The sequence below is a fragment of the Myotis yumanensis genome, unplaced genomic scaffold (assembly GCF_028538775.1).
Source record: "Myotis yumanensis isolate MYYU_CA2020_CCGP unplaced genomic scaffold, mMyoYum1.0.hap1 SCAF_8, whole genome shotgun sequence".
Classification (NCBI taxonomy): domain Eukaryota; kingdom Metazoa; phylum Chordata; class Mammalia; order Chiroptera; family Vespertilionidae; genus Myotis; species Myotis yumanensis.
Window position 1 is genome coordinate 1,058,178 of NW_027223759.1, and position 101,712 is coordinate 1,159,889.

Genomic DNA, 101,712 nt, shown 5'->3' on the forward strand with positions numbered 1-101,712 from the left:
AGGATGTGTACTAGTGGACTAGAGCTGCCGTAACAAAGTACCACCAACTGGGTGCCTTAAACCATTGTCCACAAAAATGGGGCTCTTCAAAAAGCTACCTCACGATTATAAGTTCCTAACTGGGAAGTTCACGGTGGGTAGTAATGCCAGAAGTGTACAAGTTCTTTAGCAAAAGGTTTATCTGACCCTTAAGCAAAACGGTTTTCGTATACACAGGTTAACACACCGTTAAAATGACTCTTCAGACCCCTCAGAACTGAACCACCCTCAAGAGAGCCCTCCATCTCGTTCCCTCCTCTGTGACCCAGCCCCTGCCTGGCTCTGTCCCTCCTTCCTGCAATGCCCCCAAGGGGACCTTCTCAATCCCAAAGGCATAAAGAACCCGCAAACGCCAATCGAGAAGCACTTTTCTCAGCCCGTGGAGACCTTGCTTTCAGGCGTATCCTCAGTTTGGCTCAAATAAATGTTTATAAAACTTTTCTACAGGTCTAGACATTCTTATGTCAACACAATAGGAATTTATATTCTTACTAGAGGCTCGGTGCACAAAATTCGTGCAAGAGTAGGCTTTCCTTCCCTCAGCTGCTGGCACCGGCTTCCCTCTGGCCACCAGCAGGCACCAGGGACCCGGCTTCCCTCGCAGCCCCGGCTTTGTCTGGAAGGACGTTGGAAGGCCATCCGGTCTAATTAGCATATTACACTTTTATTAGTATAGATCGTTTTGGAGGCTAGAACTCCTGGATGAAGGGCAGGGTCACAGGGCTGGTTCCTTCCGAGGCCTCTCCTTGGCTGGCAGATGGCTGCTTTCTTGCTGTGTCCTCAAGGCATCTCTAATGTCTGTGTCCAAAATTCTTCGTATCAGGATACGAGTCAGATTAGAGACCACCCCAACAGCCTGACTTTAATGTAATCATCTCTTTAAAGCCCTGTCCCCCAAGACAGTCACGTACTGAGGTATGGAGATTAGTGCTTCGACACAGGAATTTGGGGGGGGGGGGGGGGAAGGTACATAATTCATCCCATAACAGTCATTAGTCGCAAACAACTAAAAGCAAGCCTAACTAAAGTAAAAAAGAATTTATTGGAAATATTGCTCACAGAATCTAAGGAATCCTGGAAATCTTAGGAAATCCAGAATCTTGGGAAGCCTGGGACAGGAGGCTAAGAAAACAAAAGCAGTGAGTGGTAACAGGAAACACTGCAATTAAAGCCTCGTGCGGATGCAGCAATGACCTACCAGCACTGGACGGGGAATGCACGCATTCTCCTAATGACCTGAAAACTGAACGATTCCTAGCCTTGCTTCATCCCTTTGAGATTCAAAGCCTTGGGCTTAGGTGGAAATGGTGTAACCATAATTTAACATTTCAATTAAGCAATAAAAGTTATGTATCTTACATATTCTCCAGGCTACAGCCAACTCTGTTTGCCTAGAGTATGTAAATAAAGTCTATGTTTTAATATTTCTTATCTAGCCTTTTTTACAGCTGAGAGCAGCCTGCTCTGTGGGAAAAGGGCTGATGAGTGCCAGCTGTGAAGGCCCACAGGTGGCCCCTGGACAATCGCTGGAAATGTACAAATTCCTGTTTGAAGAGAGAGAGAGAGAGAGAGAGAGAGAGAGAGAGAACACCCAGACATCAGGCCAGAAGCGAAAGCAAAGGTCAGAGGTAGAAGGGAGTTAAGAACTATGAAACAGGCAACTATAATGAGATTCCAGGTTCTCTGTGATTTCCCTATAGTTGTTCCCTGTGATTCATCAGTTTCATGACAATGACTATCAATAAAACTTTAAAAAGGGGGGGGGGGGGGGGCAAAGTATATCTTTGGCAGCACTAAAAAGAGGAAGTTAAAGCAAACACATCCCACCCCTACAGGAAGTCTTAAAGGAGAGGATCCCTAAAGAATCCAATAGATTATAGGACTGAATAGAGGGAAGCAGGCTGGGTCTCTCTGCCCTCAGACAAGAACAACTACAAAAATAATGAAAGATTAAAAAAAAAAAAGTAAATAAATTTTAAAAAGGGTGCCCATCAACCTAGCCCAGATGAAGTAAAGTTCTTATATAGACACAGATATATAGAGAGAGCGAGACACACACTTAGGCTTCTTTGGCATTATCTTATGTACACAGTTAAGCATACAATCCACTGTACTAATTCAGAGGACTCGTCCTCCTTATGCAAATAGATGGAAAAGATTAAAAACTTTCTAGAAAGGCGAGTCTTGGCTCCACAATGCTTCCTAACAGGAACAGTTTAAACAATAATCAAAAACGACAGCCCAGCAGTGCACACTTTTAAAAGATGGCATCTTGGTTGGTCTGAATAAGAACGGGCCCATTTCATTAACCAAGGATCTTTTCCAACAGAATCTACTTTTGTGCTGTTAGTGATGGGCATCTGGACTGTGAAGTCAGGCCGCCCTGGCTCAGCATCTAACGTAACGTGGGGCGTGGTCCTTCCTCCTGGGTTTCGTCTCCTAAAACGCAGAGCAACGACGCCTGCCTCCATGTCGCTGCGATAACTTAACGAAACAGAGCGATGGGCCCGGCCGTTCTGGACTTAGCACTCGGTGCAGGCTGCCGAGATGCGCTCTTCACCCTCACCAGGTCGGCTTAATGTCACGTCACACGGGGGACTTGAGGAAGCCGTAGGCACTTTCCAAAAACCTAACAGCAATGTGAGAAAACGTCAACGGAATTCAAACGCCTCCTCCTCTGGGCGACCGTCCCTGGCCCTCTTCCAATAAAAACAGACCCGTTGCTGCTCTTCTCTCCGCCTCGTGTGATGCGATGCTGGCTCCTTCGTAGAATTTAGTTCCGTGTCTGTATTCTTCAGCGCTGTGATTCGCTCGGTATTTTCTTATGTATTTCCCGTCTCTTTATTAAAATCCTCTGTGTTCATGCACTGTTCTCCGGACCTCGGTGAGCATCTTTAGGACCATGATTCTCCATTCTTTATCAGGGTAGTCACCCATCTCCACTTCATCCGTCTGTTTCTGGAGTTCTGGCCTGTTCTTTTGCTGGAACATACACTTCTCGGCAGCGGAATGCATCCCATCAAAGAAGCAAAAAGCGTGGGAAATAGTGAAGGCGGCTGAAGAGCCTTAGTACCACATTCGCGTAATACGGGTCCCCACGGAAGGGAGGGAGAGAAACGGGTAAAGCTTATTAAATGACATTGGTGAGACCTCCGCAGACAGTGGGGGAGAAAAAACACCCAGACCAGGAGCTCCAAGCAAGATCACCCCAGGGAGACGCACACCACGACACACTGTAATTACTATAATCACTAGAGGCCCGGTGCTGAAATTCACGCACAGGCAGGGCCCCTCGCCTGGCCAGCCATCAGTGCTGATCTGCAGGGCAACCGACAGGGCGATCAGGTCTCCCCCTGCTGGCACCCGCTTGGCTGGCCTGGCGCCTGCATTGACCACCTGCCCCCTGGTGGTCAGCGCCCACCATAGCGACTGGTCATTCCACCCCTCGGTTGATTTGCATATTAGGCTTTTATTATATAGGATATTGGCAAAAGTTAAAGACAAGGGGTGGGGGGTAGATCAACCAAAGAACGTATATGCCTCTAAGCCAGTGATGGCGAACCTTTTGAGCTCGGCGGGTCAGCATTTTGAAAAACCCTAACTTAACTCTGGTGCCGTGTCACACAGAGACATTTTTTGATATTTGCAACCATAGTAAAACAAAGACATATATTTTTTATATTTACTTTATATATTTAAATGCCATTTAACAAAGAAATAACCAAAAAAATGAGTTCGAGTGTCACCTCTGACACGCGTGTCATAGGTTCGCCATCACTGCTCTAAGCACAACCCTCGGGCACAGACAACAGGGAGGGGAAGGCCCGGTGGGGGAGGGGGGAGGGGAAGACCCGGAGGGGGAGGGGGAGGGGAGGGGGGAGGGGAGGGGGGTTGCTGAACGGCCAATGGGATGAAAAGGGGACACCTGTAATACTCTAACACTCTCAACAACAAAGACAAAGTGAGCTTTTCACATTCCTTCCGAACCCTCCGCAGGAACCTGGCCCGCCGGCGGCCGGCCCCATCCGGGCACAAGCAGGTCCCTGGGCAGCAGCCGCGGGGCGCGGAGGTGGCCCGGCGGCCACTCAGACGGGGACTGGACGGCCCGCCGCGAAGATGGACCAGGCGTGACCCGCCCCCGGCGGAAGGGAGCGCGCACGGATGGAGGACTCGCTCACCGAGCTTCCGCCTCAGGCTCGCCGCCGCCCCCGGAAGGGCCCGGGCCCCGACGACGTCACGTGGGACGCGTCCTCGCGTTCCCTCCTCGCGCCGGGTCAGCCGCGGACAAGGCGCATGCGCACCTCCGCTTCCGGGCGCCGGCCCCGCCCCCCACCAGGCTCCGCCGCGCCGACCTGTCGCAAAGGCCGCGTTGCGGCGGCGAGCGAGCGCCTCGCTTTACGTGCGGCGCGGCGGCGACGGCGGCCCGCGTCTCCCCTCCTTCCGCGCGCGGGGCCGCGTCCCCGGACGGTGTCCAGCTGCGCCCCAGCCCGGCCGGTGCCCCCCGCCTCCGCCATGCCCCCCAAGAAGCAGGCTCAGGCCGGGGGCAGCAAGAAGGCGGAGCAGAAGAAGAAGGAGAAGATCATCGAGGTGAGCGCCCCTCCCCCACGCGGCGGCCGAGGGGCGCCGCCTCCGGTCCCCGCCGCCCGGGCGCGTCGGGCCACGTGTCCCCCGCTCGGCCCCGTGCGCCCCCCGCCCGCCTCCGGCTCCCGAGGACCCGCCGCATCTCATCGCCATGGCGACGCGGGCGCCCCCGCTCCGGCCTCCGCCTCTGCCGGCCCCGGGGAGCGACGCCTCCCCCTGCCGCCCTCCGGGCCGCGCGGGCCGGGCCTTCCGGCGCTGCAGGTGGAACGAGCTCCCGGGCTGGTGTTTCGGCCCCGGCCGGGCGGGCTCGGGCCTTCGCGGAGGGAGGCCCCCCCACCGCCCCGAACGAGGCCTCTCCCGAGCCGGCGGGACCCCGCGTGCGGTTCCGACTCGTCCGGGGCGGCTCGGGCCCCGTGCGGGCGGGGCTGGCGCCGGCTGCGGGCTCGGGGCGGCGGACGGGGGCGAGGGCCGCGGGGGACGGGCCCGGGGCGGCAGCTGCGCCGGCGCCGGGTGTGTGGGGGCCCGGGGCCTGGGGGACGCCCCGCGGTGGGTGCTGGTGGCCTCCCGCGGCCGTGGCGGGGCCTCCTGGACACCCACACCCCGCCCTGCGCCCCGGCCAGGGGTCTCCCCGGTGCCCGCCGCCCCTTCTCGTGGCTGACATGAGTCGTAGCTGACATGAGCCGCTCCTCCTGCAGCCGGAGAGCCGTGGCCTCTTTCTCCTCCTTTCTTTTGCATAAAGCGCACCTGGACGACGGGCAGCCTTTCTTGGGGGGTGGGTGCCTTCTGGTTGGCGCCCGACCGGCATGCATTTCCGGGGCCTTGAAATGCGGCGTTTGCCAGTGATTTCCGTTTGTGATCAGTCCTGCCAGCCGGGAGCGGACTCAACGAGCGTGTTGATGGCGAGCGAGTCCTAGTAGCTTTGGCCACGGTCCAAACCGGAAGCGGCACCTGGATTCTTTTTTTAATTTTAATTTTCAATATGTGTGTTGTGTTTGTTTTCTGGGTGTTTTTGTGTGTTTTATTTTCAGAGAGAGGAAGGGAGAGCGATAGAAACATCAACGATGAGAGAGAATGGCTGACCGGCCCCCCCTGGGGATGGAGCCCACACCCAGCCTGTGCCCTGACCGGGACCGAACCGTGACCTCCTGGTCATAGGTCGGCGGTCGGCCACTGAGCCCCGGGCGGCACCTGTGTTCTCCCTGCCTGTTGGTACCGTGAGGACGCTCAGCCGGCCGGGCCCCTGGATGCATCCCGGGCCGGTGCTGAGTGACCAGGGCATCTGAGGGTGGCCTCCTGTCCGCTTCCTCGATGAGGTGCATGAACCTGCGTGACCAGGGTGCGGAGGAGAGCTCCCGGCGGAGTGGGAGCTGCCGGTACCAGAGCAGGGTTACCTGGCGGGGAAGGGGCTGGTTTTAAATGAAATGGAATTCTCCACCGATTCACTCCCTGGGTGTTAGGGCTCGGGGAGCCCTCCTTCTCCTGGAGTGACCGCCTGTGTCTAGACGCCTCCGTGTTCGGATCCCCAAGTCTGAAGCACACAGGCCGCTCCTCTCGCCTCGCCTCTGGGATCTGCTCTCCCTGGACGTATCTTAGCCAGGACGGGGGCTGATTGCACCTCTTCCCGCCTCCTGTTCCCCTCCCCAGTCCAGCCCAGTTAGGTAAGGTCTGTCCCAGCTCAGGAGCAGGGAGTGTGACTGCAAGGTGCAGACCTCCGTCTTCAGGAGGAGGCGTATCCTCCGCGGAGCCCTTGGGACTCAGGAAACCTGTCTGCCCACGGCCGGGAGCCTGACGAGGTTCTTCGGGAAGTAGATTCTCACGCTGGGAACAAGGACTTTGCGTGGCGTCAGATATGCCTCATTCCACCTCAGCTCCCACGTCACCTGTCCCTTCGGAGTTAGCACTTGGCGGGGCCGACAGTCTCGTATTTGGGGATGGAGAGAAGAGAAGCCAGCCGTCTGGTGTCCTGCACAGCTCACTCATTTCCTGTTTTTCACGTGAGGAGACAGGCACGGGTTAAACACCTGCCCGCGGGGAAGAAGGCGGGACAGGGCGGGGGTCAGACCCAGGCCGTCTCGCTCCAGAGTCCGTGCGGTTCCCCTCCGTGCCGTGTGTCCCCTGGTGGTGGACTTGTAACTCGGCGACCCCAGGCTCCTGTGAGACCCACTGCACAGTAAGAAAACTGGCAAAGAAGGGCATTTGGTCAGTCTGTTTGCGAATAGAATGTGCGCCGTCTGGCTTCAGAGCTTATGCTCTTAAAGCAGGTGGGAGCCTTTTCCTGCCAAGGGCCACACAAAATTATCAGCTTAAAGATATTAACAGCTCACCCTGGTGCCTTGGCAGGGCCAGACCAAATGATCTCGAGGGCCTTCTACAGCCCTCGGGCTCGACGTCCCCCACCCCGTCTTAAAGCATCACACTGGACAGCCTGCCCTTATTAACAACTGGCGGCCCGATGCACGAATTTCGTGCAAGAGTTGGCCTTCCTTCCCCCAGCTGCCGGCACCGGGCTTCCCTCGCAGCCCTGGCTTCATCCGGAAGGGCGTCCGGTCTAATTATGCTTTTATTATTATGGACTAGAAGCCTGGCACACGAAAATCATGTACTGGGGGTGGGGGAGCGGGTTGTCCCTCAGCCTGGCCTGCGCCCTCTCACAGTCCAGGACCCCCTCGGGGGATGCTCACCTGCCGGTTTAGGCCAACTCCCCGCAGAGTCAGACATCCCTCTCGCATCCCAGGCTCTCGCAGTCTGGGACCCCCTCACTCCTTACCTTCCGCCTGCAGCGCGAGCAGGAGAGGCTCCCACCACCGCCACTGCACTCAGCCATGATCCCGGCTTCTGGCTGAGCGGTGCTCCCCCTGGTGGTCAGTGTGCGTCATAGCGACCGGTCGTCCCGCTGTTTGGTGGATTTGCATGTTAGGGTTTTATTATCTGGGATGTTACTTCGTTTCCATGGCTACAGTTACAGAGTGATCTAAGGAATAAAGAGCTAATGTGCCAATGGTTGTGATGCCCTCGTGCATCACAGCCGATCAGCAGGAGGCTGCGTGCGCAGCAGGCACAGGTGGGCGGGGACTTGTGTGCGGCTGGCGGAGGCCTACCTCTTTGGGGCGATGGATCGCGGGGCTCCCGCACTGTGACAGGGCACAGGCCAGGCTGGGGGTCCCCCGAGTGCACGAATTTCATGCACCAGGCCACTAGTAATAGTATAAGATTGCTAAGAGGATTCCATAAGACATGTTCAGGAATTTAAGTTTGGTGACTGCCAGGTACATAAGTGCCCCCATCTCTCTGGAAGAAATAATTCTTGACCTGGAGACTTGGAAGAACAGGACTTCTTATCTCGAGGCGGGTTAGTCATGTGCCCACACGGGGCCATGGGAGCGCGTTCTCTGGGACCTGGTGTGCACACCGTGCTGTTGTCCTGAGCGCTTGCTTCCCCGTGGCCAGTCCCCCGAGAGGACCAGTCCACTCCTGCGTCTCCGGGGGTCAGATCCCCCCTGGCCCTGTGGTCTTTGGTCGAGGTTTGCTGCTGCTCTGCTGCCGTAGGGGCGTGGTTGGACCCAGTTGTGCTCTTCTCTGGCGCGGTGTGTGCTTTGATTCTGGTGATACTTTCTCCGGAAGCGCCTCACCTGGTCCCCCCGCGAGAGCTCGCTGTTTGCAGAAGGGAAGGTGGCTCTTCACGCCTGATGCAGAGGCGGTAGGAAATGGACAATGCTGTGAAGATGGGAAGAAAAATGATTCGGTCCTTGGGTTTAGGGCCCACCCTCATCACTGTGCCGTCTTCACTTACCGCACCTGCAAGGACCTGCGCTCTGAGATTCCCAGGAGACGTGACTTTGGGGGGATGCTGTTGAACCCACTGCAGCCCTGAAGCACGAGCTGGCGCCACGTGCAGTGGCTTCTAAATGTTCCCGTGCTGCGTGCTTATTAATATGAAGAGGTAGCCAAGGGTTTGGTTAGTGCCTTGCACATAATGAGCATTCCACAGTAAGCACTACTCCTTTTAATAGTTTTCCCAGATCACTCTGTCACTATTCCAGATTTAAGTAGCATGTTGCTTTTTAGTTGGGTATACTCAATTTTACTATCTCCATTTTAGCAACAACCGGGAATGAATGCTTCTCAGTAGTTTGAGTTCTTTAAATGCAATTGTTCTGAGAGGACAACGACCCCAAAAATCAGTCTAGAACTTAATGTATCTTCTTTTGCACTATTTCCAAAACTGTTCAGTAGAGCACAGCTCTTCAGGGTGCGGCGAGGAAAGTGCACTAGAGGCAGGATGAGTTTTGAAATTGCTGCCTGCGTCTCCTCTGTGCTACGGCTCCTGCTGTCTTAGAATTAACAGCCTGTTAACCACACATCTCCTAGACGGACTGTAGGGCTTCTCATTCCTGTGGCAGCTCTGCACTTGCTGTGGCGCAGGCGAAGCCGCCACGGGAGCCGGTTGCAGGGTGCGGCTGTCACCGTGTTGGTGGTGGAGTCTGGTGACATTCTGAGTCAATGGTGCTGTGACTTGATGTTTAGTGTTTTGCCTCTGTGAGTAGCATAAGAAAGACTAAGTTTCTTACCCATAAGTAAAGGAAAGAATGCTTTCAGATATGACTGGAAAAGTAGATAAGAAATTACTATAAATGGCTAAGATATTTTATACTCTTTTTTCATTTAGGACAAAACTTTTGGTCTAAAGAACAAGAAAGGAGCAAAGCAGCAGAAGTTTATCAAGGCTGTCACTCATCAAGTTAAGTTTGGTCAGCAGAATCCACGCCAGGTAAAGATTTAAATTCTGCATTTTCTTTATTCACAGTTAAAGATACTTGGTATTATGTTTCAGACCAGAGTCCTGCGCTACAGACGTTTCTGCATCTTGTCAGGTGACTCAGCAGTGCCTCTTAGGTCTTCCTCCAGCCGCTCTGAGATGGTCTAACCTCGTCTAAGGCCATACACTGGCTGTACATGCTCACCCTTCACTACTTACAAGTGACCACTTTGTTTCCCCGTAGAGCCCTTTCTGACTCAGAGAGCAGTTCTGCAGGAAGTGCCCTGTGTGTGTTCTTGCAGGCACATGTGCCTTTATCTCTGGGGCCTGAGTGCATTCGGAGGCACATTCTAGATGAAGGGGATGGGATTCTAGTTTTCATCACTTTGCCGGATCACTTCCGTCAGATTGTAGCACCTCCGATTTTCACTTGCAGTGCATGAGTTACAGGAACTAGGAAGTAAAGATGTTTTAAGATTTAGCAGTTTTGTGCCATAGTTTAACTACACCGTTTCATATATACTGAACGGCATTGTAAAACGGATGTTACTGTTAGTGCTACATGTCACTGGGCACTGAAAACAATTCTATGAAATCAAATGTTTATATTATACCTGGGTATATTATAGGTAGCACAGAGTGAAGCTGAAAAGAAATTAAAGAAAGATGACAAGAAGAAAGAATTGCAAGAGCTAAATGAACTGTTCAAACCTGTAGTTGCTGCTCAAAAAATAAGTAAAGGTAACCTTTACATTTCAGAAGTATTATTTTTATCAAATGTGACTCATGTTTAAAACTCTTAATTTGTTTTGATATATATTCTGATCATAAGCTGATTGTATCTGCTATGAAAATGACGCTCCCTTTGTCAACATTATCTATCATTGACTTTCTCACAGTTCCTTTACGTCTGTGCACAGCTGTGTCCTTGGACAACGTTTACTCCAGCCATTAGCCCCCCAACTTAAGGCAGAATTAATGATTTAGTTGCTGTGTAATATCCAGTCTTTGGTAGTAAACCAGGCAGACCTCGGGTTCTGTAAACAGAGGCCCAGACTCCTGGCAGTGTGCCTCCACTTGTGTTCTCTTACCCCCTGCCTCCTTACCCGGAGCTGGACAAGTGATTATGGAACAGCTTACGTGTGTGTTCGGTTTCCCATCTCCTGCGCCCCCTTTGTTGTTGTTTTTTGTTTGTTTGTTTGTTTGGGGGGGTTTTTTATAATAAAAGAAACAAAAATGTATATAAAATGCAATAGAAGAACTTGAAAAAAAACGTCACACCAAACACCATGAGTGGTGTTTTCCTCTCACATCAGTGAGCAGGAAATCAGAAGTTAACCAGAATGATTGATCTCACCTGGAAGCTGTGCTTTAGGACCTGGCAGGGGGCATTACAAATGCATGTGCCGTTTGCACAGGTGCCGACCCCAAGTCTGTGGTGTGCGCCTTCTTCAAGCAAGGGCAGTGCACGAAGGGGGACAAGTGCAAGTTCTCCCACGACCTCACCCTGGAGAGGAAGGGCGAGAAGCGAAGTGTTTACATTGATGCAAGAGATGAAGAACTTGAAAAAGGTATTTTTTAAAACATTTTCTTAAAGATCAGCGTCTCTGGGTTTGTTGTTACTAAGAATATTTAGTAACTTGAATAGTACTTCAGTATTAATAGACTGTAAAGAATAACTGTTGTTTTTTTGTTTCGTTTGTTTTCATAAAATCTGAATTTATTACATGATGCCCTTTGATTAAGCAAATGAGGATGATTAAACACCAGTTACTTCTTTTGGATTTGTCTCTCACCTTTTCTCACAGTCCTCCTTTCTCATTTGCCTGACTGCTTAGGGTTGGGTTGAGTATCTCACACTGTTGATGCTCACCTGGTCACACGTGCTGCAGTACAGCCTTCCTGTCCGCGGAGAGGAGCGTGTGCTTGGGGAGCTGCAGATAAAGACACAGCACTCAGTCTCCGTTTCTTCTTTCTTCCAGACACGATGGACAACTGGGACGAGAAGAAGCTGGAAGAAGTGGTGAACAAGAAGCACGGTGAGGCGGAAAAGAAAAAGCCCAAAACGCAAATAGTATGTCCTTTTCTTGCATCGAGTGGATTTATCTTTGGGGACAGTCATGCTGTTTGTGTTGATTATTCGTTACGTCCCTGGGTCTTTTCATAAAGATGGGGGTTGGGGTGCTGGGCTTTGTTTTGCAAGTGGACACGTGCAGGCTATAGAGTTAAATTCTTGTTGAAAAGTCGCCTTTGAGAACCTGTGGCTGAGCCCTTCAGTCCTTTTCTGAGTGGCCTTTCTTTCTCAGACATGGGTGGCACAGGCACATGTGCCAGTAAAAGTTCTCTTCCTATTTTTTTGCAAAAAGAATGGATGGCGAATGTTAAACTCATCCACTTAACTAATAATTCTATTTTGATCAGAGAGCTTTTAAAGCACACAGTGCAAATAGTGTTACAGGTGAATGTGGAGTAAGTGCTAATGTTCTAGTGTTGCAGGAAATGTACTTTTTAAAATTGGTGCCTTATTTCTCAGACCCTGCGTTCATGCTCACAGTGTTTACCTGTCGCGCAGTCACAGGGGAAGCCTCGCTTGTGCTAGGAAAGTTCTAGGTGCTGCTTCTGTCAGAGGCCCCTCTCAGGGCCACCAGAGAGGTGTTCCCGGACAGGACAGCCCCTGCGCCCGTGGGAGAGGTGTCCCAGCCTCGAGCCTGGTCTTCTCATAGAAATGAGTTTATTCGAGGGACCTCGACAGCATCGTGAAAAGCCAGTTCCTCCAGCACTTAGAGCAGGCACCTTTATTGAAAAAGCAAAGCGAGCAAACTGTCCATGTGGCTCCGGAGCGCGGACGGGCACTCAGCTAGTCTGAAGAGAGGTTGGGTGAGGTCCAGGCATCGTACGCCCTCCTGTCTGTGGTCTCAGAACCCCTCTGCTGACGGGCCTGGCGCAGATGACTTCTCAGGCCCCTGCTGACGGTGTGGCCTCCCAGAACTCACCAGCAGCACCTGCCCGTGGCCTTGCCAGCCCGGGCTGTGGGCGTCTCTGCTTTGGGGTGAAACGGCCCTTCCCCCCCTCCTTCCCTCCCGCCCTGCATTCTCTCCTTAGGGGTTTGTGCCAGGGGCTCCCAGGCGGCCTCGGCTGGGGAGGTGACGGCTGCCGCACTGCTTGGCCTGTGTTAACTTCCTGCCTCAGCTTCCCTAGGCCTCCTGCCCTGGAACAGCTTTACTTAGACTTGTTGTAGTTGTTCAGGAAAGAAGTATGTACATTAGTTAATTTTTCCTTCTTGGAAAGTTTATTACCTGAGGCTTCAATACAGTTGCATCTTGCACCCATTTATGTTCTTTTTTTAATTCATTTGAGAGAGAAACATCAATTAGTTGCCTCCCCCACTTGCCCTGACTGGGAATGGAACCCGCAACCATTTGGCATACAGGACGATGCTCCAACCCACTGAGCCATACTGGCCAGGGCCCATTCATGTTTTGAAGGGTCACTGTGCTTTGTGTTCCTTATATACCTTGCTCCCTTCTTAGATGTAAGAAATTCCCTAGAATTTCAAATAATTCAAATCGTGCTTACATCATTACTGCATTGATTTTTAGATCAAACCAAAGCAAAATCATTGGTTTTATTTCTTATAACAGTTATATTTTCTTTCTCTTATTTAAAAATCAGACTTCAGATTACATTTACAAAGGCTAAATGGAGCAAGTCCTTTTGTATAATTCAGAATTTACAACATTGTCAAAGACAGAAGTTTTATCTAGACCAGTGGTTCTCAACCTTCTGGCCCTTTAAATACAGTTCCTCATGTTGTGACCCAACCATAAAATTATTTTCGTTGCTACTTCATAACTGTCATGTTGCTACTGTGATGAATCGTCATGTAAATATCTGATATGCAGGGTGGTCTTAGCCGACCCCTGTGAAAGGGTCGTTCCACCGCCAAAGGGGTCGCGGCCCACAGGTTGAGAACTGCTGATGTAGATCCTCATTGAAGAGCAGTTACTGTTAAGTATTTTAAGACTAACTCGTACGTACATTTCTGTACAAGGGGTGCTCTGTGCCGAGTGGTAGCCTAAGGTTGTAAGAATGTACTTGTTCTGTATACGTGAGCATTTACCTTGGAAATGGACTATACTGAGCGGCTGCTTGTGCATAATGTTGTCTCTGTAGGTGTGCAAGCACTTCCTTGACGCTATTGAAAACAACAAATATGGCTGGTTTTGGGTATGCCCCGGAGGCGGCGATATTTGTATGTATCGTCATGCACTTCCTCCTGGATTTGTATTGAAAAAAGATAAGAAGAAAGAAGAGAAAGAAGATGAAATTTCATTAGAAGATCTCATTGAAAGAGAGGTAACTCGTATCTTTTCCACCATAAAAAGAAAAGGCAGTATTTACTGTGAAATGTTAATATTTACCACTTGGGGGCAACAGCATGTTGTTATAAAAGAAAAAATAGGCTCTTGCCCTGAAGTTGCCTTACTTTTTAAGTTTCTTTATGTGTAGATCCAGCCATAATCATTAGCCAAGTAAGACATTAATTTTAGGATTAGGAAATCATTTTTTTTTTTAATATTTTATTGATTTTTTACAGAGAGGAAGAGAGAGGGATAGAGAGGTAGAAACATCAATGAGAGAGAAACATCAATCAGCTGCCTCCTGCACGCCTCCTGCTGGGGATGTGCTCGCAACCCAGGTACATGCCCTTGACCGGAATCAAACCCAGGACTCTTCAGTCCACAGGCCGACGCTCTATCCGCTGAGCCAAACCAGTCAGGGCATAGGAAATCATTTTTAAGTACTAGCCACTGGGTTGTCAAATAAATGGTTTCCATAAGATTGATTTACTAGTTTTATCAGTTCATTAAAATGCTTAGTCAGTATTCTCATTGATGACTCGGAGGGAAGTGGAGGGATGGGGAAAGATTAACCAAAGAACTTACATTTACATGCACAGCCTGTGGACACGAACAGGAGTGTGGTGAGGGCTGGGGGGGAGGGGGGGGGAGGTAGGGCAGGGCTGGGTGGAGAGGTGCATCTGTAATACTGTCAGTAATAGTGTGTGTGTGTGTGTGTGTGTGTGTGTTTATTTTTTCTTAATGAAGGAGACATAATGAGGAAATTCAGAATGAACTTGAAGTTTTTGGGTTTTTAAAAAAATATTTTTATTGATCTCAGAGAGGAAGGGAGAAGGAGAGAGAGAGAGAGAGAAACATCAATGATGAGAGAGAATCATTGATCGGCCACCTCCTGCACGCCACCTACTGGGGATCGAGCCCACAACCTGGGCATGTGCCCTTGACCGGGATCGAACCCGGGACCCTTCAGTCCGCAGGCCAACGCTCTGTCTACTGAGCCAGACCAGCTAGGGCTGAACTTGAAGTTTTTGGTGTTTCCCTGGTGTCTTATTTTTCACCATTTTGCTAACCGTTCCCGTTGTGTGGGAGGGGACAGCTCCCCTGATCAGCGTCTCTGGGCTCGAAAGGAAGGTGGGGCTTATTGAAAACAGTCTCCCGAGACTCGTCTCTGGCTCAGCACAGAAGCATATTCGGAGTCAGCCGATACCACTGTGCCCGTGATACAAAGATGCTGAGATGCCTGGAGACGCCAGCTTTGGCGGTGCGTTCTGAACTGGATCCATCTCACCGTGTGTTGGGTCATTTACATCGTGTAACTGTCTGATATTTTGTTCTCAAATGGACGTGCTGCTGGAGTCTCACGCTGCAGGTGGTAGACGGTGACAGGAAACGTAGGCTGTGGAGTCGGGTGCAGGGGTGTTTGTGCTCCGGCTCCACCGCGTGCGGGGTGTCAGCCTCTGGGAGATGCCCGTCGCGGGTGCTTACGGGGGCAGGTCGGTGTGATGGAGACTGTCCGGCGGGCGTCCGGCAGGGACTGTTCCCAGGTGGCTGCGAGCTGGCGGCTGGCCCTGAGGAGCAGGTGGTATTCTCTGCTGCTCTCCTTCTCGCTGAGGGACACGAGGAAGCAGGGGTGCGGCCACTGCCACCGTGCCCTCCACATGACTGTTCTCAGCAGTTCACTTACGTAGCTTCTCGTGGCAGGTTTCACTCACCTTCGTTTCAAAAAGATCCCTAGTTCAGAATGATGCCCTCACTGCCATGTGACATAAAAATAAGTCCGTTCTAGATGTAATGGCTGCGTAACAGGCAGAGGCTTCATTGCACGAAGAGAAAGCGACTAGACGCTGTGATGGGGGGACGGAGGGGAAATGACTCTCTTCTCTCCGCAGCGCGCCGCCCTCGGTCCAAACGTTACCAAGATCACCCTAGAGTCTTTCCTCGCCTGGAAGAAGAGGAAGAGACAAGAAAAGATCGACAAACTGGAGCAAGACATGGAGCGAAGGAAAGCAGACTTCAAGGCGGGGAAGGCGTTGGTGGTACGTCCCCAGGCCCAAGTGGACGTGTGTGTGTGTGTGTGTGTGTGTGTCTCTCTCTCTCTCTCTCTCTAACGCTGCGACCGGGAAGTGTTGAATCCTGTCCTGAGTCCGTGTCTTTGTGTCCGAGTAGATCAGTGGTCGTGAGGTATTTGAATTCCGTCCTGAACTGGTTGACGATGACGATGAGGAAGCAGACGACACGCGCTACACGCAGGGAGCAGGCGGTGAGGAGGTAAGAGACAGCGGGCACCCCCTCTCGCTGGCTGCGGGGATGGAGTGACGGTGGAGCAGCGCGGATAGGAGTGCCCCCTCCGGGGCTCTGGGCATCACCTGTCCTGGTCTCCAGCCTCATCCCTGATGGGGGCGGGCGCACCCTCCTCACAGGATGCTGGTGAGCACCACACGAGCAGGAAGTACATTTCCTTCCCAGGACTGGGGAGTGCCTGCTGCATAGTTCAGTGCTTCTGTGTTAGCTGTAAGAAGTGTGTGTGTGATTCTCCCTCTAAAGAAGAAAGGACTTTCTGTTTAAGATTTTATACTAAAAAAGAAATCATGAGGCAGAAATACTAACTAAAGAAAGTGCAGTCCTGGCTGGGTGTCTCAGTTGGCTGGAGCGTCGTCCTGGGCACCAAAAGGTTGCAGGTTCATTTCCTGGTCGTGGTGTGTGGGCACCGACCGGTGTTTCTCTCCCTTCTCCTCTCTCTCTAAAAAGGGGGAGAAATCAATAAAAGTAAAATTTTAAATTAAAACAAATAGTGCAGAGTGGGAAGCAGGAGGCAATAGCACCATCATTTGGTTGTAGGCAAACTTAGTAATAGCCGAGAGCGACTGTTCTCTATGTTTATAAAATTCTGGCTCCGGTCTTGCAGTTCAAAGATAAAAATGCCGTAGTCTGTGTGTGGGAGTAGGATGTCAGAGGAAGGAGCTTGAATACGGCATTGCTGTTTTTTCAAGAAGCTTAAAAAGTAAAGTTTGACAGTAAATTGTGTTTTGCCTTGACGGCAGCGATGATTTTTGTCCCATTGAGGGGGAGACAAGTAAGGGATGGAGATTGTTCTCACTAGAAACACTTTCTTCGTGTGTTTTTGAAGGTTGATGACTCGGTGAGCATAAACGACATAGATGTGAGCCTGTACATCCCAAGAGACGTGGACGAGACGGGCATCACGGTGGCCAGCCGTGAGCGATTCAGCGCCTACGCTGCAGAGAGAGACGGTAAGGTGCTCGCTCGGTGACTCAGAACCAGGGCGCCGTCCGACGGGGTTAGGCCAGGCTGGACCACCCTGGGTGCCCACGGGCACTGACCGGCAACGTGAGTGTGTGGTGTGACTGAGGTAGAAGCCCTGAGGAGAGTGGAGGCCGTGGAAATGGGTGCTGTGAGCCGAAGCTCAAAGGGGACGAGAATGTGTGGGACGGACCTCGAGGCGGAGATTTTGGGTGTCAACAGTGGCCCTGGGCCCTGGCCGGGGTGACTTCCTTGGTTGGAGCCTCGTCCTGTACATGGAAAAGGTGGGGGTTCGCTTCCCCGTCACCGCACATATGGGAGGCAGCCACTCGATCTCGTCCTTCCTCACTGAAATCAATAAACACGCCCTCTAGTGAGGATTTTTTTAAAAGAAAAAAAAATAGGTGGCATTGGGCCCACCCTCCTCCTCCCCGGGCGTCGCCTCTCCCTCGCTCGGCCCCAAGGCCCCTCTGCTTCTGTAACTTGTCCCTCGGCCTCGCTGGCTCGCTCTGCCTCTGACTTTCTGAGTGAAGTCTCTCTTGTGATTGGAGGGAAAGTGGCCTTGTCCCTGATCCTGCGTAGACACTCGCGGGGGGAAGCGGGCGGAAAGCCGTTGAGCTGAGAGAGAGACTTCCCAGGTGCAGTAGCAGGGTGAGAACCTTCTAGAGCCCCCGGCCAGCATCGGGGTTGGGGCCAGTTTCAGGGGAATTAAGTGGGGTGACTTGGCAATGACTCTTCAGCTGCAGTGAGGAAGGGGCTGCAGGAAGAGGTCCCAGAGTTCACCGGGCTGTGGTGTGTGAGGAGGGAGGACAGGACATGGTCAGGGCTGGGCTCTTAGGGTTCGAGAAAGCTGCGTAAATCTGCAGGCCGTGGGAGAGGCCTGGGCGAGGAGACAACGGGCGGTGAAAGGCTGTCCGTTGTGGAAGCAAGAGCTGGAAGCATAAACAGTGCCTTCAGCTCAGGACGGAGCCTGGAGGCCAGTAGGTGTTGGAGCTGTGTCAGGCTTCCTTATTTCCAGCTTGGATGAGCCCTGAGGGGGGACTTGAGGAGAGAGGTGACGGTTTGACCTGGTGGCGATGAGGAGGAGTGGAAAGAATGCTTACCCAGGCGCGGGTTGGGAGAGAAAAGGCTGACCCTGTCGCCGTAAAGGAAGCCCAGTGTAACGTGGGAGGCTGGCTGCCAGCAGGTGCCTGGAGGCCGGTCAGTCGCGAGTGCTTCCGAGGTCATGACCCCAAGCCTTGGCCGTCGGATTTCTGCAGCTTGTGGATCTAAAGGGGCCATTGAGCGTTGCCTGTGTCAGTGTTGGTGTCACTGAGCAAGGCACGGCCACGTCTGTAGCTTGTGAGGAACAGGAGCCGCGTGGCCACGTTCTCTGCTCGCAGGCTGATGACGGGGGTGTTTCTGGGTTCACTCGTTTCCAGCATTGCCCCTTAACGACTGTGCAAAGCGAAGGGGCCGCTTACCTCATACATGTTCCTATTCCACAGCCATTTGTTCAGACAAAATACTGGTACACGTGGGTGTTGACTGTTAGAACCTAATCGCTGGTCCTGGAGGGAGCTGTTGTGGGGGATAAATCTTGCCTCCGAGGTCCGAGCCGCCGAGCAGGCAGTGGTTGGAGGGGAGACGGCTTGTGCTTGTGCAGGTGGAGGGGACGGTGCAGCAGGCTCATCTCTCAGCTCGGGACAGGCGACAGGCGGTTCCTGCTGGCGTGGCCTCGGCACGGCGGGGACGGGTGTAGTGTGGCCTCTGACTGTCGGTCACTAACAGCAGTGTCTCTGTCTGATTGCCGTTTTATGTTTAGAAAACAAGCTGAGCGAAGCCTCGGGCGGCAGGGCTGAGAACGGCGAGAGGAGCGACCTGGAGGAGGACCACGGCGGGGAGGGCCTGGAGGACGGGGTCGGCGCGGCGGTGCCCGTGGACGAGAACCTCTTCACCGGGGAGGACCTGGAGGAGCTGGAGGAGGAGCTGAACACGCTGGACCTGGAGGAGTGACCCCGCCCGTGGGTCCGGCAGCCGCCCCCCAGCATGAAGTGAAGGGACTGCACTCATTCCTTCCACCTAGAACTCGTCCAGGACGGCAGTCCCCATGCTGCCTCCAGGACTCCTCTCCCTCGTGGCTCCTCCGCTCCATCTCCTCTCCCAGGAAGTGCAGGTAGTGAGTGCAGTACCTCCTGGCAGAGCATCGTCGTGACTGTCGCTCGGGGCCGGTGTCCTGCTCCCCAGCGTCTGGTGTCATTGGCATGTGTCCCTGCGAGGACATGGTGTACAGTTCAGGACCCTTTATTTAATGCCGTCCCGCGGGTGGTGTTGTCTCTTCTGTATTTATGTGTTAAAGGACTGCCTGGGACTGAGCGCTGTGCTTCCTGCGGCACCGGCAGTGCAGGCTCCGTGTTGTATGTTCTGGAGAAGTAGGTGGACCTTTACAGTGAACCTTCTTTAATTGACAGACCAGCTGCAGTGCCCTGTGGTGAACTGTTCTAATCGTATCCTCTTCTTTTTGCCAATAAAGTTGTAAATAAAGACCATCAGACATTAAAACCCAAATATGGGCCTTGTGTTTTACGGTTTTCTGTGAAAGATTTCTTGGCATTTCTAGCTGGAGGATTCTAGCTGATACCTGTTCCCGTGAACTGTCCCAGGTCTGAAGCTGCTGCAGAGCTGAGGACTGGCAGTGCTGTGGCTGAGTCACCGCACGGAGCCTCGAGGACGCTGCAGGCGGTGGGCAGCCCACGTAACCCACCTGCAGTGACCGCGTGCTGCCGAGGCGTCACGTGGAGCTCTGGGGTGAGGTGCATGCTGGGCTTGATTATTGGAAAGAGGGTCAACAAATCCCCCAAGCCCTGGGCGGAGAGCCTTTGACATGGAGGTCCCCTGAAACGTTAGGGGAACATTTCAATGGGCACGAAATGCTAATGACACCGTTAGTACCAGGTACACCTCTTTATTACTTCCATGCACGTGTATTTTCAGATATAGGCACTTCGCTTATTTGCAAATAGAAGTGGGTGTTAAGGCCCCTAAGAGGATAGCACTGTGTCAGGTGGCCTGGGCCCTAGTCCCACTTCTGCTTCCGGTAAATGGATGGCTAAACCTCTAAGCATTCGTTTCTTCATCTGCATATAGAGTTTGGGTGCTTCTACGTGTGAAGCCTGAGGAAGATGATTGTAAGTCTTGGTAAATGGTAACATCAAAGGCAGAAAGAAACTGGCTGCCTGGTTGAGTTCTATAATTGCCACTTTGAAATGGGGCACATCTGAGCTTCATTCCCCATCCAGGACAGTGCACTTGGAATACTCTGTGTCTGAGAAGACGGCTTGAGTTTTAGTCTGTATCTATGAAAGACTGGTCCATTCTTTTCTTTTTCTTTTTTTAAAATAGATTTTATTGATTTTTTACAGAGAGGAGGGGAGAGGGATAGAGAGTTAGAAACATCGATGAGAGAGAAACATCGATCAGCTGCCTCCTGCACACCCCCTACTGAGGATGTGCCCGCAACCAAGGTACATGCCCTTGACCGGAATCGAACCTGGGACCCTTCAATCCACAGGCCGACACTCTATCCACTGAGCCAAACCGATTAGGGCTGGTCCATGCTTTTTATAAAAAAGTTTTAGATGTTATTTATTGCATTTTTAATAAAGCATTTTTAAATAATCAAATGAGCTTAAATCTTTCTAAAGCTAAACCCAAGCAATCTTTTTTCCCATTTTGAAACCATCTAAAACTTTTAAACTGTGTGGGGTTTTTTGGTTTTTTGTTTTTAATGTATATAAAGTAGGCCTGTGTAAGTCAAAGTATGCTAAACGCTTTTTGGTGTTTAATTTAAATCTCAAGTATTACTACCTTACAGCAAGCATGAGAATGCTATATATGCTCAGAGAATGCAAAGCATTTTAATCTGAGAAAGTCAAAATGGAAAATTAAATCTACCTCTAAATAACTTAGGCCCGTATATTAATACAGTAGGTCTGAAATTGACTCTTCATTTTGAAACACATTTACACATAACTTGACTTTCAAATAGTTTTTTCTTACAAATTGCTCTTTTATGTAATTCCCATTGTTAACACAGTAGGTCTCTGTAATCCGTTATCCGTTAGCTTCATTCTAAAGGGTTTGTGGTTTAGAGATTCAGAAGCTTAAGGTGTAAGCCTCCCACAGGGGGAGCTGGCGTGGCACCTGCTTCCGTCATCTGATCTGGACCACATCAGCCAGCCCTCGCTGTCTTACACTCACTGAGTTACGGCTCATCACAACCCCAGGTTTGCCAAAATCTTTCTAATCAAAGGGAATTACATTTTTTTCTTATTTTTGCACAAATGGTTTATGTGACACGAAGCCCACCATAGGGAACCTGATAATGAAATTGTGTAACTACCATATGTTTTTAGTGCTCAAATGAGATCACTAACCATTAATTGATTTAGAATGTGGTAGGAATAAAACTCCAGGATACACACACACACAAACACACACAGTTTATGTGTAAGCACAATTCAAAGAAATACAAGATGAAATAAGACGAACATTTCTTGAAGAGAGAAGACCAGATACTGCCTATATTCAGAAAAACAGTATTTCTTCAAAACAGTGTTTTTTAAGCATTTGCAGAGTATTCAGATCTTCAAAAGATGGTTTTCAAATTATTTCTGGAAATTTTAATTAAGAGAAACAATGTGAGAAGGATAGAGAGACAAGGATAAGTAATTATCACCTCACCCACACCCTCCAAAATGCCGCTCGGGATAGAAACAGCAGCATTGGGATTGAGGTTTTCCTGAGTGGGTCTAGCTAGGTAGCATTTCAAAATTAAGAAGCTCGCTTAATACAATAAAGCCAATTGTCTTAGGCTTCATTAATTCGCTCATTTTTATTAGAAATATCACCTAATTGCATTTAATAGGCTATGGGCTGTCTAGAATGCTACCAGTTTATTTGAAGTGAAATAAATGAAAATGCGGATTTCTCTAGGTTTTGATAACGGGAGGGATCACTGCTCGTTCTTCCTGACAGAATGGCGCGGTGCCACGTCTTCAGAAGCCTGCTCATCTTTTCATCTTCGCTTCCCTTTGATGGTTGAGGATCAGAAGACCAAGCTGTCGGGACTCGTCCCAGGCGAGCAGCAAGGCCAAGGGCTTCCGACGCGTGGGCACACACTCGGGCTGCCGGCAGGTTTGTTCTCGCACCGACGTTTTCCTACCGATTTAATTGCATGCACGGGAGTTGGCTACTGGCTTGTAGGACTGGGAGGACTGCTGCTGTGAGAAACAGAACAGTATGTAGGAATTTGCTGTGCAGTGGCCTTCACAGAGGGACTTTTTTTTGCCATAGTTTTCGTCAGATAGATCTTGCAGATGAGCTTTCTAGTGAGTTATTTAAAAGTGTTCAATAAGCCAAATTCCAAAGAGCTGCATTGATAGAACTGTCTGGATTAGTTTCTCTGGTAAAGCTGGCCCAGCCGGCCAGTGGTTGAGCATCGACCTGTGAACCAGGAGGTCACAGTTCCATCCTAGGTCGGGGCACATGCCCGGGTTGAGGGCTTGATCCCCAGGGTGGGGCGTGTAGGAGGCAGCCGATCAGTGATTCTCATCATTGGTGTTTCTATCTCTCTTTCCCTCTTCCTCTCTGAAATCAATAAATAAGATTTGAAAATATATTCTGGCATTCTACAGGTTATCTTTTCACTGTGTTGATTGTTTCCTTTGATGTGAAAAAATTTTTAAGTTTGATATAATCCCACTAGTCTATTTTTGCTTTCATTGCCTGTACTTTTGGTTTTATTTTAAGAAATTATTGCCCTAGCTGGTTTGGCTCAGTGGATAGAGCGTCGACCTGTGGACTGAAGAGTCCCGGGTTGGATTCCTGGTCAGGGCACATGCCCAGGTTATGGGCTCCATCCCCAGTGGGGGTGTGCAAAAGGCCGCCCATCCACGATTCTCTCTCATCATTGATGTTTCTGTCTCTCTCGCCCTCTCCCTTCCTCTCTGAAATCAATAAAAATACATTTTTAAAAAATTATTGCCAAATCTTTTGTCCTGAAGGTTTTCTCCTATGTTTTAGAAGTTATAGTTTTAGGCCTTAGGTTTAGTCTTTCATCCACATTGAGTTCATTTTCTATGTGGTGTCAGGTCAGCGTCCAACTTCGTCTCGGGCATGTTTTGTTCTTCTAGATTGTTCTGCCCACTTGGGGTCCCGTGAGCTGAGTACTGTTGTCCCCATGTTCAGAGGAGGTGAGCGAGTCCCAGAGGGTGAGAAAAGGTCCCCAGTCCCCTCGCCGGTGTGGGGGGCAGAATCCGATCTCAGTCTCAAGGGCATTGCTGTATGAGTAGCTCTTTGTTCCTGACAGTCGCCGGGACACTGGGCTATTGTGCCTGCCAATGGGAACACCGCCCGCCATGGCTGTGGTTTCACTAGGACAATATCCCAGCTGTTCCTCGGGCAGCGGACCCCCCAGATGCACCAACTGGGCTGGGACACCGCGGGTGCTTTCAGAATGAATAGGAACCGGGACCCCAACGATTGTGCAGTGACCAACGGCGTGAACTTGCAGAGCAGCGCATGGCCGTTTAATGCGTCCATCCGATGGACCCACTTCTCTGTGACGTCACCTCACAGTAGCCTGGTGACTAGAGCGTTCTCGTCAGAGGGACCAAGCAACACCCCTCGATAGCGTGCGTCACGACACAGCATTTCCTGCGTCATCGCCTGCGAGGCAGGTGCCCGTGCTTTAATGGACAACGTGTGGCGTCAGTAATTCACGGAAATCGTTACAGGAGAAAGGACCCTGTGACACCTGACCGTGTGGGGCCGTGTCTACTTAGCAAAGACCGTAGTTCGGTCAGACGTGGAGGGAAAAGGTGGTGGATCTCCACTGTGTTGTTTCTCCGCCTTTTCATTGACTCAGCAAACACTGTGCAGCTACTGTGTGCAAGCTCTGCAGTGGCACCGGGGTAACGGCTGAGGTTACCAGTGAAACAACAGCAAGCACCCATCCCCACTACTGGGCCCCAGTCTGCTGGGCAGATGGGAAAATAAGTGGCTGATTTCAATACAGTGCAACACGCGTGTGCGTGTGCGTGTGCGTGCAGAGCACACACGGGAGGGCCGTCTCTCAGACAGGGAGGCCAGGGCTTCTTATCACAGCCCTTTACCTGACTCTGGACGTGCAGAGGCACAGTGTGAGCACGTGTGGCTCGTAGTGCAGCAGATGGGAGGGACCGTGAAGGGAGGAGGTGGCTGAGAGGTGTCTGATTTTATGGTTGAAGCGGTTCTAAGGCCTCAGGAAACCATAGTTAAGATTCAGGATCCTAAAAACTCAAAAGCAAGCTTTCACAGGCAAGTAGCAGTGTTAAAAGTCCAGGACTCCCCTCGCTGGTTGGGCTCAGTGGATAGAGCGTCCGCCCACGGACGGAAGGGTCCCGGGTTCTATTGTGAACAAGGGCACATACCTCGGTCGTGTGCAGGAGGCAACCAATTGATATTTCTCTCTGTCTCTCCCTCTCCCTTCCTCTCTTTCTAAAAATCGATGGAAAAATATCCTGGGCTGAGGATGAGCAACAACAGGAAGTACAGGAGTGGGCTAGGCTTGGCATTCTTTTTAAAACGAGCAAATTCTTGGGTCTTCGAAGGCTCTGAATGACCGAAGTGAATGAGAATCCGGCCTTTCGATGAGGCCGGAAGGCGACCGGGACCCTGAGGTGGGAGGTGGCTGTGCGGGGAACGTGCCGTGACCTGCGGGAGCCGCCCACCTGCGAGCCCCCAGCTCAGCTACGGACGCCCACGCGGAGGCCTGGGATGAGCAGAGAGGGCGATCTGTGGCGATCAGAGTTGTCACACCCAAGGGACCACGCTGTGCCATCAAAAAGGGCCAGATTTGACCCCCAAAAGGTGGGTCTCCCACTTAGCTGCAGATCCCACCCACCCCACTTCCTCCGATTCCTAATGAGCAGTAACTTCCCAACACAGTTATTAATGTCTGTCTAATATGCTTGTAATTTGATAGACATTATTAGCCCATTTAGAGCACAAATTAGATTTCATTTAACTACATGGACTAAATTATATTTATTGAATTAGGCCAGAAAAAGAGTCAATTAACTTTTTAATGAATTAAAATTTGGGAGCAGTTGATTAAGATATACATGTCCAGCATTAATGTGCAAAGTTTATCCTTCAACTGTTTCATACAGTCAACATTAAGATGAAAAAAAAATCTATTTCCAGAGTTTACCCCAACTTCACACTAATTTCTATAAACTCTGGAGATCTTTCCACCATTCCCTTGCGATTTTCTGGCTGAAAAACAGCAAAACGGCATGTTGGCGCTTAAGCCACCCGGGAAATGTGCTCTGGACACAGCGGGGAGACACGCCTCTCCCCTGCCTCCTCCATGCGGCCTCAGACCGCCAGGTACAGACGCTCACCTCACCCTGCAGCCCTCACGTGGGTGAGAACAAAGAGCAGCCCGGCCGCTGGCTCGGGGTCAAGCACTGACCTAGGAACCAGGAGGTCCCGTTCAATTCCCGGTCAGAGCACATGCCCGGGGTTGTGGGCTCCATCCCCAGTGAGATCAATAAAAATATATTTAAACAAAAACAATGCCCAGCGGAAAGGTTTGTTACCTGCAAGGAGAGGAAGAGGAGGCGGGAGGGAGCAGCGAGGCATCGGAGAGAACTCAGGTTCCCCATCACTGCCCAGCCCAGCCTGTTTCCTCCTAACCACTGTGGGGGCGCCTCGCTGTGGGGGTGCCCCGCCTCGGGTTCCCTGGGCACCTGCGCTCCTGGGCTGCAGGACTCTGTGATGCTCCCCAGGCCAGCCGCCCACCCCACGCTGTAACCGCCCCCCCCCCCCCCCCCCCCCCCCCGGCTCCGCTGGGGCTGTTCCTCCCTGAAGCGCTCCGAGGCCCCGCAGGTCTCCCGTCCTCCCTCGGAGCTGTCAGCGCCTGCAGCTGGCGCGGTGCCGGGGTTGTCTGGTTAATCTGTCTGCTGTGGTCTGTCTATAAATACTATTTGTTCATGTGTGATTTTTATTGATTTCAGAGAGGAAGGGAGAGGGAGAGAGATGCAAACATCCATGATGAGAATCACTGATCGGCTGCCTCCTGCACGCCCCACCCTGGGGATGGAGCCCACAACCCGGGCATGTGCCCCGACCGGGAATTGAACCCTGACCTCCTGGTTCCTAGGTCGATGCTCAGCCTCTGAGCCACACCGGCCGGCTCTTGGTTGCACTTTGGTTTTAGCTTCTTGGCACTTTCTTGTGTCACCTGAACTCATGCTTCCCAGACAATCGGTCAGTTTCCATCATTCCCTGTATCTCTGTCTCTATCACACACACACACACACACACTCACACTCTCACACACACTCACACACTCACACTCACACACACACACTCACACACACACACACACACACTCTCACACTCACACTCACACACACACTCTCACACTCACACACACACACACACTCTCACACACACACTCACACACACTCACACACACTCACACACACACTCTCACACTCACACACACACACTCACACACACACTCACACAGACACACACACACACTCTCACACACACACACACTCTCACACACACACTCACACACACACTCTCACACACACACACTCACACTCACACTCACACACACACTCACACACTCACACACACACACACACTCACACACACTCTCACACTCACACACTCACACACACACTCTCACACACACACACACTCTCACACTCACACACACACACACACACACTCACACACACACACACACAAACACACTCACACACACACACAAACACACACACTCACACACACACACACACACACTCACACACACACACACACAAACACACTCACACACACACACACTCACACACACTCTCACACTCACACACACACTCACACACACACACACTCTCACACTCTCACACACTCACACACACACTCTCACACACACACACACACACTCTCTCACACTCACACTCACACACACACTCACACACACACTCACACACACACACACACAAACACACTCACACACACACACACACAAACACACACACACACTCACACACACACACACAGGGTCAGAGCCTCGGGTTTACATGGATGCGTCTCAGCCTTTAAACCAGTGAGTTCACACCTTACTACAATGGAAAGGGGAGGAAATGACCCGCCCTGAGCTGGACAAGTCGTCTGCGTTCCAAAGGACAGTGTGGCCTGTCTCCCGAAGCAGGCGGGTGAAGGACCCAAATCCGCGACCGGAACTGCGGGTCCCCCTTACAGCGCTGGCTGGGGAGCCGTGGCTCTGCCCGGGCTGAGGGTGTCCGTCTCTCCAGTCAGCAGGATATTGTTCAGATCGTGTTTCTAAAAAAACAGCGAGTCAGGATGACTTCATCCTTGCCAGCGGGATTATGATTCCTGCTTTGAAGCCACCGGGAGCTCAGCTGCTTCTGACGAGTCAGATCTGACTGGAAACAGGGCCTTTGTGTGAATGAATCACCGAACAGAATTCTCTCCTCTTTTAGGCCAAACCAGGGACATGTTCCCATTGACTTTTAGGGAGAGTGGGAGAGAGAGGGAAAGACAGAGGGAGAGATCCATGTGAGAGAAACACATCGATGGTCGCCTCCTGCAGGAGCCCTGACCAGGGCCCGAGCTGGGGAGGAGCCTGGGACTGGGTTACGTGCCCTTGACCTGAATCGAACCCAGGACCCTTCGGTCCACAGGCTGACGCTCCACCCACTGAGCCACACCGGCCAGGGTGAACCAAATTATTTCTTCATCCTGACTTACGTAGGGCACCTGGCGAGACCCCTGCCTGCTAGCAGCTCGCACTACGAGACAGGACAGATGTGCACAGATAGGGTGTCCCCCCAACACGTATGCACACACTTTGAATAACGATGAAGGCGGTGTTCATTAAAATACGCTGCATTTTCAAAACTGAGCTACCAGCTGTTAAAGGGCACGTCCACTTTGGGGGCACCCTGTGTGTGTATATGTTTATAGATGAACACGGAAAACACCCGAATTACATGCCAGGGAGTAGGAGAGCCCAGGACTGCAGTTTTTCCTCTGAAATCAATAAAAATGTGTTTAAAAAAATCATCTTTCCATCACTGCACCTGTACCACCCTATCTTTTTAAAAAATATATTTGTATTGATTTCAGAGAGGAGGGGAGAGGAAGAGAGAGCGAAACAAACATCAATGATAGAGAATCTTTATCGGCTGCCTCCTGCATGCCTCCCACTGGGGATCGAGCCCACACCCCTGGCTGTGCCCTGACCCGGAATCGAACTGTGACCTCCTGGTTTGTAGGTCGATGCTGCACCACCGAGCCACACCTGCGGGCAACACCATATCTTTATTTATTATTTTTATTTATTTACTTACTTATTTTCCCACCGTAGCTTTAAAAAAAAAAAAGGGTGAGGCTGCTGGATTTCCCAGTCGTGTGAGCCAGGAAATTCCTCTCTCCCTGGCCTGTGTTTGCGGGCTTTGTGTTTTGGTTTTGCCTGACACGACTTGCGAGTGAGGCTTTTTATCTTAGACGAACGGTGTCTGGTTCGGGAACGAGGCCTTTAGGAAATTCCCTTCCTCTCAAGCCCCTGAGTCAGTGCCAACCCGTGTCCACCCGTGACCCAGTGCAGCCGGCTCGCTGCTCCCGCCCGCTGCTCCCTCCGGAAGATCCCCGCTGCCCACTGCTCCCTCCCGCTGCTCCCCGCTGCCCACGGGTCCTGGAGGTGCCCCAGAGCCAGTGTGGGCGGGACTCGGTCTCAGCTCCCCCTTCCCACCCCGTGGCACCGCCGCTGGAGGAAGGGTCCTGTGTACCAGGAAGGCCTGGGTCCCGCCCCCTAGCCTCCCGCTCCTGGGCGGGGAATAACGCCCACCTGTGCTGGATGCACCCTGGGGACAGTCCCTGCGGAGAGCTTATGTGGGTTTCCTCACCTCCTGTCCACAGCCCTGACCTGTGGGGTCCACATTGTTCCCACTTTACAGATCGGGAAACTGAGGCCCAGGCTAGAGAATACATTTCACAAGGTCACTGGGTGGGAGGGAATGGTGCTTCCTCCTGTGAACGTTGGCAAGGAGATTTTGGACGATGATTTATGTCTGATACAGGGCTGGGGGGGCGGGGGGGGGCGGGCCTCAGTCAGGCAGAGCCCAGGTGGCTCGCTAAGGGGGGAGGAAGCAGAAGAGCAAGTGTCAGGTCTGTCTGGGTGGAAAGAGCAGAATTCACGAGGAAACTGATGTCTGTCCGTCTGCAACTGCTCTCAGCAAATCCTCGCCTGGGCACCGAGGCCTCACAGCTCTGTGTCCCTTTCCCTGGTCGCCCCGTTCCAGAACCGGCCCTGGTATGCACCCCACCAGCATTCTTTCCCTATCAGCGTGGCCTCTACCTGCTCGCTCCATTAACGAAGCAAATACTCGCTGCTGTGTATTCGGGCGCGATGCCAGGCATGGGGACAATTGTAACAAAAGCCAGTGAGCCACAGGCTGGTGGCTCTGAGGTTGAGCATCGACCTATGAACCAGGAGGTCAGGGTTGGATTCCTGGTCAGGGCAGGAGGCAGCTGATCGCTGATTCTCATCATGGATGTTTCTCTCTCTCTCTCCCTCTCCCTTCCTCTCTGAGATCAATAAAAATATATTAAAAAAAAAAATAAAAAAGGCCAGTGTGCCTTCCTTGACAGCGTTTACACTCTCAAGCTGCACGTGACACCAGTAAGTGCTAACGTACCATCCAGGTGTTTAAAACAGAGATGGGGTGTGGGGGGGTCACGGTTCACGTCTGTGAGAGCCGACGATGGGAGAAGTGGCCCCGGGAGGGGGCCAGGCAAAGGAGAGAAATGACAAAGGTCTGAATCTGGAAAACATTCAGCCGGCACTGCCCTTCCTCATTTTCTGTCTTATTCTCAGCGTCTCCACACTTGGAAGTCCTCCCTACTGATGCCCACACGCTCCCCACACCCACCCCACACCCACCCCACACCCGGCCCATGCGGCCTCCCTTCCCCTTCCCCTTCCCCACACCCCACTCCCTCTCCAACCAGAGCCCCGCAAAACGCACGTGTCCTCATGTCGCCTCACGCCCAGGCCTGGCTCTGCCGGACAATCACACAGCTGTGACCACACTGCATGGAGGTGGCAGAGGCCGCCCCTGCCTCGCCCACACCCACCGGCCCCGCCGTCCTTGGTGCCGGCATCTTGACTTGACTTATTAACGTGCCTGGCTAGACACACTCTACCTTCACCCTGGACGGTGTGGCGCAGTGGATACACCATGGGCCCATGGACGGAAGGTTGTGGGTGCGATTCCGGTCAAGGGCACGGACCTCAGTTGCAGGCTCGATCCCCGGCCCTGGGCAGGGCACGTGCGAGAGTCAACCAATCGATGTTTCTCTCTCTGTCTCCCCCCCCCCCCCCCCCCTTCCACTCTCTCTAAAAACCCAGGGGAAATACCCTCGGATGAGGATTAACAACAACAAAACCCCTACTTTTCAGGCCCTGGACGCCAGGTGTGGCCAATGACTAAGTTCTGGCACAGGACAGACACAATGTTCTCCGAGCTTCCAGAAGACTCCTGACCAGGAGGGCGGGGGCTGCGCCTCCCTCCTCCACATCTCTCTCCTGCGGCCTAGATGACAGGTCGGTGTGTGAGGGAGAAGCCCACATTCCCGGCGTTCTTCCCAGTGTCCGCCCTCCATGCTCTGCGCACTCAGAGCCTCCACACCTGCTGACAGGAGACGGGGTTCCCTCACCAGCAGGCCTGCCCCCCCCACTGGGTGCCCCCAAACCAGCTCACTCCTGACCCCGTCCACCCGGGGCCGCGCCAGATCACCCCCCCGAGGCCGCCCGCCCTCCACCCACTGCAGACGAGCCGTGGCCTGAGCTGGATGGACAGCGGCTCCGGGTCAGAGGTTCCCCGTTAACTTGCTGGGGGCTCACAGCTCAGGGAACAGTGTGCTCACAGGATCTCCCTTTATTCCGGAAGGAGGGACCAGGGGCGCCGGGTGGAGAGGTGCAGGGGCAGGTGGGGAGGCCGGAGCCCCCACGCACCCCCAGCCCCTTCCCTGCACCTGCTGTTGCCCTGGCAACCTCCTCCTCTTCGGGGCTTTCCCAACTCACCGCATGACATGGCGGAGCTGCCAGGGGAAGGTGCTTCTGGCAACAAGCACTGGGTCGCCGCCCTGGGAATCCCCAGGCACCGGCTCTGGGGGACGGGGTGCGGCCGCACCTGCCTCTGTGAGAAGCCCCCGCGGCCCAGGCGGCTGAGCCGAGCAGCAGCTGGTCTGGGCGCAGCCCTGTGCACCCGAGCCCTTCTTCATCCTTTTTATTTTTAATTTATTGATCTCAGAGAGGGAGGGGGAGGGAGGGAGGTGGAAGCATCAGTGATGAGAGAGAATCACGGGTCGGCTGCCTCCTGCACGCCCCCCACTGGGGACGGAGCCCACAACTCGGATCTGTGCCCTGACCGGGAATCGAACCCCGACAACCACTGAGCCACACTGGCCGGCAAGGAGCTGGAGGTTTCGAATGGGACTCTTTGTTTTGGGTTTGCTGTTTGCTGTGAGGACATTTAACCAACACGTCATCGGTTTCAAGCAACGCCGCCTCCGGGGAGGGTCCGAGGCAGGCTGTTACCCACGAACGCTCCCGCGGCCGCCTCCTGGTCAGCGGTGCTTCGTGGGCACTTACTCTTCATCCCGAAACGCCATGCCCTGCGCTCACGTCTTCCCACGGCCCCTCCCTGCCTCCTGCACAAAGTGCTCAGATGCTGGCAAACAGCCGGACAGAACCTGCGCTGGTGGAGGCCAAAGGAAACCCCCTTTCACCTGGCGAATGTTACTGAGACGGAGCGTGCGGCCCAGGCAGGGGCGGCTGCGGGGAGGCATGTTAATTACGGGGCTCAGAGGCTTAACAGGCTCGGGAAGATGTCTGGAACCTCCAGCTCTACAAGTGAGATTGGCCGGGACTGGGACCAACTTGGAGGAGGGGGGAGGGGGAGGAGGGGGAGGAGGGGGAGGAGGTAGAGGTGGAGGAGAAGGGGGAGGAGGAGGGGGAGGGGGAGGAGGAGGAGGAGGGGGAGGAGGAGGGGGAGGGGGAGGAGGAGGGGGAGGGAGAGGAGGTAAGGGGGAGGGGGAGGGGGAGGAGGAGGGGGAGGAAGAGGGGGAGGGGGAGGAGGAGGAGGAGGGGGGAGGAGGTAAGGGGGAGGGAGGAGGGGGGAGGGGGAGGAGGAGGAGGAGGGGGGAGGAGGTAAGGGGGAGGAAGAGGGGGAGGGGGAGGAGGAGGAGGAGGGGGAGGAGGTAGAGGTGGAGGAGAAGGGGGAGGAGGAGGGGGGAGGGAGAGGAGGTAAGGGGGAGGGGGAGGAGGAGGGGGAGGAGGTAAGGGGGAGGAGGAGGGGGAGGGGGAGGAGGAGGAGGAGGGGGAGGAGGTAAGGGGGAGGAAGAGGGGGGAGGGGAGGAGGAGGAGGAGGGGGAGGAGGTAAGGGGGAGGGGGAGGAGGAGGAGGAGGGGGAGGAGGTAAGGGGGAGGAAGAGGGGGAGGGGGAGGAGGAGGAGGAGGGGGAGGAGGTAAGGGGGAGGAGGAGGGGGGAGGGGGAGGAGGAGGAGGAGGGGGAGGAGGTAAGGGGGAGGAAGAGGGGGAGGGGGAGGAGGAGGAGGAGGGGGAGGAGGTAAGGGGGAGGAGGAGGGGGAGGGGGAGGAGGAGGAGGAGGGGGAGGAGGTAAGGGGGAGGAAGAGGGGGAGGGGGAGGAGGAGGAGGAGGGGGAGGAGGTAAGGGGGAGGAGGAGGGGGAGGGGGAGGAGGAGGAGGAGGGGGAGGAGGTAAGGGGGAGGAAGAGGAGAAAATATAAAAGAAAAAAAATTCCGTGGGCTGACACTCCAGGATAAAGTACGAACAAACCCAAAGGTAAACAATTCTGCCAGAAAAGATTGTAATTCAAGGACGAGCACATAGAAATGGTTGGCACGAAAGTAACAAACTTAGAAGAAAAAGGGGGAGGCGTTCGGTTAAGAACGAGGCTGTTGTGGAAGTTTGAGCACACGGCCTGCCGGTCCCGTGTGAGTGTGTGTCACACACATGCTACACGCGTGGGAAGCGAGGCCCCGAGGAGCGGATTTCTTCCTGAGGTCACATTCCTCGGCCCGGCCAGGCCTGGCACAGAGGAGCAGGCGCACATCCGGCTCCTCGGGGGCAGCGTGCGGGCTGTTTGGTCTCCGCTGGAAACATTTAAGGGGAATAACTTTCTGAGACTCTTGGGAAAAGTGTCACAGAGACAACATTTCCAAGTTGGGAGCTAGTGACCTCACCGTTAATAATAAAACCTCCCGCCTCTCCCACTTGCTTAGAAAGCACAGCTGAGCCCGGCCGGCGGGTGTGGCTCCGTGGTTGGGCGTCGACCCAGGAACCAGGAGGTCACAGGTCCGATTCCGGTCAAGGGCACAGGCCTGGGTTGTGGGCTCCATCCCAGTGGGGGGTGTACAGGAGGCAGCCGATCCATGATTCTCTCTCATCATTGAGGTTTCTATCTCTCTCTCCCTCTCCCTTCCTCTCTGACATCAATAAAAATCTATTTTAAAAAAAGAAAAAAGCACAGCTGAGTGAGGCCTGGAGAAGGGGAGGCGACCCTCGCAGCTCCGCTCGGGCTCAGGGTCACAGCCCAGGCGCCTGCACCCCCAGGCCCACCTCCTCCAGGCTCTGCCCCCAGCCAGGTGACAGCAGTCTCTTCCCCTGGAGGCTTCCCCGGGAGAAGGGGGGCCGACCCCACAAATGGCCGGGAGGCTGCCCAGCCGTCTAGACCAGTGACTGCGGGCTGTGCGCCTGCTGGGGCAGGGCTGTGACTCACCCTCGGAGCCGCTGGGGCTGCAGAAACGGACTTGCTGACTCGGGACAGAAGCCTGGCAAAGGCTCCCTCCAGCCTGGCCCCACGGAGCCAACGTGCAGAGCGACCCTGCGTGAGGACCTGCGTTTACAACAGGGACTGCGTCCACACGCTTCCATTCGGTGACTAAAAGACGTTTCTGCCCTAGCCATTTGGCTCAGGGGATAGAGCGTCGGCTGCAGACCGAAGGGTCCCGGGTTCAGTTCTGGTCAAGGGCACGTGCCTGGGTTGCGGGCTCGGTTCCCAGTGGGGGTCATGCAGGAAGCAGACAATCAATGATTCTCTCATCATTGATGTTTCTATCTCTCTCTCCCTCTCCCTTTCTCTCTGAAATCAATAAAAAATATTTTTTAAAAAGAAACGTTTCCACGGTTTGTTCCGCTTATGCCCTCAGAGGGGGTGTTTTCCTCAAGAATCGCTGCCTCGCGGCCTCCTCCCAGGCCACTTTCCAGGGACTGCTCTCCGGAGCCGGTTTCTCAACATCCTCTGCGGTTTGCAAGCAACGCGGGGGATTCCGGGGGGCAGCGCTGGGGGTGTGGGTGGGTGGCCGCCCCCCGCCTGTCACCAGCGGGCGGGCTTTGTCACTCCAGGCAGATCTGCGATGTCAGCCCTGCCGCCTGCAGCGATGGTGGATTTTATCATCGGCAGCTGACTCCTCAGATGGCTGCAGTCCCCGGTTCACTCTGTCCCACCGTTTTGCCATTTTAAAATAAGGCCTCTGGCCCTGGCCGGCGTGGCTCAGTGGTTGAGCATCGTCCTGCACACCTAAGGGTCCTGGGTTCGATTCCCAGTCAGGGCACAGGCTGGGGTTGTGGGCTCAATCCCCAGTGGGGGGCGTGCAGGAGGCAGCCGATCCGTGATTCTCTCTCATCACGGATGTTTCTCTCTCCCTCTCCCTTCCTCTCTGAAATCAATACAAATCAATCATCAATCAATCAATCAAGCCAGCCTAGGCTTTGGCCGTGCTGGTTGGAGACCCTGAACACCTAGCCCTGCTCTTGGGCCTGCCTCCTGTCTGTGAATTCTGCTCACATGTCCACCGACGGGGGGGTCCCACTTCCAAGAACATCTGAACACCAGTGAGTGAAAGCGGGAAGGAATCGAAGGGAAAGCTGTTATCAGACATTATCAGACGCTGCTCTCAGCCGAGAAGGTGGTGGGAACAGAAAAGCCTCCACAGTGAGAATCTGTCCCCGGGTCTTGGTGAGGTCAGCCTGCAGGGCTTTGCCAGCGTGAGAGTGAAACCGCTTGTGGTGAAAATCCCACTTTCCATTCCCAGCCATCTCCCTCCTCGAGCCACGGCTGTGAGACTCGAGCTGCTGAAATAAAGAGAAGACAAGCAGGTGTCTACAGATGGCATAGGAGACCTTCCTGGTTTCCAGGGGCCCACCGACCCCCCACCCCTTCGCCTGGAGAAAGGTGGGAGGGAGGAAGGGAAGGGTGTGGAGGCAGTGGGAGGGAGCGGAGGAGGTTAGAGGAGAGCGTGCGGAGCGGATCCTGTTTTTTTCCACTGCACTGGGCCCGCCGCAGGTCCAGGTGACTAAGCTAATGAAGGCTGGATCCCAGCTACAGCAACAGGAAGACTTGGTGCACAATGGAGCAGAACGTGGAGACGAAATAACATGGAACCGCTCATTTTCGCACCGAGGGCAGTATAAAGCTGGGGGAGACTTTCCAATCTTGGAGCTTGTATATACCATTGATAACGATGCTGTTCAGTTTGGGAGGCACTAGCCACATGTGGCTATGAAATTTAATAAAATTTACTGTAGCCCTAGCTGGTTTGGCTCAGTGGATAGAGCGTCGGCCTGCAGACTGAAGGGTCCCAGGTTCAACTCCAGTCAAGGGCACATGCCAGGGCTGTGGGCTGAAATCAATAAAAAATTATTTAATAAAATGTAAAGTGTAATTTCTCAGTTACACTGGCCACATTTCACAGGCTCAGTCATCCCATCTGCCCAATGGGAGTGTTTGGGGCAACGTAGGTGCAGAATGGTTCCATCATGTGGACAGTTCCATTCGACAGCTCCCACCTATCCCCCCGAACTTAGCTTGAAATTTTTTAAAAAATATATTTTTATTGATTTCTGAGAGGAAGGGAGAGGGAGAGAGAGAGAGAGAGAAACATCAATGATGAGGGAGAATCATGGATCGGCGCCTCCTGCACGCCCCACACTGGGGATGGAGCCCGCAACCCGGGCCTGTGCCCTGACCGGGAATCGAACCGTGACCTCCTGGTTCATAGGTCAACCCTCAACCACTGAGCCACGCCGGCCGGGCTTGAATTATTTTTAAGGAGTGTCATTCCCTCTGGGTTTTAGGCCAGACACAGTTGTTACACTGCCCTTGAAGTTTTCTTCCATATATTTATTGTTTAGATATATGGAAAGAATTATTCTCCGTTAGGAACTTTTTATTACAGTCACAGTTGTAAAATTTTGTTAATGATAAAGATATTAGAAACTAAAGTAGAATAATTAACCTGCAACAGGATTAAAATGTTAACTCAGTTTTGTAAAGAACCTCAGTTATGCCTAAGAGCGTTAGTCAATGTAACCACCTCTATAATAGTAGTTATTTTTTCAAAACTCAAAAGAAAAAGAACTGTAGAAAGAACTCTATGCTTCACAAAAATGCTGACTATGCACCAAACCTTTATTTAATTCTTTTATGTTTCTAGGAGCTAAACCTAATGCAATTATGTGATTAAGAGCTTTGTGTCTACCCCCCTAGTTCAGTGGTAGGCAAACCTCGGCTCGAGAGCCACATGCGGCTCTTTAGCCCCTTGAGTGTGGCTCTTCCACAAAATACCACGTGCGGGGCGCACAGGGACAGTGCGATTGAAACTTCGTGGCCCATGCGCAGAAGTCATTTATTGGCCTGGGCGAGTCTATTTTGAAGAAGTGGAGTTAGAAGAAGTGGGGGGTGTCGGTCGGTCGGGCGGGCGACGGGAGACGCAGCGCGGGGGAGGTACATTGCTTTGAGGTACGTTCGCTGAGGTCGACCCCTTCCAACTCTCCCCTCCACACTCGTCTATCTGAAACAAGTATACAAGACGAGTGTGGATGGGAGAGTTGGAAGGGGCTGACCTCAGCGAACGTACCTCCATCAGATTGAGGACGTTTTTAGCAAAGGCCAGCTTAGGAGCACCCTAGTTAAGTTAATAGCAATGTACCTACCTATATAGTTTAAGTTTTAAAAATTTGGCTCTCAAAAGAAATTTCAATCGTTGTCCTGTTGATATTTGGCTCTGGTGACTAATGAGTTTGCCGACCACTGCCCTAGTGAATGTAATCATTTCCTATTAAATCCAAATATGTAACATTTCATGAAAATTCCCTGTCCTTTTTCCATAATGACAGGAGGAAATCTTTAATTAGTCTCCAAGTGTTTAGAGGAAGTAAGACTGGAGAGTTTAGAAAACTCCCTCAATGAATCATTTAAAAGGGACAAAATTGGTGAAGGCACTAATTCATCTAAAAGAATATTGCTCACAATAACTTAATTCATACTTCCTTTATTAATACCAACAACTGAGAGAGAGAGAGAGAGAGAGAGAGAGAGAGAGACATCAATGGTGAGAGAGGACCATTGATTGGTTGCCTCCTGCATGTCCCCACACTGTGGATCGAGCCCACAACCCGGACATGTGCCCTGACCTGGAATCAAACCGTGACCTCCTGGTTCATATGTTGACACTCAACCACTGAGCCACGCCAGCCAGGCTATAACTATTTTCTTCATGGTGAAACTTTAGTAGATTAAGACCATTTTTAGTCTTTACTCAAATCATAGTTCAGTTACTCTTTCACAATTTCTTCTTAGACAAACCTTTCCAAGTTAGTGGACCTTATTAGATGAATACAACCAATAGTAAAGTTTGATTTAAATATTTTATTGGTAAACATTAAGCTGTAAAAGTTCAGAGGAAGGAAGGGAGGTACAGATAACTGTTAATTTTTCAGATGGCTTTGAATATATTACATCCCCTTATCTTTGTTTATTCCTATACTGTAGTGAGCGTGAGCTTGGAGCCAGACCATCACGCATCCCGTCTGCCTCTCCACGACCTCTGTGACCTTGAAAACATGATTCAATCTCGAAGAAATGAGGCTTTTCACCTTTACATTGTGACGACTCGTGGAATCTACCTGGCAGGGTTTTAGGACTCATACATGACTTCATATGCACACAAAATCCCCAGTGAGCGCCCAGCGCACCATCAGGGAGCTGATAAAAACGTTAGCTATCACTAGGTCTCCCGACCAAGGAATTAATTCCATCGCTGAGCTCCACGTTGAGCTCAGAAGATACAAAAGCAACATTCAGGCGTGGCTCCCGGTAGGATGCTTCCTGGACTAGCGTGTCTGTCTCCCACACCAGCGAGGGGAGATTTTCAGTCATTATTTTTCAAACAGGTTCAGTTCCTTGCTCTCTTTCTCCTCCTTGTAACACCCCTATAATGCGGATGTTATGGTTAATGTTGTCCCAGAGGTCCCTTATACTATCCTCATTTTATTTTGTTATTTTATTTAAGATATTTTTATTGATTTCAGAGAGAGGAAGGGAGAGGGGAAGAGAGAGAGAAACATCCATGACGAGAGAGAGTCATCTATCGGCTGCCTCCTGAAGGGGCCCGCAACCCGGGCATGTGCCCTGACGGGGAATTGGACTGTGACCCCCTGGTTCATAGGCCAATGCTCAACCACTGAGCCACACCAGCCTGCTGAGCTAGCCCCATTTTAAAAAATTACTTCCCTGGGCAAGTGTACTCTCCTTTTATGTTCATTCATTCACCGTTTTATTGATTGTTTGCATTCTGCTTGGCAAGGTGCTGGGACTTGGGAATATGAAGAAAAGGGTCCTCTCTCTCCTCTCCCTCCCACCCCCCCACAACCTGCCCCTGAGGAGGCTGGGTCAGAGGGCGGGGCCAGCAGGGAGGGTAGGAATCACTTTAAAAAAAAGAAAAAGAAAAGGGTCAAAGGTTCCTGACGGCAGGGAGTCTGTCTGTCCGTCTCAGTCCCTGGCACCCAGCACACCGACAGCAAGCCAGCCCAGGGCCTTGTTCAGGAGGCGCAGGGCGCACACTCTCCTTCCGACGCGAAAACCCCATTTCTGCCCAAACCCCAGACTCCACCAGGGTGACATCCTCTGGCTTCAGCTGGCACAGAGGAGAGGCTGTGGCCGGTCGGACCCATCTAACAGGGTGTGCGGCTCGGCCTCGCCAGCTCTGGGCCTTTTCCTGGGGATTGAGTCCTTTTCCAAGGTCACAAAGGTCAGGGCAGAGCAGACTGAGCAGGGGATGGTCTGGCTCCAAGTGAGGCTGTGACCCCGGCCTGAAGCTCTGCCGGCATCTGCGAGCTTGTAGCTAAGTCCAGTGTGTGTGCGTGTGCGTGTGCGTGTGCGAGTGTGTGCATGTGAGTGTGTGCATGTGAGTGTGTGAGAGTGTGTGTATGTGTGTGTAAGTGTGTATATGTCTGTGAGTGTGTATATGTGTGTGCGAGTGTGTGCATGTGAGTGTGTATGTTAGTGTGTGAGTGTGTGTATGTGTAAGTGTGTATATATGTGCGTGCATGTATGTATATGTATGTGAGTGTGTATATGTCTGTGAGTGTATGTGTGTGAGTGTGTGTGCATGTGTGTATATCTCTCTGTGTATGTGTCCACGTGTGTGCACGTGTACGTATGTGTGCATATGTGTGTGTATATACGTGTGTATATGAGTGTGAGTGTGTGTGTGTGTGGTGAGTGTGAGTGTGGGGGGTGAGGGGGGTGAGGGGAGGCCGACCACTCAGCACGGAGGCTCCGGGCCGCGGGGCGCAGGAGCAGAAACGCGCGGGCGGACCAGCCGCGGGTCCAGAGCAGAAGCCGCGGGAGGAGGGAGCCCCGGCGCCCGGCGGGTCCGACCCCAGGAGCGCAGCGGGGCCTCCGCGGTCGGGGCCTCCGGACAGACAGACGGACGGACGGACAGGCGGCCACGCGCCCAGGAAGCGCCTGGTCGCGGCCCGGAGCGGCTCCGCCCCCACTTCCTCCCGCCGCCCCGCCCTCCGCCCGCCCGCACCCGGCGGCCGGTCCCGGGAGAGGAGGCCCCGCCGCCGCTCCGCCCGCTCCGCCCGCCCCGCCCGCGCCCCGCGCCCGCTCGGCCCCCGCGCCCGGCGCCTGCGACTCGGAGACGCGGCCGCGGCCCGCGCGCCCCGCGATGGCGTCCCCGCCGCGCCCCCCGCGCCCCCCGCGCCCCGCCGCCCGGCTGCTCCTGGCCGCGCTGCTGCTGCCGGTCGGCGGCGCCTTCAACCTGGACGCCGACAGCCCCGCCGAGTACGCGGGCCCCGAGGGCAGCTACTTCGGCTTCGCCGTGGACTTCTTCGTGCCCAGCGCGTCCTCGTGAGTGTCCGCGGGCGGGGTCCGGGGGGCCCTGGGGGACGCCCCCCCGCTGGTGCAGGTCCGGGGCCGGAGCGTTTGGGGAGAGGAGCCCGTGGCCCCCACCTCCCTCCGCTCCGCGCCCGGGGGGACCTGGGGCGACCCGCGCTGGACCCGGGAAGTGCGGATGGACCAGGCGGGCCGGGCCGGGCCGGCTTCACCCCCATTCCCGCGCCCCGAGCCGGGCCGGGGGTCCCGCTCCCTCCGCAGCCCGAGCCCCGGGCCCCGCCCGCGTCCAGCCCTGTCCCCGCCGCCGACGCCCGCAGGGGCCGCGCCGTCCGCCCACCCGGCGCCCTCGCTCCGGGCCGGGCCGTGCCATCGGGGTGAGCCCGGTCCGCGCAGAGGCCGAGGCCGGGGGCTGCGGACAGACTCGGGGACGCGGCGGGACCTGGCCGGGCGGTGACGTCATTCTCGCCTCCCCAGACCCGCGGCGGCCTTCGCACTAGTGACGTCATGGTGTCCGCTGGACGGATGCCTTTTTGTTGTTCAGCCTCGCCCGCGGGTGTTTTTCCGTTGATTTTGGAGAGAGGAAGGCGGGGAGGCAGAGACACATCCACGGGTGGGCCGCCTCCTGCACCCACGCGCCCGACCAGGGACCAGGGCGGGGAACCGGGGACCGGAACCGAACCTGGGACCCTTCAGTCCGCAGGCTGATGCTCTGTCCACCGAGCCCAACCGGCCAGGGCCGCCGGATGTCTTCTGATGCTTAAACCCTGTTTCTAGAGGGAAAGCTGTTCCTGGTGGTCTTTCCAGGACTTAGAAATGGAAACAATGGATTTTATTTCGTTACTTATTTTTTCTTGTCTAAAGTTTTGCATATGTCTTCTTTCCCCCCAATTGACCCCCCCCCCCCCCCCCCCAGCCATTCCCACCCACCGCCCGTGTCTGTGTCCTCGGTTATGCTGATCCGCATGCAGACAAGCCCTTTGGCTGCTCTCTGCCCCCCCCCCCCCCCCCATTTTTGTGTTTTAAGGTTCGGTGTTGGGTGGGGGGACGGTCATGTGGATGCCGGCGTTTAGAGAGCCCGGCTTTCCGCCCAACGTGGAGGTGATCTCAGACTTTTCCACCCGCGGGGCATGGGGCATGGGGCAGGACCGGCTCCCAGTCCCTCTGATGTGGCCGCGTCGCTCACTCTGGTGACAGCGGTGCAGCCGGACAGGGACAGGGCGAAGCAGTTTGTGCCGGGAACTCGGTCTTCCTTGGTGTCTTCAGCTTCAGAGCTGTGAGCCGAGCACAGATTTTCCAGGGTGATTAGCACGGGCACTGACGTGGCGGCATCCACTACCGTCTCTGATTTAATCCCTCGCCGGCCGGCCGGGTCTGTTATGTAAAATTCTTGTTTCCGGGTATTTTTACGTGCCTGCCTTTGTGGCGCAGGGGATTTTAGTGGCTCCCAGGGCTGCTCTTTGGGGTTTAATTTGTACAGCAAATCGGATAGTTCTGAAGATGCATTGTCTTCTGTCCAGTTAGTACTGAACTTAGCGGACGTCAGAGTTGGTGGCATGTTTTGCAGACGCTGCTCTTGGAGCTGAGGCCGCCGTCCGGGCTCAGTGACGACAAGGACAAGGTGCTCACCTTTGTTTTTCCCCGGGAGGTGCGGTCACGTTGAGCTGTTGCTGTGAGACATTCACTGTGTTTGGTTAGGCAGCCGGGTGACTCATCCTTGTTCAGTCACGGAAGTTGCTGACTCTCCTGTGACCTCACAGGTTACGGGACCGCCCACGTGGGCTTTCCAGGGTGAGGTAGAGTCCAGCCTGGTTTGTTTTCAGTGTTTTGAAAACTTCATCAGCGACTTTGTTACTGATACACTCGTGAGCTCTAGGTGTAGCTTTGCTGAAAAAATAGAAATCAGCCAGGCCGGTGTGGCTCAGTGGTTGGGCATCGACCTATGAAGGTCACGGTTCGATTCCCAGTCAGGGCACACGCCCCAGGCTGCAGCTGGATGCCTAGTGTGGGGCGTGCAGGAGGCAGCCGGTCAGTCATGCTCTCTCTTCGTTGATGTTTCTCTCTCTCCCACTCCTTCCTCTCTGAAATCCTGTATAATAAAAGGCTAAGACGCAAAGTGTCCGACCATTCCTGCGACGGTCCCACTAGCCGCTGTGATGCGCACTGACCACCAGGGGGCAGATGCTCTGATCAATAGGTTAGCTTGCTGCTGGGTCTGGCCAATGGGGATGGGGCGAGATGGGCTGGACATGCCCTGGAGCCCTCCTGAGGTCCCTCCCTGGTCCTTATCGTGCACCGGTGGGGTCCCTGGGCCTGGCCTGCGCCGTCTAGAAATCCAGGACCCCTTGGGGGATGTCGGAGAGCCGGTTTTGGCCCGATCCCACAGGCCAGGCCGAGGGACCCCACTGGAGCATGAATTCATGAACCGGGCCTCTAGTCAATAATAATAAAAAAATGGAAATCAGCCAGGCTGGCATGGCTCAGTGGTTGAGCATCGGCCTATGAACCAGGAGGTCACGGTTTGATTCCCCGTTAGGGCACTTGCCTGGGTTGTGGGTTTGATCCCCAGTAGGGGGCGTGCAAGAGGCAGCCAATTGATGCTCTCATCACTGATGTTTCTATTTCTCCCTCTTCCTTCCTCTCTGAAATCAATAAAAACATATTAAAAACAAACAAATCAACTTTAAGATTATTTTTAAAACAAAGTCTATATAAACAAAGGTTCCTACTTACTGAATTTTTCAGATTTAATAAAGCTTAATGCACAGTTATGCTCCATTTTGTAAAAAGGCACTTTAACATGTAGCAAACATTGGGTCCAAGGTACATGTCTGCCGTTTATAATCCTACCGGCTGCAGGTTGTGGCTACTTGGTGTGATCGGAGGCTTCTAAAGGGAACAAATCCGCATAATAAAAAGGCGGTTAAGGTAACTGGTGTTGCTCAGTGGATAGAGCGTCGGCCTGCGGACTGAGGAGTCCCAGGTTCGATTCCGGTCAAGGGCACATGCCAGGGTTGTGGGCTCGATTCCCAGTGTGGGGTGTGCAGGAGGCAGCCGTTCCATGATTCTCTGTCATCATTGATGTTTCTCTCTCTCTCTCCCTCTCCCTTCCTCTCTGAAGTCAATTATATATATATTATTTTAAAAAAAGGTTCCTTCCTCCTGAAGGCAGAACACCGGCTCAGGAGGAAGCCGTGGCAGTCAAGTCCCTCCCGGCCTCGGCTGTGGGAGTGGGGAGTGGGGAGTCGGGAGTGGGTGGGGCAGGGCCCGGGTGTGATGGGGAGAGATGGCGTGGGATTCGAGTTCCATGTCACCTTCACAGTCACATTTAAAAGCTGCAAGAAGACGGTCACGGAGCGGCGTTCCTGTTCAGTGTTCCTTGCGCACATGAGTTTACCTTTAACGGTGCTGTGCTGAGGAGCACTGCTCAGGCCTGTCCTTCTCCCTTTAAACACACGTGGGCCCCAAAGGCAGAGAGTGGGGGAGCGTGCCTGGCCAGGTCCTGCGGCTGCTGGTGGTTCTGCACCCCCCCTCTTGTTGGCAGCACCGGGAGCTTCCCCAGGGCGCCCGGGGCCCCTCGGGTCAGCCAGCTGTGACTCGCACCCAGCAGCCTGGAGGGCTTTGCACCAGGCGATGCCAGGTCACCTGTTTCTATTCACGGTGCCTCCTCTTCTCCGTCGTTGCCGGGGAAGTAACTTCACGTCCTCCCTCTCGTTGTCTATTTCCCGTTGTTTCTATAACTGCGCCCCCTGATATCAGCCCATGGTCAGTCACCAGGCAGACAGTCCGGAGCCCTTCCTAGTGCCCGTCCCCTGCCTCCCACCTCTGCTCCCGCCTCTGCCCCTGCAGCCTGTGGTCCGCAGGAGTGTGTCGGGGGTGCTCGGTCCCTGCCCCGTGCTCACCATCGGGCTCCGGAGCCTGCAGACACTGCCCATGCTCCTGGGAGTCGTACCTCTGGGGCATCTGTGCCCCTGCTGTTTGGCTGCTAATGTCTCCCCCACAGCGCCTCCCTCCCAGGGCCAGAGAGAGGCCCGGCTGCGTCATGGTCATGGGGCGAGGCCCTTTCTGTGCCCCACTCTGCCTGCACTGCTGGACGCTCACACCTCGCCCTGGCCCGTGGGCGAGCACAAAGGGTCCCAGGTGTGGTTCAGTTCCGGTCAAGGGCACGTCCTGGGTTACAGGTCCATCCTGCCCTGGTCGGGGCACGTGCAGAAGGCAACCGACGGATGTGTCTCTCTCACATCAGTGCTTCTCTCTCTCTCTCTCTTTCTCTTTCTCTCTCCCCCTCATGCCCTACTTCCCTCCCTCCATCCTTCCCTCCCACTCTCTCTAAAAATCAATGGAAAAATATGCAGAGGGAGATACTCGCGTCCCACGTCTCCCCCATCGTTGTGACCACTTGCACAGCTCTGGACAAACGACGCTTCACACAAAGCTGGTTCCGTGTGCTGCAGTGTGGCGCTGGCTGTGTCGGTTCCTTTCTTCCATAAACAACATACGCCCACAGACCACAGTCTCACGACTTAGAAATCAAACCCTGCGTTGGCTGCTCCTGACTCAGGCCGGAGGTTCGTCGGACGGCGCAGAAGAGAAGGGACCGTGTGGGACTGACAGTCCCCGCACCCGTGCTGCATCCTGCGCTTGCTGCCTCGGTAGCATTTCCTAGAGGAGAAGCAAGTGGCTCTGAAGTCTTTGCACACGTCTTTCTGTAAAGAATACGGCGGTTTTTCAGACGTTCCTTCCTTCTGTGGGAGCTCACGGGCCCCCCGGAGGCGGCCGGGTGTCTGCAGCTGCTTCGGGGAGAGGCGTGGGCTGGGAGCAGCCCAGAACGCGCTCCTCTGCAGGGTTGACTGGATGTGCGTGTCCTTGTTTGCTGGTTGCCTGTCCTTGGGAGTCAAGGTCACATCCCTGGAGCCGCTGCCCTTAAAGTGACACTTCGCAGGTGGCCCGAAGGGATCCTGCTGGTGGCCTCTCCGACGCCTGGTCTGTGTCTTCCTCCATCACTCAGCCCTGCCTCTTCCCGCCTCCCTGCCCCCCCCCCCCCCCCCGCCTGTCTCTCCATCCTCTACCCCCTGACCCCCAAGCCCACACTTTGCCCTTTACCTTTTCGAATTTCTTAGCGTGATGTCGGCAGCCTGCTCAGGCATGCACACCTTGATTTTGAAATGGAATTGAATGGAAATGTCTCAAGTCATTCAGTGGCTGGTGTGGCTCAGTGGTTGAGCATTAACCTATGAACCAGGAGGTCATGATTGGATTCCTGATCAGGGCACTTGCCCGGGTTGGCATGCAGGAGGCAGCCGATCAAGGATTCTCTCTCATCATTGATGTCTCTCTCTCTCCCTCCCTTCCTCTCTGAAATCAACAAAAATGTATTTAAAAAAATAAAATAAACAGAATGATGAGGATGGGATCCTGGTACTGTTCTTGGCCAAACTTCTTGGAGGGAAAGTTGCAGGCATAAGAAATGAAATTGCCGCCCTAACCGGTCTGGCTCAGTGGATAGAGCGTCGGCCTGCGGACTGAAGGGTCCCAGGTTCGATTCCGGTCAAGGGCATGTGCCTTGGTTGTGGGCACGTCCCCAGTAGGGAGTGTGCAGGAGGCAGCTGATCGATGTTTCTCTCTCATCAATGTTTCTAACTCTCTATCCCTCTCCCTTCCTCTCTGTGAAAGATCAATAAAATATTTTTTTTAAAAAAAGAAAGAAATGAAATTGCTGAGCTTCAGATGATTTGCTGCTGACCAGGGACACCTCTGTGAGCCCAGTGACCCCTGTGTGCCTTCCCCAGTCTCCACCGCCAGCAGGAAATGCGGCAAGCCAGCAACTTCCTACCCTTCCTCTTTTCTCTGCGATTTTGCAGCATTTGAGTTCGTCAGTGGTCCTTGGAGGAAACCAAGGAAAGAAAAAAAAAACCCTTAAAAAAAGTAGATTTGCCCTGGCTGGTTTGGCTCAGTGTATAGAGCGTCAGCCTGCGGACTGTAGGGTCCCAGGTTCGATTCCAGTCAGGGCACATTCCCGGGTTGCGGGCTCCATCCCCAGTGTGGGGCGTGCAGGAGGCAGCCGATCCATGATTCTCTGTCATCATTGATGTTTCTACCTCTCTCCCCCTTCCTCTCTGAAATCAATAAAAAAATCAATAAAATATTTTAAAAAAATAGCGGATTGAATGTTTCTGTTCCTATGTCACTGGGGAGTGTGTTCCTGTTGCTTCTAGTTCGGATGCCGTGGTCTGGTCTCCGGGGGGTGCCGTCAGGGGTCCTAGGCGAGCCGGCGTCTGCTGCCCGCGTCCTGAAACCTCGCTCTGTGGGTCATGGCAGTCGACACCGTTCCCTCCGTTCAGCGCAGAGGAAGCTGAGACTTGGAGAATGAACGCGACTCTCTCGGTTGAGTATGTCAGGTGGTAGCTGTTTAGTCCCGAACGGTGCCCCTGGGGCAGCGCTGCTTGTGTTGCAAACACTTTCTCCGGGGAGCCACTCCGTGGCCCTGATCAAGCTGCTGCAGACGGTCATTAGGTTTCTTGGATGAGCTTCAAGGAGCAATTATTTAATTTTGTGTGGAGTGTCTCATTAGCAGGCTCTTGTGTTATTGTGTCAAAAACCACAGGACACGAAAGGCACCCCCCCAACACACAACAGGCCTTTGTTTTCCGTGGTCTGTGCTGTTTTCCATGTTCCTTCATTCTCTCCGTGCCTCTTGCCTTCCTCCATCCTCGTCCACACAAATATGTGATTTTCCTCCACACGACTCCTCTCCAGACGCCCAAGTCCACCCAAGGCCGCTTCGCCTCCTCCACGCTCCGTGTTTCACTTTTCAGCACGCTCCGCCATCCTCTCCAAAGTAACTTAAATTCCATGTTGACATTCTATTTGCTTATTTATTTATTTTTACATGTCTTTATTGATTTCAGAGAGGAAGGGAGAGGGAGAGAGAGATAGAAATATCAGTGATGGGAGAGAATCACCAATCGGCTGCCTCCTGCACGCCCCACACTGGGGACGGAGCCCGCAACCCGGGCCTGTGCCCTGATCGGGAATCGAACCCTGACCTCCTGGTTCATAGGTCGATGCTCAACCCCTGAGCCACGCCGGCCGGGCTCATGCTGACATTTTAGACCAAGAACTTGATTCCTCGGCTCCCTCCCCCCAGGGCCTCGCAGTCAGGACCTGCAGGCTCACACTCTCCTTCCATGTGGTCCCACCGTGTGTGTCTGTCGTGCTGCAGCCGAGGGCCGACTGCACACGGAGTATCTTAGGGGGACTCGGCGACACCCCGTCCGATCGCCGCCCTCGTGCCTGGAACGGGCAGCGTCGGATGAGAGGCGCCTTGTTCCTTCTCACCCGCGGAGCGCGGCTGCGTGTTCACTCCGAACGCGGCCCCGCTGCCTCGGGTGCCGGGCGAAGCTTCCGGAACCCAAATACGATAAGTTCACAGGCAGTTTCCACCGTGATTGTGCGTTAGGAGGTGCTTTCTTCACGCTCCCCAGCGCTGGGAAGTGGCTCCGTTACAGGCGCTGTGGTATGTTCAACCCTTTGGATACCACAGTTCCTGGCTTCTCAGCGGCCAGTTTAAAAATCTCTTCTTGGGTGTTGTGTGTCAGATACAAAGATGAATTAGCGTCCTCTCCCCTCAAGGAAGTAATTCATTGTAAAGGGGAAAAATAGCTTTGATAGAAAATGGTAAGAGATTGGCCCTAGCTGGTGTGGCTCAGTGGTTGGGTGTGGGCTGAGCACAGAAGGGTGAGGACCTGGGCTGTGGGTCTCTCCCCACTTGCCGGTCGGGGCGTGTGCAGGAGGCCAGCAGTCCTCTCTCTCTCTCTCTCTCTCTCTCCCTCTCCCCACCCCCTTTCATCCACTCTCTGAGAAGCAATGGGAAAACACCCTCTGGGGAGGATTAACAACAGCCACAGGCGTGTGGAAGGCTGTGTGACGGTGTGAGCTGAAGGTCCAGAACAGAATGTGCGTGTGGCTTCAGGCGTCCTGAGGGCCAGCTGTCCCGCCCGACAGCCTAGACACCCGCACCCCGCACCGAGCTCAGGGGCGCCCTGTGCCTGCGCCATGGGTCAGAGGTCACGGCGAGCGCCCCTCCGCTCCATGCGGACCCTGGCCCGTACCCGCGTGAGATGTTCCTTCTCCCATCATCACTCACAAGTGACCCCCACGCGGGGGGAGGCTGGTGGCCCTCGCTCGCCTGCTGCGATGAAACGTTCCGTGACGGGCGCCAGCGTCCGGGCTCTGCTCTAGAGACAGGGCAGCGAGGGCGGACGCCCGTCTGATTTTTTCTCGTGAACGGTTCTCGCTGAGGGGAAGGGAGGCCGATTTCTCGCAGGGTCGGGGGCCGGGAGGAGGGCAGCATTGGGTGCGCCCGCGGGCGCGCTTCGCTGGGCGAGTCTGCCGTGAGTCTGGGGGTCCAGGTGGGGTCCGGGCAGGTTCCCAGGCCGCGTCCACGCAGCCAGCGCTGGGCACTAGGCTGACCTGGCAGAGGCCTCCCCACGAAATGGAACTGAAACCAAGTACACGTGACAATGGACGCGTGCCCTACGTAGACTGCCCACGGAGAGCGCCCGGCCTGGACAGGGTTTCTATGAATATTTCCTGAGTCCACAGAGGCCCCTGGGACCAGGACCTGCAGGGGCTGAGAGCCGTGCGCCCGAGCGCCCCTGACCCTCCTGCCTCTGCCCCTCCTGCATCTCGAGTTCAGGGGGGACCCAGGTCGCCTGGAGGGGCGGACGGGAGGTGGGCGGGGGAGGTGATGTGACCAGAGCGCTCGGAGGGGCGTCCTGAGGGCGGAGGGGCCTTCCCAGGGGCCACCCTGGAGGGCGGGAGCAGGGGCGGCCGGCCTGGGGCTCAGGTGCCTTTGCACAGCCTCTGCTCTGTGCCGTGCTAACGCCTCTCCCTCTGGTTCCAGCATGTTCCTCCTGGTGGGCGCGCCCAAGGCCAACACCACGCAGCCGGGCATCGTGGAGGGCGGCCAGGTCCTCAAGTGCGACTGGGCTTCCCCGCGGAGGTGCCAGCCCATCGAGTTCGACGCCACAGGTAAACCCGGTGCCGGGCCCCGGCTAAAGCTGTCGTTTGGTTTTTTAAGAATATTGGTTTTTGAAAGTGCTTGCTTTAACGTAACTGTAAAATTCTAACAAAATAAGATGTGTAGCCCTGGCTGCTGCGGCTCAGTGGACAGAGCATCGGCCTGCAGACTGAAGGGTCCCGGGTTCGATTCCGGTCAAAGGGCACATGCCCGGGTTGTGGGCTCGATCCTCAATAGGGAGCGTGCAGGGGGCAGCCGATCCATGATTCTCTCATCACTGATGTTTCTCTCTCTCTCCCTTTCCTTTCCTCTCTGACATCAGTAAAAATATATAAAAAAGTATATATGTAAGCACTTCAGGTGCCCAGAAAAAATCATATAAAGACAAATGATTTGTTATATGATTTCCCCCTACAATTTCTTGGCGTATAAAAGCATCAAACATACATTGCGTTCCCACCGCTGGGGATGCCTCCGACCGGGCCCTGGTGTCGGGCTGCGGATGCTGGGGAAGAGCTACTGGGAGCTTCCTGCTCCCCTTCTGAGAAGGGGGCTCGTGGATGCAGCCAGCCTTTGCCCGGGGCTGGCAGAGTCCTGCCTGTGGCTCAGCCTGGGGTGGGGCTGCCCAAGCCCGGGAGGGCCTTTTCATTCCAGTGGGTGCGGTTGTCGTAGAAAATTCTTACCCAAAACTCACTGGGAACGTTCTGTGCTATGGTTCTGATAACATTGGAATTTCATCTGTAGGGACGAACTTTAGTGTCCGTCAGGATTGTGATAGCGAGGAGAAGGAGAGCATAAGGAAGACGAGAAATAATAAATTTTAGCTCGGCCGGTGTGGCTCAGTGGTTGAGCATCAACCTATGAACCAGGAGGTCACGGTTCCATTCCTGGTCAGGGCACATGGCCAGGTTGTAGGCTTGATCCCCAGTGTGGGGCGTGCAGGGGGCAGCGATCCATGATTCTCTCATCATTGATGTTTCTCTCTTTCCCTTTCCCTTCCTCTCTGAAATCAATAAAAAAAAATAAGTTTTGCATTTAGATCAGTGAAATAAGGTAGAGGGTGTTCCCCCAAATGTAACAGCTTTAACAGCTGACAGCTCAATGGATGTTTCCTTCTTCTCAGATGTAACCCATTGGAATTAGTCTATTCACTTACATTTACATTTTATACACTTTGGGGGCTCGCCCTGTGTATGATCCTGCACGCACCCGTGTTGTATGTTTGTACATTTGTGAAAGCGTAGAAAGCCCCAAAGAAGCGGAGTGACGCTCTCCAGGTGCAGGAGTTTGACGCTTTTCTTCAAATGCTCCTGGTTTGCTGGCTGTGCTCGGAGTTTGGGATAAGCCGGGGAGGTGAGTGCCTTGTCCACATTGTTACTTCCTGCTCGTCCTAAACCAGTGATGGCGAACCTGTGACACGCGTGTCAGAGGTGACACGCGAACTCATTTTTTTGGTTGATTTTTCTTTGTTAAATGGCATTTAAATATATAAAATAAATATCAAAAATATAAGTCTTTGTTTTACTATGGTTGCAAATATCAGAAAATTTCTATCTGTGACACGGCACCAGAGTTAAGTTAGGGTTTTTCAAAATGCTGACACGCCGAGCTCAAAAGGTTCGCCATCACTGCCCTAAACCGTATTCGCTCCGGGAACGGCAGTGTCGGTGACACGGGAACCGTGGTGTGGGCTGTTCGTTCCGTTTGCCGTCGTGACCGGCACCAGAGTGGGTGTCAGTCATCCGACCGGCCCGGAGGAAGCGGTCACGTGCCCGGTTTTTCCGTGTGAGCCGTCTGCATGAGGCCCTGCTGTTTCCACACGCGGCTGACACGGGGAACCCCCAAAGGGCCTAAGCCGGCTCAGGCTTTCCTCAAAGGGAGGAAGACCTATGAGGCCGCGTGACACAGGTCGGGGCTTCTGCATTCTAGCACAATGTACAGTGACCAGCAGGATCAGCTGTCGTTCATTTGTGACTGATTGTATCATAACTGGAAGGAAGAGGAAGAGAGAGAGAAACATCAATGATGAGAGAGAATCAGGGGTCGGCTGCCTCCTGCACGCCCCACACCGGGGATCGAGCCTACAACCCGGGCCTGTGCCCTGAGCAGGAATCGAACCCTGACCTCCTGGTTCATAGTCGATGTTCAACCCCTGAGCCACGCCGGCCGGGCTCGCCTTTCCTGTCCTACCTGCCGATGGCACTCATGACCCCGAGTGGCTGAGCGGCTGGATAGCACCGCTTCTGCCCACACGGCGCCCGGAGGGTGAATCGCCGTTAGACGGAGCAGCTGCAGGCAGACGGGCAGCACCACCGGGCGGGCTTGGCGTTGGGCGTTGGCGAGTCCGAGAGCCGAGCCAGGAGAGGCGCCCTGATGGTCGTGGGGCCAACAGTTGAAGCTTGTGACTGTGTGCAGTCCTTTCTTCCCTCCTTTCCTTTTTTTTCTTTTTTTAAATCCTCAGCCCAGGATATTTTCCTGTTGATTTTTGGAGAGTGTGGAAGGGAAGGGAAAGGCAGAGAGAAACATCGATGTGAGAGAAACACATTGTTTGTTTGCCTCCTACACGCGCCCCAGGCAGGGCCCAGGTCGGGGGGGAGCCCACAACCCAGGCACGTGCCCTTGGCCAGAATCAAACCCGGGACCCTTTGGTCCGCAGGCCCACGCTCTATCCACTGAGCCACACCGGCTCGGGCTTCCTTGTCTGTGTAATGACACTGTTTCTCCAGAGGCAGTCGGTGCAGAACGAGACCAGTGGGGAGGGGCCAGCAGCCTGGGGTCAGTGAGCCCGTCCTGTGTCACCAGGTGACTCACTCGTGCCGCTGGTTGCTATTTTAACACTTGCAATGTTTTGCCAAAACGGAATTTTCTTAGGATCCTTTAAAGCAGCGGTTCTCAACCTGTGGGTCGCGACCCCTTTGGGAGTCGAACGACCCTTTCACAGGGGTCGCCTAAGACCATCGGAAAACACATATATAATTACAGATTGTTTTTGTGATGAATCACTATGCTTTCATTATGTTCAGTTTGCAGCAATGCAATTGGGGGTCACCACAACACGAGGAGCTGTATGAAAGGGGCGCGGCATCAGGAAGGTTGAGAACCACTGCTCTAAAGCCTCTTTCTGGGCCACGCTGACCTGACACGTCCCCCCTTTTTAAGGCTTAACATGGACTTGGCTTTAAAACAAAAGCCGTCAGCAAAGGGTTTTTGTCTTGAGCTGTTAGATGCTTTCAGGAGCATTTCCGTCTCCTCACTGGGGAACAAGCCGGCATTGATGGGCGGGGGGCGCTTTCAAAGGGCCTGTGTTCCCCGCTGCTCAGCCGAACCTTGCGCACTCGCTGGTGGAGGGCGCTGGCGGAGGGCGGGGGGGCGCCTTGGTTCCTGTCCCCGTGGGAGAGACGCCTCGAAAACGCACAGACGCACACCCGTCCGGGACATGGCCTTCATCATGCCTCCTGGCTCTGCTGTTCTCACTCCTCCTCTTTGCTTTTGGGAAAAATCATATCTAATTTTATTTTTTTAATTAATTAATTAAAAAATATATATCTTTTTGATGTCAGAGAGGAAGGGAGAGGGAGAGAGAGACAGAAACATCAATGATGAGAGAGAACCATTGGTCAGCTGCCCCCTGCACGCCCCACACTGGGGACCGAGCCTGCAACCTGGGCACGTGCCCTGACCGGGAACCGAACCCTGACCTCCTGGTTTGTAGGTTGACGCTCAACCACCGAGGCACACTGGCCAGGGCTCAACTCGATGTTTGAAAGTGATAAAATATGTTAGTTTATGTGATGGGGGACGTGTCTTCTCCTCTCACTATTGTGGGATATACCGTTTAACTGTCTGGAAGAGCTAAGGAAACGGTCCGAGGTGTTTCACAGATTGATGCGCAGAAGTTGGGGTTCTTTCTTGCCTGGGGCCTGGGACCATGTCCTCCCACGGGCACTTCTGCGTTGACTGCACCCCATTTCCCTGGGGAGCCCGGGGCCTGGGCCTCGCAGCCTGCAGAGCCTCAGGGCTGTGACTGTGTCTTCACTTCCCTCCCGCATGGTGCCCGGCCGCTGCAGGGGGTCAGGCCCGAGCTGCTTGTCCGCTTGTCCGTTTGTGCGGACAGAGGGCCCCGCCCCTTCACACTTCCTCTCAGGAGCTTCTGCCTGAGGCTGAGTCTCGTGTTCCCAGGTGGGTCTCTGGAGGAAGAGGTCAGAGCTGTTAAAAGAGGGAACTGCCTCTGGAGCAAAGTCCTGAACGACAGCGATTGCGCTGAGACCCCGAAGGCGCTCGCCCGTGGGTGATGCACCTCTTCCTGAGAGGGGCTGTGCGTGCGTCCCGTCGGCGTGCCCGCCGGCCGTGGGTCGGTGATGTCACTGACAGCACAGGGATCACATGGCCTCGGCTCGCCGGCTGTCGGGGCACATCTGCGTTTCAGTTCAGCTCCAGGTCCCACAGCGGCGGACACTCTCCATGGTTTCCTCAGCCGATGTGATGTGGGTCCCCTCCCCGCTCTGGGGCTCGGGGTTGGGGTTCCTTTGCTGCTGAGGGACCCCCCCTCCTCTCAGCTGCCGCGGAGCGGGGGCCAGCCCTGCTCGACTCCGCGCTCCTGCCATCGATGTGGCGTCTGTCCGTCCCGGTCGGGAGACTTCTGTGCGGCTCGTCTGCGTTGGCTGCTCGGCGGTCGCTCTGCGTTTCAGCTGCGGATCTGGGAGGAGCGAGCGGCCTTCCGCCTGCGCTGCCGTCATCCTGGGTCCTCAGCTCTTCCTCCCTTCGTTCCTCATGAGGCGGTTAGTTAGGTGGCCTCCATGTCCTGGCTGTTGAGGGTGCTGGGAGCACGGAGACCCTTCAAGACAGGGATTTTATTGCCTTTTCCTGTGAATCCTGAGCGGCGTTGCTGGTCATGTGACAGCTCTACGTTTAACTTCCTGAGCAGCCTTTTTTTTTTCATGATGGCTCTACCAGTTACATTTCCACCGACGGTGTACAAGGGTTCCCTCTTGTCCACATCCTTGCAAACATTTCTTTATCCTTTTTTTTTTTTTTTAAATAACAGCCATTCTAACTGATGTGCCGTGATATCTTTCTGTGGTTTTCCTTTCCATTTTAATGATGATTAGTTAACCCATATCCACGCTGAGCCGTCTTGAACGGTCACTTCTGTCTGTGCTGAGGGTATTGGCAGGCACCTGGCCTGTGGCTTCCCCTCCCGTGGGAGGATGGAGTGAGGGCCCTGCGGGCGGCTTGGGGACCTGCAGGTCACGGATGTGGTTGCTCCCAGGGGGGACCGCGTGGCGGACACGGCGTCAGAGGCAGCCAGCCGTGCTGGGAGCCTTGGTTTTCACGGTGAAGGACGCGTGTCAACTGGTCCGTTGCCCCTCCTCTTCCCTCTACTTACAAAACGGAGCCTCCTGACCACGGACGGAGAACCTGGTGTTGGGACTCAGATAGAGCGAGGCCTTTGAGGTTGACACATTAAACATTTTTTTCAGCCCAGCCGGCGTGGCCCAGGGGTTGAGCGTCGACCTATGAACCAGGTCAGGGTTCGATTCCCAGTCAGGGCACATGCCCGGTTGTGGGCTCCATCCCCAGTAGAGGGAGTGCAGGAGGTAGCCGACCAATGACTCTCTCTCTCATCATGGATGTTTCTATCTCTCTTCCTCTCCCTTCCTCTCTGAAATCAATACAAATATGTTAAAAAAATTTTTTCTAAACAATAAAAAAAAGAATATTACGATGAACAAGGGTACACCCTTCCCCTTGCCTGTCAGACAGCTGGCATCACTGAGATGCTCATTAATTCTTTATGCCTGTCCGTGAGTGTCAAGTCTCCAGAACCCAGAACGGAATTGAATATACGGGAATTGAATAGCCATCGTACACCCTACACGGGTGCGGCTTAGGGAACAGATTTAACCCCTAGAGCGCCGGGGAGCGCGATCACGCTCCTCCTGTCTTTCACCAAAAGTGCCGGGAGCGCTATCAAAGCTTCAAAATGGCGTCCAGTTCTAAGTCTGCTTTTATTAGTGATGACGGTATTGCTAAATATGTCAGTGTAGTAAAGGTTTCCTTAAGTTTTTGAATATGTAACTTCATTTACTTGCGATTCATAATTTTTTTCCTAAACTGCTGTAAAATCAGCAAAAATGCCTTGGCAATTTTATTTATTTATTTTTAAAATATATTTTATTGATTTCTTACAGAGAGGAAGGGAGAGGGATAGAGAGTCAGAAACATCGATGAGAGAGAAACATCGATCAGCTGCCTCCTGCACACCTCCCACTGGGGATGTGCCCGCAACCCAGGTACATGCCCTTGACCGGAATCGAACCCGGGACCTTTCGGTCCGCAGGCCGACGCTCTATCCACTGAGCCAAACCAGCTTCGGCCGCCTTGGCGATTTTAGCACAGTTCCTAGGATGTCGGTTGGTACTCAAAGGGTTAAAGAGCGGAGGGACTCAGGGGCCATTTGGTGATATTCACAAGTGGGCCTGCGTTCTTAACATCGACACTGGTATTGGCCCCTTGCACTTATGAGGAAGGGTTATGAAGGGATTTTAAGCAGAACAAACTAGTGATTAAAAGTAACTGTCTCTCCTCCCCAGAACACTCCATGTGGTGTCCCTGTGTTTCCTCCATGAGCTGCACCGCGGGGGGGATTTTTATCTTGTTTTCGCCCGGGACTTTGGGAGTAGTTTTTGCGGTCAGGCAGCCGGAGGAGAAATGAGTTCTCTTCCCTCCCAGCGGCGTCCTGGCTCCTGGCTCCGCTCTGACATCACAGCACCCGGCCCGCCTGGTCCCTGACGAGGGCCCTTCTGCGGCTGGTGTTCTGCAGCCGCATTTCGTAGCCTCTTATTTCCGTGAACATCTTTATGCCACAGAGAGGGCTGCTGGGGGGCCAGTCGGCATCATAAGTATTTGTTTATCGTCAATTACCTACAATTTAGCAACCGGAAAACGTCGATGGCTGTTACTGTTCCACGTCCGCCTTAGGGCGGTCGATGAGGTCAGCGACACCCTAGACGTGGCTGAGGCATCTTTTCCGATTCGGTGGGAAGTGCAGGCGATGAACAGGCGGCGTGGAGTTGGGTGGAGCAGAGCCACGCCGTTGAAGCCGCTGCAGGGACCAGCCGTTGCCCTGGAACACGCTGTCTGACGCCATCCCGCACACCGTCTGTTTTCCAGGCAACAGAGACTATGCCAAGGACGACCCGCTGGAATTCAAGTCCCACCAGTGGTTTGGCGCATCCGTGCGGTCCAAGCAGGACAAAATTTTGGTGAGTGTTTTGGATGTTTGTTCGTAGTCGGCTTATGTAGAAATGAAGGGAGTTTCATGGTTAAACATCACGGATCAGCTGCCTCCTGCACGTCCCACACTGGGGATCGAGCGTGCATCCTGGGCATGTGCCCTTGGCCAGAATTGAACCGTGACCCCCTAGTTCCTGGGCCGACACCCAACCACTGAGCCACACTGGCCTGGCAACCCCTTTTTGAAGTCATGCCCTTCCCTTGGCTACGGACCCCGTCCTGGCCTGGCTTCCTCCCCCTCCCTGGCTACTCCTTTGCCGTCCCCTTCAATGGCTCCTCTCCTGCTCACTTTCTAAGTGTGGGGTGTCCCCGGGGTCTGTTCTGGGCCCCAGGGTCTCTGTCGAGGCCTTCTCCCCAGCCCCTCCTGTCCTGCCCCTGGCTGGAAGTACGCACCATCCGTACTCGGAGCCCTGAGTCAGAGGACTGTTGCTCTGGGGCAGGCGAGGCGGTCTGAGACGCCGGTTTCCGAGAATTCGCGCTCACTGGCCCCTCTGACGGCAGGCCTGCGCCCCGCTGTACCACTGGAGGACGGAGACCAAGCAGGAGCGAGAGCCCGTGGGCACCTGCTTCCTTCAGGACGGGGCGCAGACCGTGGAGTACGCCCCGTGCCGGTCAAGTACGTGTGGGACGTGCACCCCCTCTGAGAACAGGGCGGGGGGCCTAGATGGTTAAGGATGTGAGTGCGTGTGTGCCTGTGTGTGCATGTGTGTGCGTGCGTGTGTGCGTGTGTGTGCGTGTGTGTGTGTGTGTGTGTGTGTGTGTCGAGGGAGGGGGTGAACATGTATAGACAGGCTGTCGTGTTTGATGACAGCAAAGTGAAGCCAGTCCTGTTACCGTAAAGTCAGGACAAGTGTGTGGGCGGCAGGCTTGGTCTGAAGGAGTCTCCATCCTCCGTAGTCAGTCGTCACTCATACTCGATGTTGGAAGCTTGTATTTTTAGTGACTTTTAGTCAAAAGAAGCTCCACTGAGCTTTTCTAATAGACGGTAGAGATTCTGACTCAGTGGGACAAGGGCAGGCCTGGGACCTGCGTTTTAAAGAAATTCCACGGGTGACTGACGGGTCCTCTAGTTTGGGAACTTTAGACAAGTACAGTTTCTTTTTAATTGATTAGAGAGGGAGAGAGAGAGAGAAATATCAGTGATGAGAGAGAGTCACTGATCGACTGCCTCCTGCAGGCCCCCCACTGGGGATGGAGCCCACAACCCGGGCCTGTGCCCCGACCGGGAATCAAACCCTGACCTCCTAGTTCAGTGATGGCGAACCTTTTGAGCTCGGCGTGTCAGCATTTTGAAAACCCCTAACTTAACTCTGGGGCCGTGTCACATAGAGACATTTTTTGATATTTGCAACCATAGTAAAACAAAGATGTATGTTTTTGATATTTATTTTATATATTTAAATGCCATTTAACAAAGGAAAATCAACCAGAAAAATGAGTTTGTGTGTCAGAGGTTCGCCATCACTGTCCTAGTTCATAGGTCGACGCTCAACCGCTGAGCCACACAGGCATGACCCACGGGGACACCCTGCGCTGGAACCTGACGGTGTGAGCAGCTTCCTGGTTCCTGATGACACGTGCTCTGGGCTTCCCGCTGTGTCAGTGGCCGGCGCACAGTAGGCCCAGCCTCTCTGCTCTAGTGCGGAGCCGCTGTCGCAGGACGCACCTGCTCTCACTCTCACGCCCGACGGAGGCGCGTGTGCCTCCCGCTCCCGAAAACGATGTTATGGGGACACAGCTCCTTCTTGGTTTTCATGTCCCGTTGGCTTCCCGGCCCCTGGGTGGCTCCTGAGGGGAGAGGGGGCCTGCGCCTCCTGGTGGACACACCGGGGCTCGCACCCTGCTCTGGCCCTACTGGCTGCTCTGACCCTGGTCGAGGTGCCCTCTGGAAGCCTTCGCTTCCCTGTCTGCGGATTGTGGGCAGTGAGGTGCCGCCTGGAAGGGCTGAGAGCAGGGCCAGCCTCAGGAAGCTGCGTATGCAGCTGCTCCGCCTGCCCGGTCAGCACTGCGGTCAGGCTTCACTGCGGCGATGGTAACCGTCCGCAGGAATAAAAGCACAGGCTTCCCCTGCAGGAGGTTGTGGTCCACGTGAAATTCCTAACGGCGGCACTAGCACTCGTTCAATGGTGTGCCTGCCCGGCCGGCGGGGCTCAGGGGCTGAGCGTCGACCTACGAGTCAGGAGGTCAGGGTTCGATTCCCGGTCAGGGCACAGGCCCGGGTTGTGGGCTCCATCCCCGGTGGGGGCGTGCAGGAGGCAGCCATCAGTGACTCTCTCTCATCATTGATGTTTCTGTCTCTCTCTCCCTCTCCCTTATTCTCTCTCTAAAAATCAATTAAAAACAAACAAACCACACGCACATTAAAAAAAAAATAGTGTTCCTGTTCAGACAATTTTAAAGGGCAGGGTGGTTTCTAACTGGATGTTCTGGGAAACGGTAGGAAGTCTGACGGTGAAAGGGCGTCCTCATAAATAGTCTGAGATCGTTCCCGGCTGTAACCCGAGTAAAGGAAGTGCTTGTCTGGCCTGAGGTCAGAGAGAATCCCTGCCTGTGAGCTCACAGATGCTGTGATGGAAACCCCGCTGCAGTTCCCCGCGCCTCCTGGGAGGAAATTTTACACGGGTGACTTTACACTCAGAGGTTTATTTCTGGAAAAAAAAAATCTAAATTTGGAATATGAAGTGTGTAATCTTGGGGCAGTTCCCAAGTTTTTTAAAAAGGGCTCAAAATTTTTGGTGGGAGTATTTGACAAAAGTCCTTGCACGCTGTCCTAGTGACTTAAGATAGAGCGGTTTTGGTTCCTCTATGTGGGAGGCAAATGCAGTCACACTGCAGCATGGTTGTTCCTGTGTGCGACATTGGCTGTAGGAACTCCTTGGTATTATCAGGACGATCGCTTCACCAGGCTTATACCTGTCTAATCGCTATTTGCACACCGGAAAGTAGTATAATATTGTATGCCAACTGTCATTGGAAAGTAGGTTCAGAAAAGAAAATTCCCTGCCAAGTGAAGAGTAGCCTTTTTTCCGCTGTTTCTTGTTATCCTCAGAATAAAACAAGGGGAAATCTTTAGGTTCATTCCTACGTCTATTCTAGGTACAATATTGCTCATGACTAAATTTCATTTAAATTAATAGACCAGTTGCCCAGAAATCCCCCAAAAAGGGTCGCCCCCAAGGAGTAGAACGATGGAGTCTGTTATCAGGTAAAAGCACCTGAAAGTGTCATGTTTAACGCCGTCCGCGTTCATCGACCCCAGAACTGAACGTGTTGTGAGATGCGGTCCGTGTTTTGCTTTTCACAGAACATCAGTTAGGTGCTGGCTGTCCCCTGAGAGTCCTGATCTTTTTTTAAAATAGATTCTGTTACTGTTATTGGCTGTAAAATGTACATGAGAAATGAATGTGTTAGGAACGTATGTATTTCTTTACTCGTGCAAAGACCTACCAACTGTAGGATAATAACAGGAAGAGCCAGGAATCTCAAAGGGGAGTTTTTAACTCAGATCACAACTCGCCATTGTTTTATGAAGTCAGATAGTGGCTCCTAACCAGTCATCAAAAAAAAAAAAAAGGAATGAAATACGATAAACTACAGAATGGTAGAGTGTACGGTACATAATAATGGTGGCACTGTTTTGTGAAATTGTTTTATGTATGTATGTGCATGTTGGGTGGTGTGTGTGTGTGTGCACGTTGGGTGGTGTGTGTGTGTGTGTGTGTGTGTGTGTGTGTGATAAAATGTAACCTTGCTGTGGTTTGTGGTTAAAAGTAAGAAGTTGGAGATTCGCCGCCTGCGGTGTTTCTTCTGTTGCCTGGTGACTGGCTGGGCACTTGAATCCGTGGTCCTCGCTGAGAGAACACGCGTGGGCACCTGTTCATCACGTGACGGCCGCTCCGAGCGCCAAGCGAGTGAGATGCGCGCTGTCTTACCATCACAGCGACGTCAGGCTTGTCCTTGTGTGTGCTGTTCGCTTGTTTTGGGGGCTTGTGTACATTTCCAATCTTTTTTTTTTATTTTAGAAAGTATTGATGCTGACGGACAGGGATTCTGTCAAGGAGGATTCAGCATTGATTTTACGAAAGTAAGTTCTCATTTCAGACTCAGCGAGGCTCCAGTCTGCCTTCTTCTCAGTCTCGGTTAAAACGAAGCGGCCGATGCTTCAGCTCCTCGGTAGCGACGGCTTGTTTCAGGCAGACAGCTGGCGAACGTGGCCCAGGCGTTTGATGATCTCTGCGTTCTCTCCCTCGACGCTGCTTTTGCTGGAATTGGCATCCACATGGGGCCGGAGGGCAGGGGGGCGTCTCGGCGGATGGCAGATAACTATTATGACTCAGCGTTAAAATTCCTGGAACGTTCGAGTTTTCTGGTTTTGACGGAAGCTGATGTTTCACCAACGCTGTCACCGGGAGCTTTATGACGAAGTTAGAGTCCCGTCACACAGACGCCGAGAGACAAGGGTGCTGGCCATCCGTTACGCGCCTGCAGCCCGAGCGGACCTGAAGCCAGTGAGAGGCGGGGCCAGTTGGATGTGCAGGATCCGCATATATCTCTCTTTTTTTAAAAATATATTTTATTGATTTTTTACAGAGAGGAAGGGAGAGGAATAGAGAGTTAGAAACATCGATGAGAGAGAAACATCGATCAGCTGCCTCCTGCACACCCCCTACTGGGGATGTGCCCGAAACCAAGGTACATGCCCTTGACCGGAATCGAACCTGGGACCCTTGAGTCCGCAGGCTGATGCTCCATCCACTGAGCCACACCGGTTAGGGCAGGATCCGCGTATTTCTAACGAGGCCCACATGCTTTCCAGAGCTGATGGTTTTTATCTTTTTCCTAAAATAAGAGTTGGGTTTATATTTTCAAAGGGAAAGTTTCTTGAGTTCTTTCCTTCCTGAGGTTTTGTCTGTGTGATTATTTTTTTTGGGGGGGAGGGGGTCTGGGCATTTTGAATGTGAAATTGAGAATATAAATCACTTCTTAGAGAAATCAAAGAAATACATTGATTGATTAAAAGTAGCGCTTCCTCAGAAAGCTTCCTGCGGCTTTCTTATAGAATGTGAGGAGGTGTGCCTTAGGTTTATTAGAACATCAACTATAATCATCATAAAGCATTTTCTTTCTTAAAAAATGTTTATATTTTATTAAATTTTTTTCTAGACTAGGTACTGACACTTATGGTTAGCTCTCCTTACTAAGTAATTGATTTTATTTTATTTTATTTTATTTTATTTTTTTTTAAATATATTTTATTGATTTTTTACAGAGAGAAAGGGAGAGAGATAGAGAGTTAGAAACATCGATGAGAGAGAAACATCGATCAGCTGCCTCCTGCACATCTCCTACTGGGGATGTGCCCGCAACCCAGGTACATGCCCTTGACCGGAATCGAACCTGGGACCTTTCAGTCTGCAGGCCGACGCTCTATCCACTGAGCCAAACCGGTTTCGGCTAAGTAATTGATTTTAATTTACTCAATTGGAAATTCATAATCCAAAATTTACTCAGTTCAGAATTTAAGGAAGCAAAACGAAGAGATAAAATATGGTGGTAAGCATTAGGTTTAAACTTGCGTGATACATTTTCAAATGGCTACTGTGTTTTTTAGAAAAGTGTCCATGTTTTCTGTGCCGGCACCGGTAGGAATATTCTCATAGGAACAGTCATTGCTGAGTTAGCCGCTCACTTTCCTCCTTTCCTGCCTGAAGAACGGTGTCATTTTAGAGCAGACGACTTAGAAGCATCTGTCGCTCAGCCTCGCAGGAGGATGCTGAGAGCTGGATCGCGCTGTGCGAACATGGGGCGGGGGCGCGTCACTTCCTTTCCCTCCAGCAGGAAGAAGTTTCCGAAATGTGGGGCTTAAACACGAAATGCCGTGACTCAGGGCCTTGTAGTTCGCTCGGGTACTGGCAGTGCTGGCCCGGAGTAACGTGTGTGTATCGTACGCCCTGGGAATTGGCCTTCTCACCTCGCTCCTGCCTGGGCCTGCAGGACACTGGAAGCTCCCTTTAGCTGAAACGTTTGTAAGGATTTCAGGAGGGAAGGCTGCCGTGTAGTCACACATGTAACGTACAATATGAAGGAGTGACTTTTTCCGTGTTGTAACCCTGTGGTAACTTCTGTTCCCAGTTTGTGAAGCAGCCTCGAGCCGAAGAGTCTATGGGTGTTGTGTTATGTTCGTTAACTTCCATATATTAAATGAATATAACTTCTCATTTTTGTTGTATTTTAGAAAAGGTACATTGAGAATACCTGAGACTGAGTTGGATGAGTCTGAGGTTTATGATCCCGTTCACTCTAATATATGTGTATCTATGTTCCATTCCTATATGTACATCGATGCAGCTCTGGTGTTTATTTCACTGCCTCCCGTGTTTAAAGCCCCTGCTTTTAAATACATCGTTTTGTCTGATTTAATCTAGGCCGACAGAGTGCTTCTTGGTGGTCCTGGGAGCTTTTATTGGCAAGGTAGGTTAACATGGTTAATCACTCGATAATGACCTGCTAATCAGCGCCCACCTGTCTTACCATGTCCCCGTGAGATTTCACATTATTATGATGTTAGTGTGCACATATTTTATTGTTGATGGCATTACAGTCTCCCATTTCTGCCCCTTTACCCCTCTCTGCCCAGCCTCTACCCTCCGCCCAGGTCTTCACCCCCCTATTGCCCGTGTCCGTGGGCCGTGCATATGAGTGTGTAAGTCCTTTGGTTTATCTCTGCTCGTCCCCCCCACCCCCACATAGTCCGTCTGCTCCACGCCTCCCTGATTCGGGTCTTACTTTGTTGTTCAGTTCATTTTGTTCATTAGATTCCACACATAAGTGAGATCATGTGATACTTGTCTTTCTCAGGTTGGCTTATTCCACTTAGAAAGAAATAGAAAAATACAATATAGAGCAGTGGTTCTCAACCTTGGCTGCACATTAGAATCACCTGGGAATCTTTTTAAAATCCTGATTTATGAGGCCCAGAAATCAGGATTTTAAAAAGATTCCCGGGTGATTCTAATGTGCAGCCAAGGTTGAGAACCACTGATATAGAGGGTATCCCCCAAAAATGTATAGCAGCTGATAACTCGATTTTGAAAATGAACTGTGTGTTCATAAACATGGACTTTGTAATCATTCAAAACACACACACACTTTGGGGGCACCCTGTTCAATCACTGACCAGTTACACAGTGTTTTTTAAAGGGATTATAAGACAGTATTTCTAGTGTTGTACATGGATAGCGTATACATAATATACAGTAGTACATGTATTCTTAGGAGAAAATAACCTGGATATTAAAAGGTGAAGTGTAAGTTAGGGTACAAAGTGAGTTAAAGTCCTGTCCGTGTTGGTGCGTGTCCTCCGTGTCTGTTGTGAGGCCGTGACAGGAGCGCCAGGGAGCGTGTGGCTGAGCTGTGATGAGCAGGTGGTGGCGTCCCGGACGCTCCGGCTCTAACAGTGTTTGGAATGTGCTCGTTCGGATATTGAAATGGTGATTTTCTCACTCACCACTGACAGCAAGAATGATGTCTTTGTGTTGGGAGTTTTCAAAATAGAGGATCTTATTAATTTCCAAAAGGATGTAGTTAAACTGGCATTGATGGTTGATGTGAAGATACAACATGTTCTTCGTCATTCTGGGAGGTCTAATAACGTTGCCATCTGAACACATGACAGACCATGATCTGCTGACGGCTTCAGAACCCTTAACCACATGCGCTTCTCTGCTGGCTTGTTCCATTGGTCATTAGACACACGTGTATTTTCTGCGGAGAAAGCCGTTTGCCGGTCGGCGCTCCTGTTCTCGGCACTCGGGTGTTGGCGGCGTTGCCAGGTTGGGGAGAACGGGGAACCCTCGAGCCAGATGGGTGTGAAGTGGGCCGGACGCTGCTTTTACTCCCACACTCTACACTACGCGTTTCCTACTTGTTCTCTGCGGGAAAACCACGCTTTATAGGCAGGAAGGCTCAAGAGAGATTTGCTGAAGGGAATAAGGTGGCCTGGGAAGTGGGAGTAACTGGAAGTGAAAGGGGTGGCGGAGGAGAGAAGGGAGAAAAGAAAAGTCAGGCCGAGAGGGGATCGGCGTGAGAGCTGCCCTCGCTGAGCGGCCACGGCTGACTCCCTGTGAGTTACCGGCCCGGACAGCGGGTGGCAGGAGGTGACACCGGCCTGTACAGCTTTGCAGTGAAAACAGCAGCTCTAATTGCACACGAGGAAATGCATGCTCATCGTTACACGAATAGACATAAAACAGATTTCTTCTTGCTGCCGGGTGTGCTGGTCATGGGGGGGACGTGTCTCATCAGCTCTGTGGGAACCAGTCGGGACGGTGTGGGCGCGGCCTGTTCTAGAGGCGCCGCCGGGCGTGTTTGAGCGGCTGGTCCGTTCCCGGCCGAGTGCTGCCCGGGCCGGGCCCTCCCTGTGTTGTAAGAGAGGGCCGTGCGGGTGCCATGGGCGTCCCGGGCCGTGGGTGTCGTTGTAAACGGGGGTGAGACAGTCTGTGGCGGAGACTCGGGGGCCGGGCTTTAAATCTCTTTATAACCTAACTTACACTTCACCTTTTAAATATTCAGGTTGTTTTCTCCTAAGAATACATGTACTACTGTATATTATGTTATACGCTATCCATGTACAACACTAGAAATACTGTCTTATAATCCCCTTACAAACACTGTGGAACTGGTGAACAGGGTGTCCCCAAAAGTGTGTGTGTGTTTTGAATGATTAAACCCAGTGCACACGACAAACAGTGAGATGACAGTCAGCAGGTTCCACCGTGAACAAACCTGTCGGAGTGAGTTTCCCGTGGGCCCCACACTGTCTCTGTGAGAACAGGGACGCGATAGCGGTGCTTTAGGCCAAAGAGATGATGCCTTTTCCTTATTCTTTGCTCGGGAGAAACTGAATGGACCCCGGGCACCCCCCCCCCCACCCTGGATGTCAGGTCCTGGGTGGGCCCAGCGGGTGAGGAGCGACCCAGACGGACAGTTCCTCCCGGCCGTTCCCCTCGGGGCTGCACACAGAGGGACAGGACTGGCCTTTGGCCGCTACGGCTTCTTTCTAAGGCAGCGGAGAGGCATTTACGGCTCATCATCAGAAGTGATCATTCCCAGGCTGTTTTCTTCATGTGGGTGCCACCATCATCTGCATCTTAATGTTCCCCCCAGAAAGTGACTTCTCTGCGTTCCAGGTCAGCTCATATCGGACCAAGTGGCAGAAATTGTTTCTAAATACGACCCCAAGGTTTACAGCATCAAGTACAGCAACCAGCTGGCAACGCGGACCGCCCAGGCTGTGTTTGACGACAGCTACCTGGGTAGGTGAAGCCGACACCGGGGCGGACTTGTCCTGTAGTTGCTGCTTTAGGCGGGAAAACCTTTCATGTGAAATAGATTAAGGTCTTTGTGTTTGTTTGTTTGTTTGTTTTTAATATAAGGGGCATATAATTTCAAATTGTTACTGAATACTTAGGTTATGTTACATGTCAGTAACTGGAATTTAAGAGCATGATCGTTTATGCCAGTGGTTCTCAACCTTCCTAAGGCCGAGACCCTTTAATACAGCTCCTCATGTTGTGGTGACCCCCAACCATAAAATTATTTTCGTTGCTACTTCATAACTGTAACTTTGCTACTGTTATGAATCGTCATGTAAATATCTGATATGCAGGATGTATTTTCATTGTTACACATTGAACATAATGAAAGCATAGTGATTAATCACAAAAACAATATGTTATTATGTATGTGTTTCCCGATGATCTTAGGCGACCCCTGTGAAAGGGTCGTTCGACCCCCAAAGGGGTCGCAGCCCACAGGTTGAGAACCGCTGGTTTATGCTATGATAATAGCAGATAACGTTTAAGTTATGCTACTGGCTTTGGTACCAAGTGCGTTTCAGCGTTTCCTCATTGAATCCTCACAGGAAGCCTGTAACGTGCACTGTTATTGTTTGCATTTTACATAAAATAAACTCAGGCCCCGAGAGGCCGAATAACCTGCCCGAAGCCCCTCACTTAGAACTAGCAGTTCTGAGCGTCACACCAGGCGGCCTGACTCCGAGCCTGAATCGTTTACTGTTCTAAACGACGGCTGTGGCTTTAGGGTTTATGAACGTTTGTTCTCTTCCTCAATGTCTCTGATTCATGAAGCCCAGTGCACATGGCAGACACAGTGCTTGGCTGGCGGAGAACGCCTGTCATTCGCTGCTACTTGGTGATGAATTGCAGATTTACCGTTTCGCAGGAGCTCCGTGACGTTGGCAAAAGCCTTGTTTTTCTAATAGAGTTTGTTATACAGTGGGGCCTTGACTTACGAGTGTCCCGACTAACGAGTTTTTCGAGATACGAGCTGTCTCTCGGCCGATTTTTTGCTTTGAGTTGCGAGCTAACATTCGGGTTACGAGCCAGCTTCAGATACCCCACCGCTAGTTGGCGCAGCGAACGTCACAGTGAACGCCACAACATCAGCCCAGCATCACGTGTCTCACTCGCTCACTGTTGATTTGACATACGAGTAATTTGAGTTATGAGCTCCGTCACGGAACGGATTAAACTCGTAAGTCAAGGCCCCACTGTACTCTTCGAATATTTAGCTCAGGTACTTTAAGGTGCATTTCCTGTGCACCTGTGACTGACCCCAGGGGAGGAAGTATTGCAGTTGGAGGAACTGCTTGAAGGTTCTGCCGAGCGCGGGCTGAGTGGCGAGGGTGGCGCTGCCCGCCTGACGCTGTCCATCTCCTGTTCCCTGTGCAGGTTACTCGGTGGCGGTCGGCGATTTCAACGGGGACGGCATCGACGGTACGATGGGCTCGAACCCGTTTCTTCCTTTTTTACACACGGGGGTCGGCGTTGAGCAAGCCCAGCCACTGACGAGCTCTGACACCGTTTCAGGGACTGTCCCAGAGTGAGGGGGGTTGGTGCATGGACAGGAGCTGCCCGTGTCCGACGTCCTCAAGCCACGGCTGAGACGATGGAGCCTGTGCTGGGGGCGGGGGCGGGGGGCTCAGTCTCCCCCCAGTTACGGGCAGACCTCGTTTCTTGAACGTCTCCCATCTCCAGCAATTCAGTTCTCCACCAAGTTGTTCACAGAAAAAAAATGTCTCGGTTGTCGACCAAAACTCCAGTTTTCGACCCGACAGCGCTTTCCGGCTGGCACCTCAGCGGGACTGCAAGCCCCTGGCAGGCGACGGCCGAGGAGAGGGGGCCCCGCTGCTGGGATTGGCGCCCCTTTAAAACGAGAGGCCTCCACCGGGCCAGCCTTGCGAGGGTGTGACTGTGCTCACAGAACAGCAACCACGGGCAATTGAAGAGCTAGAAAACCTTGTTGGTTTGGACAAAAGAAAAGCAATTAGCCCAGTGGTTCTCAGCCTCCTGGCCCTTTAAATACAGTTCCTCATGTTGTGACCCAACCATAAATTATTTTCGTTGCTACTTCCTAACTGTAATGTTACTACTGTGATGAATCATAATGTAAATATCTGATATGCAGGATGGTCTTAGGTGACCCCTGTGAAAGGGTCGTTCGACCGCCAAAGGGGTCGCGACCCACAGGTTGAGAACCACTGAGTTAGCCTGTGATAGCGTCCGGGAGGCAGGGACAGGAATAACTCCTTTAAGGCTGGAGGGCGGTGGGTCTGTGAATTTAAGAAAAGAAGTGTTTGTTTATACATTAAACAGCACATCAGGCATGGACTGAATATAGGAAAGGTTTACATAGGGAATCTGGGGTCTGGAACGATTACCTTCATTTACATTATGTAATGGGGAAATGATTCAGTTTCGAACGAATCGCTGCTCAGACAGCCTCTGGGGTGACATTGGTTCCAGAGACCAGCTTCCGAGTATTTCCCTGGCTCCACCCCCTTGCTCAGCAGGCAGTCCCCACGGAGGGTGTGGCCTCTCCTTCCTTCAGGCGAATCGGGACCCTCCCCTCTGGGCTCTGGGCACGGTGGTCACCCACCCTCTGTCCACCCGTCACCCCTCAGGGCTCACCTGGGGGCCGCAGACTTGCCCTGATTCTGATCCTGTTTCTGAGTAACTGCCACCTCCACCCCATTTCATTTGCTCTGCTGGTTTTCTTCCTTCTTATCTTTTTCTTAAATATATTATTGACTTCAGAGAGGAAGGGAGAGGGAGAGAGAGATAGAAACATTAATGATGAGAGAGAATCATGGACCGGCTGCCTCCTGCACGCCCCACACTGGGGATCGAGTCCGCAACCCGGGCCTGTGCCCTGACCTGGAATCGAATCCTGACCTCCTGGTTCCTAGGTGGACGCGCAGCCCCTGGGCCAGGCCGGCCAGTGCTTTTCTTCATTCTCGGGCCACTTTATCTCACTGCCCTTTCCCACCAGATCACACACATGCGCTTATTGGAGGGTCCTCCTGAGTCTCTGTTCTGTACGTGTTTGATTTTGTGGTTGAAAACACACTGGTCACTGGTTATGGAGAACTGATTCTTTAAAAATCTCTTATCGTCCGTTGAAATAACAAAACCTACAGCTTTCTGACACGTCCCTTCCTCCATTCCTTTCCAATGTTGGTCTTAAAAATGAGTAATTGAGTTTTTTCTTTTCAGACTTTGTCTCAGGAGTTCCAAGAGCAGCGAGGACTCTGGGAATGGTAGGAAAGTGAACAAATATTTTTTAAAAAATCTCTGGGTTATCTGAACTTCTCCTGTGTCTCACACTGTTGTTTTTCCCGCACAGGTTTATATTTATGACGGGAAGAACATGTCCTCCTTACACAACTTCACTGGTGAGCAGGTACGCGTTTAAAACGCTTTTTCCACTTCACATCTTAATGTCAGCATTTCCTAACGTCTTACAATTTTTCTTGGCAAATCCTAATGGTTTAATATTCAATATGTAATAAATATTGGTTCAGTATTCAATAGTAGAGATGTAAGATGGGCTTTAGGTATTTTGTATTGTTTTAATCAAAGTAATTTGTTTAGGCAGACACTTTTGTAATTGCATGTTGTGCTAGTTTTTTTAAAAGGAAACGCAGAACCAGGTCACTCACACACAAAACCAGGAACATCCTTTTCTTTGCTGATGACGCTAACCTCCTCTAAGGAACGCTCTTGCCTTTTAAATGCCCCAGGTGCGGGTTTACTCCATGAGGTGGTAACGACACGGGAAAAGTGCGTTATCTCTCGTAGGAACAACTGTCTGGTTTTCAGACCCCGGCTCGGGCCCACGTCCTGCTCAGCTGAGATGGTTGGGCCTCACGAGAGGGTTGGTAGCAAGAGGGAGTGGACCCCGGTCCCCGCAGCCGCTTCCCATTGGGGGACAGTCAGGGTTGCTGCTCAGCTGGGAGCGAATGGCCTGCCACTGGGGTGCCAGGGGGGTGTCCCTCTGTGCTGGGGCGGCTTCCTCACCTCAGGCAGCTCCTCCTGTGTGCAGGCATGATCCTCCTCCTGTGTGCAGGCATGACCCTCCCGTGTGAGTCATTCTCCTCCTGTGTGTAGGCATGATCCTCCCGTGTGAGTCATTCTCCTCCTGTGTGTAGGCATGATCCTCCCGTGTGAGTCATTCTCCTCCTGTGTGTAGGCATGATCCTCCCGTGTGAGTCATTCTCCTCCTGTGTGTAGGCATGATCCTCCTGTGTGCAGGCATGATCTTCCTGTGTGCAGGCATGATCCTCCCGTGTGAGTCATTCTCCTCCTCTGTGCGGACATGATCCTCCTCGGCTCTTTGTGGGGAACCTCAGCTTCGCGTTAAGATCATTAGGCACTGCCAAACCAGTTTGGCTCAGTGGATGGAGCGTCGGCCTGCGGACTGAAGGGTCCCAGGTTCGATTCCGGTCAAGGGCATGTACCTTGGTTGTGGGCACATCCCCAGTAGAGTGTGTGCAGGAGGCAGCTGATCGATGTTTCTCTCTCATCGATGTTTCTGACTCTCTATCCCTCTCCCTTCCTCTCTGTAAAAAATCAATAAAATATATAAAAAAAATAAAAAAGAAAAAATCAATAAAATATATTTTTTTAAAAAAAGATCATTAGGCAGACCTGTGCTCCCATGTGCAATGTTACTATTATTATTACTTTAAATAATTTTTTGATTTCAGAGAGGAAGGGAGAGGGAGAGAGAGAGAGAGAAACATCAGTGATGAGAGAGAGTCCTTGATCGGCTGCCTCCTGCATGCCCCACACTGGGGATGGAGCCCACAACCCGGGCGTGTGCCCTGACCTGGAACCGTGACCTCCGGGCTCATAGGTCGATGCTCAGCCACGGAGCCACGCCGGCCGGGCTTGCTCAGCCTGTCGCATGGCCCCGGGTTTCCCCCTGTAAATCCCGAGTCTCACGCACAGAAGCAGGGATGCTGGTGACTGCCCCGCGGGCGGTGGCTGGAACCACACGAGCACATGTCAGCTCAGGCCCAGGCCACAGCCTCAGGCAGCGCCACCCTTTCCATCCCTCAGGCCCAGCGCCCGGAGGAAGGCCCGGCGAAGTGTCCGTGACATTCCAGGCGGCACATCAGCATGTGCCCCCCCACATACATGTCATTACATGTGCTCTGACCTCGTAACGGGGTCCAGGCGTGTCTCTCATTTTCCCAGTGACACCGCATCAGCTCACAACACAGTCAGCCCACAACACAGTCAGCCCACAACACACTCAGCCCACAACAGACAGACAGTCAGCCCACAACGGACAGACAGTCAGCCCACAACGGACAGTCAGCCCACAACACAGCCCACAACACAGTCAGCCCACAGCACAGTCAGCCCACAACACAGTCAGCCCACAACAGACAGACAGTCAGCCCACAACAGACAGACAGTCAGCCCACAACGGACAGCGTGGGGATTTCCCTCGTCGTCCCTCGGGGTCTCTGCCAACCAGGTTCCGGGAGGTCTGCTGGCTTTTTCCTGTTTGGGTTTCTGACTCACTGTTCACCTTAGTTCATCTTTTCTTTTAAGTTAATAAACTTTCATCCAAGGAATTGCTCCTGCTCTGCGTCCTTCCACGGCCTCGGTTCCTCCCCAGTTTGCGTCTTCATCACCTTGATCCCCCGTTTGCTCAGTCGGTGGTCATTTCAGCCAGTCCTGTGTCACAGCACGACCATGTGAGCGCGAGCTACAAGGTCACTAGCGACCCAGAAGGGTCACCCGACAAAGGCCATCGGGGCTCCAGGCCTGAGCTCGTCCTGACCGCGTGCTCCCCCAGCTGCTCTGCAGGAGGGGTTCTCGCCGGGACTCTCCTTCCCGCCGCGTCCCCCGCAGGCGCCCGACTGCTGGCCGCCGCCTCCCGGGCCGGCAGGAACCCAGCTCATCGCACTGTGAATCCCCGCAGAGCCCCTGGCGTGTTCCCAGCTGGGATGGGAGACAAAATGAGCTCATCCCTTTAGAGCTGTAACCGTTCACAGACGAGAGCCCGTGGTGACTGTTAGTAACTGTTTCCCGTTATCTTACTGCGTCGGCACCCACTCACCCCTCGGACTCAGGGCAAACATCTGTCTGTGGCTGAAGGCCTGGCTGACGTGTGTCTGTCTGGTCAGTGGAGAGGGAGGGGGGCAGTCGGTTAGGCCTGGGACGAGCCCTGATTGGACTTGGACTTGGTGTGTGTGTGTGTGTGTGTGTGTTTCCTTAAATATATTTGTATTGATGTCACAGAGGAAGGGAGAGGGAGAGAGAGAAACATCCATGATGAGAGAGAATCATGGATCGGCCGCCTCCTGCACACCCCACACTGGGGATGGAGCCTGCAACCCGGGCCTGTGCCCTGACCGGGAATGGAACCATGACCTCCTGGTTCATATGTCGACGTTCACCACTGAGCCACGCAGGCCGGGCTGTATGTGTTGAAGTCACTGAAATGATGCACACGGGACACGCTCTGCTCGTGAATGCGGGAGAATAAACGCCTCGGTGCCTGAGGGCTGCCGTGGGGGTGGAATAAACGAAAGAGGAGGAGTTTAGATGAAGCACTATCCTCGGAGAAACCGCCCCCTCTCCTCGATACAGAGACCACGGCTGCCGGTGTCAGACCGGCCGGAGGGAGTAACCGTGTCCTTTCGTCTCCTTACCAGATGGCTGCGTATTTCGGATTTGCTGTCGCTGCCACGGACATCAACGGGGACGAGTAAGTGGAAAACGATGTTTCCAGAAACTGCTTTCGTCCGTGTTGATGAGCGCTTTCCTAAAACTCAGCATTTCCTCTCTGCCTGTTCCCTCTCCTCTAAGGCTTCTGTGTAGGGAACCAGTTTGAAGCAGCCTTACCAGGAATGCTAGGCGGCCTCTATGGTTTTCATCATCTCTTATTTTATATTTATTTTATTATTTAAATCTTTACTGTTGAAAGTATTACCGATGTCCCCGTTTCCCCCACTGACCTCTCCCAGCCCCCCCCCACCCCCGCCCCAGGCCTTCATCCCCCTGTTGTCGGGGTTCATGGGTGATGCATGTACGCATATGAGTTCATGCCTTCCCCGCTCCCCTGCCAACCCTCAGAATGTCTTTGAATAGCTTTGATCGTATGAAGGAAAGAAGTAATGTTGTGGATTACTCCTGGTTTTATTAGAAGAGTGGGAGGGACCTTCAGGTTTGAAGTGATCATCCTGAGCCTCCGTGTGGCTGGGAGGTGGGGGGGGGAGTGAGGGGGGAGTGTTGAGTGGTGGGTGGACTGGATCCGCACGAACGGGCCCTGTTCCCTAGTTACGCGGACGTGTTCGTGGGCGCCCCGCTGTTCATGGACCGCGGCTCGGACGGGAAGCTGCAGGAGGTGGGCCAGGTCTCCGTGTCCCTGCAGAGGGCCTCGGGGGACTTCCAGACGACCAGGCTCAACGGCTTCGAGGTCTTCGCGCGGTTCGGCAGCGCCATCGCGCCGTTGGGAGACCTGGACCAGGACGGCTTCAACGGTAAGACCAGGCTGGCGGCGGGCCTCGTGTGCCGGGTCCAGTTGGAGAAGTTCTGCCCCCGTGACAACCTCCTCCCTGGGGCGGATGCGGGTGACAGTGACGGACACCCCAGTTCAGCGCGAAGGTGCTCTTTTCCCTTAGAAACCAGGGCAAGCGTTTAAAAAGCGGATTCCCAGGCGCTGCTGTTCATGCCGCCAGAATAGATGGGGCAGTGCCCGTGGGGGAGGGACTGGCCAGCCTCCGCCCCGGCCCTGGCCTGTGAGCGGGGAGTGCCCCCTGCTGTCCACCATGGGGACAAGCGCGAACTAAGCGCCCAGGCACCTGGGCAGCTGCCACTCACACTCAAAGCTGTGATTGGCTGTGAATATTTTTAAAGCTGCGACTTCGTTGTGACTGAGGGAGGTCTCTCTCCCTTCACGAGGGCAAGTAAAAGGAATAAGCGCACTGTTTAGATGAGTCCCATTTAATCGTTTAATTAATCGCTGCAGGTATTTTTTAAAAAATTTAAGGTGGCTTTTATGATAGGGTGAAATATAGATTACACGTGACCAAGATTTTTAAAAAAAGAATACTGTTAAAGCCCTTTCTGAGAGATCGCAGGCTGCATAGTTGAACGGTTAGTGTGTGTATCATCAACAACAAGTAGGGATGTGCCCCTTAATATCTAGAGGAAGTTATACGTGAAGAAGGGAACTCACACGTGTCTCCCAGGGCCCAGGCAGCAGGTGGGGAGGGCGTGGCTAGGGCGGCAGAGGGAGAGGGAGTGGGCGCGTTTGTAAAAGACTTCAGTTAGAAAGGGTCACAGTGACCACTGGCTGGGTTTTGCTTTAGTTGTTTTTTTTTAATAAAGAATTCCAGACGTTTATTGGTTTATGTTAGTTCAGTATAAGCCGAGCAAGACCAAGAAGGATTTCTGATTTCCAAGTTTCCAAGCCAGATTGACTTTTGCTTTGGGGAAAAACCCCACAAAAAACCAAGCCACGCGCAGCTGTGGGCTGGATGTGGGAGCCAGGAGGCCTGGGAGGGGTCTGACCCACCCCCGTCCCCTGGAGGGCGAGGAGCGGGAGGCCCCAGAGGTTAACTGACTGGTCCCGGTCAGACCCAGAGCGTCTGCCTCCACTTCAGGGTCACTGCCACCCGGTGCTGCCCAGTCCCCTCGGGTTCGAGGCTGCCTTTGAACGAGACGCCTAAGCCCTGCTTCTCTCCATCCCGCCCCTCCCTCCTCCCTCGTCCCCCTCCTCCCTCCCTCTCCCACATCTCCCTCTCCCCCCCCTTCCTTCCCCCCCAGATATCGCCATCGCCGCTCCCTACGGGGGTGAAGACAGGAAGGGGATCGTTTACATTTTCAACGGCAGATCCACCGGCTTGAACGCAGCGCCGTCGCAGGCCCTGGAGGGGAGGTGGGCCGCGCAGAGCATGCCGCCCAGCTTCGGCTACGCCATGAAGGGAGCCACGGACATCGACCGCAACGGGTACCCAGGTGCGGCCGCTCTGAGCGCGCAGGTGCTCGGCCCGGAGCAAACGGGCCTGTGCTGCGTGGAGCTGTGCTGAGTGGTGCTGTGCTGGGTGGATGCTGTGCTGGGTGGTGCTGTGCTGGGTGGTGCTGTGCTGAGTGGTGCTGTGCTGAGTGGTGCTGTGCTGGGTGGATGCTGTGCTGAGTGGATGCTGTGCTGAGTGGTGCTGTGCTGGGTGGTGCTGTGCTGAGTGGTTTTGTGTGTCAGTTCAGTCCGGGATCTCACGTGCTGGTTGGGCCCCACGGTGCTTGCGGTGCTGCCCTCACTGCCCAGGGGGCATCGCAGGAAAAGCAGCTCTATTTCCTGGGCGTTTCCAGCAAAACCGCGGGCTCTGAGCTTTCTGCATTGAAGTCTGTAAGGAAATCCAGGGAAGTCACACACAAGCGAAACGCTCCTTTTGAGTTTTTGAACGTTAGACATCTTTTTTAAAAAATATAAATTTTTATTGATTTCAGAGAGGAAGGGAGAGGGAGAGAGATGGAAACATCACCGGTGAGAGAGTCATGGATCGGCTGCCTCCTGCATACCCCACGCTGGGGACTGAGCCACAACCCGGGCCTGTGCCCTGACCGGAAATCGAACCCAGGACCCTTCTGTCCGCAGGCTGACGCTCTATCCATTGAGCCCCACCGGTTAGGGCCTTTTTGGTTTTCAATGATCTAACATTTTTGTGGATTTGACTAATCATTGTGATTTTTAGCAAATACGTTATTTCATGTAAGTCTCTGGAGAATGCGCGCTATCTCAGCTCCTCACCATCTTCTGGAGGAGAAGAGAAACTCAGGAAGGGCGTTGGCCCCACACGCCCACTGGTGTGAGCCATTAGAGACAGTGAGATTTTATTTTCTGGCTCATTTATACTTTGGAGTTACTGCAACAGACCTGGATTATATTGGGTCTATTCTTTAAACGACATATAGTGCAGAAGACGTAACTGCCTTTGCTGTTGGGACAGTCACTGTGAGCTCAGTGGGCGAGTCTGTTGAAGCGCTCTTAGAAATACGACAGGAAGAGGATTCTCTCTCTGTGTTAGTGCAAGGATTTTCTGGTTATAAGTGCAATATATTTATAGAACTTTTAGAAAATACAGCAGAACATATTTTGCAGTCTTTTTTCCAATGCATTCATACACATTTATGAATGAAATAGAATTGTGCTTTGTGCACTATTAATAGCATATTTTATTCACTGAAAGTATCAGAAGTGTTTTCCCATGTTACTAATTTTTCTTCAAAAGCATGAATTTTATATTTTTCATTTTATCAAATGACTATATCGTATCGTATTTACCTTATTTGGGTGCATTTATATTCTTTTATATAATTCTGGTGTGTGTACACCTTATTTTTAAAAACTTTTTATTTTTTTATTATTAGACAAAATTTTAAAATTGTTTTGTCAAAGATAAGCACGGTGTTTTTTTTAAGTTTGTTGATTCGCTTGTCAAACTACAATCCCACTCCCTCTAAACCAGCCGTGGGCAAACTACGGCCCGCGGGCCGGATCCGGCCCGTTTGAAATGAATAAAACTAAAAAAAAAAAAGACCGTACCCTTTTCTGTAATGATGTTTACTTTGAATTTATATTAGTTCACACAAACACTCCATCCATGCTTTTGTTCCGGCCCTCCGGTCCAGTTTAAGAACCCATTGTGGCCCTCGAGTCAAAAAGTTTGCCCACCCCTGGGCTAAATGAAGGTTTTGCCACTTTTTAAACCACTTACCGCAGCGAGTGAGGGTCCTTCTCTCACATTTGCTCCATGTTGAGTGTCATCTTTGTTCCCTGTAGAGTAACTTTATGTGGCGGGTGGAAATGTCCTTTTGTCTTAATTTTCAGTTTTTGGTTATTAGTGAGGGTAAGCGTTTTGTTTATTTGCATCTATTTACTTCTGTGAATTCCTTTTTTTACATCTTTTTTTTCCCTCTGTTTTATTGGGATGTTTTTCTTTTATTCTTTTTTTTTTTACCTTGTGGCAGGTGCCTTAAAATACCATGTTTTAGGCTATTAACTCAACTAAGACAAAAGTAGGTTTACAGCTGTTCGTGTGGAAAATAACAACAATAATAAACAATAGAACGAGAATAAACTCTGTGCTTCCTATGCACATAGCTGTACACCTACTTTTTCCTGCCCCCGTATACTTCTTAGCTGGTCACATTTGCTTTTTTGGGCATAGAGAAGTTCTTAATTTTTTAGTAGTGCAATCTGCCTGTTTTTATGGTTGTTTTTTTCCACGTACTTTGTTTTGCCTGGAAAGGGCTTCCTCAAATCTAGCTTGTTTATACTGTGAGAAGGAGCTGCGAGAGCATTTTTTTTCCTAATTGTGAGTCCTTTTTACCTCTCACATATGAAGACGAATGCCTGCTGTCTGTGTTGATGTGAGTGCCGTCTGCTATCAGGTCTAAGTATTCTAAACGTATGTGATGTGCTTTTTGGTTTTGGTTAAAAAAATAAAGAAAATGAAGAAATACCTGTACGGCGGCATCCGCAGGCACCACAGGGCTTCCCTCGTGGTCCATGTTTTGGGGCTCTGCTCCCCGCTTTGCTGGTTTTGCTAAGTGTCCATGGGAAGACCATCCGCCCGAATGGAAGACACGTTTTATGAGGAGCGTTTGCCATCGGCAGTAGCTCATTTCGAATTTTCCTATCCTAACCTTCTAAAGGTCATCTTCCGCCTCCTAATGGAGGTAGATTTGAGACTGTGTTTAAAAACCTGATCGTATGTATTGAAAGCTGTATGGAATGGTATGTGAATTTTAAAAGATCATTATTATTAACATTTTTTTCTGCTCTCTTTTAAGACTTGATTGTGGGAGCTTTTGGTGTGGACAGAGCTGTGTTATACAGGTGAGCGTCTTCCCATTGTCGCTTCTGTTCTGAATTAATCGAACGTTTTATAGTTAAGTCCCAGTGTTTTAATTTCAGCTTAGTTTTCTCGAAATAACGGTACAATCTGTTCTTTCTCTTTGAGATTTACTGTAGGCAAGCGGTATCTATAGGAGGAGAGCTCCCCACGTGGAGAAAGCGTAGACGTTTATAATTTCAGAAAGCATGTAGGGTTTCCCTCTTTGTTCTTGAAATCATGTCTAGAGGGAGTCTCCTACCTTTTCAATGTCCCCCCAAATTCTAGGAGTTGACGTTTTCCGCTGAGAGGCGAGAACTAACTTGTGTTTGTGCGTAACGTTCTGAGCACAAAGGCCGTGTGCCATGACTCCCGGGACCACGGTTGCTCAGAGCAGCGTATACGTCCAGGCCTGTGTCTCCCCACTTTGTGCACGGTCCCAGTTACTCTGTGCCCATCAGTCCCTCCTGCCCGAGGGCCTAGGCCGTCCTCCCGCCTCCCAGGGAGATGAAGGTGTTCACCTTCCACGGGCCGTGTGCGCGGGCAGGACGCTGACCCGGCAGCTGACGGGGCTGTGGCTGTGGCTGGAGGAACGCGACTGGCGCTCGGGCACCGTGTCCGCACAGACGCGTGTCCTCGGCCGGGGATTGGGACGGCGCAGGCCGGAGCGGCTGCGTTTCTGGACAGAGTTTAAATCTGTGCCTCTTTCAGTTTTTATTTTTTTATTATAAGTTTTTAAAAATATATTTTTATTGATTTCAGAGAGGAAGAGAGAGAGATGGAAACATCAATGATGAGAGAGAATCATGGATCGGCTGCCTCCTGCACATCCCCTGCAGTAGATGGAGCCCACAACCCGGGCATGTGCCCCGACCGGGAATCAAACCGTGACCTCCTGGTTCATAGGTCAATGCTCAACCCCTGAGCCACGCCGGCCGGGCTCCGTCTCAGTGTTTAAAATGGCTGTTAATGAAGTAATACATGCAGGTGGTAAACATTCAAATAATATAAAAAGGGCATGCAATAAAGAAGTCTCTTCTCAGACTAGTTATTAGTTTACTAGTGTATACCATCAGAAACATACTAGGCATTGCAATGCTTGTGTGTGTGTGTGTGTGTGTGTGTGTGTGTGCGCGTGCTTTGCACACTGTGGGTTTCTCCCGTGACGCACTGACATTACCTGTGGCGTGTGTCTTACTAGTAGATCCTCCGTAACAGCACGGATGGTGCCCGGCCCTCATTGTTCCGCTGTGAGCGTTGCGTTAGGTCCATAGCGCACGGCTGGCTTCGCTGTTCTGCTTTCGTGGGCAGAGTTCAGAGAGTTTGGCCAGTCGCCCCGCTAGCCTGGGCCCGAGGGATTTGCCGGTCACGGGACTTCCTGCTGGAATCAGGGCAGCCCTGGGCGACGGGGACAGTGGTCATTCTGAGGTTTAGTTCTTGTCTTTTCACTGCCCAGTGTGAACCCGAAATGCTCAGTCCAACATTGTAAACAGCTTCTTCATTTTCCTCACTCCACCCGCGCCCCCTCTCTCTCCCCCCACTAGAGCCAGACCGGTCATCACGGTCAATGCTGGCCTTGAAGTCTACCCGAGCATTTTAAACCAAGACAATAAGACCTGCTTGCTGCCTGGGACAGATCTTAAAGTTTCCTGGTAAGAGTATTAGCTAATGTTGTGATTATTATAGTTATTATTCTGATGAGTGGCTCAGTTATTATAAAAACAATGGGAAATGAAGGTAGGGGCTGAAATAGTGCTAAAGTAGGTTGCATTTGTCTGCTCTCTTATCATGTCCTAGATTGGATTATAGAAATACTGTTCCAGAAAGCTATGCAGAAAGAAACTCTAGAACAGCGGTTCTCAACCTGTGGGTCGCGACCCCTTTGGGGGTCAAACAACCCTTTCCCAGGGGTCGTCTAAGACCATCGGAAAACACATATATAATTACGTATTGCTTTTGTGATTAATCGCTATGCTTTAATTATGTTCAATTTATAACAATGAAAATACATCCTGCATATCAGATATTTACATGACGATTCATAACAGGAGCAAAATTACAGTTATGAAGTAGCAACAAAAATAAATTTATGGTTGGGGTCACCACAACATGAGGAACTGTATTAAAGGGTCGGCATTAGGAAGGTTGAGAACCACTGCTCTAGAAGTGTGTTAAAAACTAGTGGAAAGTTTATATGTGTGTGTGTGTGTGTGTGTGTGTGTGTGTATTTGATTTTAGAGAGAGGAAGGAAGAGGGAGAGATACAAACATCAATGATGAGAAAGAGTCATTGATTGGCTGCCTCCTGCATGCCCTCTATTGGGGATCAAGCCTGAAACCCGGGCATGTACCCCAACTAGGAATCAAACTGTGACCTCCTGGTTCATAGGTCAACGCTCAACCACTGAGCCAGGCCGGCATGGCCAAAAACTAGTGTAGTTTTTTTAAGTGACGGATGCTCAATGAATATATTTAAAAAGAAGGAAAAACTAATAAGATCTCAGAATTCATTTATATTTAATTCTAAAAAAAGACCCATGAACATTTTAATTTTTAAAAGGTATGATCTTTTTCAGATTTAATACCTGTGAGTAGCTGTATGAACAAATATTATTTTGCTCTAATATACCAGTCTTCTATTGTTCCTTTACTAGTTTTTAAATTAAAAAAATTTTTTTTTAAATTTAACATCTGAATTCTTCTATAGTTGGGGGTTTCTCAAGTCTCCATATTTTTATGCTACTCTTCCCTATAGCGCATGATTTTGCAAATTTTCATTCTACCTGTATTTGTGATTTTCTGAAGATTTTTTTCTTTAAACTGACATGTTTTGTCTAAAACATTTTAAGATACAATGGAGAAACCAGTATCTTTCTCCTACACGTCAGAACAAGTATGACTTAGTCATGACAGGCCTTGGCCCACATGCTGTGAAGTCACCCTGAGAGCCCCACTTGGGGGAACACCCCGGTTCCGGGCACAGGGGCCAGAGCACTCAGAGCTGGAGGGGCTGACGGGAGCTGGGACGACTTTCTTTCCCAAGAGCCGGGGAGAGCGCTCGCGGGCTCGCTAGCGAGGGGGGAGCCCCGTCGGGAGCTGGCTCGTCAGGGAGCGTCGGTGGGACTTCGATGACACGGCCTCACTTCATGTCTGGATTCTCTCCCTCGTCTCCACGTGTCCCCGGAGCTGGGGACTCGGGGGGGAAGCGGGGAGTTCTTTCCTTTCTTCCTCATCGGGACGAGGGAGGAAGGGAGCCTGCGCTGGGGAGGCTGAGGAGGGTAGTTTGTCTCGTTTCATTGTTAAATCCGAGATGGAGTCAGGCAGACAGGAAGCTCTGCCGGGCGAGCTCCCCGCGGGGCGTGACGCGTGAGGACACGGGAGTGCGGCCGGCCTGCGTGACGGGTACGTGTGTTCTTGTTTCCCCGCAGCTTCAACGTCAGGTTCTGCCTGCGGGCGGACGGCAAAGGCGCGCTTCCCGCCAAACTGAGTAAGTGCCCGTGTGCGTGTCCGTGTCCGTGTGCGTGGGAATCACGAGAGTTACCGACGCTGCGCACGCAGCTCACCGAGGGGGTGGGAGTCACTCGGGCAGTGGTTACTTATTGGAAGGTTTAGTCCACAATCACTCTGTGTGGAAGCTCCCACCCAGCGGGGAAGTGACACACCTGTTCGTTGACGCGGCGAAGGGTCGCCCCTGAACGTGCACGCGACCCTCACCCGGCCCAGCGCGTCCCTGTGCGTGGGAATGAGCCGATGGCCCGTAAGCCAGGGGGTCTCGATGGCCCGTAAGCCGGGGGTCCCGATGGCCCGTGAGCCGGGGGTCCCGATGGCCCGTGAGCCGGGGGTCCCGATGGCCCGTAACCCGGGGGTCCCGATGGCCCGTAACCCGGGGGTTGCGATGGCCCGTAACCCGGGGGTCGCGATGGCCCGTAAGCCGGGGGTCGCGATGGCCCGTAACCCGGGGGTCCCGATGGCCCGTAACCCGGGGGTCCCGATGGCCCGTAACCCGGGGGTCCCGATGGCCCGTAACCCGGGGGTCCCGATGGCCCGTAAGCTAGGGGTCCCGATGGCCCGTAACCCGGGGGTCTCTGGAACCTCCATCCTTAGGCCTCGGGGAGCCCCCGCTGGCTCTGGCCTGGAGGTGGTTTAGAAAGAGCAGGAGACACGGTCTGGGCCACTCATGTAACCACACAGCCAGCTCCCGGGTGGCTCTTCCCTCCCAAAACGTGGTTCTGCGTCCCGAGAGCGGGTGGAGCGCTAAGTCCTGTGGCCACGATCTGCCGCGTCGTAGGGACGGTGCTGGGGGGCACGACAGCGGGCGGAGGCTGCACCTGTGCGGTGGTGCGTGTGCTGGTGTGTGTGCCGGTGCGTGTGCTGGTGCGTGTACTGGTGCATGTGCTGGTGCGTGTGCTGGTGCGTGTGCTGGTGCGTGTGCTGGTGTGTGTGCTGGTGTGTGTGCTGGTGCGTGTGCTGGTGCGTGTGGTGGTGTGTGTGCTGGTGTGTGTGCTGGTGCGTGTGCCGGTGCGTGTGCTGGTGCGTGTGCTGGTGGTGCGTGTACTGGTGCATGTGCTGGTGCGCATGCTGGTGCGTGTGGTGGTGCGTGTGCTGGTGTGTGTGCTGATGTGTGTGCTGGTGCGTGTGCTGGTGTGTGTGCTGGTGCGTGTGCTGGTGTGTGTGCTGGTGCGTGTGCTGGTGCGTGTGCTGATGTGTGTGCTGGTGCGTGTGCGGGTGTGTGTGCTGGTGCGTGTGCTGGTGTGTGTGCTGGTGTGTGTGCTGGTGTGTGTGCTGGTGGTGCGTGTGCTGGTGCGTGTGCTGGTGCGTGCGGTGGTGCGTGTGCTGGTGCTGGTGCGTGTGCTGGTGCTGGTGTGTGTGCTGGTGCATGTGCTGGTGAGTGTGCTGGTGCATGTGCTGGTGCGTGTGCTGCTACTGGTATGTGTGCTGGTGTGTGTGGTGGTGCGTGTGCTGGTACTGGTGTGTGTGCTGGTACTGGTGCGTGTGCTGGTGCTGGTGCGTGTGCTGGTGTGTGCGGTGGTGCGTGTGCTGGTACTGGTGTGTGTGCTGGTGCGTGTGCTGGTGCGTGTGCTGGTGCGTGTGCTGGTGCGCGGCGTTCACGGGGAGCAATGGAGGCAGGCCCAGGTGGGGGCAAGAGGAAGCTCCCCCCAGAGGAGACGGCGTGTCGGGGCCGCGGGAAGGGCGTGCCTGGCGTGAGCGCACGGAGGGCAGTGGGGTGGATGGAGCAGAACTGGAAGCAGAGCACCCTGGGCTTTCACCCAAATGTGACCTGAAGTTCAACCTTCAGAGAAACTGGAGACGCTGTGGTTAGAGGCCTGCACCCGCCCCTCCTGGGAAGACGCTCCTGAGAGCCCGGACCTTAGACGCACCGGCCCTGACGCCGGCTTCCCGCCAGCGGCTGTGCAGTCGCTTTAAGGGGGTGCCTGACTGACAGCTGGGTGGCCCGTGCTTCCCGACCCCACACGCCCTCTCACGGGGAGCCTGTCCTCCATGCTCCCGCCGGGGAGTTGATAGTTTGCCCTAAACTTTGTCCGTAAACGTGTCCCCTGTGAAGTCCACACAAACGTTTAGTGCAAACTATCAACTCTCCGAGCAGAACACGGAAGACAGGCTTCCCGTGAGAGGGCGCGTGGGGTCGGGAAGCTCATGGCCACACGCAGAGGTTCAGGTCAAGCTTCGCCTTAGACCAGCGGTTCTCAATCTTCCTGATGCCGCGACCCTTTCATACAGTTCCTCATGTTGTGGTGACCCCCAACCATAAAATTATTTTCGTGGCTACTTCATAACTGTAATGTTGCTACTGTTAGGAATCGTCATGTAAATATCTGATATGCAGGATGTATTTTCATTGTTACAAATTGAACATAATGAAAGCATAGTGATGAATCATAAAAACAATCTGTAATTATTTATGTGTTCTCCGATGGTCTTAGGCGACCCTGTGAAAGGGTCGTTCGACCCACAGGTTGAGAACCGCTGCTCTAGAGGGAAGGGTGCCTCTGAGTCGCCCTCAGCAGGAGGCCTGCCCCCTACACTCGGAGCGTCATTTGTGTGTGATTTACACGGGGTCCCCTCAGGCTGGTCACTCTAACGGGGAAGGGAGGGGTCCCTCCACCTGTTTTACTGCCTCAGGGTCTGGAGCCTGAATCACTGACCTTTCCCGGGAGGAGCTGGGTGAATTCTGCCGTTATTTGTGACACATTTATCCCAACTGACTCGGTGGTGGTCTCCCTGGGAGCACAGCGTCCTGAGGGCGTCGGGAGCGGGCGTCTGTGTGTGACCCGGGGATGCGGGCGGGCAGCATCCGGCGGCCGAGTTGGTCATAAACCTTTGGTTTGTGTAGACTTCCAGGTGGAGCTTCTTTTGGATAAACTCAAGCAGAAGGGAGCCATCCGCCGAGCGCTGTTTCTCCACAACAGGTCCCCGGGCCACCCCAAGAACATGACCGTCTCCCGGGGGGGCCGCATGCAGTGCGAGGAGCTGGTGGCGTATCTGCGGGTGAGGCCCCTCCCCTCCTCGTCTGCTCTTCTCTACTGTTGCTTTTCTCCTCATCCGGGCGCTTTTCACGTTCTGTACATGTTTGTGCATTAAGTCCACAGGAAATGCACGTGAGGAAGTGTGGCTCTTTAAATGTCCGGCCCGAGTAGCGGCCTCCTCCTCCTGGTGGACCGCGTACCCCCAAGGGCCCCCCCACGATACAGTCTGTGGGAGGCAGGGCCTGCCCTCCTGAGAGGGTGTGTGTGGCGTTACAGGCCTCCCTCGAGAAACAAGAGAACTTACATAAACGACCTAACTTTACACTCAGACACTAGAACACGAACAGCAACCAAAGCCCAAGTGCGTAGGAGAAAGGAAATAGTAACGATCGGAGCAGAAATGAGCGAAACAGAGTCTAAACTACAAGTCCAGGTCCAGCCAGTGTGGCTCAGTGGTTGAGCACCCGCCCGTGCACAGGAGGGGCTGGTTCGGTTCCCGACCAGGGTACCTGCCAGCTGTGGGCACGATCCCCAGTGGGGGGCGTGCGGGAGGCAGTCAGTCAGTGATTCTCATCATGGATGTCGTATCTCTCTCCCTCTCCCTCTCTTTCTAAAATAAACGTAAAACTTAGAAGCCCTGAAGGTTCCACCAAAAACTCCCAGAACTGACACATGAGTTCAGTTAAAGCAGCAGGATGCAGAACAAGCATCCAGGAACCAGCTGCATTTTGGACGTTAATAGACTCTCAGAAAGGGAAACTAAGAGAACGATCTCAGTTACAATCGCACCAGGAAAACCACAGCGACCTTGGAGTAAACTTAACCAAGGATGTGGAAACCTGTATCAGAAAACGATAGGACACGAAAGGAAGAAAGTGGAGAAGATGCAGATACTGGAAGCATGTGCTGTGGCCACGAGGACTGGGCCAGTGGGGCCATGGATACAGCGTCTGGCTACGGATCCGAAGATTCCAACCAGGGTATTGAACGAAGGAAGCAAATCAGAGAATATGTATGATCGGATTCCTAAATAGACAGGAAAAGCTAACCCAGGAACGTGCTGTTTAGAGACGGTACACGGTTATAAACTGCTGCAGGCCAGCGCGGGGAGGGGGATTGGGCTCAGGACGGCGGTCGCTCGGAAGGAAGGCAGAGGCATGAGGCGCTCCAGAGAGGACCACATGGGTAGCTGAAGCGATGGCAGTAACATTCCAGTTATAATATGGGGCGTGTATTTTTAAAAATATGTTTTTATTAGTATTTATTTTAGAGAGAGGAAGGGAGAGGGAGAGAGAGAGAGGAACATCCATGAGAGAGACGTCACTGACAGCTGCCTCCTCCACGCCCCACATTGGGATCGAGCCTGCAGCCCGGGCGTGTGCCCTGCCCGGGAACCAGACCAGTGACTTCTTGGCTTGTAGGTCGACGCTCAACCACTGAGCCGCACGGGCCGGGGTGGGCGTGTAATTGCTCATTTTATGAACACGCTTCGTATATTTTTGTGCGAATCAAATAATGACATTATGATGCATAAACTGATTGTGTTCTCAGTGAATAATAACCTTTTATAAGTTTACATTCACGGAGGGTTTGGTTGAGTTGGACGGAGAGATGAGTCACACAGCTGGCTTTGTGTTCTGCGCTTACGGGTTTCTCTGGTAGCTCGATGTCCTCATTAATGCGCAGCTTCTCTGTTTCTAGGATGAGTCTGAGTTTAGAGACAAGCTCACTCCCATCACCATTTTCATGGAGTATCGGCTGGACTACAGAACAGCAGCCGACGCCACAGGCCTGCGGCCCATCCTCAACCAGTTCACGCCCGCCAACCTCAGTCGGCAGGTACGCGCCTTCTCGCTTCTCCCGAGTCTCAGCCTTTCATTTCTTCACGGTCTTGCTGTTCATGTTTTAAATTACCACGAGAGATTGCTCTTGTAACCTTGGGATTTTAGTCAAAGAAGTAAAAGGGGGAGGAGTCAAGTTAGAGACATTGAAAGCCACTTGGAACTCAGTGATACGGAGAGAACGTTGGGGTCACATAGAAAGTTAAATAATTCAAGGAAAACAACAAAACGCCAATTTACACAGTATTTTAATATTTTGCTGAACAAGTTTAATATCTGTTTTATCTTTGATTTAATTTGAAAAAATACATACACACACACACACACACACACACACACACTGAGTGGCCAGATTATTATGACCACCCCATCAGTACTTCGTTGGGCCACTTTTTGCCTTCAATACTGTGGCGATTCTTCTTGGCATTGACTCCACGAGATGTTGAAAGGTGATGCGAGGAATCTGACACCATGCCTGATGAATAGCACTGTCCAGTTCTGTGAGGTTTGATGGTTGTGGAACCAGCTGCCTGATGGCTCTTTGAACTTTGTCCCACAAATGCTCAACTGGATTGAGATCTGGTGATTGTGGGGGCCACCTAAGCTAGGGAAAGTCTCCCTCACGTTCTTGAAACCACTCCCGCACAATACGAGCACCGTGGCATGGCGCATTGTCTTGTTGGAAGAAGCCATCTCCATTGGGATACGCCATCAACATGATAGGATGAACTTGATTAGCAAGGATACTTAGGTATCGTATTGTGCAGGAGTGGCCCAACGAAGTACTGATGGGCTGGTCATAATAATCTGGCCACTCAGTGTATATGTATAGTACTTTCTTTTCATAAAACCAAATAAAGCAGTAAAATGTCATACGGGCTGTATTACAATATTCTTAGAAAATGTTATGTAAAACCCATGTTTTCAGATATTATGATTGCATTTCCTATTTCTTCCTCTTTTTTATTACATGTTCATATTTTTAGGTTAACATTTCTTCTTTTGTAGGATTCTTTACCCTGCATTTTGGTTGTTATTTCTTCTTTGTCTAACACTCTAACATCTCAAATACTCTTTTTTTAAAAAAATATGTGTTTATTGATTTCAGAGTGGAAGGGAGAGGGAGAAAGAGATAGAAACATCAATGATGAGAGAGAATCATGGATCGGCTGCCTCCTGCACCCCCCACACTGGGGATCGAGCCCATAACCCGGGCATGTGCCCTGACCAGGAATCGAACAGTGACTTCCTGGTTTCGTGGGTCAATGCTCAACCACTGGGCCACGCTGGCCGGGCTCAAATACTCCTTTGTGTGTGGTTTGATAAAACTATACATGGTAGACGTGTAAGGCAAATTAAAATATATTCTAATGTACTTTTGTATTAAAATCCAAGTCTTCCGTGATTTGTATATTTTAACAATGTAGTTTACATTTTATTTTGCATGTGGATACTTAGAATATGTGTGTGTCTAGGATGGTTTCTGTCCTCTCTCTCCACGAGGCCGCACACGCTGGACTCCTGGTGTCCAGTGGCTGTTCCCGTGGCAGCTCCCTACGTGGCCGTCCCCCGTGCTGTTCCTGTGACTGGTTCCGTGGCTGGTTCCGTGGTTTGCTCTCTGAACTGCCGCTCTGTCCTCTCCTCCCTTTACACCCCTCAGCCACGTTTCCATGGCGTTGACAGAACCGTAGTCTGGAATGAGAAACCCTGGAAGGAGTTTATTTTGCCCAAGATCACACACCTTAGCTAGCAGCCGCTGAGCCCTCGTTTATTTTTTTCAATTTTATTGATGTCAGAGAGGAAAGGAGAGGGAGGCAGATAGAAACATCCATGATGACCGGCTGCCTCCTGCACGCCCCCCACTGGGGATGGAGCCTGCAACCCGGACCTGTGCCCTGATGGGAATCGAGCTGTGACCTCCTGGCCCGCAGTTTGATGCTCAATCACCGAGCCCAGCCGGCCGGGCGGAGCCCTCATTTCTTGACTGTCACTTTCTCTTCTATGTGACACTTCATTCCACAATCTTAGCAGCTCAACTGGAGATGGAACGAAAGCTCCCACCTGGTCGTCTAATGTCCTGAGTCCTTTCCTTCCTGCCATTCCTGACCGTTCACTGTCCCGTGTGAAAGGAAGTAGCCACGACCCCTTTCTGTTAGCATGCGAAGTGGACGAATCCATGTGCCTGTATATATGTGTGCACATGCGTGTCCACGCACTCCACGTGTAGTAGGACATGCCCTGCAGCGTGAGCCTCCTCTCTCCTAGGCCCACATCCTCCTGGACTGCGGCGAAGACAATGTCTGCAGACCCAAGCTGGAGGTCTCCGTGGACAGGTGAGGCCCGCCCGCCCCGTGACACCGCGCACAGGACGGGCACGCGGAGGAGCCCAGCTCCTCCTCCCAGGGACGGCGTATCTGAACGAGAACTCGTTACATCCGAGGGGGGTGCGTGACTGTCTGTGACGGTCAGGCTGTCGGTCTGAGCTTCAGAGCAGCAGGCGCTGATTCTCCTCGCTGTGTGGGCGACAGGCTGGCCCCATCCCCCGCTGGGTCCTGTGAGAGGCCACCGTGCCTCTCACGGCCGCCTTCATCATCGGCCTCCTCCCGGCTGAAGGAATCCCATCACATGTGCACGAGACATAAATCACAAAGGGATTTTGTGAGAATCCTGACAAATGAGCAATTCAGTTTTCTCCTAAACCAGAGACTTAGTCCGGACGCACAGGGAGACGTACAGTGACGGCCGTGATGGGTGCGCGGCGGGGGTATGCCGGCGGCATCGCCTTGTTCGCTCAGACAAGTGTGGGCTCTGCGCCCGCGTGCAGGTCCCATTTCCTGTTGAGCTGGGGGTCGTGTAAACGCCCCGGGACGCGGGGAGGGTGTGGGTGCCGCTGTCTGCGTGTCTGTCTGTCTCCTGTCCCGTGGACGGCCCGTCTCACGGTCTGGGCCTGTGTCGCCCCGCAGAGACCAGAAGAAGATCTACGTCGGGGATGACAACCCCCTGACCTTGATGGTGACGGCGCAGAACCAGGGCGAAGGCGCCTACGAGGCGGAGCTCACCGTGGCCCTCCCCCCGCAGGCCGACTTCATCGGCGTCGTCCGCAACAGCGAGGTAGGCGCGGCCTGTTCAGTAACCCAGGGCGCCCCAGGCTCATGCCACCCACCCGCCCGGGAGCTCCCCGTGCAGTGTGTGCCAGCCCAGCCCGCCACCCCCCCCGCCCAGGGCTGCACGGCCAGCCAGCCTGCCTGTCCCCGTGCCCTGGCCAGCTGCTGCCTCATCGGGCTCTGAGGTCACGGTGAGCATGGCCTCTGAGGGCCCGGAACCTGTCGGGCAGATGGTGCCTCGGCCTGGCCCTCGGACCCTGGCCCTCAGCTGCTGGGGTTCCGTGTCTGCGTCCACGACCTTCCAGAAGGGCCTCCACGCGCATACGTGGCAGCTGTGCACGCCTGGCTTCTGCCCGCCCTGCCCCCGTTTGCTGAGGGGGTGTATTGCCTTGTCCATCCGACTGCATGACACTGTCGAGGAACGTTTTAGTCTCCTGGCTTCTGCTTTCTTTTTTCTGTCATTAATTTATTTTCCTTATAATCCTTTCTCTGTGTCTCTCCAAGGCCCTGGCGAGACTTTCCTGTGCATTTAAGACAGAAAACCAGACCCGCCAGGTGGTGTGTGACCTGGGGAACCCCATGAAGGCTGGGACGCAGGTGAGACGCTCTGACCACATGGGCGTGTTTATCTGCGAAGGAAAGTAGCACGTTCTTTCCCCTGTGGGTTTGTCTGCAGTAAGTTTCTTAAGTAAACACTTCAAAGTGGTGCCTTTCAATGGGTTTGACTTAGAGGCCAGTGATGGGCAGGTGCTCGAACCACCGAGCCACCGGCCAGGGATCACGTATATTTAACACAATGTTTCGCTAACAAGTGGAACGTACTTTTGTTTTTTTTCGTATTTCTCAGTTTCTCTAGCTTCTCCACTCACAGCTCATTCAGTGCGGACGAGGCCAGGTTATTCCGTGGCCAGCTCCGGGCTTTGGGAGTGGGGGGCAGTTTGAAGAAATGCCTGTTTATGTGTCATCTACATGAACCCACAGCCGGCGTCCCCTCCTCTTGTGGCTCCCGCCTGCGGGAGCCGGGTGCTCGGTGTGGAGCGCTGTGGGCGGGGAGCCGGGGCCGGCCCTGCCCGTGTCTCCTGAGTCCACTCCTTCCTGCCCCTTAACACACGCTCAGGGTTCGCTTCCTGCAGACACAGCACTGTGGTCGTTGTTTCCTTCCATTGAGTGAACAGACATTCACTGTTTCATTTTTTTTTTTTTTTGGAAGACAATGAGTATTACAAGGAGGTCGAATGACCACTAAGAACTGTTGTTCCATAGACCCCATCATGGTTGGCCCAGGTCCTGAAAGGTTTGCTAGAAGATCAGATGTAATGGGCCTGTTGAGACACTTCCAGGTTCTAGCGAGCACAGAAAACCCGGTTAGGACGTTCTCTCTATTGGACGTGGACGTGTCACTAATCGGACCTGATGTTACTGACATCACCTCCCCCCCCCCCAGCTCCTCGCCGGCCTGCGGTTCAGCGTGCACCAGCAGTCGGAGATGGACACGTCCGTGAAGTTTGACTTACAAATCCGGAGGTATGACACGGCCTTTCCTCTTACCTCATTGGATTTATTGGGGTGACTAAAAACCACCTTTCCAATTTATAACTGTTGAGGAAATATCTGTTAAAAATGGTATATAATACAATTCAATATGCAGTAGAATAGTCTAAAACTTCATTACATGATTATACCCTTTTAAAATCATTGTTTATATCATAGGAATGACTTTACCAGTTTTGAGTTTATAAGACAAAAAGTTAAGTAAAACTTGGAATTAATTGCTAATGCAAATAATTGATTTATATGTTTTTAATTTCTTGTTGCTTTTCATTTGCTCGTTTGAGTGAGGACGATGCTCAGCCCTGTCCTAAGGGTGTGTTTTCTCTTCCAGCTCCAACCTCTTCGATAAAGTCAGCCCGGTGGTGTCGTACAGGGTCGACCTTGCTGTTCTAGCTGCCGTGGAGATCAGAGGGTCAGTGTGGTCGCCCAGCAGCGTCTGGCGTTCTCACGACTTAAGCTGCTTTACAGAGGAGTTTGTTCATCTTCCCCTGGGGATGTTTTCCCCCTGAGTTTTAGAGAGAGTGGAAGGGAGGGGAGTGGGGAGAGAGAGAGAGAAACATTGCTGTGAGGGAGACACAGCGACAGTCGCCTCCCACACGCACCTCACCCGGGACCAGGGATCCAGCCTGCAAGCCAGGTGCATGCCCTCGACGGGAATCGCACCCACGATCTCCGGGGCGCAGGCCGGCGCGCTAACCACTCGCCCACACGGGCCAGGGTGGTGGTTACTTTTTAGAAGTAAAGCCTCGGCCCCTCGCTGCTCTGGGGTAGCAGGCGCTCCGCTTGCTGATGGCCTACGAGCTGCAGCTCGGAGAGAGAAGGGTCTAGTCCAGTGATGGCGAATCTATGAATGACACGCGTGTCAGAGGTGACACGTGAACTCATTTTTTTGGTTGATTTTTCTTTGTTAAATGGCATTTAAATATATAAAATAAATATAAAAAATATAAGTCTTTATTTTACTAGGGTTGCAAAGATCAAAAAATTTCTATATGTGACACGGCACCAGAGTTAAGTTAGGGTTTTTCAAAATGCTGACACGCCGAGCTCAAAAGGTTCGCCATCACTGGGCTAGGTGCTGCTCCAAACGTTCGTTTGCGTATCATCTGAAATAACCCCCCAGGCGGCAGCGGGCACAGCATGAGTTTCCTGTAAGAGCCCTGAGCTCGCACTCAGCTTGGCGTCCGTTCACCTGCCGCGTGAGCGTCGTAAGCAGGAGAGTGTGCACGGAGGGTTCTTCTCTTGAACAGGCAGCGCCTTTTTAACAATTAGGTCTGCTTTTCTTCGTCCGGGTGCAGGGCGCTCTGGAAAACGAACCGACTGTCACTTCGATGTTCGTGGTGGGTTTTCTCTGGTTGTTTAGGGTCTCGAGTCCGGACCATGTCTTCCTCCCGATCCCCAACTGGGAGCACAAGGAGCACCCCGAGACCGAGGAGGACGTGGGGCCTGTGATTCAGCACATCTACGAGGTGCGCGGGGGTGGGGGGGGGGGGTGGTGGCTTTGGGCGGGTCCGGGCGGGGCCGCACGGAGGGGACGGCTGCTGCTGGAAAGACGCGTCTGTCTGAGTTTTACGGAAACCACGCTGGTGTGACTCTGGTTGTGGGGATGGTCCCCAAGTTCATTTTCATGAGACAAGTGGCTTCGGTGGCTCCCGAACGCAGTCGGCACACGTGGGTGTCTCACACCCCTTATGCTGCTTGAGTGGAAGCCACAGGCCCCGAGGATGTTCACAGGGACACGGCGCAGGTCCGAGCAACATGGGAAACGCCGACGTCAGACCTGGCTTCTGAAGGAAGAGCATATCCTGTGCCTTCTTCACCAGCACCTGGCCCAGATCTTCCTCCTCATTTATGTTTTCATCCCGGCCTCCCCTGAGCAGATACCGGGTTTGATCTCTTTTGCGTAGTAACAGTTGTGTGGTGATGTGAGAGTAACCATGGAGACGCTCTGCTTCCGCTCCTGTTGCTAAGGCTCCTGCGGGAGGGAGGGGGGCTGTGGGATGGAGCGTGGCCGGACCGAGGTTGACGGTTTCCCGCCCCCGTAGCTGAGGAACAACGGCCCCAGCTCCTTCAGCAAGGCCATGCTGACCCTCCAGTGGCCCCACAAGTTCCACAACAGCACGCTGCTCTACATCCTCCAGTACGATGTGGACGGGCCCATGAACTGCACGGCCGACACCGAGATCAACCCCCTGAGGATCAAGGTAGGCCCCGCGGCGGCTCATCGCAGGGCAGGTCCCGTCGCTTTTTCCCGAACCGACCCGAGAAGCGCACGAAACGAAACAGCTGTGTCCTCGCAGCCCGTTCCGCAGACGCGTTTTAGTTCGTAGCCAGGACGCCGAGGGTGAAATTGATCGTGTGTGTAATGATTCTCTGAAGACTGGGTGCGCCATGTCTCTAGGGCAGTGGTCGGCAAACCCATTAGTAAACAGAGCCAAATATCAACAGTACAAGATTGAAATTTCTTTTGAGAGCCAAATTTTTAAACTTAAACTATATAGGTAGGTACATTGTTATTAACTTAATTAGGGTCCTCCTAAGGCTTAGGAAGAGCCACACTCAAGGGGCCAAAGAGCCGCATGTGGCTCACGAGCCGCAGTTTGCTGACCACTGGTATAGGGGGCGTTCAGTGACCTGTGGAGGGAGCCTTTTTACATGTGAACTGTGGAGAGAGAGAGAGGAAGCGAGAGGGATAGAGAGAGAGAAACGTCACTGATCGCTGCCTTCTGCAGGCCCCACACTGGGGACAGCCCAATGCCCAGGCACGTGCCCTGATCAGGAATCAAACCGTTGACCTCCTGGTTCAGGGGTCGATGCCCAACCTCCGAGCCACACGGGCCGGGCTCAGGAGGCGTGAAGTGACCGGATCTGACTTTGGTCCCATCGCACTGTGATTTGTCCCCAGACGATACCGCGTCAGGGGTGCTCTGCTGTTGCCATTTTGTCTTTGGGGAGAAGGTGCCCCGTTTCACGGCTGGTTCTCTGGACTTGGGGGCCTAGAAGCGTGGCGTTTCGTGGGGTCTGTGGACGTGGGAACAGCCCCCTCCCACCCAGCACACATGCGGCGCCCTGTGAACGTGCCGGCTCCTCCGGGGGGGTGTCAGGTTCCCCTGGAGGCTGTGCGAGGGGAGGAGGGTCGTGGCCAGGCCCAGGCGACCTTCCCTGACACATTTAGGACGGACCCTCACTTCCTGTGTCTCCGCCGTGTGTCTGTGGAGGAGCGGGTTGCCCGCCCGCCCGGGTTCAGTCCCCGTTTTAATGGCTCTGCAGTCTGTGCGACGATGGCGTGTGGGCTGTTGTCCGTGATGACGTGTCACGTTTGTCTATGACCCCAGGTCTCCAGTTCGCAGCCGGCGGAGAAGAACGACAGCGTCGCCGGGCAGGGCGAGCGCGGCCACCTGGTCACCAGGCGGGACCTGGCCCAGAGCGAAGGGGGTGTCCACACGCTGGTGAGTGAGGCTCCGCAGCGAGCCCTGCAGACACGACACACGCGGTTCTAGGACCGACCCGGAGAGCCTGTCAGAGGCGGCTGCGGCTGTGCTCGGAGAGCCGCACGTTCATGCCACTCAGTCCTCCCTCCTTATTCCTCGTCTCACGAAGGCCCATCGCTGTGGCTCACTCGTGAAAGACACGCTGTTCCCAGGTGTCTGTTCTGTTCTCCGTTAACTGACCCATTTTCTTGGTCTCGCCCTGATCTTTGAGGCTTTTCTGCAAAACTGCAGGAAAATCCCAGAGACCTCAGCAAAGATATTATATAAGAATAAATTTTGAAATTTAACAGTTCTGCACGACCGGCCGGCGTGTCTCCGTGGATGAGCGTTGACCCATGAACCAGGAGGTCCCGGTTCAATTCCCATTCAAGGTCACAGGCCCGGATTGCAGGCTCCATCCCCAGTAGAGGGCGTGCAGGAGGCAGCCGATCAAGGATTCTCTCTCACCATTAATGTTTCTATCTCCCTCTCCCTTCCTCTGACATCAATAAAAATGTATTTTAAAATGGCTGCAGAGGGGACAGAGCGACCTGTCCTGTGAGCCGTGATGTGTCGTTGGCAGGGCTGCGGGGTGGCCGAGTGCCTGAAGATCGTCTGCCAGGTGGGGCGCCTGGACCGCGGGAAGAGCGCCATCCTGTACGTGCGGTCGCTGCTGTGGACCCAGACCTTCATGAACGTGAGTGCGCAGGCGCAGCCCCGCACACACCTGCTAGCTCCTCAGAGGGATGAACACGCCTGACACGCATGTCCCTCCCACAGAAGGAGAACCAGAACCGCTCCTACTCCCTGACCTCCTCGGCTTCCTTCAGCGTCATCGAGTTCCCCTACAAGAACCTCCCCATCGACGACATCTCCAACTCCACCCTCGTATGTCGCTGGCGGGCGGGCGGGCGGGGCAGATGCGCGCGGCTTCCTGCCGTGGATGTTGCGTTTACTTAGATAACGGCCGTTCAGCTGTTTTGATGATTTAAAGTAGTGGTTCTTAACCTTCCCAAGGCCGCGACCCTTTCATACAGTTCCTCATGTTGTGGTGACCCCCGACCATAAAATTATTCTCGTGGCTACTTCATAACTGTCATGTTGCTACTGTTATGAATCGTCATGTAAATATCTGATATGCAGGATGTATTTTCATTGTTACAAATTGAACATAATGAAAGCATAGTGATGAATCACAAAAACAATATGTAATTATAGATGTGTTTTCCAATGGTCTTAGGCGACCCCTGTGAAAGGGCCGTTCGACCCCCAAAGGGGTCATGACCCACAGGTTGAGAACCGCTGACTTAAGGTATCTAAGAGTCATTCGATAGGATTGCAAACTAGTTTAATAATTTACTCCCGCGCCCCATAACTATTAAAGGTAGGCCTTTCTCTTCAGCATCTTGTCCCGTGTAAGAGTCTTAGCATTTCCTGAATCTCACGGGGGACGTTCTTGGCAGTTTTTCCCCTTCACGTTAGAAAGTGGGACATTAACTACAAGGAGTGAAGGCATTTTAAAGTCTTTGATTGGAGGATTGAAAGTTGGACCAACACACCATCGACTGGACCGGTTGTCTAAAAACCGCTTCAGAGGCGACCGGAAGTTGCCCTGCTGTTGGGAGTTGTGTGTGTGTGTGTGTGTGTGTCTGCTGCCGATGCCAGATATTTAATCATAACTCCTCATACACAGGAAAAGGACAGAATGTGAACACCATTAAAATAGAGCAGGCATTCCGGTAGCTGCGCTGCTTTTAAGACCCAAAACCTTCTTTCCCCGACAGGTCGCCACGGACGTGACCTGGGGCATCCAGCCGGCGCCCATGCCTGTCCCCGTGTGGGTGATCATCTTAGCGGTCCTGGCAGGGCTGCTGCTGCTGGCGGTCCTGGTGTTTGTGATGCACCGGGTGAGGAGTGGACGTAGGGAGGGGGGCGGGGGGGCAGGAAGAATGGGGCAGGAGGGAAGGGGAGGAGGAGGAGGAGGAGGAGGAAGAGGGAAGGAGGACGGGGCCTTGGATGATGACGATGCGCGATGATGGGAAGGAGGAGGTTCCGTGGGGATGACGCAGGCACGTAGATCCTTGAACGGCCTCCACCTACGGCAGTAACATCCGTTTCTCTTCTGCCGGCAGATGGGCTTCTTCAAGCGCGTGCGGCCGCCTCAGGAAGAACCCGAGAGGGAGCAGCTCCAGCCGCACGAAAACGGCGAAGGGAACTCGGAGACCTAACCGGGCGGTTCGAGCTGCGCTGCCTCCGGCCCAGGAGGGCGGCCAGGGTCCCGGGTCCCGGTTCGCCGGGACTGAATCACCACTGGTGCCCGGGGGCCACAGCACGAGAGCGATAACCGTCAGGCTTCCCGCCATCAACAAGTTCAGACGCACCTTGAACACACACCCACTGACACGTGCGTCTGGGTGCTTGAATAACGCAGTTTCCCGTGGTAGTTCATCCATGTACATAGACCGGTCGTCAGCGACTCACACTTCCTGTAACACGGTACCTCCTCCCGCAGCGACTGCTTCTGGTCTGTGCTCCGGATTTAACGAAATCTGTTGTCGTTCTAAAGCAATTCCTCCTTAGACCTTCGCATCCGCATCGTTTGCACAGGGACTCAATGTTAATACCCATCACACTACAGGCGAGTTTTCGTTACTAAAGATGTTGTAACTCCGGGAACTTGGATTTTAATGTTACCTACATGTATTACCTACATCAGAATGTTTTCCTGGAATAGATAGGTAGAGTATTTTGACTTACTATGAAATTCGGGTACGTGTTGTTAAATTTTTATTTATATTTAATCCACCGTCCGTTTTATTGCATTTTGACTATTTAAGTGTACGCTGCATTTCCCATCCTTTAAGTCAACCTGTGCTAAAAATCAGTTCTTACGTCAAAAACACCTCGTGTGTAACAGCTTGATCCCAGCTCAGCGTCGTGCTGCTTAAATCCATGTGGAGTTGGAAATCACTTATTTCACTGAATTGGTCTGGCCACTTACAATACAAAAAAAAAAGGCATTTTAATTTAAAAACCATGTTTGTAGTTCTTCGATAGAGTTGCTTATCAATAGTACGTTCTTAGATTAGATTGAGGGTTCAGTTGAGGTTCATTTATTTTCCTCTTGTACTAGTCTAGGTACTTTATGTTTCCCAAACTGTCACCGAGGAAGGTCAAGACCAGCGAGGAGTCTTGACACCTCAGGAACCTGCACCAGCCTCAGCCACACGGCAAGTGCCTGGCATCGGAAGTCTCCGAGCATCAGTGGTGCGAAGCTGCGAACCTGGCGTTACCTCGTTCTGAGCGAGGTGTAACGGGTAAAGCCAGTCTCAGCTCTCAAATAATTTTTAAAAGGTACTTTCATAAGCAATTCCAGTTACTGGGAAGATTTTTAAACTTTCTTAGGGTTATTACCATGAATTTTCTAGGAATTTTTTATAGAAGCTGCACAGAGTTTTATGTGTCTGCAGGTGATGCGTTTGCTGGAGGCCTGTGTGACTCACAGCTCCTCAGAGCCGGCTGCGATGACTCTCATCACTGTTTTTGTGCAATTACATCATGTTACGCGTTAGAGGTTGAGGGTTCAGTCGCTTTTTAACTGCTGTCTTCACGAGGCAATGACAAGCGTTTCCCTTAAATCATTGAATGTTTTTCTGTTTTAAAGACAACTGGGATTTATCCTGCTGTGACCCGCGTGATAATTCCCCACGCAGCCGTACGCGAGAGGCACGTGGGTGAGTCACACGCGATCCAACATCGGCAGGACCCGTCAGTGAATTTAACAGTGAGCAGATCTGGTAGGATAGATTTTGTTAGTAGCTTAAGAGAACTTACTCACATGCAGTTAGGACTTTTATTGTCAATAAATTTATTTCTTTTAAAGAAAAAACCATGTTTATCCTAGGGCCTGCCCCCAGGCAGTCGCTAAGTCGCTCTGTAACGACTTGACCCATTTTCCCCCTGCGCCCCCCTCGCACCGACAGTCATTCCTGAAGTGACGTGTTGGGTAGAGAGTCACTCTTTCAAAGCACAGTTGTGTTTCCTTTCCCCCAGTCTGTCCCTCGTGGGGCCTCTGTTCCGAGGTCCGGTCTGGTGTCGGAGATCAAAGGGTGCCTCAGTGGAACTTCACGTGATGTTTCAGGTTGCCTTTATGCACTGTGGTTGTAGGCAGTAGGATTTTCTTTAAAAATGAAAATTTATGTCTCTAAAAAAATATGGTAGAAGTCTAATGTAAGAGCCTGCTCGTGGAGGAAAATGTTTGGATTCTCTGTACCTGAAAGTAGCCTGTCAATATATTTGGTTAAAATGTAAAAAAACAAAACCCTATGAAAACTATTTTAATTTTCAACTATTTTAATTACTATTGTGTTATTTATTGAGAATTAAAATCCAGTTTGAGTATACGGTTCTTGTAATCTGATTCAGTTTAAAAAAACACATGAGTGAGGTACATAATATTTAAAGCATTTGTTGTTGGTAAATATTGATACTATCGTTGATTTATTATATAACCATTTATTTGAGAATTAATATTTTGAAAAACATTTGCATGAGAGACATTCTTTCCTTGTCTTCCCTTTACCTTTCTCTTGCGATTATTATAATAATTCTGATTGAGTTCTTAATTCTGACGTGTAAAACAATCAAAAAGGGCGTGTCACAATTATACCTGCGTTATGAAACTATTCATGGTAAATTCTCATTAATACTTTTCTATAAAGAGGAAATTTACATAATAAGAAAAGGGACTCTGCTGGCTTCTTAAGAGGCTGTGGACGGTTTTAACAGCGAGCCGTGGCCCTCAGGGGAGGATCTGTGTGGCGAAAGCACAGTGTGTCCCAGGTCGGCTGGGTTATCAGGCCAACAGCTCGGGAGGCCGTGGGCGCTCCTGTGGCAGAGGGTGGCGCCCAGCGCGGTGAGGGCCGGCTACCTGGGCCTGACTCAGTGCCACCTGCTGTGCTGTTGGGGAGCTCGTGCAGGTGGGAGTTGGATAAATAAGAAAAAGATAAAATCTGAAGATGGAATTAGGATCAAACATGGTGAAGAAAGGGTGTAGTCCTGTGTCCTGGAGCGTCGCCCCTCTCGCCGGCTGGAGGCGGATACAGTGAGGATGGGACGTGCGTTTCACTGTCACTTCTGGTACAGAATGAGCTTCCGGGAGAGGTGCCGAGCCTGGCGTCCTTGTTGTCATTGTCCCCAAGTGCAATATGACAGGTAACCAGGCCCAGGCAGTCTCCCTGTAGCTCAGTGACCCTACGCTGAAGGCGATGGATTAATGCTTGGTTAGCAGGAGGAGTGAGTCGGCCGGGGGCACACAGAGGAAGTCACTCCGATCGGTCCCTTCTGCACGTTCCTTCCGGCCGGACACGGCTCCCTCCTTGGGTCTGAAACACTTTGGAATCTCCTGACGCGACTGGAGAGCTGCGGACGTCAGAGCCGTTTGCTGCCTGGGTACCAGGCTTTCTTAGTTCGCTTCCCGTGCGCAGCCCATGGGCGAGGCATAAAACACGCGTGTTCTAACCCTTGTCGTTGCCAACTTGCTCTGAGTTTGTGGAGCGGGTACCGTGTCCTCCTGGTGTCCGGTGTGTGACTCGCGACCGACCGCCCAATAAACTTGAGCCTCAGGTGCCACTTCTGTGCAGACTGTGTCTTCCTTCTGTTTTGTTTTTTACTCACACGAGCAAGCAGCAGTGACGCAGGAAAAGGGTCATGTCCGCGACACGCACACCTCATACATGCTTGGATTCCTAACAAAGAATGTGGTAAATAGACCAACAGGACTCCTCGCCCGAAGCCCAGGGGAAGGAGGAGAGAAACAGTCTCAGTGAACCAGGGGGCAGTCTAACCAGGTACGAAGAGTCTTGGGAGAGAGAACGGGCCAGACAAAATATTGGCAGCCAGCCCGGCCGGTGTGGCTCCGGTTGAGCATCGACCTATGAACCAGGAGGTCAGGGTTCAATTCCCGGCCAGGGCACCTGCCCAGGTTGCGGGCTCCATCCCCAGTGTGGGGTGTGCAGGAGGCAGCTGATCAATGATTCTCATCATTGATGTTGCGAATTGTTTTTATCACTCTATCCCTCTCCCTTCCTCTCTCTAAAAATCAATAAAAACATTTTAAAAGTATATTTTAAAAAAGAAGGAAATCTTACCTTTAAAAGATATATATTAGAAGCCAAAAAGCTTCCGAATTTGATCAAAAGTAGAACGTACAGTTTTGGAAGCTCAGTAAACGCAAAACAGGAACTCACAGGAAGCCGCGCACATCCTGGCCCCGCAGCTGAGCCGCAGGTGAGAAGGGGGCACCTGTGGGCATGACTGTCCGAACTCCTCGGTCGCGTGGGTGAGGCTTGTGTCCTGATCTACCCCGGGGACCAGTCCTCTCTGTGGGGCCGGGAAACCAAAGAAACCAGTCATCTGCTCCCAACACATCCTGGTGGGACCGGCGTCCGCCAGCAACGACAGGCGTTCAGGTTCAAAGAAGGGAAAGGTCCCTGGTCCCAGGGGCAGCCTCCAATGGTGTCAAATGGTTCTGCGAGGAATTCTCTGGCTCCTGGGTCCACAGTGAGCCCCCCCCGCCCCCCCTCGCCATGAAAGGGTCCTCGCTGAGCCCCCCAGGAAAGGCAGCACGGTCCGCAGCTGAGCACTGGTGCGGTGTGTGGGCCGATAGCCTTTGTGTGGCGCTTCCTGTGGACCACGCTGGCCGTGTTCCTGCTGATGTGAGGCTCCGGGGAGGCGTGTGGGTTCCCAGCGGGCACCGGAGAACAATCATCATGCGTGTGCAGATGTGTCCTGGGCTCCCTGTTCTGTTCCATTAGTTGATGGGTCTGTTTCCATATCATTTCCATGCCGTTTGGACTACTTTGTATTTACGCGTGTGTGTGTGTGTGTGTGTGTGTGTGTGTGTATATGCATACTAGAGGCCTGGTGCATGAATTTGTGCTCGGGCGGGGCCCCTCCCAGCCAATCAGGGCTGTCTCGCCCAGTCCCAATCAGGACTGATCGGGCCGGCTGGGGGAGGGACTGTGGGAGGTTGGCTGTGGGAGCGCACTGACCACCAGGGGGCAGCTCCTGCGTTGAGCGTCTGCTTCCTGGTGGTCAATGCGTGTCATAGCTACCGTCGGTTGTCTGGTCATAATGGTCACTTAGGCTTTTATATATAGATAGATATATCTATCTATCTATCTATCTATCTATATATATATATAAATTTAATTTCAGAGAGGAAGGGAGAGAGAGAGAGAAACATCAATGATGAGAGAGAATCATTGATTGGCTGCTGCCTGCACCACCACCCCCCCCCCCCCCCCCCCCGCCCCTCGGGAATAGAGCGGCAGCCCAGACATGTGCCCTGACGGGGAATCGAACCGTGACCTCCTGGTTCATGGGTCAGCGGTCCACCACTGAGCCACGCCGCGGGCTGTATTGTATTTTGAGGCCAGGGAGGGTATTATCTCCAGCTTTGTT

The 101,712-nt window shown here is 52.8% G+C and overlaps 2 protein-coding genes across 2 annotated transcripts; both read left to right on the forward strand.

Annotated features, from left to right (window-relative positions):
• The first annotated feature begins 4,446 nt into the window (after nucleotides 1-4,446).
• Nucleotides 4,447-19,545, forward strand: ZC3H15 (zinc finger CCCH-type containing 15). Its single transcript, XM_070421654.1, has 10 exons — nucleotides 4,447-4,626; nucleotides 9,287-9,388; nucleotides 10,006-10,117; nucleotides 10,795-10,947; nucleotides 11,359-11,450; nucleotides 13,550-13,732; nucleotides 15,627-15,773; nucleotides 15,904-16,005; nucleotides 16,865-16,988; nucleotides 18,803-19,545. The coding sequence occupies exons 1-10, from the start codon at nucleotides 4,552-4,554 to the stop codon at nucleotides 18,991-18,993; spliced, it is 1,281 nt and encodes a 426-aa protein (XP_070277755.1). The 5' UTR covers nucleotides 4,447-4,551; the 3' UTR covers nucleotides 18,994-19,545.
• A 20,539-nt stretch (nucleotides 19,546-40,084) lies between these two features.
• Nucleotides 40,085-99,879, forward strand: ITGAV (integrin subunit alpha V). The gene is made up of 30 exons (XM_070421655.1): nucleotides 40,085-40,281; nucleotides 49,169-49,296; nucleotides 56,459-56,550; nucleotides 57,083-57,197; nucleotides 60,604-60,665; nucleotides 63,007-63,052; nucleotides 65,770-65,895; nucleotides 67,333-67,377; nucleotides 69,157-69,200; nucleotides 69,287-69,343; nucleotides 72,615-72,667; nucleotides 73,240-73,442; nucleotides 74,731-74,922; nucleotides 77,758-77,803; nucleotides 79,343-79,450; nucleotides 81,226-81,284; nucleotides 84,150-84,304; nucleotides 85,984-86,121; nucleotides 88,389-88,456; nucleotides 89,087-89,234; nucleotides 89,732-89,824; nucleotides 90,672-90,751; nucleotides 91,110-91,190; nucleotides 92,142-92,247; nucleotides 92,824-92,982; nucleotides 94,114-94,227; nucleotides 94,832-94,945; nucleotides 95,029-95,136; nucleotides 96,033-96,155; nucleotides 96,381-99,879. The coding sequence occupies exons 1-30, from the start codon at nucleotides 40,100-40,102 to the stop codon at nucleotides 96,474-96,476; spliced, it is 3,141 nt and encodes a 1,046-aa protein (XP_070277756.1). The 5' UTR covers nucleotides 40,085-40,099; the 3' UTR covers nucleotides 96,477-99,879.
• Nucleotides 99,880-101,712: the final 1,833 nt, after the last annotated feature.

Excerpts from the sequence above, each read along its gene's own strand:
- ZC3H15 (XM_070421654.1), top strand. The coding sequence starts at position 4,552 with ATGCCCCCCAAGAAGCAGGCTCAGGCCGGGGGCAGCAAGAAGGCGGAG. Across the intron at positions 15,774-15,903 it reads AGGCGGGGAAGGCGTTGGTG|ATCAGTGGTCGTGAGGTATT; the intron begins GTACGTCCCCAG and ends GTGTCCGAGTAG. Across the intron at positions 16,006-16,864 it reads AGGGAGCAGGCGGTGAGGAG|GTTGATGACTCGGTGAGCAT; the intron begins GTAAGAGACAGC and ends GTGTTTTTGAAG.
- ITGAV (XM_070421655.1), top strand. The coding sequence starts at position 40,100 with ATGGCGTCCCCGCCGCGCCCCCCGCGCCCCCCGCGCCCCGCCGCCCGG. Across the intron at positions 88,457-89,086 it reads CTGGAGGTCTCCGTGGACAG|AGACCAGAAGAAGATCTACG; the intron begins GTGAGGCCCGCC and ends GTCGCCCCGCAG. Across the intron at positions 96,156-96,380 it reads TGGTGTTTGTGATGCACCGG|ATGGGCTTCTTCAAGCGCGT; the intron begins GTGAGGAGTGGA and ends TTCTGCCGGCAG.